General features: G+C 43.0%; 4 protein-coding genes across 5 annotated transcripts in view; all 4 read right to left on the bottom strand.

The window, feature by feature from the left end:
• Positions 1 to 26,990: 26,990 nt before the first annotated feature.
• Positions 26,991 to 46,642, bottom strand: hjv (hemojuvelin BMP co-receptor). Its single transcript, XM_041792751.1, has 4 exons — positions 46,117 to 46,642; positions 41,864 to 41,965; positions 40,505 to 41,028; positions 26,991 to 27,863 (listed from the first exon to the last, which is right to left on the bottom strand). Exons 2-4 carry the CDS (start codon positions 41,937 to 41,939, stop codon positions 27,243 to 27,245), a joined length of 1,221 nt encoding a protein of 406 aa, XP_041648685.1. The 5' UTR covers positions 41,940 to 41,965; positions 46,117 to 46,642; the 3' UTR covers positions 26,991 to 27,242.
• Positions 46,643 to 51,640: 4,998 nt separating this feature from the next.
• On the bottom strand, positions 51,641 to 92,535 carry thbs3a (thrombospondin 3a). Of its 2 annotated transcripts, XM_041793584.1 has the most exons (23): positions 92,099 to 92,535; positions 89,667 to 89,873; positions 87,244 to 87,497; positions 76,776 to 76,878; positions 75,177 to 75,203; positions 74,997 to 75,079; positions 74,561 to 74,612; positions 74,331 to 74,479; positions 73,958 to 74,095; positions 73,785 to 73,859; positions 73,542 to 73,694; positions 72,600 to 72,710; positions 71,952 to 72,059; positions 70,094 to 70,253; positions 69,886 to 70,004; positions 68,075 to 68,127; positions 67,320 to 67,501; positions 66,777 to 66,955; positions 65,348 to 65,396; positions 65,060 to 65,256; positions 60,274 to 60,446; positions 52,906 to 53,045; positions 51,641 to 52,655 (listed from the first exon to the last, which is right to left on the bottom strand). In XM_041793584.1, the coding sequence occupies exons 1-23, from the start codon at positions 92,184 to 92,186 to the stop codon at positions 52,594 to 52,596; spliced, it is 2,862 nt and encodes a 953-aa protein (XP_041649518.1). In that variant the 5' UTR covers positions 92,187 to 92,535; the 3' UTR covers positions 51,641 to 52,593. The 2 variants fall into 2 exon arrangements, with proteins under 2 accessions (XP_041649518.1, XP_041649519.1); XM_041793585.1 differs by lacking the exons at positions 51,641 to 52,655; positions 52,906 to 53,045; positions 60,274 to 60,446 and having other exon boundaries at positions 65,067 to 65,256; positions 65,352 to 65,396.
• A 3,537-nt stretch (positions 92,536 to 96,072) lies between these two features.
• On the bottom strand, positions 96,073 to 97,194 carry LOC121514213 (nuclear factor 7, ovary-like). The gene has a single exon (XM_041794314.1). It carries the CDS (start codon positions 97,192 to 97,194, stop codon positions 96,073 to 96,075), a length of 1,122 nt encoding a protein of 373 aa, XP_041650248.1.
• A 22,199-nt stretch (positions 97,195 to 119,393) lies between these two features.
• Positions 119,394 to 141,055, bottom strand: part of LOC121513412 (metaxin-1-like) — a 26,797-nt gene continuing 5,135 nt past the window's right edge. The window contains exons 2-8 of the mRNA XM_041793157.1: positions 133,956 to 134,025; positions 133,787 to 133,866; positions 127,580 to 127,672; positions 127,307 to 127,489; positions 121,989 to 122,065; positions 121,743 to 121,900; positions 119,394 to 120,010 (exon numbers count right to left, since the gene is read on the bottom strand). Coding sequence (XP_041649091.1) covers positions 119,784 to 120,010; positions 121,743 to 121,900; positions 121,989 to 122,065; positions 127,307 to 127,489; positions 127,580 to 127,672; positions 133,787 to 133,866; positions 133,956 to 134,025 — 888 coding nt within the window. The 3' untranslated portion in view covers positions 119,394 to 119,783. The remainder of the gene's footprint in view (positions 120,011 to 121,742; positions 121,901 to 121,988; positions 122,066 to 127,306; positions 127,490 to 127,579; positions 127,673 to 133,786; positions 133,867 to 133,955; positions 134,026 to 141,055) is intronic.

The following is a 141,055-nucleotide window of genomic DNA, read 5'->3' as shown; positions in this document are numbered from 1 at the left end:
ACCTTCCTCCACAGGTTCAGGTTCCAGAGTCTGGACTCTCTACCTGAACCTTCCTCCACAGGTTCAGGTTCCAGAATCTGGACTCTCTAACAGAACCTTCCTCCACAGGTTCAGGTTCCAGAATCTGGACTCTGAACAGAACCTTCCTCCAACATTCGGGTTCCAGAATCTGGACTCTGAACAGAACCTTCCTCCAACATTCAGGTTCCAGAATCTGGATTCTGTAACTGAACCTTCCTCCACAGGTTCAGGTTCCAGAATCTGGATTCTCTAACAGAACCTTCCTCCACAGGTTCAGGTTCCAGAATCTGGACTCTCTAACAGAACCTTCCTCCACAGGTTCAGGTTCCAGAATCTGGACTCTCTAACTGAACCTTCCTCCACACGTTCAGGTTCCAGAATCTGGACTCTCTAACTGAACCTTCCTCCACAGGTTCAGGTTCCAGAATCTGGACTCTCTAACAGAACCTTCCTCCACAGGTTCAGGTTCCAGAATCTGGACTCTCTAACAGAACCTTCCTCCACACGTTCAGGTTCCAGAATCTGGACTCTCTAACTGAACCTTTCTCCACACGTTCAGGTTCCAGAATCTGGACTCTCTAACAGAACCTTCCTCCACACGTTCAGGTTCCAGAATCTGGACTCTGAACAGAACCTTCCTCCAACATTCAGGTTCCAGAATCTGGATTCTGTAACAGAACCTTCCTCCACAGGTTCAGGTTCCAGAATCTGGAGTCTCTAACAGAACCTTCCTCCACAGGTTCAGGTTCCAGAATCTGGACTCTCTAACAGAACCTTCCTCCACAGGTTCAGGTTCCAGAATCTGGACTCTCTAACTGAACCTTCCTCCACAGGTTCAGGTTCCAGAATCTGGACTCTCTAACAGAACCTTCCTCCACACGTTCAGGTTCCAGAATCTGGACTCTCTAACTGAACCTTCCTCCACACGTTCAGGTTCCAGAATCTGGACTCTCTAACTGAACCTTTCTCCACACGTTCAGGTTCCAGAATCTGGACTCTCTAACAGAACCTTCCTCCAACATTCAGGTTCCAGAATCTGGATTCTGTAACTGAACCTTCCTCCACAGGTTCAGGTTCCAGAATCTGGACTCTCTAACAGAACCTTCCTCCACACGTTCGGGTTCCAGACTCTGGACTCTCTAACAGAACCTTCCTCCACAGGTTCAGGTTCCAGAATCTGGATTCTCTAACAGAACCTTCCTCCACAGGTTCAGGTTCCAGAATCTGGACTCTCTAACAGAACCTTCCTCCACAGGTTCAGGTTCCAGAATCTGGATTCTCTAACAGAACCTTCCTCCACAGGTTCAGGTTCCAGAATCTGGACTCTCTAACAGAACCTTCCTCCACACGTTCGGGTTCCAGACTCTGGACTCTCTAACAGAACCTTCCTCCACAGGTTCAGGTTCCAGAATCTGGATTCTCTAACAGAACCTTCCTCCACAGGTTCAGGTTCCAGAATCTGGACTCTCTAACAGAACCTTCCTCCACAGGTTCAGGTTCCAGAATCTGGACTCTCTAACAGAACCTTCCTCCACAGGTTCAGGTTCCAGAATCTGGATTCTCTAACAGAACCTTCCTCCACAGGTTCAGGTTCCAGAGTCTGGACTCTCTACCTGAACCTTCCTCCACAGGTTCAGGTTCCAGAATCTGGACTCTCTAACAGAACCTTCCTCCACAGGTTCAGGTTCCAGAATCTGGACTCTGAACAGAACCTTCCTCCAACATTCGTGTTCCAGAATCTGGACTCTGAACAGAACCTTCCTCCAACATTCAGGTTCCAGAATCTGGATTCTGTAACTGAACCTTCCTCCACAGGTTCAGGTTCCAGAATCTGGATTCTCTAACAGAACCTTCCTCCACAGGTTCAGGTTCCAGAATCTGGACTCTCTAACAGAACCTTCCTCCACAGGTTCAGGTTCCAGAATCTGGACTCTCTAACTGAACCTTCCTCCACAGGTTCAGGTTCCAGAATCTGGACTCTCTAACAGAACCTTCCTCCACAGGTTCAGGTTCCAGAATCTGGACTCTCTAACAGAACCTTCCTCCACAGGTTCAGGTTCCAGAATCTGGACTCTCTAACAGAACCTTCCTCCAACATTCGGGTTCCAGAATCTGGACTCTCTAACTGAACCTTCCTCCACACGTTCAGGTTCCAGAATCTGGACTCTCTAACAGAACCTTCCTCCAACATTCGGGTTCCAGAATCTGGACTCTGAACAGAACCTTCCTCCAACATTCAGGTTCCAGAATCTGGATTCTGTAACTGAACCTTCCTCCACAGGTTCAGGTTCCAGAATCTGTACTCTCTACCTGAACCTTCCTCCACAGGTTCAGGTTCCAGAATCTGGACTCTCTAACAGAACCTTCCTCCACAGGTTCAGGTTCCAGAATCTGGACTCTCTAACAGAACCTTCCTCCACAGGTTCAGGTTCCAGAATCTGGACTCTCTAACAGAACCTTCCTCCACAGGTTCAGGTTCCAGAATCTGGACTCTCTAACTGAACCTTCCTCCACAGGTTCAGGTTCCAGAATCTGGACTCTCTAACAGAACCTTCCTCCACACGTTCGGGTTCCAGACTCTGGACTCTCTAACAGAACCTTCCTCCACAGGTTCAGGTTCCAGAATCTGGATTCTCTAACAGAACCTTCCTCCACAGGTTCAGGTTCAAGAACCTGGACTCTCTCACAGAACCTTCCTCCACACGTTCGGGTTCCAGACTCTGGACTCTCTAACAGAACCTTCCTCCACAGGTTCAGGTTCCAGAATCTGGATTCTCTAACAGAACCTTCCTCCACAGGTTCAGGTTCCAGAATCTGGACTCTCTAACAGAACCTTCCTCCACAGGTTCAGGTTCCAGAATCTGGATTCTCTAACAGAACCTTCCTCCACAGGTTCAGGTTCCAGAATCTGGACTCTCTAACAGAACCTTCCTCCACACGTTCGGGTTCCAGAATCTGGATTCTCTAACAGAACCTTCCTCCACAGGTTCAGGTTCCAGAATCTGGACTCTCTAACAGAACCTTCCTCCACACGTTCGGGTTCCAGACTCTGGACTCTCTAACAGAACCTTCCTCCACAGGTTCAGGTTCCAGAATCTGGACTCTCTAACAGAACCTTCCTCCACAGGTTCAGGTTCCAGAATCTGGACTCTCTAACAGAACCTTCCTCCACAGGTTCAGGTTCCAGAATCTGGACTCTCTAACAGAACCTTCTCCACATGTTCAGGTTCCAGAATCTTGACTCTATAACAGAACCTTCCTCCACACGTTCAGGTTCCAGAATCTGGACTCTCTAACTGAACCTTCCTCCACAGGTTCAGGTTCCAGAATCTGGACTCTCTAACTGAACCTTCCTCCACAGGTTCAGGTTCCAGAATCTGGACTCTCTAACAGAACCTTCCTCCACACGTTCAGGTTCCAGAATCTGGACTCTCTAACTGAACCTTTCTCCACACGTTCAGGTTCCAGAATCTGGACTCTCTAACTGAACCTTTCTCCACACGTTCAGGTTCCAGAATCTGGACTCTCTAACAGAACCTTCCTCCACACGTTCAGGTTCCAGAATCTGGACTCTCTAACTGAACCTTTCTCCACACGTTCAGGTTCCAGAATCTGGACTCTCTAACAGAACCTTCCTCCACAGGTTCAGGTTCCAGAATCTGGATTCTCTAACAGAACCTTCCTCCACACGTTCGGGTTCCAGAATCTGGACTCTCTAACTGAACCTTCTCCACACGTTCAGGTTCCAGAATCTGGACTCTCTAACTGAACCTTTCTCCACACGTTCAGGTTCCAGAATCTGGACTCTCTAACTGAACCTTTCTCCACACGTTCAGGTTCCAGAATCTGGACTCTCTAACTGAACCTTTCTCCACACGTTCAGGTTCCAGAATCTGGACTCTCTAACTGAACCTTTCTCCACACGTTCAGGTTCCAGAATCTGGACTCTCTAACAGAACCTTCCTCCACACGTTCAGGTTCCAGAATCTGGACTCTCTAACTGAACCTTCCTCCACACGTTCAGGTTCCAGAATCTGGACTCTCTAACTGAACCTTTCTCCACACGTTCGGGTTCCAGAATCTGGACTCTCTAACAGAACCTTCTCCACACATTCAGGTTCCAGAATCTGGACTCTCTAACTGAACCTTCTCCACAGCTCAGGTTCCAGAATCTGGATTCTCTAACAGAACCTTCCTCCACCGGTTCAGGTTCCAGAATCTGGACTCTCTCACAGAACCTTCCTCCACACTTTCTGGTTCCAGAATCTGGACTCTCTAACAGAACCTTCCTCCACAGCTTCAGGTTCCAGAATCTGGATTCTCTAACAGAACCTTCCTCCACAGGTTCAGGTTCCAGAATCTGGATTCTCTAACAGAACCTTCCTCCACAGGTTCAGGTTCCAGAGTCTGGACTCTCTACCTGAACCTTCCTCCACAGGTTCAGGTTCCAGAATCTGGACTCTCTAACAGAACCTTCCTCCACAGGTTCAGGTTCCAGAATCTGGACTCTGAACAGAACCTTCCTCCAACAGGTTCCAGAATCTGGACTCTGAACAGAACCTTCCTCCAACATTCAGGTTCCAGAATCTGGATTCTGTAACTGAACCTTCCTCCACAGGTTCAGGTTCCAGAATCTGGATTCTCTAACAGAACCTTCCTCCACAGGTTCAGGTTCCAGAATCTGGACTCTCTAACAGAACCTTCCTCCACAGGTTCAGGTTCCAGAATCTGGACTCTCTAACTGAACCTTCCTCCACACGTTCAGGTTCCAGAATCTGGACTCTCTAACTGAACCTTCCTCCACAGGTTCAGGTTCCAGAATCTGGACTCTCTAACAGAACCTTCCTCCACAGGTTCAGGTTCCAGAATCTGGACTCTCTAACTGAACCTTTCTCCACACGTTCAGGTTCCAGAATCTGGACTCTCTAACAGAACCTTCCTCCAACATTCGGGTTCCAGAATCTGGACTCTGAACAGAACCTTCCTCCAACATTCAGGTTCCAGAATCTGGATTCTGTAACTGAACCTTCCTCCACAGGTTCAGGTTCCAGAATCTGTACTCTCTACCTGAACCTTCCTCCACAGGTTCAGGTTCCAGAATCTGGACTCTCTAACAGAACCTTCCTCCACAGGTTCAGGTTCCAGAATCTGGACTCTCTAACTGAACCTTCCTCCACAGGTTCAGGTTCCAGAATCTGGACTCTCTAACAGAACCTTCCTCCACAGGTTCAGGTTCCAGAATCTGGACTCTCTAACTGAACCTTCCTCCACACGTTCAGGTTCCAGAATCTGGACTCTCTAACTGAACCTTTCTCCACACGTTCAGGTTCCAGAATCTGGACTCTCTAACAGAACCTTCCTCCAACATTCAGGTTCCAGAATCTGGATTCTGTAACTGAACCTTCCTCCACAGGTTCAGGTTCCAGAATCTGGACTCTCTAACAGAACCTTCCTCCACACGTTCAGGTTCCAGAATCTGGACTCTCTAACAGAACCTTCCTCCACAGGTTCAGGTTCCAGAATCTGGATTCTCTAACAGAACCTTCCTCCACAGGTTCAGGTTCCAGAATCTGGACTCTCTAACAGAACCTTCCTCCACAGGTTCAGGTTCCAGAATCTGGATTCTCTAACAGAACCTTCCTCCACAGGTTCAGGTTCCAGAATCTGGACTCTCTAACAGAACCTTCCTCCACACGTTCGGGTTCCAGAATCTGGATTCTCTAACAGAACCTTCCTCCACAGGTTCAGGTTCCAGAATCTGGACTCTCTAACAGAACCTTCCTCCACACGTTCGGGTTCCAGACTCTGGACTCTCTAACAGAACCTTCCTCCACAGGTTCAGGTTCCAGAATCTGGATTCTCTAACAGAACCTTCCTCCACAGGTTCAGGTTCCAGAATCTGGACTCTCTAACAGAACCTTCCTCCACAGCTTCCGGTTCCAGAATCTGGATTCTCTAACAGAACCTTCCTCCACAGGTTCAGGTTCCAGAATCTGGATTCTCTAACAGAACCTTCCTCCACAGGTTCAGGTTCCAGAGTCTGGACTCTCTACCTGAACCTTCCTCCACAGGTTCAGGTTCCAGAATCTGGACTCTCTAACAGAACCTTCCTCCACAGGTTCAGGTTCCAGAATCTGGACTCTGAACAGAACCTTCCTCCAACATTCTTGTTCCAGAATCTGGACTCTGAACAGAACCTTCCTCCAACATTCAGGTTCCAGAATCTGGATTCTGTAACTGAACCTTTCTCCACAGGTTCAGGTTCCAGAATCTGGATTCTCTAACAGAACCTTCCTCCACAGGTTCAGGTTCCAGAATCTGGACTCTCTAACAGAACCTTCCTCCACAGGTTCAGGTTCCAGAATCTGGACTCTCTAACTGAACCTTCCTCCACACGTTCAGGTTCCAGAATCTGGACTCTCTAACTGAACCTTCCTCCACAGGTTCAGGTTCCAGAATCTGGACTCTCTAACAGAACCTTCCTCCACAGGTTCAGGTTCCAGAATCTGGACTCTCTAACTGAACCTTCCTCCACGTTCAGGTTCCAGAATCTGGACTCTCTAACTGAACCTTCTCCACACGCTCAGGTTCCAGAATCTGGACTCTCTAACAGAACCTTCCTCCAACATTCGGGTTCCAGAATCTGGACTCTGAACAGAACCTTCCTCCAACATTCAGGTTCCAGAATCTGGATTCTGTAACTGAACCTTCCTCCACAGGTTCAGGTTCCAGAATCTGTACTCTCTACCTGAACCTTCCTCCACAGGTTCAGGTTCCAGAATCTGGACTCTCTAACAGAACCTTCCTCCACAGGTTCAGGTTCCAGAATCTGGACTCTCTAACAGAACCTTCCTCCACAGGTTCAGGTTCCAGAATCTGGACTCTCTAACAGAACCTTCCTCCACAGGTTCAGGTTCCAGAATCTGGACTCTCTAACTGAACCTTCCTCCACACGTTCAGGTTCCAGAATCTGGACTCTCTAACTGAACCTTTCTCCACACGTTCAGGTTCCAGAATCTGGACTCTCTAACAGAACCTTCCTCCAACATTCAGGTTCCAGAATCTGGATTCTGTAACTGAACCTTCCTCCACAGGTTCAGGTTCCAGAATCTGGACTCTCTAACAGAACCTTCCTCCACACGTTCGGGTTCCAGACTCTGGACTCTCTAACAGAACCTTCCTCCACAGGTTCAGGTTCCAGAATCTGGATTCTCTAACAGAACCTTCCTCCACAGGTTCAGGTTCCAGAATCTGGACTCTCTAACAGAACCTTCCTCCACAGGTTCAGGTTCCAGAATCTGGATTCTCTAACAGAACCTTCCTCCACAGGTTCAGGTTCCAGAATCTGGACTCTCTAACAGAACCTTCCTCCACAGGTTCAGGTTCCAGAATCTGGATTCTCTAACAGAACCTTCCTCCACAGGTTCAGGTTCCAGAATCTGGACTCTCTAACAGAACCTTCCTCCACAGGTTCAGGTTCCAGAATCTGGACTCTCTAACAGAACCTTCCTCCACAGGTTCAGGTTCCAGAATCTGGATTCTCTAACAGAACCTTCCTCCACAGGTTCAGGTTCCAGAATCTGGACTCTCTAACAGAACCTTCCTCCACAGGTTCAGGTTCCAGAATCTGGACTCTCTAACAGAACCTTCCTCCACAGGTTCAGGTTCCAGAATCTGGACTCTCTAACTGAGCCTTCCTCCACACGTTCAGGTTCCAGAATCTGGACTCTCTAACTGAACCTTCCTCCACAGGTTCAGGTTCCAGAATCTGGACTCTCTAACTGAACCTTCCTCCACAGGTTCAGGTTCCAGAATCTGGACTCTCTAACAGAACCTTCCTCCACACGTTCAGGTTCCAGAATCTGGACTCTCTAACTGAACCTTTCTCCACACGTTCAGGTTCCAGAATCTGGACTCTCTAACTGAACCTTCCTCCACACGTTCAGGTTCCAGAATCTGGACTCTCTAACAGAACCTTCCTCCACACGTTCAGGTTCCAGAATCTGGACTCTCTAACTGAACCTTTCTCCACACGTTCAGGTTCCAGAATCTGGACTCTCTAACTGAACCTTTCTCCACACGTTCAGGTTCCAGAATCTGGACTCTCTAACAGAACCTTCCTCCACACGTTCAGGTTCCAGAATCTGGACTCTCTAACTGAACCTTTCTCCACACGTTCAGGTTCCAGAATCTGGACTCTCTAACTGAACCTTTCTCCACACGTTCAGGTTCCAGAATCTGGACTCTCTAACTGAACCTTTCTCCACACGTTCAGGTTCCAGAATCTGGACTCTCTAACTGAACCTTTCTCCACACGTTCAGGTTCCATCTGAAACAGACCCGACGGTGAAGGGTGTGCGTGGTAGACCTCCTGGCAGTCCTATGAGACCAGAGACTGGCTGTTCAGTTTGTTCTGGGTCGTCTGGGCAGAGACCTGCAGACCACTCTAACAGGTCCCTGCTCATCTGTAGGTACCTGGAGCTCAGGACAAGATTTCATAACAGCTGAATCAGCTGTTTGAGATCAGACTAACCCTCAGACTCAGGATGTGGTAACCATTGTTTCCAAATTAATTAGAGGGAATGCTGAGTCAGCATCTCCTCCTTCATACTTTGTCGTATCAACACGTTTAAACTTTAGAAAATTCAGTTTCTTGGGCATTTGACTGCTATGACTTTTCTCATTTCTAACTTACAATTTTTAAAATATAGCTATTTTCATTCTATTTTCAGCTATTTCTATGCTTTTTCAGCCACTTTAAGGCCAAAATTGGCTATTTTTATGCTATTTTCAGTTATTTTAGGGCTACTTTCAGCTATTTCTATCCTTTTTAGAGCTATTGAATGCCATTTTCAGCTACTTTTAGGCCAAAATCAGCTATTTTTATGCTATTTTCAGCTATGTTGGTGCTTTGAGCTATTTTCAGCAGTTCTTCCACAGTTCAGCTCTCATCATCCCAACGTAATTTCAGCTGACATTGCAGTTTTGATCTGGTTGTTAACTGAAGTCAGTGATAGTGGATGAATAGCATCAGTTGCTTTTCTGTCCACTTGGTGGTGCTGTTGCACCCTTTGCCCAGCGAGGTCGGCAGGGACCAACGACATGGACATGACACATGAGGACGCATGAAGATAAAATACTGCAATAGAAATCAAGGCACGGCTAATGCTAATGCTAATGCTAAATCAGCTAAACAGCTGAAAAAGATATGAATATTTCATATTATATGATCTCACAATACTCAGTGTTGTATTGTCAGCTGTGAGGCTATTCTGAATTTTCCTAGTCATGATGGTGCTGAGTGAGATCAATGACAATAAAATGTTTTTTTTTTTTTTTTTACTGTAGCATCAGGATGAAACAAAGGAGCGTTCATAGAAGTGAGTGGGTCTGAATACTTTCTGAATAACCTGTTTATAGATCTTATTTTTATGATGATGATGAGGATGGTAATATTAGAGCACAACCAGAGGAGAGATGGTGGAAGTGTGCTGCCACGGAGCCCGGGAGGGGACATGAACCTATTTATTATTTTAATACATGCGCATGATCAAGTATATCACGGCACGTTTAAGTATCTTGGGCGTGTTTTATTCGTATCCCATGTGTGCGTTTTATTTAAATCTCGTTTGCGCGATTTCTCAGTATCTCACAGGCGCGTCTTAGTATCTTGCATGCGTGTTTAACGTGTATACGTATATACTGTTTCGCGTGCACGAGATATGAATAAAACACACGCCCGAGATACAGAGAAATCGCGCGTGTGATATACAAATAATACGCACACGCAAGATACTTAAACGCATGTGCAAGATACTAAATTTTGCATGCAGGATACTAAATCGCGCACCCGTATTAAAAAAATTAACACGTTCATGTCACCTCCAGGCTCCGTATGCTGCAGTTTTTATGACGCTCAAACTTTCCAGAGATCAGGAAACACTTCCTCCTCCTCTGACGGTAGAATAAATAAAAATGACGCTGCTGTTCCTGACCAGAACCAGAGTTTAATCAGTCTGACGCTCTCACATGTTGTTTCAGCTCTCTGTGTACTTTTCTTCTTTAATCTCGATTAATCGCATGATGTTGAACCCACATCAGCATCTCCCTGCAGCCACAGTGAAGTCCACCTCGCTCCTGAACGTCTCAGACAGCTGATAGACGAGTCAAACCCTCTGCTGTCACACTTTAACTCTTCACCTATCTTCTTCAGTGTGACGGTGTTTCCAGCTCGTTTTTCTGTGCTGAAGTTCAGCTCAGACTCTTTCCTGTTCCTACTAAGGCCGGCCACACACTACAGGATTTTAAGCTAAGATTTTCCTCCCCCGATGATCGTGGGGGCGTATCCCGAGAGGAGCCTCGTCGCAAACGGCTGTTTGTCTGAGTAATCCTCATGTGTGTGATGTCAGTGCGATTGTTTCACTGCTCCAAATCGCGTCATAGCCTCCAAAATCCCCAATCGTAAATATCTGACAGAGTGCCCACAACAGCCAATGAGAGCGAGCAGACAGGGTAGCGCCACAGCCACATCATACGTACTTTCACCGCTCACAACCTTAAACACAACTTTAACTTATTTCCAGCCAGGATTTCATCCTGAGTCTTTCCCCTGTTTTATGATTGTTGCTGCTCCTGTAACTCTGCCAGGACAGCCTGTTGTGGAGAGACAGCAAGACGGTATCGACAGACATCCGTGTTTGTGTTTTTTCTAAAGTCACATGATCACTGATGTCGTAGGCAGGTCAGCAGGTGTGGTCTCCAGTGATCTGACAGTCTGGCTGAGTCTCTAGTGTGTGGTTCAGAGGATTAAAGATGAAAAATCTTTGGAAATTGTCCTGAAGTCTGTGGTCTCCCATGGTTTTAAAATCATTTCAGATTAAAAAATTGTCTCGTTGGGATGCAGGTGGCAGAATGGATAAGGCGCACGACCCATGTACGCAGGCGACCTGGGTTCGAATCCAGCCTGAGGCACTTTACCGCATGTCTCTTCCCGCTCTCTTCCCCGTTTCTGACTCTATCCATTATCCTCTCCTCTATCAAATAAAGGCACAAAAATGCCCAAAATAAACCTTAAAAAAAAAAAATTGTCTCGTGTGTGGCCGGTCTAAAGCAGGCAGGAAGTCCATCGCCCCTGGAGACCAAAACCACACAAGAACCATTCAAATGCTAAATAGTGCAGTTTTAAATGCAATAAAAAGGGTGCGATTAATCGCATAAACTGTGATTAAGGCCCCGTCTACACAGAGACAAATTCAGGAGTATATGCAAAGGTTTTTTGTCGTGTCTGCGTTTCATCCACACGGAAACGGCGTTTTGGGTGACTGGGTACTTTTTGAAAACAGGTCTCAGAGTGCACAAGTCCGTAAACAACTACCGCATCTTTTTGAAACGATTACGTCACACATAGCGTAGCTCTCTTAAGACGCCGGCGGGTCCGGCCAAAACAACAATGGCGGGTTACAGGGTTGTGTTCGTGCTGCAGAAGCTACTGAGCTTGTTATGGCTTTATCAGCTCAGTCCGATGCTCCTTTACCGCCACCGAGAAACGCACACACCAGATGTTCTTAAATCCAACGAGGAAAACCAGAAGGACAACTACAAGAAAGTTTGTGTCAGTTTTCTGTGATCATCTTCTCTTTTTTGGTGCATTTCTGTGGCAGCGTTACAGCGCCACCTACAGGCTTGGCATATGCACTAGAGCAGTGATTCTCAACGTGTGGCTCTTTTGTTATGATTCGTGGCTCTTTTGTGTTGATTTGTGGCTCTTTTGTGTTGATTTGTGGCTCTTTTGTTATGATTTGTGGCTCTTTTGTGTTGATTTGTGGCTCTTTTGTGTTGATTTGTGGCTCTTTTGTGTCGATTTGTGGCTCTTTTGTGTCGATTTGTGGCTCTTTTGTAATGATTTGTGGCTCTTTTGTAATGATTTGTGGCTCTTTTGTGTTGATTTGTGGCTCTTTTGTGTTGATTTGTGGCTCTTTTGTGTTGATTTGTGGCTCTTTTGTGTTGATTTGTGGCTCTTTTGTAATGATTTGCGGCTCTTTTGTGTTGATTTGTGGCTCTTTTGTGTTGATTTGTGGCTCTTTTGTGTTGATTTGTGGCTCTTTTGTGTCTAAATATTGTTCCCACAGAAAACCTTATAAAAGGGAAACTTTGACCCCAGAAATTATCTGTTGCCAGTCACATTGATCAGTTTGTTTCCCACACTTACACAGCCGGCTTTAATTGTCATTCTTATTTTCTGTCTGTATATTTCCACATTTTTTTGCCCTTTTATCAGTTTTTACTGCTTTAAGCCCACTTTTGCCACTTTTGTCCCGTTTTTTCACTGGTTTTTACCTCCTTGATCCTGCTTCAGCTATTTTCCCATTTTTTGCCAGTTTAAGTTATTATTATTATTGCCATTTAAGCTGCTTTTTGCCATTGAATGCCCCCCCCCCCCGTTTTTGCCACTCTTTGCTGTTTTTGGTTTTTTTTTTTTGGTCATTTTTTTTCCCACCTTTTTGCTGCACTTTGACTCTTTCAGTCACTTTTCACTCATTTTTTGACACGCATTTGACACTTTTTTGCTCCATTTTGGACGTTTTTGACACTCTTTTGCCATTTTATGTATACTTTTGACCGTTTTTGCCACCTTTAACATATTCTTAGTGCCACTTTAACCTGTTTTTGCCACTTTTCACCTCTTAGATTGTGGCTCTTAAAAGGTATTTTTCAACACTTCGGCTCTCTGGTTGAGCAGGTTTGAGGAACGTTGCTCTACAGCATTTCCAGTCGTTTTCAGTGGATCCATGTTTACGTGGATATTTCCTGAAACGATCCTGTCTTTACGGAAAACTTTTTCAAAAAATGGCAATGTATGGTTTTTGTCTCCGTGTGGACGGGGCCTAAAGATGTTAATAAAGTGCACATGTTGGTCTGATCTGAGAGCCTGGGTCCACATCTTTGTTCTGGTCCAGAAGACGAACATCCTCATCGGTGAAGACGGAGGACATCTACAGTCCCTGCAGGGTCATCAGCAAACACGGACGCCTCAGTAATCCGACTGACCTGAAATAAAGAGGATGCAGATATCTTTATGCTGACTCACTCAGGACCATGTGTCAAAGTCAACACATCTAAATGTCCTGTTCCACACGTTCTCTGGTATTACTGATATCATAAACAACATGAAATCAGCTCAGATGTGGAGCAGACATGACTGACACACTCTTCATCTCTGGAACAGATCCCAGAAAGAATCCTCCTCCTCATTGTTCAGATTTCTGTTTAACTCTGATTCACCCACTAATGAGAGCTGATGGAAAGCATGTCAGTGAATTTACAGTCAGACACATTACACCATTAACCCTTCACATGCCGGCATGGACGCCTCAGTCAGACAGGCACCATTAACCCTTCACATGCCCACATTACATTCAAACTCCTTCTGAATGCTCACTGGATCATTAGTGGGGATGCTGGGTAAGCAGCCACACTATGGTTATTCGCATCGGCCATTTTCTTTATTAGGGGCTCATAGCAAAGCTAAGAGGAGGAGAGTGGCTATTGTTCTTCTGTGCATTTTTTTTTCTTCATCTTGCGGACAGAATTTCGCCGCGCTACTCCTCCTAGGACTTTGAGAAAACCACTGCAAATTATACTTCAGATGTGTGGTTTGTTCCTGATCGGTATGCTATGTCTTTTCTAAGAGATTCGCCAATTTTTCACAAAGTTTTTCCCAAAAACTATGAAAAAAGTCCCATTTGAAATGAATGGGGAGAGGGACGAAGAAACCACAAAAATAGGGGTTTTCACTACCCCTACAGCTTCGGATCATTCGGATCAACTTTAAAACGCAGGTATTTTTGTCCTGTCTGCAGGAACGTCTTTGGTATAATGATGGGGTTTACAGTTTTTGATAGGCGAGTCTTCAAAACTCCTGTGCGTTGAGTGAAAATGATTAAAAATCACCCTGCTAGAGTGTGTGATGTCATCACCCTAGAGGCTGAGAGAGCCGACACATCAACCGAACATGTTGCGAACAACTTGCCCTCACGGCCAAACCATACATAGGAGGTGAATGATTTTTTCACAGAATGTGGTCACAGTTCCTGGGACTCATGTGAACCCATTTTTGAAGCCCTACCTCTTTTTAAACTGAAATGACAGCCAGCTGTTTAGGCGGTGGTCCCTGATTTCTCCCATAAGAGCCAATGGAAACTTATTTTTTTCTCCTGTTGAACTGTTTCTACGCTGCCATAACTCCGTCATTTCTCACAGTATCTTAAAAAACATTACATCTTCATGTTATTATCATCATTCCGGCTCTCCTCCTTCATACTTTGTCGTATCGACACCATTTAAACTTCAAAAAAAAAAATCACTTTGTTATTTCGACTGCTATGACTTTTCTCATTTCTTACTTTTATAATTTTTAAAATATTTAACTTTACCAATGTTTAACAGATGGCAAAATTTCACAAATCTGCACTTTTTTTCAACTCCTCATAACTTTGGCATTTCTTGGGCTATTTTCACTATTCTACTATCAAACTCTTCAGCTTCTTGTGCTCTTTTCAGCTATACTTAAATACTTTTTATACTATTTATACTTTTTTAACTATTTTGCTTTTTGCTGATCAAACTTTATCAAGATTTTGTCTCTCAGTCATTTTACAATGGAGTACATGGAGAGACTTAGAGTGATGACATCATCACTAGAGTGCAGAAGAAGACTTTTGAGAAGAGGCTGAACTTCCCCAACAAACTGCTCTCCTGAAAATAAATATTTGGTCCACAGTTATGATATAAACGAACGTAAGTCAAAACGTAGCCACACATCTCCTCTTGCTCACAAAAAAAGATTTGAGGTCAAAAGGATCAACGGTTCTGACACAGTGAGCTTTAAAGCATGACTGACTTCCCTTCACTTTCCCATTTGCGGCCATACAGTTGTCAAACGTAGATTCCTGAGTGTGAGCTCTCTGAACCACTTTTTTAACTCATTCTTGAAGCATGGTTTTTCGCTTCCCACACACAAAATAATATATCACAGCATTCAGCAACTTCTGCTGATACCTTTGGTTTTCTGCTAGCTTTCACAACTACAGCTTAAATGGACTTTGTTTGAGTGCATGTTCTGGCCACTCAACTCAGTTTTCTGAGCCGTTTTTACAGAAGCTTTCACAGGTGTGACTAATTAGCTTTGATCTCAGTGTGACTGATTAGCTATGATGTCATACAGGCTTTGATCACCATAGCAACCTGGGAGTCTTCCAGACACACATCAACACTCTCTTAAACTGTCACATACAAGTGGCTTTGATTTATGGTTTTAAAGCTCATCTGAACAATATTATAAAACAATGTGCTGAAGAGTAAATCTGGAGACAAAGTTCTAAATGGATCTCTTTTCAATTTTTTTTCTTTTCTTTGACCATTTATCACAAATCAGATATTGCACTCTTCAGCTTTTATGCAATTTTTAACCATTTTTATGCTTTTTGGCTATTTTATGCCTTTTAGCTATTTATATGCTATTTTCAGCTATCTTTTGCAATTTAGCTATTTTCAGTTTTTTTTTTTTTTTTTGCTGTTTTCAGCTATTTTTTTTATTTATTTATTTATTTATTTTTTTATTTTATTTTGCTTTTTTAGCTATTTTCAGCAGTTCTTCTACAGTTCAGCTCTCAGCAACCCCACGCAATTTTAGCTGAAATTACATTTTGATCTAGCTGAATTTGATTTTCTGGAGTCTGTGATTAGTCTGAACTTTCATGTGAACGATGGATGAGGTCTGAATTTGTAAATAATTACAATTATCCACTGATAAAAAGACACATTTGAGCCTCCTTAGGACTGACTCCAGTGAAGTCACATTTTCACATATTTATAGTGAAGGTCAGTGAAGCAAAAAGCTAAGTTGTCTTCCCTTTCTGTTAAATCAGTGCACGGACATGCACGTGCACAGATATGCATGTGCACAGACACATTACAGGGAACAAATGTGTCAGTAACATGTTTTCTTTGTCCTCATTCATGCACTTGCATTCTCAGGTGTTTTTCTGCACAGGTGACGAGCACGCATGTGCAGCCTCACGGAGCTGCAGGTGTCTGAGGCAGGTGTGGGGAATCTGTCAGAGGAGCAGACCGTGTGGCTGCGCCCGGCCCTGATGGAGGTTTGTTTCAGTCAGAGTGAAAAATTCTAAAATTACCACAAGGTAGAGTAAAGAATGTTTGGAGTAAAAACAGACATTACATCCACGATGAAATCCTGTGTCCCTCGGCTGCCAGGGTCCAGCTGGATGCATCTCTTTTGGCCTTTGACCTCTGGTAGTACATCCAGAAACATCTGTAGCATGACCAGTGGTCCTAAGGACTTACTCTTCACATCCCCCTAAAGGTGTGGGCTCTTGTATTTTTTCAACAGATTATTTCTCATTCCTATAACAAGGACATCCAGAGCAGGACCAGGGCCGTGTCAGTCCTCCTTCCTGTCTGATGGCGCCCTCTCACCACACTGCCAGCTCAGATCTGTCTAAAAGTTCTGCTCAGTTCTGACTATGCAGAGTTACATTTATACAGGTGTGGTTAGTTTTTCTGATTAATTCTAATTAATTGATTAAATCTCACTCTGATGGCATCAGTAACGTTGGAATGTAAAAACTCTCTGTGCTCTTAGCTTTGATCATGTTCAGTCTAAATCCAGACTCTGCAGGTAAACCCGGTCCTAGACTGACTCTGAGAGGACGGTCTGACCTCATCTCCACGTCTCCACGTCTCAAACCTCCTCTCTCTTTGTCTTCTTACTCTGGTTATCAAATCTACCACCAATGCAGTCTGACTCTGATTATTCACATATGCCACTAACTATAAGCCTGTAATTAATCAATTAATTAGGTTAACTTTGGCATTGATTCGTTAATAACAAAGCCTGTAATTAATCAATAAATTAGGTTAACTTTGGCATTGATTCATTAATAACAAAGCCTGTAATTAATCAATAAATTAGGTTAACTTTGGCATTGATTCATTAATAACAAAGCCTGTTAATAATCAATAAATTAGGTTAACTTTGGCATTGATTCGTTAATAACAAAGCCTGTTATTAATCAATTAATTAGGTTAACTTTGGCATTGATTCATTAATAACAAAGCCTGTTAATAATCAATAAATTAGGTTAACTTTGGCATTGATTCATTAATAACAAAGCCTGTAATTAATCAATTAATTAGGTTAATGTTGGCATTGATTCATTAATAACAAAGCCCATAATTAATCAATTAATTAGGTTAACTTTGGCATTGATTCATTAATAACAAAGCCCATGATTAATCAATTAATTAGGTTAACTTTGGCATTGATTCATTAATAACAAAGCCCATAATTAATCAATAAATTAGGTTAACTTTGGCATTGATTCATTAATAACAAAGCCCATGATTAATCAATTAATTAGGTTAACTTTGGCATTGATTCATTAATAACAAAGCCCATAATTAATCAATAAATTAGGTTAACTTTGGCATTGATTCATTAATAACAAAGCCCATGATTAATCAATTAATTAGGTTAACTTTGGCATTGATTCATTAATAACAAAGCCCATGATTAATCAATTAATTAGGTTAACTTTGGCATTGATTCATTAATAACAAAGCCCATGATTAATCAATTAATTAGGTTAACTTTGGCATTGATTCATTAATAACAAAGCCCATGATTAATCAATTAATTAGGTTAACTTTGGCATTGATTCATTAATAACAAAGCCCATGATTAATCAATTAATTAGGTTAACTTTGGCATTGATTCATTAATAACAAAGCCCATAATTAATCAATAAATTAGGTTAATGTTGGCATTGATTCATTAATAACAAAGCCCATAATTAATCAATTAATTAGGTTTACATTGGCATTGATTCGTTAATAACAAAGCCTGTTATTAATCAATAAATTAGGTTAATGTAGGCATTGATTCATTAATAACAAAGCCTGTAATTATTCAATTAATGAGGTTAACTTTGGCATTTATTAATGAATAACAAAGCCTGTAATTAATCAATTAATAATGTTAACTTTGGCATTGATTAATGAATAACAAAGCCTATAACTATTCAATTAATTAGATTAATTTTCGAATTAATAAATTGATTATAAAGCCTATAATAACTCAATTAATTAAATTAACTTGATTCATTTTCTAACAGACTGTTAGCACTGTTAATACTGAATTATCCAAGCTAATGATCATTGGGACCCCCCTGGGACCCCCGTCTGCAGGGATGGCCGTGGTAGCAGGGTGCTGCCAGTGTTCACTCTGATACTAAAGTCTCAATATATCAATACTTTATTGACCTGGGCACCTCCCTTTAGAGGTCTTCTGGGCACGTCCAGGAGGTGTTGGAGGGATTTTCTATCCTGTCTGGTCTGGGAACACCTCGGGATCCCCCTGAAGGAGCTGGATAGTGTGGCTGGGGTCAGCGTTAATTTTTGCAGCTATTTTTAATTTTAGTCTTAGTTTTAGTCTTACAATGAAATGCATTTTAGTTTTGATCACATTTAAGTCATTTCTATCCTTTTTAGTTTTAGTCTAGTGCTAGTTGACGAAAACTCAAAATATTTAAGTCTAGTTTTAGTCGTCACAGATCTATTTTTGTTAGACTAGTTTTAGTCGTCACAGATCTATTTTTGTTAGTCTAGTTTTAGTCATCACAGATCTATTTTTGTTAGTCTTAGTCTAGTTTTAGTCATCACAGATCTATTTTTGTTAGTCTTAGTCTAGTTTTAGTCATCACAGATCTATTTTTGTTAGTCTAGTTTTAGTCATCACAGATCTATTTTTATTAGTCTAGTTTTAGTCATCACAGATCTATTTTTGTTAGTCTTAGTCTAGTTTTAGTCATCACAGATCTATTTTATTAGTCTAGTTTTAGTCATCACAGATCTATTTTTATTAGTCTAGTTTTAGTCATCACAGATCTATTTTTATTAGTCTAGTTTTAGTCATCACAGATCTATTTTTGTTAGTCTAGTTTTAGTCATCACAGATCTATTTTTGTTAGTCTAGTTTTAGTCATCACAGATCTATTTTTATTAGTCTAGTTTTAGTCATCACAGATCTATTTTTGTTAGTCTAGTTTTAGTCATCACAGATCTATTTTTATTAGTCTAGTTTTAGTCATCACAGATCTATTTTTATTAGTCTAGTTTTAGTCATCACAGATCTATTTTTGTTAGTATCAGTCTAGTTTTAGTCATCACAGATCTATTTTTATTAGTCTAGTTTTAGTCATCACAGATCTATTTTTATTAGTCTAGTTTTAGTCATCACAGATCTATTTTTGTTAGTATCAGTCTAGTTTTAGTCATCACAGATCTATTTTTATTAGTCTAGTTTTAGTCATCACAGATCTATTTTTATTAGTCTAGTTTTAGTCATCACAGATCTATTTTTGTTAGTCTTAGTCTAGTTTTAGTCATCACAGATCTATTTTTGTTAGTCTAGTTTTAGTCATTACAGATCTATTTTTGTTAGTCTTAGTCTAGTTTTAGTCATCACAGATCTATTTTTGTTAGTCTTAGTCTAGTTTTAGTCATCACAGATCTATTTTTGTTAGTCTCAGTCTAGTTTTAGTCATCACAGATCTATTTTTGTTAGTCTCAGTCTAGTTTGAGTCATCACAGATCTATTTTTGTTAGTCTCAGTCTAGTTTTAGTCATCACAGATCTATTTTTGTTAGTCTAGTTTTAGTCATCACAGATCTATTTTTATTAGTCTAGTTTTAGTCATCACAGATCTATTTTTGTTAGTCTCAGTCTAGTTTTAGTCATCACAGATCTATTTTTGTTAGTCTTAGTCTAGTTTTAGTCATCACAGATCTATTTTTGTTAGTCTTAGTCTAGTTTTAGTCATCACAGATCTATTTTTGTTAGTCTAGTTTTAGTCATCACAGATCTATTTTTGTTAGTCTTAGTCTAGTTTTAGTCATCACAGATCTATTTTATTAGTCTAGTTTTAGTCATCACAGATCTATTTTATTAGTCTAGTTTTAGTCATCACAGATCTATTTTTATTAGTCTAGTTTTAGTCATCACAGATCTATTTTTATTAGTCTAGTTTTAGTCATCACAGATCTATTTTTGTTAGTCTAGTCTAGTTTTAGTCATCACAGATCTATTTTTGTTAGTCTAGTTTTAGTCATCACAGATCTATTTTTGTTAGTCTAGTTTTAGTCATCACAGATCTATTTTTGTTAGTCTAGTTTTAGTCATCACAGATCTATTTTTGTTAGTCTAGTTTTAGTCATCACAGATCTATTTTTGTTAGTCTAGTTTTAGTCATCACAGATCTATTTTTGTTAGTCTAGTTTTAGTCATCACAGATCTTTTTTTGTTAGTCTAGTTTTAGTCATCACAGATCTATTTTTGTTAGTCTAGTTTTAGTCATCACAGATCTATTTTTGTTAGTCTAGTTTTAGTCATCACAGATCTATTTTTGTTAGTCTAGTTTTAGTCATCACAGATCTATTTTTATTAGTCTAGTTTTAGTCATCACAGATCTATTTTTGTTAGTCTCAGTCTAGTTTTAGTCATCACAGATCTATTTTTGTTAGTCTTAGTCTAGTTTTAGTCATCACAGATCTATTTTTATTAGTCTAGTTTTAGTCATCACAGATCTATTTTTGTTAGTCTTAGTCTAGTTTTAGTCATCACAGATCTATTTTTATTAGTCTAGTTTTAGTCATCACAGATCTATTTTTGTTAGTCTAGTTTTAGTCATCACAGATCTATTTTTGTTAGTCTAGTTTTAGTCATCACAGATCTATTTTTGTTAGTCTAGTTTTAGTCATCACAGATCTATTTTTGTTAGTCTAGTTTTAGTCATCACAGATCTATTTTTGTTAGTCTTAGTCTAGTTTTAGTCATCACAGATCTATTTTTGTTAGTCTTAGTCTAGTTTTAGTCATCACAGATCTATTTTTGTTAGTCTTAGTCTAGTTTTAGTCATCACAGATCTATTTTTGTTAGACTCAGTCTAGTTTTAGTCATCACAGATCTATTTTTGTTAGTCTAGTCTAGTTTTAGTCATCACAGATCTATTTTTATTAGTCTAGTTTTAGTCATCACAGATCTATTTTTATTAGTCTAGTTTTAGTCATCACAGATCTATTTTTGTTAGTCTTAGTCTAGTTTTAGTCATCACAGATCTATTTTTATTAGTCTAGTTTTAGTCATCACAGATCTATTTTTGTTAGTCTTAGTCTAGTTTTAGTCATCACAGATCTATTTTTATTAGTCTAGTTTTAGTCATCACAGATCTATTTTTGTTAGTCTAGTTTTAGTCATCACAGATCTATTTTTGTTAGTCTAGTTTTAGTCATCACAGATCTATTTTTGTTAGTCTAGTTTTAGTCATCACAGATCTATTTTTGTTAGTCTAGTTTTAGTCATCACAGATCTATTTTTGTTAGTCTTAGTCTAGTTTTAGTCATCACAGATCTATTTTTGTTAGTCTTAGTCTAGTTTTAGTCATCACAGATCTATTTTTGTTAGTCTTAGTCTAGTTTTAGTCATCACAGATCTATTTTTGTTAGACTCAGTCTAGTTTTAGTCATCACAGATCTATTTTTGTTAGTCTAGTTTTAGTCATCACAGATCTATTTTTGTTAGTCTAGTTTTAGTCATCACAGATCTATTTTTATTAGTCTAGTTTTAGTCATCACAGATCTATTTTTGTTAGTCTTAGTCTAGTTTTAGTCATCACAGATCTATTTTTATTAGTCTAGTTTTAGTCATCACAGATCTATTTTTGTTAGTCTAGTTTTAGTCATCACAGATCTATTTTTGTTAGTCTTAGTCTAGTTTTAGTCATCACAGATCTATTTTTGTTAGTCTTAGTCTAGTTTTAGTCATCACAGATCTATTTTTGTTAGTCTTAGTCTAGTTTTAGTCATCACAGATCTATTTTTGTTAGTCTCAGTCTAGTTTTAGTCATCACAGATCTATTTTTGTTAGTCTCAGTCTAGTTTTAGTCATCACAGATCTATTTTTGTTAGTCTCAGTCTAGTTTTAGTCATCACAGATCTATTTTTGTTAGTCTAGTTTTAGTCATCACAGATCTATTTTTATTAGTCTAGTTTTAGTCATCACAGATCTATTTTTGTTAGTCTCAGTCTAGTTTTAGTCATCACAGATCTATTTTTGTTAGTCTTAGTCTAGTTTTAGTCATCACAGATCTATTTTTGTTAGTATCAGTCTAGTTTTAGTCATCACAGATCTATTTTTATTAGTCTAGTTTTAGTCATCACAGATCTATTTTTGTTAGTCTTAGTCTAGTTTTAGTCATCACAGATCTATTTTTGTTAGTCTAGTTTTAGTCATCACAGATCTATTTTTGTTAGTCTTAGTCTAGTTTTAGTCATCACAGATCTATTTTTGTTAGTCTTAGTCTAGTTTTAGTCATCACAGATCTATTTTTGTTAGTCTCAGTCTAGTTTTAGTCATCACAGATCTATTTTTGTTAGTCTCAGTCTAGTTTTAGTCATCACAGATCTATTTTTGTTAGTCTCAGTCTAGTTTTAGTCATCACAGATCTATTTTTGTTAGTCTTAGTCTAGTTTTAGTCATCACAGATCTATTTTTGTTAGTCTTAGTCTAGTTTTAGTCATCACAGATCTATTTTTGTTAGTCTCAGTCTAGTTTTAGTCATCACAGATCTATTTTTGTTAGTCTTAGTCTAGTTTTAGTCATCACAGATCTATTTTTGTTAGTCTCAGTCTAGTTTTAGTCATCACAGATCTATTTTTGTTAGTCTCAGTCTAGTTTTAGTCATCACAGATCTATTTTTGTTAGTCTAGTTTTAGTCATCACAGATCTATTTTTGTTAGTCTAGTTTTAGTCATCACAGATCTATTTTTGTTAGTCTAGTTTTAGTCATCACAGATCTATTTTTGTTAGTCTAGTTTTAGTCATCACAGATCTATTTTTGTTAGTCTTAGTCTAGTTTTAGTCATCACAGATCTATTTTTGTTAGTCTCAGTCTAGTTTTAGTCATCACAGATCTATTTTTGTTAGTCTCAGTCTAGTTTTAGTCATCACAGATCTATTTTTGTTAGTCTAGTTTTAGTCATCACAGATCTATTTTTGTTAGTCTCAGTCTAGTTTTAGTCATCACAGATCTATTTTTATTAGTCTAGTTTTAGTCATCACAGATCTATATTTGTTAGTCTCAGTCTAGTTTTAGTCATCACAGATCTATTTTTATTAGTCTAGTTTTAGTCGTCACAGATCTATTTTTGTTAGTCTCAGTCTAGTTTTAGTCATCACAGATCTATTTTTGTTAGTCTAGTTTTAGTCATCATAGATCTATTTTTGTTAGTCTAGTTTTAGTCATCACAGATCTATTTTTATTAGTCTAGTTTTAGTCATCACAGATCTATTTTTGTTAGTCTCAGTCTAGTTTTAGTCATCACAGATCTATATTTGTTAGTCTCAATCTAGTTTTAGTCATCACAGATCTATTTTTGTTAGTCTCAGTCTAGTTTTAGTCATCACAGATCTATTTTTATTAGTCTAGTTTTAGTCATCACAGATCTATTTTTGTTAGTCTTAGTCTAGTTTTAGTCATCACAGATCTATTTTTGTTAGTCTCAGTCTAGTTTTAGTCATCACAGATCTATATTTGTTAGTCTCAATCTAGTTTTAGTCATCACAGATCTATTTTTGTTAGTCTCAGTCTAGTTTTAGTCATCACAGATCTATTTTTGTTAGTCTAGTTTTAGTCATCACAGATCTATTTTTGTTAGTCTTAGTCTAGTTTTAGTCATCACAGATCTATTTTTGTTAGTCTAGTTTTAGTCATCACAGATCTATTTTTGTTAGTCTTAGTCTAGTTTTAGTCATCACAGATCTATTTTTGTTAGTCTAGTTTTAGTCATCACAGATCTATTTTTATTAGTCTAGTTTTAGTCATCACAGATCTATATTTGTTAGTCTCAGTCTAGTTTTAGTCATCACAGATCTATTTTTGTTAGTCTTAGTCTAGTTTTAGTCATCACAGATCTATGATTGTTAGTCTCAGTCTAGTTTTAGTCATCACAGATCTATATTTGTTAGTCTCAGTCTAGTTTTAGTCATCACAGATCTATTTTTGTTAGTCTCGGTCTAGTTTTAGTCATCACAGATCTATATTTGTTAGTCTCAGTCTAGTTTTAGTCATCACAGATCTATTTTTGTTAGTCTCAATCTAGTTTTAGTCATCACAGATCTATTTTTGTTAGTCTCAGTCTAGTTTTAGTCATCACAGATCTATTTTTGTTAGTCTCAGTCTAGTTTTAGTCATCACAGATCTATATTTGTTAGTCTCGGTCTAGTTTTAGTCATCACAGATCTATGATTGTTAGTCTCAGTCTAGTTTTAGTCATCACAGATCTATATTTGTTAGTCTCAATCTAGTTTTAGTCATCACAGATCTATTTTTGTTAGTCTAGTTTTAGTCATCACAGATCTATTTTTGTTAGTCTCAGTCTAGTTTTAGTCATCACAGATCTATTTTTGTTAGTCTAGTTTTAGTCATCACAGATCTATTTTTGTTAGTCTAGTTTTAGTCATCATAGATCTATTTTTGTTAGTCTAGTTTTAGTCATCACAGATCTATTTTTATTAGTCTAGTTTTAGTCATCACAGATCTATTTTTGTTAGTCTCAGTCTAGTTTTAGTCATCACAGATCTATTTTTATTAGTCTAGTTTTAGTCATCACAGATCTATTTTTGTTAGTCTTAGTCTAGTTTTAGTCATCACAGATCTATTTTTGTTAGTCTTAGTCTAGTTTTAGTCATCACAGATCTATTTTTATTAGTCTAGTTTTAGTCATCACAGATCTATATTTGTTAGTCTCAGTCTAGTTTTAGTCATCACAGATCTATATTTGTTAGTCTTAGTCTAGTTTTAATCATCACAGATCTATATTTGTTAGTCTCAGTCTAGTTTTAGTCATCACAGATCTATTTTTGTTAGTCTCAATCTAGTTTTAGTCATCACAGATCTATTTTTGTTAGTCTCAATCTAGTTTTAGTCATCACAGATCTATTTTTGTTAGTCTCAGTCTAGTTTTAGTCATCACAGATCTATATTTGTTAGTCTCAGTCTAGTTTTAGTCATCACAGATCTATTTTTGTTAGTCTCGGTCTAGTTTTAGTCATCACAGATCTGATTGTTAGTCTCAGTCTAGTTTTAGTCATCACAGATCTATTTTTGTTAGTCTAGTTTTAGTCATCACAGATCTATTTTTGTTAGTCTAGTTTTAGTCATCATAGATCTATTTTTATTAGTCTAGTTTTAGTCATCACAGATCTATTTTTGTTAGTCTCAGTCTAGTTTTAGTCATCACAGATCTATTTTTATTAGTCTAGTTTTAGTCATCACAGATCTATTTTTGTTAGTCTCAGTCTAGTTTTAGTCATCACAGATCTATATTTGTTAGTCTCAATCTAGTTTTAGTCATCACAGATCTATTTTTGTTAGTCTCAGTCTAGTTTTAGTCATCACAGATCTATATTTGTTAGTCTCAATCTAGTTTTAGTCATCACAGATCTATTTTTGTTAGTCTAGTTTTAGTCATCACAGATCTATTTTTGTTAGTCTAGTTTTAGTCATCATAGATCTATTTTTGTTAGTCTAGTTTTAGTCATCACAGATCTATTTTTATTAGTCTAGTTTTAGTCATCACAGATCTATTTTTGTTAGTCTCAGTCTAGTTTTAGTCATCACAGATCTATTTTTGTTAGTCTCAGTCTAGTTTTAGTCATCACAGATCTATTTTTGTTAGTCTAGTTTTAGTCATCACAGATCTATTTTTGTTAGTCTCAGTCTAGTTTTAGTCATCACAGATCTATTTTTGTTAGTCTTAGTCTAGTTTTAGTCGTCACAGATCTATTTTTGTTAGTCTAGTTTTAGTCATCACAGATCTATTTTTGTTAGTCTTAGTCTAGTTTTAGTCGTCACAGATCTATTTTTGTTAGTCTAGTTTTAGTCATGGAAATAGGCCTAATAGTTTTAGTCATAGTCATAGTTACTTGACAAAATTAACACTGTCTGGGGTGAAGGATGTCTGGACTTCCTGAGCCTGAGTCCACCAGAACCTGAACCTGGATCAGAAGAAGCAGATGGATGGATGTCGCTATGGTTATGTTTTTCTTCTAAATGAAGATGAATCTGAATCACAGAGGTAGATCAAAATCATTTTGCAGTTCCCAGGCTCTATCTGCAGTTCTCTTTTTACCTGATGATGAAAGAGTTTGTGGGCGGGGCTTAAAGGTGTCAATCACCTTCAACCTGCAGGTAAAAACTAAGACTGAAGAAATGCAATCTCACCACACACACTCGCCCACACACACTTTCCCACACACACAGCAGTGCTGCGGAAACAGGTGCACTCTCTCTGAACACGCCACCTTTGTGGCGTGTTCAGAGAGAACTCACCTGTAGCCAGAGGCTCCACCCACTTCCTGACACGCCACTGACTAATGATTGGTCATGACCTTTCTGTAATCCCGGATTTCAGTGAAGCTATTCTGGAGAGTCCAATATGTCAAACATGTCCCATCAGCTAGTTTTAAAAATACCCACAATGCCTCAGGGCGCAGGTTTTCAGTGCTATGATGCAACTTTTATTCCTCTGAAGAAATGTCTTACCTGTTCACCTGGATCACCTGACTGTCTTTGATAATTACACATTTAGGGAGTTATATCTGAGTTTTTATTATGGAGGCTTTTATTTTGATAGAAATGACTGGATGGTTGGGCACTAGAGAAGGTTTTCTGTTCTTGTCATGTTGTTTGGTTTACAGGAAAGGCAGGAACAGTTTGTATTTTATTTCCCTTCAGTCTAAAGACATGAAAGCTTCAGATTTCATCTTAAATAAAACGCCTTTATTGGTAAAGAGGATCTGAAATATCTGATAGAAAACTTCAAACACTCAATCTGTCAAATCTTTCATGTTGCTAAAGTTTATTGGAAACTGCTGAGTCGTCAGTTTGTTTCAGCCCTGCTGATTGGTCAGTCTGGTGTTTGTTCAGCTTCAGCAGCTCTGAGCCCACTCCGGCATGTGATTGGTTAGTTATCTCCTAAAACCGAGTCGTCTCTGGTCGTAAGAAGACTCCCGTTGGCCGTGAGCGAGTTCGGGTGTAGGTCTGCTCTGAGCTGCCACAGACCGAGTCTCTGATTGGAGGAAATGCGTCACCTGAGCGCCACACTGAGCAGCAGCAGCAGCAGCAGGAGGTCGAGGCGAGCCCTGCACTGGTGGGCGGATGCCATAGGCAGCAGGTGGAGCGTCTGCATGTCAGAGATCATGCTGGTGGCGTCCTGCAGCGCGTTGACGACGGCCATGCTGGCGTTTGGGTCTCCACTGGTGATCAGGTCGAACACGCAGGCGTGGAAGTAAACGTCCTGAGCAGGAAGCAGCGCAGTGCAATGAGCCTGGGCGCTAAATATGGATGGAGGCGGGGGGTCTGGGAAGAGTGGGCGGAGTGTGTTGAGTCTCTGAGAAGGGGGGCAGCCCCACACGCACAGCTGCAGGTCCTGCTCTGGACCGAACGCTTCGATGACGTCGCGTGGCGATCTGACCGACAGGCTGAGAGACCGCCCGCTCTGACGCACCACCAGAAGCGTCCCGATGTGAGCCGCTCTGATCTCGGCGTGTCTGCCGGGACTCTGAGTCCTCACCGTCAGGCTGTGGTGACCCCACCGCTCGCCGCTCCACACCGAGCCGTCAGCAAAGGCGGCGGGGACGTTATCAAGCTCGGCCTCGTACAGCTGCTGGTCGACGCACTGACGCATGTTCTTAAAGATGATGGTGATCTGGGGAGGAAGAGCAAGACATAATCATCATCACTCGAAGAAAGACACATCAATTTTAACATAACAGTGATACTCAACATGTGCCTCTTTATGTCTTAATTTCAAAGAAAACTCCCATAAAAAAACTGAAAAAAGAGAAACTTTGACCTCAGAAATGAGCCGTCCCAAGAAAATGTAATCAGTTTGCCCTTATTTGCAGTTTTTGTCACCTGTTTTCTATTCTTTTGTCCCTGTTTTCCATTCTATTGTCCATATTTTCTATTTTGTCCCCATTTTCTATTTTGTCCCTGTTTTCCATTCTTTTGTCCCCGTTTTCTATTCTTTTGTCCCTGTTTTCTATTTTGTCCTTGTTTTCTATTCTTTTATCCCTTTTTTCTATTTTGTCCCTGTTTTCCATTCTTGTGTCCCTGTTTTCCATTCTTTTGTCCCTGTTTTCTATTTTGTCCCTGTTTTCCATTCTTTTGTCCCTGTTTTCTATTTTGTCCCTGTTTTCTATTTTGTCCCTGATTTCTATTTTGTCCCTGTTTTTCTTTATTTTGTCCCTGTTTTCTATTTTGTCCCTGTTTTCCATTCTTGTGTCCCTGTTTTCCATTCTTTTGTCCCTGTTTTCTATTTTGTCCCTGTTTTCCATTCTTTTGTCCCTGTTTTCTATTTTGTCCCTGTTTTCTATTTTGTCCCTGTTTTCTATTTTGTCCCTGTTTTCCATTCTTGTGTCCCTGTTTTCCATTCTTTTGTCCCTGTTTTCTATTTTGTCCCTGTTTTCCATTCTTTTGTCCCTGTTTTCTATTTTGTCCCTGTTTTCTATTTTGTCCCTGATTTCTATTTTGTCCCTGTTTTTCATTATTTTGTCCCTGTTTTCCATTCTTTTGTCCCTGTTTTCCATTCTTTTGTCCGTGTTTTCCATTCTTTTGTCTCTGTTTTCCATTCTTTTGTCCGTGTTTTCCATTCTTTGTCCCTGTTTTCCATTCTTTTGTCCCTGTTTTCTATTTTGTCCCTGTTTTCCATTCTTTTGTCTGTGTTTTCCATTCTTTTTTCCATGTTTTCTAATTTGTCCCTGTTTTCTATTTTGTCCCTGTTTTCCTTTATTTTGCCACTTATCCATTTCTGCTGCTTTTAGACCAGTTTAGGCAAATTTTTTCCCCTTCTCGCAGTTGTTTTGCCATTAAATGCCAGTTTTTCCCCATTGTTGTCACTCCTTGCTACTTTTGCAACTTTTACCTCCTATATGCCCATGTTAGTCACTTTTTAGTCATTTTTTGCCACTTTTTAACAATTTGTAACTATTTTTTTCGTAATTTATCACCCATTTTTGCCACTTTTTCTACCCATTTTGGTCACCTTTCTCCAGTTATTGTCTCTTTTATTCTGCTTGTTGGAATTTCCTCCCTTTTTTGCCCATTTAAGCTGTCTTTTGCCATTAAATGCCACTTTTCTCCCATTTTTGTCACTTGTCACTTCTCCCCGTCTATGCCATTTTATGCCTATTTTGTCCCTTTTCCGCCCATTTTTGTGCCACATTTTTGCCACTTTGGCCCATTTTTCCACCACTTAGATTGTGGCTCGTGCAAAGGTACTTTTCAAGAATTTGGCTCTTTGGTTGAGCAGGGTTGAGTAACACTGGATTAAACTATCCTTTATTATGACAGTGTATTAAAGCCACTCTAGAAAAGAAATCAGAATAAAGATAATCTGTTATTTTTTCATTTACAAGAAAAAAAAAAAACTTTAAAAGTCTTAGATGTACATCAACCAAAACTTTGATTTTTGTTTATTAATAAGTTGAAATGTCAAAAATCCTACACGATTGTCAGCTTGGTCTCTTGAAAATCTTTAACTTTATGATTTTAAAAACCTGAAATTTTCGAGGTATTAATGTCAAAATGTAAGACTTTTAAACTCTTGAACTTTTTTTGCTTTAAATTTACGAGTTTTAAACTTTTAAAACTTTGAGGTTGTTTTCTTGAAAACATAGACTCAGTAATCTCCATTCATCCATCCGTCCAACTTCTTCCGCTTATCCAAGATCAGGTCGTGGGGGCAGCAGCCTAAGCAGGGAAGCCAAGACTTCCCTCTCTCCGGCCACTTCATTCAGCTCTTCCCAGGGGATCCCGAGGCGTTCCCAGGCCAGCCGAGCGATATAGTCTCTTCAGCGTGTCCTGGGTCTGCCCCGCGGCCTCCTCCCAGTGGGATTTGCCCGGAACACCTCACCAGGGAGGCGTCCAGGAGGCATCCGGACCAGATGCCCGAGCCACCTCATCTGGCTCCTCTCAACGCGGAGGAGCAGCGGCTCTACTCCGAGTCTCTCCTGAATGGCCGAGCTTCTCACCCTATCTCTAAGGGAGAGCCCAGACACCCTGCGGAAAAAACTCATTTCAGCCGCCTGTATCCGCAATCTCGTTCTTTCGGTCACTACCCACTGCTCATGACCATAGGTGAGGGTGGGGACATAGATTGACCAGTAAATCGAGAGCTTCGCCTTTCGACTCAGCTCTTTCTTCACCACGACGGACCGATGCAGAGACCGTATCACTGCTGACGCCGCACCGATCCGCCTGTCGATCTCTCGCTCCATTCTTCCCTCACTCGTGAACAAGACCCCGAGATACTTGAACTCCTCCACTTGGGGCAGGGTCTCGTTCCCAACCTGGAGAGGGCATTCCACCCTTTTCCGACTGAGGACCATGGTCTTAGATTTGGAGGTGCTGATTTTCATCCCAGCCGCTTCACACTCGGTTGCAAACCGTTCCAGAGAGAGCTGGAGGTCCCGGTCTGATGAAGCCAACAGGACCACATCATCCGCAAAAAGCAGAGACCCAATCCTGAGGCCACCAAACCGGATGCCCTCAACACCCTGGCTGCACCTAGAAATTCTGTCCATAAAAGTTATGAACAGAACCGTTGACAAAGGGCTGCCCTGGCGGAGTCCAACATGCACCGGGAACGAGTCCGACTTACTTCCGGCAATGCGGACCAAGCTCTGGCACCGGTTGTACAGGGACCAAACTGCCCTTATCAGGGGGTCCGGCACCCCATACTCCCAGGGCACCCTCCACAGGATTCCTCGTGGGACACGGTCGAATGCCGTCTCCAGATCCACAAAACACATGTAGACTGGTTGGGCAAACTCCCATGCAGCCTCTAGGACCCTAACCAGAATGTAGAGTTGGTCCACTGTTCCACGGCCAGGACGAAAACCATATTGCTCCTCCTGAATCTGAGGATCGACTATCCGACAGACCCTCCTCTCCAGGACCCCCGAATAGACCTTACCGGGGAGGCTGAGGAGTGTGATCCTTCTATAATCGGAACACATCCTCCAGTCCCCCTTCTTAAAGAGGGGAACCACCACCCCAGTCTGCCAGTCCAGGGGCACTGTCCCTGATGTCCATGCGATGTTGCAAAGGTGTGTCAGCCTCAACAGCCCTACAACATCCAGAGTCTTGAGGAACTCAGGGCGGATCTCATCCACCCCTGGGGCCCTGCCACCGAGGAGCTTTTTGACCACCTCGGCGACCTCAGCCCCAGAGATAGAAGAGCCCACATCCGCGTCCCCAGACTCTGCTTCCTCATCGGAAGGCATGTCGATGGGATTGAGTCGAGGTCAACAGTGCGACATCTCCACCGTTCAAGGTGTTGACAACGCACTGCTTCCCCTTCCTGAGATGCCGAATGGTGGTCCAGAATCTTCTTGAAGCCGTACGGAAGTCATTCCCAATGGCTTCTCCAAACTCCTCCCACGTCCGAGTTTTTGCCTTGGCAACCTCTGAAGCCGCAAACCGCTTGGCCTGCCGGTACCTGTCAGCTGCCTCTCGAGTCCCACAGGCCAAAAAGAAGAAGACTCCTTCTTCAGCTTGACGGCGTCCCTCACTGCTGGTGTCCACCAGCGGGTTCGGGGGTTGCCGCCACGACAGGCACCGACCACCTTAAGGCCGCAGCTCCTATCAGCCGCCTCGACAATAGAGGCACGGAACACGGCCCACTCGGACTCAATGTCCCCCGCCTCCCCCAGAACGTGGTTGAAGCTCTGTCGGAGGGGAGGGTTGAAGCGCCTTCTGACAGGGGACTCTGCCAGACGTTCCCAGCAGACCCTCACCATACCCCTCCCTGAGCTGCCACCTTAACGTGGTGGAGGGGATCCTGGGAGCTATGTTGTCGGGGGCTTCATGCCCCTGGTAGGGTCTCCTAAGGCAAACAGGTCCTGGGTGAGGGACCAGACAAAGCGCAGCTCAAAGACCATATATGGCAGAACGGTAGGAAGGACTCAGATCTCCCTTGCCCGGACGTGAGTCACCAGGGCCCCCTCCTGGAGCCAGGCCTGGGAGTGGGGCTCGATGGCGAACGCCTGGTGGCTGGGCCTGCACCCATGGGGTCCAGCCGGGCACAGCCTGAAGAGGCAACGTGGGTCCCCCCTCCCACGGACTCACCACCAATAGGCGGGGCCATAGAGGTCGGGTACGGTGTGAGCTGGGCGGCGGCCGAAGGCGGGGACCTTGGCGGTCCGATCCTTGGCTGCAGAGGCTGGCTCTGGGGACATGGAATGTCACCTCTCTGGTGGGGAAGGAGCCTGAACTTGTGCATGAGGTTGAGCGGTACCGGCTAGATATAATTGGTCCCACCTTGACGCACAGCTTGGGCTCTGGAACCAGTCCTCTTGAGAGGGGTTGGACTCTTTTCCACTCTGGAGTTGCACCTGGTGGTAATCTTTTAGGGTGGCCCTAATACACTTGCATTCTAATCAGGAATTTGGAAAAAATACAGTGCTTAACAAATGTATTAGAGCACCTGTCATATCTGTCTCAGAGACCATCCAGCATCATAAAGTGCTTTAATGCGGACTCTTTCATTTTCAGTCAGCTCTCTACATTTTACCATTTTGAGCAGGAATGAGGAATTTCAAACTGAATTCACACAAATCTGAGCCGGCTCACTGGGCTTCTCTGAGAAGTCAGAAATGAATCAAGCATGACATTCAACCACTAAAACTCATTTTTCTGTTCAGGAATGACAGTAAATAACTATAATTTGACATATTAATCAGAAATATTAATGTGCTTTACTATTTTTTCAGTTTTTTTGTAAATCAGTTAATTTGAAAATTCATGGATAACAACAATAATTCTATTTTAGCATTAAAAATATCATTTGGGTTAAAGAGCTTCTACATATTGGTGTATTAACCATTGCAGAAACATCAAAATGATTTTGGTAATTACCAATGCTGTTAATTTAGGGCAGCTGTGGCAAAAACCTTACTTTGGTTAGGGTGCTCTAATACATTTGTTAAGCACTGTATATCTTAAAATGATTTCAAATTGCATACTGGACCATTATTGAACAAATATATGTTTAAACCCAGTTGAATGTAAAATTAAGACGTGGTTATGGTGGGGCTGAGCAGGATCTGGCACCGTAATTTGGGGGGTCCTGGGCTGAAAAGTTTGAGAACCTCTGCTCTAAACTGCCTTCTGTGCTCTACATGTCTGATTAATCTGTAGTTATCTCCTTAAACATCCTCCATTCTAGATTTTCTCTGTGTGCACCAAAGACTTCATCTCTGCTCTCAAAACTTCATCGTTTTCTGCTCTTTGATTTTTCTCTGAACCAGGCAAAAGAGAGCAGGTAGAGGATGGACCAGCCAATAGGAAACAGGTAGAGGATGGACCAGCCAATAGGAAACAGGTAGAGGATGGACCAGCCAATAGGAAACAGGTAGAAGATGGACCAGACAATAAGAAGCAGGTAGAGTATGAACCAGCCAATAGGAAACAGGTAGAGGATGGTTTCGATGGATCGATTTTAAAACATAAATATAAAGTCACAAAGTTGGGTGTCCATACTCCATGTATGCAAATTTGAAAATTTTCCAATCTAGATCTAGTTTAGAGCCCAAAGAAAATCTAGATCTAGATGAGAGCCCAGAGAAAATCTAGATTTAGATTAGAGCCCAGAAAAAAATCTAGATCTAGATGAGAACCCAGAGAAAATCTAGATCTAGTTTAGAGCGCAGAGAAAATCTAGATCTAGTTTAGAGCCCAGAAAAAAAATCTAGATCTAGATTAGAGCCCAGAGAGATCTAGATCTAATTTAGAGCCCAAAAATAAATCTAGATCTAGATTAGAGCCCAGAGAAAAAATCTAGATCTAGATGAGAACCTTGAAAAAATCTAGATCTAGATTAGAGCCAAGAGAAAATCTAGATCTAAATTAGAGCCCAGAAAAAAAAATCTAGATCTAGATGAGAGCCCAGAGAAAATCTAGATCTAGATGAGAGACCAGAGAAAATCTAGATCTAGATGAGAGCCCAGAGAAAATCTAATCCAGATGAGAGCCCGGAAAAAAATCTAGATCTAGATGAGAGCCCAGAGAAAATCTAAATCTAGATTAGAGCCCAGAGGAAATCTAGATCCAATTCAGAGCCCAGAGGCAAACTAGACCTAGATTAGAGCCCAGAGAAAATCTTAATCTAGTTAAGAGCCCAGAGAAAATCTAGATCTATATTAGAGCCCAGAGAAAATCTAGAATTAGTTTAGAGCCCAGAAAAAATTTAGATCTAGTTTAGAGCCCAGAGAAAATCTAGATCTAGATGAGAACCCAGAGAAAATCTAGATCTAGATGAGAGCCCAGAGAAAATCTAGATCAAGATGAGAGCCCAGAGAAAATCGAGATCTAGTTTAGAGCCCAGAGAGATCTAGATCTAGTTTAGAGCCCAGAGAAAATCTAGAGCTAATTCAGAGCCCAGAAAAAAATCTAGACCTAGATGAGAGCCCAGAGAAAATCTAGATCTAGATGAGAGCCCAGAGGAAATCTAGATCCAATTCAGAGCCCAGGGGAAATCTAGACCTAGATTAGAGCCCAGAGAAAATCTTGATCTAGTTAAGAGCCCAGAGAAAATCTAGATCTATATTAGAGCCCAGACAAAATCTAGAATTAGTTTAGAGCCCAGAAAAAATTTAGATCTAGATTAGAGCCCAGAGAAAATCTAGATCTAGATGAGAACCCAGAGAAAATCTAGATCTAGTTTAGATTAGAGCCCAGAGAGATCGAGATCTAGTTTAGAGCCCAGAGAAAATCTAGATCTAGATGAGAGCCCAGAAAAAAATCTAGATCTAGATGAGAGCCCAGAGAAAATCTAGATCTAGATGAGAGCTCAGAGAAAATCGAGATCTAGTTTAGAGCCCAGAGAGATCTAGATCTAGTTTAGAGCCCAGAGAAAATCTAGATCTAGATGAGAGCCCAGAAAAAAAATCTAGATCTAGATGAGAGCCCAGAGAAAATCTAGATCAAGATAAGAGCCCAGAGAAAATCGAGATCTAGTTTAGAGCCCAGAGAGATCTAGATCTAGTTTAGAGCCCAGAGAAAATCTAGATCTAGATGAGAGCCCAGGAAAAAATCTAGATCTAGATGAGAGACCAGAGAAAATCTAGATCTAGATGAGAGCCCAGAGAAAATCTAGATCTAATTAAGAGCCCAAAGGAAATCTAGACCTGGTTTTGAGCCCAAAAAAAATCTAGACCTAGATTAGAGCCCAGAGAAAATCTAGATCTAGATGAGAGCCCAGAGAAAATCTTGATCTAGTTAAGAGCCCAGAGAAAATCTAGATCTATATTAGAGCCCAGAGAAAATCTAGATCAAGATGAGAACCCAGAGAAAATCTAGATCTAGTTTAGAGCCCAGAGAGATCTAGATCTAGTTTAGAGCCCAGAGAAAATCTAGATCTAGATGAGAGCCCAGAAAAAAATCTAGATCTAGATGAAAGCCCAGAGAAAATCTAGATCTCGATGAGAGCCCAGAGAAAATCTAGATCAAGATAAGAGCCCAGAGAAAATCTAGATCTAGTTTAGAGCTTAGAGAAAATCTAGATCTAGATGAGAGCCCAGGAAAAAATCTAGATCTAGATGAGAGCCCAGAGAAAATCTAGATGTAGATGAGAGCCTAGAGAAAATCTAGAGCTAATTCAGAGCCCAGAGGAAATCTAGATCTAGATGAGAGCCCAGAGAAAATCTAGATCTTGATTAGAGTCCAGAGAAAATCTAGATCTAGATGAGAGCCCAGAGAAAATCTAGATCTAATTCAGAGCCCAAAGGAAATCTAGACCTGGTTTTGAGCCCAGAAAAAAATCTAGACCTAGATTAGAGCCCAGAGGAAATCTAGATCTAGATTAGAGCCCAGAGGAAATCTAGATCCAATTCAGAGCCCAGAGGAAATCTAGATCTAGATTAGAGCCCAGAGAAAATCTTGATCTTGTTAAGAGCCCAGAGAATATATAGATCTATATTAGAGCCCAGAGAAAATCTAGAATTAGTTTAGAGCCCAGAAAAAATTTAGATCTAGATTAGAGCCCAGAGAAAATCTAGATCTAGATGAGAACCCAGAGAAAATCTAGATCAAGATGAGAGCCCAGAGAAAATCTAGATCAAGATGAGAGCCCAGAGAAAATCGAGATCTAGTTTAGAGCCCAGAGAGATCTAGATCTAGTTTAGAGCCCAGAGAAAATCTAGAGCTAATTCAGAGCCCAGAAAAAAATCTAGACCTAGATGAGAGCCCAGAGAAAATCTAGATCTAGATTAGAGCCCAGAGGAAATCTAGATCCAATTCAGAGCCCAAGGGAAATCTAGACCTAGATGAGAGCCCAGAGAAAATCTAGATCTAGATGAGAGCCCAGAGAAAATCTAGATCTATATTAGAGCCCAGAGAAAATCTAGAATTAGTTTAGAGCCCAGAAAAAATTTAGATCTAGATTAGAGCCCAGAGAAAATCTAGATCTAGATGAGAACCCAGAGAAAATCTAGATCAAGATGAGAGCCCAGGAAAAAATCTAGATCTAGTTTAGATTAGAGCCCAGAGAGATCGAGATCTAGTTTAGAGCCCAGAGAAAATCTAGATCTAGATGAGAGCCCAGGAAAAAATCTAGATCTAGATGAGAGCCCAGGAAAAAATCTAGATCTAGATGAGAGCCCAGAGAAAATCTAGATGTAGATGAGAGCCTAGAGAAAATCTAGAGCTAATTCAGAGCCCAGAGGAAATCTAGACCTAGATGAGAGCCCAGAGAAAATCTAGATCTAGATGAGAGCCCAGAGAAAATCTAGATCAAGATGAGAGCCCAGAGAAAATCTAGATCTAGTTTAGAGCCCAGAGAGATCTAGATCTAGTTTAGAGCCCAGAGAAAATCTAGATCTAGATGAGAGCCCAGAGAAAATCTAGATGTAGATGAGAGCCTAGAGAAAATCTAGAGCTAATTCAGAGCCCAGAGGAAATCTAGACCTGGTTTTGAGCCCAGAAAAAATCTAGACCTAGATTAGAGCCCAGAGAAAATCTAGATCTAGATTAGAGCCCAGAGGAAATCTAGACCTAGATTAGAGCCCATAGAAAATCTTGATCTAGTTAAGAGCCCAGAGAAAATCTAGACCTAGATTAGAGCCCAGAGAAAATCTTGATCTAGTTACGAGCCCAGAGAAAATCTAGATCTAGATGAGAGCCCAGAGAAAATCTAGATCTAGATGAGAGCCCAGAGAAAATCTTGATATAGTTACGAGCCCAGAGAAAATCTAGATCTAGATGACAGCCCAGAGAAAATCTAGATCTAGTTTAGAGCCCAGAGAGATCTAGATCTAGTTTAGAGCCCAGAGAAAATCTAGATCTAGTTAAGAGCCCAGAGAAAATCTTGATCTAGTTACGAGCCCAGAGGAAATCTAGATCTAGATGAGAGCCCAGAGAAAATCTAGATCAAGATGAGAACCCAGAGAAAATCTTGATCTAGTTTAGAGCCCAGAGAGATCTAGATCTAGTTTAGAGCCCAGAGAAAATCTAGATCTAGATGAGAGCCCAGAAAAAAATCTAGATCTAGATGAAAGCCCAGAGAAAATCTAGATCTAGATGAGAGCCCAGAGAAAATCTAGATCTTGAATAGAGCCCAGAGAAAATCTAGATCTAGATGAGAGTCCAGAGAAAATCTAGATCTAGATCAGAGCCCAGAGGAAATCTAGATCCAATTCAGAGCCCAGAGAAAATCTAGATCTAGATCAGAGCCCAGAAAATATCTAGATCTATATTAGAGCCCAGAGAAAATCTGGAATTAGTTTAGAGCCCAGAAAAAATTTAGATCTAGATTAGAGCCCAGAGAAAATCTAGATCTAGATGAGAACCCAGAGAATATCTAGATCTATAGTAGAGCCAAGAGAAAATCTAGAATTAGTTTAGAGCCCAGAAAAATTTTAGATCTGGATTAGAGCCCAGAGAAAATCTAGATCTAGATGAGAACCCAGAGAAAATCAAGATCAAGATGAGAGCCCAGAGAAAATCTAGATCTAGTTTAGAGCCCAGAGAGATCTAGATCTAGTTTAGAGCCCAGAAAAAAATCTAGATCTAGATGAGAGCCCAGAAATAAAAAGTCTAGATCTAGATGAGAGCCCAGAGTAAATCTAGATGAGAGCCCAGAGAAAATCTAGATCTAATTCAGAGCCCAGAGAAAATCTAGAACTAGTTTAGAGCCCAGAAAAAATTTAGATCTAGATGAGAGCCCAGAGAAAATCTAGATCTAGATGAGAACCCAGAGAAAATCTAGATCAAGATGAGAGCCCAGAGAAAATCTAGATCTAGTTAAGAGCCCAGAGAAAATCTTGATCTAGTTACGAGCCCAGAGAAAATCTAGATCTAGATGAGAGCCCAGAGAAAATCTAGATCAAGATGAGAACCCAGAGAAAATCTAGATCTAGTTTAGAGCCCAGAGAGATCTAGATCTAGTTTAGAGCCCAGAGAAAATCTAGATCTAGATGAGAGCCCAGAAAAAAATCTAGATCTAGATGAAAGCCCAGAGAAAATCTAGATCTAGATGAGAGTCCAGAGAAAATCTAGATCTAGATGAGAGACCAGAGAAAATCTAGATCTAGATGAGAGCCCAGAGAAAATCTAGATCTAATTCAGAGCCCAAAGGAAATCTAGACCTGGTTTTGAGCCCAGAAAAAATCTAGATCTAGATGAGAGCCCAGAGAAAATCTAGATCTAGATGAGAACCCAGAGAAAATCTAGATCAAGATGAGAGCCCAGAGAAAATCTAGATCTAGTTAAGAGCCCAGAGAAAATCTTGATCTAGTTACGAGCCCAGAGAAAATCTAGATCTAGATGACAGCCCAGAGAAAATCTAGATCAAGATGAGAACCCAGAGAAAATCTAAATCTAGTTTAGAGCCCAGAGAGATCTAGATCTAGTTTAGAGCCCAGAGAAAATCTAGATCTAGATGAGAGCCCAGAAAAAAATCTAGATCTAGATGAAAGCCCAGAGAAAATCTAGATCTAGATGAGAGTCCAGAGAAAATCTAGATCTAGATTAGAGACAAGAGAAAATCTAGATCTAGATGAGAGCCCGGAGAAAATCTTGATATAGTTACGAGCCCAGAGAAAATCTAGATCTAGATGACAGCCCAGAGAAAATCTAGATCTAGATGAGAACCCAGAGAAAATCTAGATCAAGATGAGAACCCAGAGAAAATCTAGATCTAGTTTAGAGCCCAGAGAAAATCTAGATCTAGATGAGAGCCCAGAAAAAAATCTAGATCTAGATGAAAGCCCAGAGAAAATCTAGATCTAGATGAGAGTCCAGAGAAAATCTAGATCTAGATGAGAGCCCAGAGAAAATCTAGATCTAATTCAGAGCCCAAAGGAAATCTAGACCTGGTTTTGAGCCCAGAAAAAATCTAGATCTAGATGAGAGCCCAGAGAAAATCTAGATCTAGATTAGAGCCCAGAGGAAATCTAGATCCAATTCAGAGCCCAGAGGAAATCTAGATCTAGATTAGAGCCCAGAGAAAATCTTGATCTAGTTAAGAGCCCAGAGAATATCTAGATCTATATTAGAGCCCAGAGAAAATCTAGAATTAGTTTAGAGCCCAGAAAAAATTTAGATCTAGATTAGAGCCCAGAGAAAATCTAGATCTAGATGAGAGCCCAGAGAAAATCTAGCTCTAGATGAGAACCCAGAGAAAATCTAGATCTAGTTTAGAGCCCAGAAAAAATCTAGACCTAGATGAGAGCCCAGAGAAAATCTAGATCTAGATGAGAACCCAGAGAAAATCTGGATGTAGATGAGAACCAAGATAAAATCTAGATGTAGTTTAGAGCTCCGAGAAAATCTAGATCTAGATGACAGCCCTGAGAAAATCTAGATCTAGATTAGAGCCCAGAAAAAAATCTAGATCTAGATTAGAGCCCAGAGAAAATCTAGATCTAAATTAGAGCCCAGAGAATATCTAGATCTAATTTAGAGCCCAGAGGAAATATAGACCTGGTTTTGAGCCCAGAAAAAATCTAGACCTAGATTAGAGCCCAGAGAAAATCTTGATCTAGTTAAGAGCCCAGAGAAAATCTAGATCTATATTAGAGCCCAGAGAAAATCTAGAATTAGTTTAGAGCCCAGAAGAAATTTAGATCTAGATTAGAGCCCAGAGAAAATCTAGATCTAGATGAGAACTCAGAGAAAAATCTAGATCTAGATGAGAGCCCAGAGAAAATCTAGATCTAGATCTTTTGGCTGTCAGAGTGAAGCTGTCAAAAAGTTAGAACACTCTGAAGTTTTGGGACAATAATGACTCCGTATCCTTTCCCTCCCTCCCAGACCAGGATCAGCTGCTGTGACATCATTCTTACTGACCTTGGTGAGCGCAGTGGCTTTAGTCCCAGCCCTCATGGGTGAGCTAGTGGCCTGTACGTACAGGTACTCGTTGTCTATGAGAGGCCACGCCCCCTTTACAGCACAGGTCTGAAAGTCATTGTTGAAGGTCCGGACGTGTGGGTCTCCAAAGACGCTGCAGTGCAGGTACTCAGGTGTGCGTCCCTCCGTAGAGAAGAAGCCCCTCTCATAGAGACAGGCGTCCCCCGACAGCGTTCCCTGTGGGAGGGGGCGGGGCTGTGCAGTTGGCCCCGCCCGAGGGCAGCGGTGCTGAATCAGCAGGTCTTCGATGCCCTGAACAGCAGAATGGTACGCCAGGTCGCCCCGACACGCCCGCGCCATCCGCCTCGTACACATGGAGTAGGAGCGCAGGGCGCTACAGTAGCCAGCATTCATCGCCTCCCTGCTGAGAGCTCCTCCTCCTCCTCCTCCACTGCTGCTGCCGAGGTCCAACGTGGCCGCCACAAAGTCAGAGTTACATCTCAGGATACGACAGGTCGCTTTGACTGCAGCGAGGAGAGACGGACCAATTAACAACCTGGAACACTGATGATGATGATGATGTTATAGTGATGTCACAACTATAGATATCAATACAGATACAGTAGTTGCCGCCTGGAGCACTAGCTTTCATGAGAAAGAGATTACATCACACGGGGGTCAAAGGCAGAAGATGATGATGACTGTGAGTTCATGATGGCGGGAGGTCTGTCCACGATTAAAAATCTCATCACTGGCGCGCCGGTAGTCAAGTGGTTAAGGCGCACGCCATATACGCAGGCGACCCGGGTTCGAATCCGGCCCGTGGCACTATTTCCTGCATGTCTCTCCCCGCTCTCCCTCCTGTTTCCGACTCTATCCACTGTCCTATCTAATAAAGGCAAAAAAGGCCAAAAATAAATATTTAAAAAAAAAAAATCTCATCACTGAATGAGTTATCAGCCATAACTCCGCCTTTTCATACAGAATTTATGTGACTTATCTACATACATATATCTATGATTATGGCTGTGTAGTCATTCCTATGTTGGCCCCTGATTGTCAGATGACCCACCAATCAGAGAGCCCCTCTTAAAGGTCACATATTAGGCAAAATACATTTTTCTAACAAAAATATGTGGTGCTGTCCACAATCCCCTAAGAATCAGAGAAATCCCCCCCACCACCACCTTTCAGAAAATGTTAAATTACATTAAATTCTATGTTAGATTCTACAGACAGCTACTGCAGAGATAATATGGGAGTAAAGCATTCTGTTTCCTCTAGTCCACACGCTTTAGCGACTCTTTAGCACAGACTGATAAAAAAAACATGTCTCACAGTATTCAGAGGTGTCCCTACCTTCAGGTGAACTCAGGTGGACCAGCAGTAAAGTCAGGTGGAAGCAGTGTTTCCATGACAACACTCGAAGCTCCATCTGCAGGTTTGACCTGGGTAATAACTCTGACAAAGAGAGAAAGAGGGACGATGAATAACTAAGGCATGAAATATCAATCAGTGTGGAGTCTTTGAGATCTGAGGGTTAGGGCTGCATCTCTGTTTCACTCTCCTTTGGCTTCAAACTCAGATCAATAAAGATTATTCTAGCAGTTTTTCAGTTGCACCCACTTATATGGGTTTATCAGGGTCCATTCTCTGGGTTTATCAGGGGCCATTCTCTGGGTTTATCAGGGGCCATTCTCTGGTTTATCAGGGGCCATTCTCTGGTTTATCAGGGGCCATTCTCTGGGTTTATCAGGGTCCATTCTCTGGTTTATCAGGGGTCATTCTCTGGTTTATCAGGGGTCATTCTCTGGTTTATCAGGGGTCATTCTCTGGTTTATCAGGGGCCATTCTCTGGGTTTATCAGGGTCCATTCTCTGGGTTTATCAGGGTCCATTCTCTGGTTTATCAGGGTCCATTCTCTGGTTTATCAGGGGTCATTCTCTGGTTTATCAGGGTCCATTCTCTGGTTTATCAGGGGCCATTCTCTGGGTTTATCAGGGGACTTTCTCTGGTTTATCAGGGGCCATTCTCTGGGTTTATCAGGGTCCATTCTCTGGTTTATCAGGGGTCATTCTCTGGTTTATCAGGGTCCATTCTCTGGTTTATCAGGGTCCATTCTCTGGTTTATCAGGGGTCATTCTCTGGTTTATCAGGGTCCATTCTCTGGTTTATCAGGGTCCATTCTCTGGTTTATCAGGGGCCATTCTCTGGGTTTATCAGGGTCCATTCTCTGGGTTTATCAGGGTCCCTTGTCTGGTTTATCAGGGTCCATTCTCTGGGTTTATCAGGGTCCATTCTCTGGGTTTATCAGGGTCCATTCTCTGGGTTATCAGCGTGCAATGTCGGGGTTTATCAGGGGCCATTCTCTGGGTTTATCAGGGTCCATTCTCTGGGTTTATCAGGGTCCATTCTCTGGGTTTATCAGGGTCCATTCTCTGGGTTTATCAGGGTCCATTCTCTGGTTTATCAGGGCCAATGAAGTGGTTTATCCGGGCCATTCTCTGGGTTTATCATGGTCCATTCTCTGGTTTATCAGGGGTCATTCTCTGGGTTTATCAGGGGCCATTCTCTGGGTTTATCAGGGGCCATTCTCTGGGTTTATCAGGGGCCATTCTCTGGGTTTATCAGGGGCCATTCTTTGGGTTTATCAGGGGCCATTCTCTGGGTTTATCAGGGGCCATTCTTTGGGTTTATCAGGGGCCATTCTCTGGGTTTATCAGGGGCCATTCTCTGGGTTTATCAGGGGCCATTCTTTGGGTTTATCAGGGGCCATTCTCTGGGTTTATCAGGGGCCATTCTTTGGATTTATCAGGGTCCTTTCTCTGGGTTTATCAGGGTCCAGTCTCTCGTTTATCAGGGTCCATTCTCTGGGTTTATCAGGGTCCAGTCTCTCGTTTATCAGGGTCCTTTCTCTGGGTTTATCAGGGGACTTTATCGGGGTTTAGGGGGTCCACTCATTTGTGTTGGCAGGTTTGAGTTGAGTCCAGATGTACTTTTTTTTAAACATAACTTTGATTTCAGCATAAATCTTAACAATCATTTTTTTTATTTTGCATTGAAGTTATTATAGTTTTTTTTTTTTTAAATAAAAATCAAAAAATTATACAACTTTAAATCATTTTTAAAACTATTTGTTTTTTTAAAGCATTCTTCTCTCAGTGTCTCGCGACCCCTAGAGGGGGCTGGACCCCCAGGTTGAGAACCACTGAGGTAAAGGAAAGAGTATTTGGCATCTATGGCTGTGAACGTCTTCTGCTGTAGGGCTCAGTTGGTCAGTCCTGGTCTACTTATGAAGGAGGGACATGTCCAGACTCTTCATTGTGGTGGTCTTTTTCACCTGTGATGATCTAGATCAGGTGAGTCCTACCTGGGTGGCAGTATCTTGTCAGGTGGTCGGAGAGGTGCCAGCTCACTTCCTGAGCTCCATTGATCCTCGGACTGTTGGGCCGCTCCAGGAACACGCTAATGTTTCTACATCAGAGTAAAATCAGACGGGTAAAGCTGCATTTCCCCTGGACATTCATGAAATCTCTGTCCCTCTGGACCTGGACTCTCTCTGAACCTGGACCCTCATCTGTTTGTTTCTTTACTGAACAAACAGGAGGCTGCAGGGGGCGGGGCTTACTGTAGCACTGCTTTGATGTTGCAGACTGATCAGCTGTTTGGACAGAGCCAGGCTAGCTGTTTCCATTCACTTCCATTCTTTATGCTAAGCTAAGTGCCCTTAAAATAACTCATGTTTGGCTGTCAGCTGCCCTTTACTCCTTGCTAACAGGTGGGAGGGGCTCTCTGTGTGTATTTACGGGGTATGAAGGTTAAATTTAACCCCCAGTTGCCCCCCACACTTCCAGTCTCACACAGTCACACACCAGGCTTGTTTGGGTTGTTCTCAGAGTAGAAATGAAACTTCAGAACACTCAGACTTTACAGATTCAACACGCCATAATCTGGTACTAACACCACAGATTAAATAAGATTATGAGTCTTCATAGTCATGGAACAATAATCTAATTCCTACATCTGTCCATCCAGCATGGACCTGCCCCTACTTTTTTGACGTGTGTTGCTGCCATCAAATCCTAAAAGAGCTAAAAATGACCTGAAATGTTAAAAAGTCTCAGTTTAACTCTGATCTGTTGTTTCTGTTCTGTAGTGAATCAAATATGAGTTTATGAGATTAGACAATCGTTGACTTCTGCGTTTATTTACATTTTACAGTGTCCCAACTTTTTTGGAACTTGTATTTTTAAATCATAAACATCATATGACACGTTCTGCCAAAAATATGTTCAGTAGAAGAGAAATGTGACCGAAGCCAGACAAAGTTCCTGCAAGTCGGCATTCCGCTGGTTGAGAAAAATGGATACAAAGTCGTTTTCTTCAAAATGATCATTTTTCGTTTTTTCTCATTTTATGCCAGTCCGACATTTAAACTACTCATTCAATGAAAAAAGTAACACAAATGTGATCTTTAAATGCGTTAATTTTGTGTTTTAAAATGCCCTATTGTTGCAGTTGCTGCAAGGATATTGAGGGGAGGGGAAAGCGAAACTGTGGGGCAATAATTGGCCACTCAGTCTGCCATTGTTCCCAGTTTGGCCCATTGAGATGGACAATAACAAACACCGCATGGCTCAAACGCCACCCCCTCGAAGAAAAGTAGAAGGGACGATGAAGAAGCAGCAAGAATTATCAACAGACTTGGGACAACTTCAAGATCACTCTACAGGGCAAGTTTGATGACGGTGGATTTCCTGTGGGAATATTTTGATGAGCGTCACCAGTCTGATTCAGAGGCTTGGTTTGGGTGGACTTTATGTAAATGTGGCTCTGTTGTTCACGCCCATTACCTGGCCTGCCTGAAGGTAGGAGAAGTCCTGAAACTTTGAGCCTGGTTTTCTCAGAACAAACAGGAACTAGAAGTTAACATTCATATGAGCATATCTTTGTAAAATATGCTGATTAAGGTGTGTGATAGACCGTTAGAAAGCTTGGACTCTACACTTTCATAATGTGTAAAAAACTCAAAAATGACCTCGGACCACTTGCAGGAGTTTTTACCAGCTTTGATCACAAATATTAGTTTGCACAGATAATCCAGTATTTAAGGTTGCAGAAGGTTTTGTGTATTTCAGTGATGTGTAGAAGCGTCAGTGACTGAAAACCTGATTTTATTTTACTATTTAAACTTCTAGATGAAATCAATCTCTAGAATAAGAGATTATCTCTGTTAAAACATGGCATTCCATAAAATCAAAGTTTTGATACTTCTAACATCACTGGAAAACTGAAAAAGTTTTTAACCTAAATGTTATCATAAAGTAGTTTTTTATTATCATTTTTACTTTCATTATTATATTATTATAATTATCATTACTTTTGTAATTATTGTGCTATTATTATTACTACTGTTCCTATCATTATTGTTATATTTTTATTACTATATTATTATCACTATTATTATTACTATTATATCAATATTACTATAATTATTATAATTACTATTATAATTATTACTATTGTTATTATCACTATTATTATTTCAATTATTATCATTATTATTACTATCATTATTATTATTATTATTATTACTTGTTGTTGTGTCTCACCTTTTACTGGTTCAGTATCTGGATGTGTCCATGTTATCACAGCGTCCTCAGAGACTCCTTGGAATAACAAATACAACTCTCCATGACTCTCCAGGATCCTCAAAGACTCTCCAGGACTCTCAAAGACTCTCCAGGATCCTCAAAGACTCTCCAGGACTCTCAAAGACTCTCCAGGACTCTCAAAGACTCTCCAGGACCCTCAAAGACTCTCCAGGACCCTCAAAAACTCTCCAGGACCCTCAAAGACTCTCCAGGACCCTCAAAGACTCTCCCAGACCCTCAAAGACTCTACAGGACTCTCAAAGACTCTCCAGGACCCTCAAAGACTCTCCCGGACCCTCAAAGACTCTACAGGACTCTCAAAAACTCTCCAGGACCCTCAAAGACTCTCCGGACCCTCAAAGACTCTACAGGCCTTCCACAATCTCTTAGAGACCCTCCAGAATCTTCCAGGACCCTCCAGGCGGGGTTCAGGCCGGTCTGAGGAGTCCTAGTCTTTGTTCTGGTCCCGGTCTTCTCATGCTGGTTCACAGCTGACTGGGAGATTTCTAAATAAATCAGCGACAGCCGACACCTGCTGCAGACAACTGTCCACTCAGACGGCAGAGGGTTATTTTTATTTCAGACCAACAGGAAGTCCACACTTTTACTGAGACTGTTTCATAAAACTCATTCTGGTCTGGGTTTAGAGATTTTAATAACTCTATAGTTTTAACAGGACAGATGTTATTAATGTAGGGAATTCATATCAATATAAAGATTAGCACTACACATGGTGTAATCCATTTTTCTAATAATCATAAAAAATAGAGTTAATTACCAAGAAGATTTAAAGTTACAGGACACCTCAGAGACCACAAATCAATCAGAAATAAAACGTTTTATAAAATACATTTAAAATATGGAATTAACAACTAAAAAAGAATTAAAATGAATTTTAAAAAAATCGCTGAACAAAGATGAATTCAAAGAGAAAAATAAAATCCAAACAAACTCATGAGATGAAATAGTGAAAGTAATAGGAAATTAATTTAAAATAGATATGAGATTTAAAAAAAAATAAACCTTAGATACTGAATTGAGAAAATGTAAAAAAAAATAGGTTAAATAAATTATTAGAAAAATAAAAATGTAAACAATTACATTTAAAATGAATTGAATAAAGTTTAAATAAAAAATTAAATTACAAAAACAAATTATATATATATCAAAATAATTTTCAAAATAAAAAATGAAGTTTAAATAAAAATAGACGACAAATTAACAAAAATGGAATCAAAACAAGTGAAATAAAACAGAAAAATATAATCAAATTGTGGAATGATTAATCCAAATAAAAAAAGTTAAATAAAAAATAAATACAATTTTAAAAAAAAATCAAAATTATTTAAATTATTCAAAAGTTTAAAAATTTCTTTTAACAGAAAAGTAAAAAAATAAAGTCAATTAAAATAAAATTATGAGTAAGAAAAACTCAACAGATGATGGGAAACAAAACAAAATAAAACCTTATTATCATCATCTTTCTTGAATCCATCAGGGGAACACTGTAGAGGAGCTGACACAGCAAGTGATCTCTTTTTACTTACTCATGTCATTTACGTGAAATCAGCTGTTAAATATATTTGATAAGTGTTTTCTGATTGATAATAAAATAATACATTTAATTCACATCAGTTTAGTTTGAGTTGCAGTGCCATCAGACAGACAGCGGGGGGCAGCATCGCCCTGACAGCTGCTGTGGATCCACCTGCTGCCCTGAAGAGGAGGAAGGTTCCTCTGGAGACTTCTCCTGTTCTCTGGGACTGATGAGTTTTAGGAACCCCCTGATCCTGATCCTCTGCTGCTAAGACCGATCAATGATGATGATCAATCAATATCGATCAGTCGGTGTTCTGAGGAGGCACTCAGATAAAGTTTCTCTGTCTATCAATCAGATCAATCAGACCCTGATCAGATCACTCAGATCCCGATCAGATCAATCAGATTGGTCAGATCAATCAGACCCTGATCAGATCACTCAGATCCCGATCAGATCAATCAGACCCTGATCAGATCACTCAGATCCCGATCAGATCAATCAGACCCTGATCAGATCACTCAGATCCCGATCAGATCAATCAGATTCCGATCAGATCAATCAGATTGGTCAGATCAATCAGACCCTGATCAGATCACTCAGATCCCGATCAGATCAATCAGATTGGTCAGATCACTCAGATTCCGATCAGATCAATCAGATTGGTCAGATCAATCAGATCCTGATCAGATCAATCAGATTGGTCAGATCAATCAGACCCTGATCAGATCACTCAGATCCCGATCAGATCAATCAGACCCTGATCAGATCACTCAGATCCCGATCAGATCAATCAGATTGGTCAGATCAATCAGATTGATCAGATCACTCAGATCCCGATCAGATCAATCAGATTGGTCAGATCAATCAGATTGATCAGATCACTCAGATCCCGATCAGATCAATCAGATTGGTCAGATCAATCAGATTGGTCAGATCAATCAGATCCTGATCAGATCAATCAGACCCTGGTCAGATCAATCAGATCCTGATCAGATCAATCAGATCCTGATCAGATCAATCAGATCCTAATCAGATCAATCAGATCCTAATCAGATCAATCAGATCAATCAGATTGGTCAGATCAATCAGACCCTGATCAGATCACTCAGATCCCGATCAGACCAATCAGACCCTGATCAGATCAATCGAGGCATCAGTAGTGAGTGAGTGGCCCTTTAAGCGAGCAGCGGGGCCCCTCCATGCCTCATTGAGCCCCTCTCACAGCCTTTGTTAGAGTTCACATGGGGGGGGGGGGGGTCTGGACCTAAAGCAGGAGCCTCATCAGACCGGAGTAGGACGGCGAGCGGCGAGCGAGCAGGACGGTGAGTTTGAAAAGTTTTTAGTACGAGTAAAAGAGAGAATCAGAACCAGACTGATGTTTGAGTTTAACCCTTTCATACGGCTCAGATTTACAGGATCTGACACTCTAAAACTCGCTGTCTTCGTATTTGCTGAGACTTTCACTGCTGCAGGTTTTTCTACGACAGATTTTTAAAAAGTTGGGATTATGAGTTAAATGTAAATAAAAACAAAAACATTGTTCATCCTTTCCAGCTGATATTCAACAAAAAGACAATTTTTCATTTTCAAACTGGACTGTTGTGTTTTTTCAGAAATATGAACATACTGTGAATTCGGTCCCTGCAACATGTTTCAAAAAAGTTGGGACAGGAGACTATAGGGGATGTTATTAATGCAGATGGAGGAGAAAGACTCAGAGTTAACGACAGAATAGTATTGAGAGTGCAGGGATGTTGTCCAGAAGGAAGGAAATAGAGGAGGAAGGACAGGAGACAGTTGGAGACAGAGGAGAGAGAGGGAATTAATATTCTGCAAGGAGAACTGGAGAATAGATTAGAAACACGTGGAAGGGCAGAACAATTGAGCGAGAAGAGGAAGAAGAGGGAGCAGGCTAGGACAGCATTTCAGTTTAATGAAGACCTGTTCAGTTAAACATCAGAGCTAGAGGAAGAGGAGCATTTAAGAGAGACTGTCTGATCCAGAGGAGAATAGGGAGTTAGGCCTGCCACCTTTCTTCATGGTTCTTCCCCACAGCATGTTGCACTGTGGGGATGGTGTTCTTCGGGCTCCTCTCCCTTCTTTCTTCACTCATCACCAATGTCTCTCAAAGAGCTCTAGTTTGGTCTCATCTGACCAAAGGACACACTTCCAGGATTCATAAATCTCCAGGTTGTCCGTCGGAGACTTGAGTCTGGCTTCAAGGTGTCTCTTCTGCAGAAGTTGAGTTTTTCTTGGTCTGTGACCTCTCAGTCCATTCCTGCAGGGCTCTAGTGATGGTCCTCTCTGAGACTACAGTTCCTGACTTGTTTAAGTCCTTCTCTAGAGTCTTACCAGTTGTTCTGGGCTCTTTAGACACATCTCTGACTACTTTTCTTTCCAGAGTCTTTAAAATCTTCCTCCCTTTGCCAGGCTTGTTCTGGACTGTGTGACTCTCATTGAGTTTCTTGCTGATCCTTCTCCCTCCAGTTCTTGAATCTTGAAAACGCTGTGATAATTTGTAGATCCTTCTCTTGCTTTGCGAGCATCAATAGTTCTTTTTCTCAGTCTAAACTGATTTCTGTTGGTTTTGGCATGGTTCCTTCTCCAGTGAAAGCTCAAACTGTTTCTGAGGCTTTTTATACTGGGTAAACTGGGAAATGACCCTCGGTTTAACTTGATTTTACAGCTTTGAGCATTGCAAAGTTAAAGCACGATGCACAAAAAGTTCTGCTTTGTGTGCAAATAACAGTAATTTATGTCTTCAAAACATAACTAGTATGTTCAGAAACGCTGTTAAAAAAACAGATATTTGAGAAAAACTCAACATTTCACAGAGAGGCTGATAACTTTGTCATCAACTGAGTATACATAGAAATATATATAAAATATTTAGATGTTTAAAAGCTTTTTAAGTTCATTATTTTGTTTTAGGAATGTAAATTTGGGGGATAAAAGAAAAGAAGAAACTGAAAATACATCACCAGATCTAAGTGGAAAAAAATGTAAACATGTGAACCTGAGTATCAGTATTTAGGGAATAAATACTTCTATTCTGGATATTTCCACCTCTGTTTTTGCAGCAGTTTGGTAGAATTACCCATACTGTGTTACACAATGGTGTCTTTACTGTGTTTGACAGTAAAATAAACCCTCTGTCCTTATGAGGACATCATTTTAACTTCTGTAATGTTTAGGTATTATCATGTTAATCTGATAGATCTGGGAGAAATCACACATAAAGCTGAGATCTCAGGAGGATATGATTATTATTAGAAAAATTTAGTATTTTTATTATTTCTGATGATTAGAGTCTAATGATCCAGTACCCTAGGACTCAGGTTTAGCTGCTGTGGTATCAAACAGGTTTTTACGTGAACCGTATGAGAGTTTACGTTTCTGTTTTTATAAAACTCAAACATTTATTCCGATGAAGCAGAGCTCTGACAGTGTGTGGGTGTCTCTGTGTTTCAGGGAGCATGTGCGTTTCCTCCCGGGGTCAGGCAGGTCCGGGAGGCGGTGCACTGTTGTTTCTCTATCTCTAATATTGCACTCGTCCCGGCCTCCCCGGCCCAGGGGTCACGACCCCGCCATGACCTCCTCCTCAGGCGAGACACCAGGTGGAGCTAAGAGAGACCAGGTAAAACAGGAAACCACGTTATTTTGGAAGGATTCACTTCCTCTCTACATCCCCTGTGTCATGGCTGGAGGCGTTCAGACGTTCACGTTTCCCCTCAGGATGAGTTTTAATATTGATAATATTCACCGTGATAACTCTGGTGACCCCCAGAGTCTGGCTGTATCTGGTGCATTTGTGAACACGAGTGGGCCTGTAATCCTGCTCCTGGAGTCGGCCTGCAGACTCAGACACGGTACATGGGTCCGCTATCCTTAGCTGCTAATTTGTTAACGTTAACATGCTAACAGGCTTAGAATGTGTGTATTAAAAGTCGTGGTGCTGGAGTGGTGTTGGATGGCGTTTATTCAAACATAGATATGTACAGACACACAAACATTTGTCCTGTCAGTCTTTGTTTCTGAACAGAAATGATCTCAGCCTGCATAACTTCTACTTTCAGCTGCTCTGTGATGTTGACAGATGAGTCTTTGTATATAGAGGAGTTTAACCCTAAAATTCCACATACTCCGTCTTACAGAGACAGAATCAGACAACCCCAGAGCCATGAAGGGATTTATGTCACTAAACCAAAACCCTGGGGGAACGTTGGTCAGATTAGCATGGTGTCATGGATCATACCGGGCTCTAGGGCCTTGGATCAGGTGTTAGTGTGAGGCTGATCTAAAGACGAGTGCTACAGTAATGGTTGCTATTACCAGATTTAACAAACACCAGCGTACAGAAACATATGAGGCATGTTGGTTCATCTGTCTGAGTAGAACGACTGTAGAACTGTCTGTTCTCAGTGAAAAGTTTTGTTTTTATTGTCATCTTTTCATACTTGACTACTTTTCCTTAACTCACGTCGACTACTGTGTTTCTGAGACTTCTCTGTTTGTCTCTGTAGCAGCAGCTTGTTCTCACACACTAAGATCCTCTGTATTTTCTAAGTGAAAATATGAAATTGGATTTCTGAAAACGTTCTACATGTTGGGTTTTCTCATAAGGAGGTGGCGGTGGGTCCTGGTTGAGAACTATCAGTCTAGGAAAAATGTTAAAACCAGTTGAAACTGTCCTCACGTCTGTGTTCCTGTCAATATAAAATCTGTTCAGATTTGAAAATGACCTGATGTGTGGATCTAAGCGTCAGCTTTATAGAGACACCTGTGAGCAGCTTACAGGTAAACATGATCCAATCAGCACCAGTTAAACATGAGTTCACTATTATGGTGTGTGTTTGTCTCTTTGACTGTGTGAGTGTCCAGGCAGCCTGCAGCTCTCAGACCTTAATGTGCATCAGAACCTGTTTACGATAAGTCTGGAAGTCTTCAGGGACCGTATCTGGAACACAAAACACACCATCACTCTTTAACAAGAGCTGAAATCAGAATCACTTCAGGAAGAAGTTTATCTCTTTTTAACACTATCCATGGACACTTTTATCACAGGCTGCTGACAGGGCTGTTATCAGATAATACCTTTAAATTTAACACGTCCTACAAACACAATAGCAGGTTCCTTCTGCAGATTTAACTACAAAAGTGACCAGTAGGTGGCGTTGCAACACGGCGGTAGAAATGTGAAGTCGTACCGTTACACCTGTAGCGCAGGTTAGACCAGATGATGTTCTCCTGTGAGAAACAGAAAACTCCGAGTCGACCTCCTCTCATCGTCGTGTCGACCACCACGCCAGAGTCAGCGACCATGTCAAAGCCCTCAAACAGCTTCACTCTGAGACACAAAGAAAGGCTGGGTAAGAAACCAACATCAGCAGGGTCAGAAACCAGCATCAGCAGGGTAAGAAACCAACATCAGCAGGGTCAGAAACCAGCATCAGCAGGGTAAGAAACCAACATCAGCAGGGTAAGAAACGAACATCAGCAGGGTCAGAAACCAGCATCAGCAGGGTCAGAAACCAACATCAGCAGGGTCAGAAACCAGCATCAGCAGGGTCAGAAACCAGCATCAGCAGGGTAAGAAACCAACATCAGCAGGGTCAGAAACCAGCATCAGCAGGGTAAGAAACCAACATCAGCAGGGTCAGAAACCAACATCAGCAGGGTCAGAAACCAGCATCAGCAGGGTCAGAAACCAACATCAGCAGGGTCAGAAACCAGCATCAGCAGGGTCAGAAACCAGCATCAGCAGGGTCAGAAACCAGCATCAGCAGGGTCAGAAACCAGCATCAGCAGGGTAAGAAACCAACATCAGCAGGGTAAGAAACCAGCATCAGCAGGGTCAGAAACCAGCATCAGCAGGGTCAGAAACCAGCATCAGCAGGGTCAGAAACCAACATCAGCAGGGTAAGAAACCAGCATCAGCAGGGTCAGAAACCAGCATCAGCAGGGTAAGAAACCAACATCAGCAGGGTCAGAAACCAGCATCAGCAGGGTAAGAAACCAACTTCAGCAGGGTAAGAAACCAGCATCAGCAGGGTCAGAAACCAACATCAGCAGGGTAAGAAACCAGCATCAGCAGGGTAAGAAACCAGCATCAGCAGGGTCAGAAACCAACATCAGCAGGGTGAGAAACCAGCATCAGCAGGGTCAGAAACCAGCATCAGCAGGGTCAGAAACCAACATCAGCAGGGTAAGAAACCAGCATCAGCAGGGTAAGAAACCAGTATCAGCAGGGTCAGAAACCAGCATCAGCAGGGTCAGAAACCAGCATCAGCAGGGTAAGAAACCAGCATCAGCAGGGTCAGAAACCAGCATCAGCAGGGTAAGAAACCAACATCAGCAGGGTAAGAAACCAGCATCAGCAGGGTCAGAAACCAGCATCAGCAGGGTAAGAAACCAACTTCAGCAGGGTAAGAAACCAGCATCAGCAGGGTCAGAAACCAACATCAGCAGGGTAAGAAACCAGCATCAGCAGGGTAAGAAACCAGCATCAGCAGGGTCAGAAACCAACATCAGCAGGGTGAGAAACCAGCATCAGCAGGGTCAGAAACCAGCATCAGCAGGGTCAGAAACCAACATCAGCAGGGTAAGAAACCAGCATCAGCAGGGTAAGAAACCAGTATCAGCAGGGTCAGAAACCAGCATCAGCAGGGTCAGAAAGCAGCATCAGCAGGGTCAGAAACCAGCATCAGCAGGGTCAGAAACCAGCATCAGCAGGGTAAGAAACCAACATCAGCAGGGTCAGAAACCAGCATCAGCAGGGTAAGAAACAAGCATCAGCAGGGTAAGAAAATTAACATCAGCAGGGTCAGAAACCAACATCAGCAGGGTCAGAAACCAACATCAGCAGGGTCAGAAACCAACATCAGCAGGGTCAGAAAATTAACATCAGCAGGGTCAGAAACCAACATCAGCAGAGTAAGAAACCAGCATCAGCAGGGTAAGAAACAAGCATCAGCAGGGTAAGAAAATTAACATCAGCAGGGTCAGAAACCAACATCAGCAGGGTCAGAAACCAACATCAGCAGAGTAAGAAACCAGCATCAGCAGGGTAAGAAACAAGCATCAGCAGGGTCAGAAAATTAACATCAGCAGGGTCAGAAACCAACATCAGCAGAGTAAGAAAAAACCAGCATCAGCAGGGTAAGAAACAAGCATCAGCAGGGTCAGAAAATTAACATCAGCAGGGTCAGAAACCAACATCAGCAGGGTCAGAAACCAACATCAGCAGGGTCAGAAACCAGCATCAGCAGGGTCAGAAACCAACATCAGCAGGGTCAGAAACCAACATCAGCAGGGTAAGAAACCAGCATCAGCAGGGTCAGAAAATTAACATCAGCAGGGTCAGAAACCAACATCACCAGAGTAAGAAACCAGCATCAGCAGGGTAAGAAACAAGCATCAGCAGGGTAAGAAACCAACATCAGCAGGGTAAGAAACCAGCATCAGCAGGGTAAGAAACCAACATCAGCAGGGTAAGAAACCAACATCAGCAGGGTAAGAAACCAACATCAGCAGGGTAAGAAACCAACATCAGCAGGGTAAGAAACCAACATCAGCAGGGTAAGAAACCAACATCAGCGGGGTAAGAAACCAGCATCAGCAGGGTAAGAAACCAGCATCAGCAGGGTAAGAAACCAACATCAGCAGGGTAAGAAACCAACATCAGCAGGGTAAGAAACCAACATCAGCGGGGTAAGAAACCACAGCAGCCAGGATAAAGATGAAGGTTAAAAAACAATTAAGACAACTATTCTGAGACTAAAGTCAGAATTCTGACTTTAATCTCAGAATTCTGAGATTAAAGTCAGAAATCTGAGATTAAAGTCAGAATTCTGAGATCAAAGTCAGAATTCTGAGATTAAAGTCAGAAATCTGAGATCAAAGTCAGAATTCTGAGATCAAAGTCAGAATTCTGAGATTAAAGTCAGAATTCTGAGATTAAAGTCAGAATTCTAAGATTAAAGTCAGAAATCTGAGATTAAAGTCAGAATTCTGAGATTAAAGTCTTAAATGTGAGAAAAACTACCTGAGACTGTAACCTAAGAATGTATGAAAAGCTGTTTTTAAACTTAATCTGTGTTTCCATCAGGGGGTCCGGTTTGATTCAGTTCAGTTTGGTATGGTTTGGCATGCTAAACCCCAAAATAGTTTCCGTTTCCACAGATACCTGTGCTCTCACTTGTGTGGGCGGGGCTGTAAAAGCATGCATGTCTCAGACAGCGCAAGTCAGCTGTTCCAGCTGCAGAGTTATAGAGAGGATGAGTGACAGAAATCTGTAGGGAATAAGCAGTAAACAGCTTTATTTCAGCTGAAAGTGCTTTTTAAAAAATAACTACATCTTAATCATGTAAACCGCTGTCCCAGTAAAGATCCTCAGCTGATGAATACGTGTACAGAGACAGTTTAAGTCCTAACGCTACGTTAATATGTGAATATATCTAGTCTAGAACAGTTTATATGACAAAGTATGAAAGTTTAGAGCTGTACTGTGAGAATTAACCGCATTGAAAATAAAGTCAAAGTTCAGCTGGTGTTAAAATCAAGCTAGATTAAGTCAGAAATCTGGGGTGCGCTGGTCTCGTTTAAAAATAGTCTGCAGCCTGAAGTTTTACGAGCCTGTTAAACAACCACAGAGCGATGTTTTCACAGGTTATCTAAAGTAAGACGTAGATTAATAACTAGTTACAGATGAGAATGAACTGTTCTAAGGCTTCGTATTCACAAAACATCTGCACCAATTTAGTTTCTCATCCATCGTGGACGGATCAGGCTGATGTGAGCCTTTGGGCTCAGCTTTGTGTTCTTAAAATCATCCAGATAAACATCAGGAAACTTGATTTGTGGCCAGATACCAACATCCATAGACTAGGAAACAGTCTGGATCTCCGTCAAGTCAAAATGTTTACCATTTAGGCAGATATTGGTCCATTTTTCTCCCGTTTTCGCCCGCTTCTCACAGCGCAGACTTCCGTCTTTGAAGCCCGGAGGCGAGCAGCCGAGTCGCGCACTGACGTGACGTCAGTGCAGCCCCTATTGTTGTGTGTGTAGCTCCACCTTTTTGGTACGGTTAGGTAAGATTGGCACCCCTACGGAAGGGTGCCGAAAAGTGGGACAGTACAGGTCGGTTCTTTGGGACCCTTTCTCTATGGAAACACCAAAAAAAGCGTGCCGTACCGTACCAAACTGAGCTGGACCGCTCGGTGGAAACGACCTATTAATCTCCTTCTTGATGTGAATCCTGAGAAAAGGACAGTAGCTGAGTCAAATAACCTGATTCAGCTTTAACTAGAGCTCGTCTTTACTGTATACATAAACATACTAGATGAAGGAGTTTTCCTTCAATGAAGAGAGGACGAGTGAGCTCTACCTCTGAACTCTTTCTCCTCCACTCTGAGAAGAGAAACCTTCTGTCTTTTCTCCTTCATCCTCACAGAGAGGTCAGAGGTTTCAGAAACTCTCAGATGGAAATGAAAGATCCTCTAATCCCTCTGTTGGTGTGTGAATACAGTAAAAGTCCATGTTCTTACAGGAGTTAAATAGGTAGATAATATTCCCTGTGTTTGTCCCTGATACTGTCTGCTCTTTAATAATACTAACCTGTGTTATATCTACCTCTCTAAAGTTTCATGTTGTTCAGCAGAATCGCTCTAACGTGACATGTTTGGTGTACATGAGAGAGGACATGTCTCCCTCCGTCCCTTCGTCTCATCTGCATATCAACGGCTGATCTGGCTCATTCCTGCCAGGGCTGTGGTCGCCATGGAGACAAGCACAATAGAGTACTGGGGGGCCCCGGGGCCACAAAGAAGATTCAGAGGGGAAAGAATGCAGTATGAGTACAGAGAGAGAGAGAGAGAGAGGAACACACACAGCTGCACATGAACACAGACGTAGAGAGAGCAGCGATGGATGGAGCAGTAGATCAGCTCTCTGAGACCAGAGGAGGATTTCTGTCATCTCTCCTGTTTAACCTGGAGATGAAGGTTCTCCAGGAGCAGTTAGAAGAAAACTGGACGAATAGTGTCTGATCCACTACTTAACTATCTGATGTACAGTGAGAAAGTCATTTCCCTCCTTTTTAAATCATGAATAATCTGTGATTAACCCCATTTTTTTTTAAAAGCTAAGTTCAGTTTAACCTCCACCAGACCTTCCAGAAAGTTCCTCTTCTTTCTGGTCAGTCCTCAGAATATTTCCCAGAAGTCTTGGGGATCATCAGGATGTTTTTAGTCAAATGTGAGACGAGTCTTTGTGTTCTTCTTGGTCAGCAGTGGTTTTGGTCTTGAAACTCTCCCATGATGCCGTTGTTGTCCAGTCTCTTTCTGATTGTTGAATCATGAACTCTGACCTTAACTGAGTCAGTGAGGCCTGCAGGTCTGTAGATGTTGTTCTAGGTTCTTCTGGGACCTCCTGGATGAGTTGTCCATGTTCTCTTCAACTCAACTCAACTCAAACTTTATTTATAAAGCACGTTTAAAACAACCGGGGTTGACCAAAGTGCTGTACAGATCAAAGCAGTGCAGATACAATACCAAGATACATAAACAGTGCAAATATATATCTATATTAAAAAGTTAAAAATTTAGTTAAGATTTTGCCAGATGTCCACTCAACCTTGATTAAAAGCCAGGGAGAATAGGTGAGTCTTTAGAGATCATTTAAAAACCTCAATTGATTCTGCAGAGCGGATATGCCAGGGCAAGTTGTTCCAGAGTGGAGGGGCAGCCGTCACAAAGGCTCGGTCACCTTTGGTTTTGTACCTTGTTTTGGGGGTGACCAACAACAACTGACAAGACAATCTCAGTGTTCTGACAGGAACATGGTAGTGGAGGAGCTCAGTCGGGTACTGGGGGGGCTAGGCCATTAAGAGCTTTAAAAACAAACAATAAAATTTTAAAATCTATCCTAAAAGCAACCGGGAGCCAGTGCAGTGAAGCTAAGACAGGGGATATGTGGTCACGCTTGCGTTTGCCAGTGAGGAGACGGGCAGCTGCATTTTGTACCAGCTGCAGGCGGTGCAAGAGTGACTGGTCTAGGCCAATATATAGTGAGTTACAGTAATCCAGTCGTGTGTTGATAAAAGCATGGATTACAGTCTCAAAATCTCTGTATGGCAGGTATCCCTTTACTTTTGATAAAATCCTCAAATGGTAAAAACAGTTTTTAACAACTGAGCTAACCTGGCGATCAAATTTCAGCCTGTCATCAAATATTACACCAAGATTCTTCACTGATGACCGGATGTTTGGAGTAAGGGGGCCCAGAAAACCAGCTGGAAAATTTGCTGGACCACATCCAAACATCATGATTTCTGTCTTGTTTTCATTTAAGTGCAAGAAGTTTGCGGCCATCCAGGACTTTACATCATTTAGGCAGTCGAGCAATGTTCTAACAGAATCATTGGATTTTGAAGTTAAAGGCAGGTAAATCTGAATATCATCGGCATAACATTGAAAAGAAATATCATATTTTTTGAAAGTTGACCCCAATGGCAGCATATAGAGCAAGAAGAGAATTGGCCCGAGGATGGAGCCTTGGGGAACCCCAAGTGTCAAAAGCAGCTGTTAAGTCAAGAAGCACCAGCATGGCAGGGTTTCCTGAGTCAGCAGTTACCAGCAGATCATTAAAAACATGTAATACTGCTGTTTTAGTGCTATGACGTGGTTTAAAGCCAGATTGGAGTCATGTTGGTAGGTTGGACACTCCTGAGAAGGTTCATCAATGTTCACAGTTTTCTCCGTTTGTGGATAATGGCTCTAAACATGGTTGGCTGGAGTCCCAAAGCCTTAGAAATGTCTCTGTAACCCTTTGAGACTGATAGATGTCAGTGACTTTGTTTCTCAGCTGTTCCTCTTTAGATGGTTCCATGATGTGTTGGAGATCTTTTAGCCTACTTCAGGTTCTAGTTAAGAGATTCTGGATCCAGCAGGTCTGACAGTCATCAGGTCTGGGTGTGGATAGTCAAACTGAACTCAGCACTATAAAAATGTGGTTAATCACAGTTCATTCACGAATTAATAAGGAGGGCAATGACTTTTTCACACATGTCCAGGTAGGTTTGGATGGCTTTATTCTGTGTTGTTAATGACTTGGTCATCCTGTGACCTTACAGCACTGACTTACAGGAAGTATTCAGAATCTGCTCTAGTTCTGGTCTGCAGTATGACTTAACAGTAAAACAGAGTCATAATCAGAATGAGAGCCAAAGCTGCATTTTCTTTATCTCTGATCAGGCTCTTGGTGTGGTGGCCAAAGTTACAGATCTGGAGCAATTTATCAGGAATGAGTCAAGTGATGATGATGATGATGTTCAGCATCAGAGCTGCATATGTGCACAAGTAAGAACATTGGTGAGTAAACAGGAGCAGTCTAGAGACACTCAGCATGACTCCATCATGTTAGAATGAGGATTTACTGTGTTAGTGTTTCCAAAACTCAACTTTGAAAACTCTTGTGATCGTGTAAGTCTGACTGAAACTGCTCACAGCTGGCTACATTCACAGTTTTAAAGGTACAGTGTGTAAACTGGCCCATCATGCTCGTGTTCCTCGTCTCACCTGATGTAGCCCACCTGGGGCCGGTGGCTGAGCTGCCAGCGGTACGACGTTTTGTCCTTCCAGCCCACGTTTCGGGGATCCTTCCAGAGCAGCGTCACCTCTCCAGGAGTGTCTCCGGTGTGCCACAGGGCGTTTCTCAGGAACTCTCCAGGTCCGGTCCGAGACTTCACCGCCTGCAGGACGCACACGGGACGAACAAGGGACCGTGAGTTAAATGATAACTGATGGATGAGTTCAGAATAACATCTGGACTATCTTTACCACCAACCATGTCTGCTAGTTTATGAAGAAATATTTAGATTACATCAGCATGCTGCAGCAGTGCTATAAATATTAGCTTGCAATAACAGGTTACAATAAATGGATGCTTCAGTAAAAAATATTCTTATTAATCTACACCCAGTACCTCTTCATGAAAAAGTGAAAACAGAATTTTAGACGTGTTTGAAAATTTATCAAAAATAAAACAAACATTAACATCAGTATTCAGGTGTAAATGTAGCTCAGGTTCCTCCATGACTCTGGTCCCTGCTGAGATGTTTCTACACCTTTATGAAGTCCACCTGTGCTAAATTAACCTGATTGGACATGATTCTAAAGCCACGCCCCTCTCTATAGAAGGCCTCACAGCTGACAATGATATCAGAGCGGAAGCCAAGGGTCAAAGGTCAGAGGAGCTGCAGAGACAGGATTGTTGACTGGCACAGATCTGAGGAAGACTACAGAAACATTTCTGCTGCTCTGAAGGTTCAGAGAGAACAGCGGCCTCCAGAATTCTCTCACAAAACACATGAGAAGCTGCTTGACCTTCATTTGGAGTTTGTTGCAGACTCAAAGCGAGCGTTCATGAGTTTTCACTGAGCAGAGTCTTCATCTACCCATTCTGCCATGAAGCCCAGATCAGTGCAGTTCCCTTATCTCTACTGAGTTTCAGGGCTGATACGGACTGTCAGCAGTATCCTGAGATAGATTAGACTTAGAACACGTGATAGGCTGTAAACGTCATAAAAACTAGGACACTTCAGTACTATGCTTCTGTTCAGTATAGTTCATTGATCTGTCTTTTCTCATGTCTTGATACTCAACCTGTGGCTCTTTTATGTCTTAATTTGAAACATTCTTCCCATTTTGGCCACTTCTTTTCGACACTTTTATCCAGCTGTTTGCAATTTTTTGCCCTTTATTTGCCTGTTTTGTCACTTTTTGCCCATTTAAGCTGTCTTTTGCAATTAAATGCTACTAATTTCCCATTTTGCCACTCTTTGATGCTTTTTGTCCATTTTCCCACCTTTACTCTAATTTTTTTCTCATTTCAGTCATTTTTCACTCAGTGATTGCCACCTTTTTGCCACTTTTGGACCATTTTTGCCACCTGTTACTCATTTTTTTTAACCACTTCTCACCCATTTTGCCACTTTCTGCCTATTTTTGCCACTTTTCTCCCAGTGTTTGCTGCTTTTTGCTGAATCTTTACCACTTCTTTTTGTCACTTTTCACCCATTTTTGACACTTTTACCCTGCTTTTTTTACAATTTTTGCCCACTTTTGCCTATTTTTGCTTCTTTTCACCCATTTATGCTGCAATTAAATTTCATTTTTACCCAAATTCCCACCTTTTTCAAAATTTTTCATGTTCTGACAATATTTTGCCATCTTTAACTTAATTTTTGGTCACTTCCCACCTACGCCACATTCTACCCTTTTCAGCCGTGTTTCTCCCAGTGGTTGCCGCTTTTTGACCACTTTTGCCATCTTTTACTTATTTTAATTGCCACTTTAACCACTTAGATTGTGGCTCTTGCAAATGTATTTTTCAACAGTTTGGCTCTTTGGTTGAGCAGGGTTGAGTAACACTGGGGTAGAGAGTGAAGGACATATCAGCCTGTATGTCTGAATGTACTCATGTATGTGTCTGTGCTTCTGAACATAAAAAAACAATAAAGTCTGAAAAAAGGAGAACATTATGGGACTGTTCAATGATTCCTCATGTTGATAAATCACTGTGATGTGGAGTAAAGTAGATGTTTTGATTTTGACCACCTGGTGGCAGCAGAGAGCTGATATCTCGGTAACACTACAACTACAGTAAGACCAGCTCAGCAGCCAACAACCAAAACAAACAATGAGAGTTCAGACTAAAACATCCTGCCGAGGTCAGTGGTCATGCGTACATTAAAAACAGCAGCTGATGGAGGGTCAGTGGAAAGTCTGATTAGGGGAAGGAAGGCAAGAAAGTAAAGTTAAAAAACATTAATCAGTATGGCCTAAAGTGGACTAAAGTGGATTAAAGTCATGTTTAGTGATTCAAAATAAAATCAAGTGATGTAAAATCAAGGAAAAGGAGATTTTTTAAAGATTTAAATGTAAGAGCATTAGAATAAAAGAGATGTTGAATAAAGTGAGGTAAAGTTGGAGAAGGAAGACAAAGAAAGTGTTCTACCTGATGAGTTCAATAAAAGAGATTTAAAGTAAAGGGATGAAGTATTTAGCTAAATCAGGTAGTGTCAGACCCAACAGTTAAAGACTGTTAGAATGAGTAGAGTTCATTTATATTATATAAGGCAGAGGTCATTGTGTTTGGTGGGCCTGATCAGTTAGCGAGTGCTCTGGGCCCTCCTCCTTGGAGTGTGCGTTCCTCAGTTAAGAGTCTTGGTGTTCATTCCCTCTGCCAAGGAGGTCATGTGATCGGGTGGGTTTGTTTGTTTGTTTGTTTGTTAGCAACATAACTCAAAAAGTTGTGGATGGATTTTCAGGAAATCTTCAGGAAATGTCAGAAATGGCATAAGAACTGATTCGATTTTGGGAGTGATCAGGATCACCGTCTGGATCCAGGAATTTTTTTTAAGGATTCTGTACTATTGGGAGATAGGGCTAATGGTGGAGGTCTGCGCTGTTACCACTTTACACCAGGAGATGGCGGACATGAGTAACTTCAATCCCAGCAGTAGTTTTTGGGTGTGTTTCTATTCAAAGTTTTGGAGTTTATAGAGTTTGAAAGACACACGCCTGGTCGAGGAGACGAGTCGGAGCGTAACAGAGAGAAAGACAGCGAATTGTAGCCAGAATACTCACAATGCTGGGAGGAATAGAGGAATATTACCCTCTGACATGACCTCAAGTCGTCTGGTGAGACAATGGGTGCTTCCACCATGACAGTCCACACGTAGCGAAGCCTGTGTCCCCCCCCCCCCCGTGCCACCGTTGGCACGCGTGCCTGAGGTTGCCGACCCCTGGACTATTATAATTCTTTATATGTGGGTTTGGACTGTTCCTCCCACACTCCAGCCAGAGCTCTGAGGTCTGAAAACCAGCTGCTCATGGCTGAGCCCAAAACAAGGCTAAAAACAAGGGGAGACGGAGCTTTTAAAGCAGATGCCCCAAAACTGTGGAAGAGCCTACCCTTTCCTGTAAGATCTGCTCAAACTCCAGAACATTTTAAATCACTGTTAAAAACTCATCTCTTCTCGTTGGCTTTCAATTCAGGATGAGATTACTTTATCCCCACAGATTTTACTGTCACCATTACTGTATAATGTTCTATTTTGATTGGTTTAGTATTTAACAGTGATGTATTCTTGTTTATGTTCTGCTTTTATACAGTGAAGCACTCTGGTCAGCTGTGTTTGTTTTAAATGTGCTGTATAAATAAAGCTGAATTGAATATTTCAGCTCTGAGTGTTTGAGGTAGAAGTCTGGCTTACTACCTGTGAGTACTGCTCACACACTAATAACACCTGTGAAGGTAAAACCATAGTTCCTGAAGTTTTCTGACCTAGTAAACAGTAAAGTTGTGTACTGTAGAGCAGTGGTTCTCAACCTGGGGGTCGGGACCCCATTGGGGGTCGCGAAGCACTGGGTGGGGGTCACCATTTGCCTTAAAAAAATGGAGAATACTTTTGAAATTATTTTTTCTCATCCAACTTTGTTACTATAATTTGCCACTTTTCATCAATTTTGCACAATTCGGACCCATTTTCATCCCTTTTTACCAACAATTTTTGCCACTCTAAACACATTTTATCAATTTTAAACCCTTGACATCATTTCCTACTGCCTCTTTTTCCCCTTCTAAACCAATTCTTGCCACTCTCTGTATATTGTTGCCCATTTTTGCCCATTTCACCCACATTTCACTGTTTGATATGCCCACCTTGACCAGTTCAACCCATTTCTGGTCATTTCTGCCCATTTATCTGCCCTAGTTAACCCATTTTGCCAGTTTAAAGCACATTTGCCCACTTTTAAATCCAATTTCACCAAATTTTGCCCCTCAAACCTAATTCTGCCACTTTTTGATCCCCTTTTACCACTTTTTGTGCCTGTTTTTACCACCTTTATCAAATTTACGCCACTTCTAACCAATTTCTGCTACTTCTAAAATCCCATTTAACTACCTTTCCCACCACCTTTTTTTTTCTACTAATTTAATTCTGTTTTTAAGAAAAAGGATTTAAATTTTTAAGGTGAATATATACTACGGTAAAAATGACTTAAAAAGATAACTGTTGCTATGTAAAGAGTGGTTATTATTCAGGTTAAATATAAAATATGGATATCTAGCTAACTTTACAATGGACCCTGATTTTCCTGACCTCCATAACCCCCAGTTTGGCTGGGTCCCAGATAGCCCTCCCATTTATCCCCCTTATGGGCAGCCCTGTCTGCAGATGACAGACACACAGTTGGGGTCCTGGTCTCTGGCACCTTTATTTTGGGGGTCACAGGCTGAAAAAGGTTGAGAACCCCTGCTGTAGAGAACAGTGAGGTGTAACAGAACAGTAGACACCTTGAGCTGCAGCGCCGGTGTAGCCATAGATTTAAAGGGAAGGTGCTGCCAGTACGTCTGCTCCGTCTGTTTCCACATCACCACGTAGAAGCTGGACGAGTCCTGGTAGCCGAAGATGAAGCCGGCGTAGTCGTCATCGGTTATCGTGTTGACGTGAAACGTCCCCTCGAAGTCGACGCCGTTAAATGACGTGTAGCCTGTAGAAACACAGAGAGGGGAGAAGGGTCTGCAGTCAGATGAGGAGCAGAGCTCAGCTGGAGTCAGAAAGTTAGAAATAAGAGGACGTACCCACAGCTAGACCAGGATCACTGTTCATGGTCTGAACTATCTCCATGCCCTGAAACAGACAGATCAATATGTCAGCAAACACCGAAGGAACACCAGAGAATTTCTGAATTATGGGAGAGTCCAGACACAAGAACAGTTTCAGACAAATATCAACACAATAATCCAACATCCTGTCCTCAGTAATACATAACAGAGGCACCGATGTAGCAAGGTGACAACAGTGCCTATTTAAATTATTACTGGGATATTTAACCTTTTATTGACTCTATAAATCAGTAATACTCAACGTGTGACTCTTCTGTGAGGATTTGTGGCTCTTTAATACCTTAATTTGAAATATTATTAATTTAAACTTTGACCTCAGAAATTATCCATTAATCAGTCACATTAATCAGACTGTTTCCCACACTTACACCATAGGTTTTAATGGTCAAACTTCATTGTCAACCTTTATTTTTTCTCTGTATATTTCCATTGCCCTTATTTGCCATTTTTTTGTCCCTTTTTTTCAATTTTTTGCAGAGTTTATTTAATCTCTGCTGCTTTTAGCCCATTTTTACCACTTCTTTAAGTCACTTTTTGACCACTTTTGCCCTGTTTTATCAGTTTTAGCCGCTTTTATCCAACTTCTTTGCAATTTTTTTTACTAATTTCAGCTGCCATTTGCCATTAAATGCCACTTTTACCCTGTTTTACCTCCTTTATACAGTATTTTGCCCATTTAAGTCACTTTCACTCATTTTTTGCAGCTTTTTGACCACCTGTATCTCAATTTTTTGTGACTTTGCATCCATATTTGCCACTTTTCACACAGTTTTCTCCATTGTATGCCTATTTTGCCCCTTTTCCCCTATTTTTGCTACTTTTAATCAATTTCTGCTGCTTTAAGCGTATTTTTACCACTTCTTTTAGCCACTTTTTGACCATTTTGGCCACTTTTATCCCACTTTTGACCTTTCTAATGACTTTAAGCCACTTTTTTTGCAGTTTTTAGCCATTTCAGCTGCCTCTTGCCATTAAATGCCACTTTTACCCCATTTTCCCACCTTTTTTCAGTGTTTTTGCCCACTTTGCACACTTTTCAACATTTAGATTGTGGCTCTTGCGATGGCATTTTTCAACAGTTTGGCTCTTTGGTTGAGCAGGGTTGAGTAACACTGCTATAAATCAATCATGGTCAATATAACTTGGATTTTTTTGACAAAAGAAATACAAAAAAACCCTCTTTAATGTCAAAGTGAAAACAGATTTCTACAAAGTAATGTTAATTAAGTAAAAATTTGTAATGTGAAATAAGTGACTGCATAGAGACACCTAAATCTGGAAGTCACTGGTTCATCAGTATTCCTGGCTACCCTTTGACTGATCGCAGTCAAGGGGTAGCCAGGAAGCCAGGGACCAAAGGATAAGCAGGATGATGGAGGGTCACCTGGTTCAGAACCACCCAGTTGGGGTCAATCTGGGCGTCGCCCTCTGGGTCCAGGATCACCGTCTGATAGGCTCTAAAGTCCGTCAGAGTGACCTCAGCGCTCTCCGGACAGACGTCAATCAGATCCATCACAGCGTCGTTGTCAAAGTCATTCTCACAGACGTCTCCCACGCCGTTCACTGACAGACAGAGATCAACAGTCAAAGACATTCTCACAGATGTCTCCCACGCCGTTCACTGACAGACAGAGATCAACAGTCAAAGACATTCTCACAGACGTCTCCCACGCCGTTCACTGACAGACAGAGATCAACAGTCAAAGACATTCTCACAGACGTTTCCAACGCCGTTCACTGACAGACAGAGATCAACAGTCAAAGACATTCTCACAGACGTTTCCAACGCCGTTCACTGACAGACAGAGATCAACAGTCAAAGACATTCTCACAGACGTCTCCAACGCCGTCAACTGACAGACAGAGGTCAACAGTCAAAGACGGTGCGGAGACAAGCATCCATGCTGACTAGGAAACATATTTTTACTGTCTGAGTCTTTCTGGTAGGGGTTGACGATGAGTCTGCAGTTGTCGTAGTCGTCCAGGACGCCATCGTTGTCGTCATCATGGTCACAGTCGTCTCCCAGGCCGTCGTTGTCAGAGTCCAGCTGGGAGCTGTTGGGGATGTCTGGACAGTTATCTCTGCTGTCCTGGTGACCGTCGCCGTCCCTGCAGGACAGGAAGTGATAGAGGAGGAAAGGTGAAGTCAGAGTCCTGGACCTCAGCTGGTTCACTGTAGAGTTCTCTTACTTCCACATAGCCGGTACCAGTCTGCACCAGGTACCAACAGGTTCTGGTACTTCAGCTAGATCTGAGCTCATCAGAGCCACAATTACCAGCTTCAGATACAACTAAACCCTGCCTTTAGCTACCGCCCCGTTCTCCTCTAAGATGCTGATTAGTCCGATCTGGCTAAACCGTTTCAGACTGAAGCTTTGAATCTGGACGATAAATCACATTTGGAGGGTTATAAAGACTGAGGATGACAGAACAGTCCAGTTGTGGTGGCTCTGTTGGTCCTGCTTAGAACCAGACTAAAGTAAGGCTTCACCTTAAACTGAAACATTATTGAACATTCATTCATTCTGCTGATGAGTACGGCTGCTCTATGGACTATTAATATCTACGAATGATCATATCTGCTACTTTGATGGATGACTTTTAACCTTCGCCCTGCCAAGCCAGTAGTTTGAAGCATCTCTACCGTAAAGACAGAGGGGTGTTTGTGATTGTGAGACGTACGTGTCCTGGTTGGTGTCACACACGTCTCCCACCAGGTCATTGTCGATGTCCGTCTGAAACACAAACATGTTAATGCTGTCAGACTCAGAGACCTCATTTCTCTCTATAAGTATCTAACTATACAAAACCTATGACAGTTTCCATCCCCTTACATGTTCCCCCCTTTTACTGACTCTATTAATCAATCATGGTCAATATAATTTGGCTTTTATGACAAAAAATGACAGAAATCCCTCTTTAATGTCAAAGTGGACACCGATTTCTACAAAATAATGTCACTTAAATAAAAATCTGTACAGTAAAATTAGTGACTGCATTAATATTCTTCCTTCTAGTCAGTCTTTAGAAGAGTCTCCTCTGTCTGCAGTCACAGCTCTGAGTCTGTGTGGATAGGTCTCAGTCTCTGAGTCTGTGTGGATAGGTCTCAGTCTCTCTGAGTCTGTGTGGATAGGTCTCAGTCTCTCTGAGTCTGTGTGGATAGGTCTCAGTCTCTCTGAGTCTGTGTGGATAGGTCTCAGTCTCTCTGAGTCTGTGTGGATAGGTCTCAGTCTCTCTGAGTCTGTGTGGATAGGTCTCAGTCTCTCTGAGTCTGTGTGGATAGGTCTCAGTCATGATCAAACATCTGGACTCTGGAATTTACTCCATTCTTCTTTGATAAACTGCTCAAGCTCTGTAAGGATGATCAGGGATCAGGACTGAACAGACCTTTTCAAGTTCAGACACTAATCCTCTACTGGATTGAGGTCTGGGCTTTGACTCAGCCACTCCAGAACATTCTCCTTGTTGTCTTTAAATCATTTCTGTGTAACCTTCTCTGGATGCTTCGGCTCATTGTCTGACTGGAAAATAATTCTTCTCTAAGCCGTAGTTCTCTGTCAGACTGAAGAAGATTGTCCCCCAGGATTCATTTTACCCTCTACCTTTAAAAGCCTTCCAGGGCTGGAAGCTGAGAAGCATCCCCACAGCATGATGCTGCCACCAGCGTGCTCCACAGTGGGGATGGTGTGTTTGTGGTGATGTCAGTGTTTGGCGTCTTGTCTAATGGTCTCAAAGCTCCATTCTGGTCTCATCAGACCAAAGACCTTTCTTCCTCTTGACCATGGAGTCTCCCACAGTCCTTCTGGTGAACTCTAGTCCAGATTGAATCTGAGTTTTCTTGCTTGGAGCTCCTTCAGAGTAGTCATAGGTGTCTTGGTGTCCTCTCTCACTAGTCTCCTTCTTGCACGCCCACTCAGTTTGTGAGGATGGTCTGATCTAGGCAGATTTACACATGTGATAAATTCCTCCATTTCTTCATGATGGATTTAACTGAACTCTGGGGGATGTTCAGAGACTTGGAGATGTTTCTGTCTCCATCCCCCGACTTAGACTTTTCAATAACCTTTTCTCTGGGTGTTCTTTTGTCTTCATGGGTAATGGTAGCCATGAATACTGATGAACCAGTGACTGGACCTTCACCGACCTCAGCTGATCCTCATTTCTCTAACTGTGAGTCTACCAGCACCAACTGTCTGGACCTCTGTTGGATTAGCTCAGTCACTCTAAAGGAGGAATATTTATGCAGGCATTTATTTTTTGATTACAGATTTTTATTTAACTAACATTTCTTAGTAGAAATCTGTTTTCACTTTGACATTAAAGAGGTTTTTTTGTTGAAAAGGCAGATTATATTGTCATGATTGATTTATAAAATCAATAAAAGGGTAAAAAATCCAAGGAGATGAACATTTTTTATAGGGTCTGTACCTATATTATATGTTATATATATGTTAAATAGTCTTTATTAATCAGACATGTTTATGTATGTGTACCTGCATGGGGTTACTGAGCTCAGGACAGCTGTCACAAGCGTCTCCCACACCGTCTCTGTCCCTGTCGGTCTGCATCGGGTTTGGTACCTTCGGACAGTTATCCAGGACGTTGGGGATCCCTGAACACACACACCCACAAAGATAAATACATGTTTCTGCCCCCTGGTGTGTGAACATGACACTGCAGACAGACGGCTGAGCATCTCACCGTCTCCATCGATGTCCTGGTCACAGGCGTCTCCCTGCCCGTTACTGTCGGTGTCTTTCTGGTCGCTGTTGGGGACGTTGGGGCAGTTATCACAGGCGTCCCCGAAAGAGTCGCTATCGGAGTTCTGCTGGTCTTTGTTTGACACTAGACGACAGTTATCCTGAGGGGGAGATGACAGAAGAGGTCACAAAATAGCAGTTCATAAACACAACCAGAAAGAGAGGAAGGAACACTCACAAATAGGCGGGATGTGACGCAAAAAGAACAACAAGGAAATGGTGGAAAAAACAAGTCTGAAAAACTCTGGGTCAAAATTCCTCAGTTTGTGTTCACACATGCAGCTCACGCCAAAGTTACAGGAAGTCCAGGCGGTGTGTGTTAAAGGGATATTTCAGGATTTTTGAAGTTGGGTCCTATGAGGTGCTTTGCTATAGTGATAGCATGAGCCTCCAGTGATTTCTGTGTAATTTGATCCTGTTGCTATTACGAGCTCGGAGAGAGCCGGCGCATAGCGGCTGTAGATGGGAACATGTTGTCTGCGTAAATTAACGAGTTTTACGAAAAAATGGGCCAAGGAAATATGTTGGCTCGCCTGTGCGCTGTGTCGAAAACGTACACAGCATTTCATTTCTCCCAAAAACCCCTCTGTGTCAGGCACTAACTTATGATGCAGCTTTCGCCATTTTGTATCCTTCCGCCTCCGCTCACTGTTTACTTCACACATCCGCCGGACAGCTGTGTGGGTCTGCGGACTTCTTCAGGAGTAATAACACCTCGTCAAGCTAAAACAAAGAGAACGAGCGATTTCGGCATGAGTGATGATGATGTGCCGTTTACTGTGGATACGAGAGGATATCTGTATGAACCGGAGTACACTGAAGAAGAACTTACACAGATGGATACAGACCAGACTTATACAGCGGGCTGAAAGAGAGACCAGAGAACCTTCATTTGAAATTTTAGAGCAGGAGAGATCCCGAGTTACCTGGAGGTGTAGGTGTGGAAAATGTGAATCCATGCCAACCCACTCAGAGAGCTGCCGTTGTCATGAGTGGGACTTAGTTGTGACTCTTCTTCAGGACATTACTGAATCAGAGGATAGCGGCTCACAGACGCCTGCAGTCTGCATCACGCTCCATCCAGAATTCCCTGCCTAATCGCCGGTGTTTTGCGGACCTTCTTCAACTTTTCGAAGATAAATTGGAAAAGCAGACCCCGACTTGAACTTAACCCGATTGGAAATTTGTCATCCAGGTAAGCTTATGACTGTCGCCTTTTCCTCTAATGGCTGATATGTACGGTGTCCAGGAGGTGTGCTTGTTTAAACAGTCTGCATAAATGCAAGTACGCGGCATCTTCTGAATCTAAAGAAAACAGATTAAAAAAACCCAAAATGTGTTGTAGTAACCGACGCTTGACCCCGCTACACTGCAATCCACACAGCTGAGCAGCGGATGTGTGAGGTAAACAGTGAGCGGAGGCGGAAGGATACAAAATCGCGAAAGCTGCATCATAAGTTAGTGCCTGACACAGAGGAGGTTTTTAGGAGAAATGAAGTGCTGTGTATGTTTTCGACACAGCGCACAGGCGAGCCAACATATTTCCTTGGCCCATTTTTTTTGTAAAACCCGTTAATTTACACGGACAACATGTTCCCATCTACAGCTGCTATGCGCCGGCTCTCTCCAAGCTCGTAATAACAACAGGATCAAATTACACAGAAATCGCTGGAGGCTAATGCCACCACTATAGCCAAGCACCCCATAGGACCCAACTTCAAAAATCCTGAAATATCCCTTTAAGGCTAGGTTATGCTCACGAATGCGTCAAGCATAAAACAGACGTTAGTTTATCTTACCTCCACATTCTTGATCCCGTCTCCGTCGGCGTCGTCGTCACACTGATCTCCAATGCCATCATTATCGGCGTCCTCCTGACCCGAGTTTGGCGTGAACACACAGTTGTCCTGATGGGCAGAGACAGGAAGTGGCCCAGCAAAGGCCATCACTCGTTACTCAAGTACGATTGTTATTACACAAGCATTTCAAACTTTGATTGATATACCCCAGTTCCAAAAAAGTTGGGTCACTGTGGGAAATGTAAATAAAAACAGAAGTCAGTGATTGTCAGCTCTCATAAACACAGATTTGATTTACAATAGAACAGAAACAACAGATCAGATGTTGTTTCTGTTCTATTGTGAATCAAATATGGGTTTCTGCGGTTTGACAGTCTCTAAATTGTTTTATTTATATTTTACACAGCGACCCAACTTTTTTGGACTTGGGGCTGTAAAACCGTACAGTTTTAGTGTCTGTTGTGATAATATGGCAACAGAAACTTAGTTCTGGACACACAGTTTTGGCTTATTAATGGTTTTAAATCAGCAGGTGAGGTGAACAGGTAAACTTCTGTCCAATGACTTTATTGAAGAAATCCACTGCCAGCGTGTGAGTGATTTAAGGACAAGCTCCTACCTGTACAGCAATGTGACCAGGTGTCTCACCTGTTTGCAGTGTTTGTTGTTGTCCATGCAGGGCAGCGAGCGGTCAGGATACCCGTCAATGTCTGTGTCCACTCCACACGTGTTCCCGTTGCCCGCCCAGCCAACATTACACTGCAACACACATGAAAACACAGCAGCGTGGGCGATAAGAGGTTTGATTCCACTGGGGCTGCAGGCAGCACCAAACGGGCCCTAGCACCGTCATGCATGCCAAGGTTTAGAGAACAACACCGCTGCTGAATGGGCTGCCTCGGAGACGTCCATCTCTGTTATACCCAGGTACAGTTTAAAGCAGGCTGGACTGTGTTTGTTTGAGGAATAGAAACTTCCTGTTAAATGGCGAGACAATAAAATCAGACAAACTGTACAAGAGCTGAAGAAGTGTCTTTAACAAGAACAACACCAACTCTACAGTAAAATTGTAGTGGATTAGATGTATTTAGTAGGAAAGAGGTGAAAACCTGGCTTGGGGATGATGTTTTATGGATATTGCAGGGGCACCTCTAAGCGAATGAGTTATTTTGCTAACCTCTCATAGCAGATGGATATGCCCGTTTCCGTGTTTCTCACTGATGAATCCATCTTCAAAGCTCCCATCTGAACCGTTTGGGCTCGCTTACAAAGTGACAGGACTAATCAGCGACAAGGGGCGGTACTTTCAGGTGCGGCGGAGTCGCCATGGTTACTGTTATGAAGTTCTCTATGGAGTTTACTTCTCGGTAGCGGCTACGTCACGTGTTTTGTTGCTCTGATTGGCCCGTAAAGATGTGACAGACCGAGCGTTCATCCAATCAACCTCTGACTTCTTTCTCAAAGGCTCTGCCCTTTCCCAAACACTGTCTATGAGAGGTTTACCAGATGGATGTGTGAAACAGATCAGGTCAGAGGTGATACACACGCTCACAGTAGAAATGTCTACATGTGTCTCAGCCTCAATCTCACCCTGCAGGCGACCTCTCCGTTCCTCTCCATGGTGCAGTGGGCGTTAGTGTCACAGGGGTTAAAGGTCAAAGCAGCACACGACTTTCTGGGGAAGCATCCTGACGTCTGGTTACCGAGGAAGCCAGGTTTACAGCCCCCACACCTGTAGGAGCCCTGAAAGAGCATGAAACAGAGTGTCCACTAGATGGCACTGCTTCCCAATGAGTCAGCTAACCATGTGTTTATAAAGACACATGAACTCACCATGGTATTGATGCACACAGAGTTTGAAACGCAGGCATCAGGAAGATCCAAACACTCATCGATATCTGCACATTCCTGACTCAGACACAGTTATAGTAGTAAATAATCACTGTATGAAGGTAGAATAAATATAAAAACAAAAGTTCCCACAGAGTGTTTGTGTTGTGTCTGACCTGTCTGTGTGACTTGGCGTAGTCCAGCCCCGTTCCAGCGAGTGGCGCCCCCCATAGCCCAGGAGGACACGGTTTACAAGTGAACCCTCCTATGGTGTTCACACAGGCGTCAGGAGAGAAACAGGGCTGCAGCTCACACTGAATCCCACACAGAATCAGAGGTGATGTTAATAAGCCGGCCTTTATTTAGGAGAGGCTTCAGTGTGAGACGTGCCTTTCATTTACTTTGATGATAGCACAGAGTTAAACACCAGAACATGCTACAAATGCACTGATGCATCAGTTTAACATGGTTTGGGACAGCACAGACCCTAGTCATCAGGAAGAACCTGGCATGAGCAGATTAGGGATGAAAGTTTAGCGTCATTGTTACCTCGTCGATGTCGTGGCAGTGCGTCCCGTTGCCGCTGGTTCCAGGTGGGCAGGGTCCACAGGTGTATCCAGGGTACTGCAGGCTCTCCATACAGGCCACGCCCTTAAAGCAGGGGTTAGGAGAACAGCGAGAGCGGGGCTCGTGGAAACCTGCAGACAAAGTGCCTGTCTTCAGTCAGGTCCTCTGGTATATAACCAGCTGTATATGAAGACATGAAGCTACTGACTCACCACAAACCTGACACTCCAGGATGGTGTTTCGGATCAGAGACATCTCCTTCACCTGTCAGGGAAAGGACATCATCAACACATGCCAACTCACCTGGCTACACACCAGGTGACTGAAGTCTTTTCAGATTTTAAGAACAGTGGAGAACACAGACACTCAGTGTGAAATAGGTACGTTTCTATGTAAAGCTGGCAACTCACTAGATCATTCAAAGTCCAAATATGGGCATGTTTCCACCAGGTATGATTGTTTCATATCTTTCCCGGGCTACATTGCTCCCCGTCTTCCTCCCCTCTCTCTGCTTTCACATCAGTAATATTTAGTTCAGACTGGAGGATTTTAGAATCTTACTGGACTTTAAAAATGCGGGAGACTAGAGACTAAAGGACGGTCTGAACTGATCCTGGAGGGAAATGTCTAGTGTGTAGTCAGCCTTACCTGTTCCCTGATGTCCTGCCTCAGCTCTCCCAGGATCTGGTTGAAAATGATGAGCTGACCAATCAGAGCCTTTGTGTGATCACCTGAAAGCAAGCATCACAAGGTCAGCACAGAACACTAGGATGGAAGATGTGATAATCAATCAGCGAAATTAAGGATGACTGATCAGTTTAAACTCACCGAGGATGGAGTTCACCTCCCCGCTCACTGAAATCACAGAAATATACTTTAGTCAGGACCTCTATGCCAAGAAGCACACGTGATCTGCAGTGAATATTTGTCTCTGCTCTCGTTGCTGTTATCTATATTTGGGGGTGTGGCTCTGCTTAAGGTAGGGGCATTATAGAGGAGCTGGGGTGGAGGAGGGCTGCAAAAAGCAGCTTGCAGAGGGAGCAGCAGGCTAGAGCAGCTAAAATAAGACAGCATGAGTATGAGTGAGACCAGCTGATCAGCTGACTCTGAGGCCTGCCACACATTAGAAATAATTATAATCAAAATGTACCGTCCCTTTAAAGGTACAATGTGTAGAATTTGGCTGCATTTCGCTGAACAGAAACGGTGTACATGGGATATAATGTTTATATATCTATGTGAAGTATGTTAAAATAAGTGCACAATCATCCCCTTTAAACTTTCGTTTTCTTTTTACAAAATTAGAAAAAAGTTTTATAAATTTACATTACCGCGGGTCGCCCTCACGGAGGCTGCCATATTGAACCGCCATGTTGTCTACGGCAACGTTTTGGGGACAGAAAGAGCGAAACGCGATTTTTAAATACGAACCTGCCCGCCGGTCCTGAAAGCTACCTGGAAGGCAGGTGGAGAAGAAGACTGACCTATAATCAATAAAAATTATGGTTACAAAAAGGAATGAATAAACCCTCACCTCGTCACTGCTGTAAATGACGTCCGGCTCACCATCCTTTTTGGTCTTCACAGGCTCTCGTCGCCTAGTGATGTGACGTTTTGGTAACAGATCGGCTCATTCTAAAATCTGAACGCTAGATGCCGCTAAAATGCCAAATTCTACACATTGTCCCTTTAAAGATTTGGGCAATCATAAAGCCTGAATGTTATCCTGTTTATGCTAATCATGAAGTACAGGGAAACAGCTAGCTTAGCTTAGTGAAACTGCTTTAAAAATGTAGCAGCTCTAAACCTCACTGATGAACATGATCAATCTGATTTGTTTTATTCAAGATCAGAAAGTCCAAAAGTCTTTGTTTTAAAATAGAGAATGCATTTTCTGAGGAAAGTGTTGCATGCTAAATAAGCTTGGACTAAACTGCTAATGCTAGGTGTTGAGTGTTGGTGAATGTCTGTTTATTTTTAATGAGTGCTTACTGCTGATGCTAGCTGCTGGTTTACAGCTATCTGATTTCACTGGGATAATAAGTGGAGAAGCTCTCTCAAACTCGTCTCACAGCAGCAGGGCCATGACTGCTGTCATCAAACAGATTTCACCGTGAGCAAAGTCAGGATTTACTGAAGCAGCCATGTTCATTTCATGTTGTTTCTGTTAAGAAATGTGGCCCTCTGGGTTCCTCCACAGATTCTCCATCAGAGTATACAGACTATCTAGAAACTGGCTATCTACCAGCCAACCAGTATATTCTATTGCTGTAGAAACCGGTTTACCACAAGCAGGACAAGATTACCCACGTTTTGGTGTCAGATTTGTGGTTTCAGTAGCAACCTGTTTGGGAAGGTGGGCAGCGTTCATAGGCAGGGTGGAGAGATGTGAGAGAGCTAGGTGTTAAAGGGTTAACCTGAGCTTACCTGAGTTATAAGAAGACGAGTCTCCCTGGAACGGACAGTCTGTCAGAGCTCCTGCTTTAGCAACGCTGCCCCCTAGAGCCAGTCTGAGGGACTCCACCGCACCCTGATGTAGAGAGAGGGGTTTGAATCCAACATAATGTGTGAACAACTGTGTGTAAACACTGGCCTCAGAAATTATCCATTGCAAGTCACATTAATCAGTTTGTTTCCCACTCTTACACAGCAGGCTTTGATTGTCAGACTTAATTGTCAACCTTTACTTTTTGTCTGTATGTTTCCACTGCCCTTCTTTGCAATTTTTTGCTACTTTCATTACATTTCTACTGCTTTTAGCCTATTTTTGCCACTTCTTTTACACATTTTTAGCCCATTCTTGACATTTTTATCCTGCTTTTTGCAACTCTTTGCCCCTTTTTGCCACTTCCCCCCAACTTAAGCTTCCTCTCAGTGTTTGCCACTTTTGGACCACTTGTTGCATTTTTTTTGCCTCCTTTTGCCCTTTTTACCACTTTTCGCCCATTAAAGCTGTCTTTTGCAATTGACTGCCACTTTTTGTCCTTTTTCCCACCTTTTTGCAGATTTTGCCAATTTAAGTCCATCTTCACCCATTTTTTGTCAAGTTTTTGCCACATTTTAACCATTTTTACCTCCACCAAGGAGGTTATGTGATCGGGAGGGTTTGTTAGTTAGTTAGTTAGTTTGTTTGTTCGTTTGTTTGTTAATTTGTTGGTTCGTTTGTTCTTATTTTTGTTTGTTTGTTCATTTGTTAGTTTGTTAGTTCGATCTTTTGTTTGTTAGTTTGTTTAATTTGTTCGTTTGTTCTTATTTTTGTTTGTTTGTTCATTTGTTAGTTTGTTAGTTAGTTCGATCTTTTGTTTGTTAGTTTGTTTAATTTGTTCGTTTGTTCTTATTTTTGTTTGTTTGTTCATTTGTTAGTTTGTTAGTTAGTTAGTTTGATCTTTTGTTTGTTCGTTTGTTAGTTTTTTGTTTGTTAGTTTTTTGTTAGTTTGTTTGTTTGTTTGTTGGTTTGATAGTTAGTTTGTTTGTTTTGTAGTTTGTTCATTTGTTTGTTTGTTCATTGGTTAGTTAGTTTGTTTGTTTGTTAGTTTGTTTGTCTGTTCGTTTGTTTGTTGATTGGCTGTTTGTTTGTTAGTTAGTTTGTTAATTTGTTCGTTCGTTTGTTCTTATTTTTGTTTGTTTGTTCGTTTGTTAGTTTGGTAGTTTTTTCATTTGTTCATTCTTTTGTTTATTAATTTGTTCGTTTGTTTGTTTGTTTGTTTGTAAGTTAGTTAATTGGTTTGTTTGTACATTTATTTGTTAGTTTGTTTGTTTGTTAGTTTGTAAGTTTTTTGTTTGTTAGTTTTTTAGTTCGTTGGTTTGTTTGTTTGTTAGTTTGTTTGTTTTTTGTTAGTTTGTTCATTTGTTTGTTCGTTTGTTTGTTTGTCAGTTTGTTAGTTGCTTGTTCACTCGTTTGTTCATTTGTTCGTTTGTTTGTTCGTTTGTTCTTATTTTTGTTTGTTTGTTCATTTGTTAGTTTGTTTGTTTGGTGGTTTTTTCATTTGTTTGTTCATTCTTTTGTTTATTAATTTGTTTGTTTGTTAGTTTGTTTGTTTATTTATTTGTTAGTTTGTTTGTTTGTTAGTTTGTTTGTTCATTTATTTGTTAGTTTGTTTGTTTGTTTGTTTGTTTGTTTGTTTGTACATTTATTTGTTAGTTTGTTTGTTAGTTTGTAAGTTTTTATGTTTGTTAGTTTGTTAGTTCGTTGGTTTGTTAGTTTGTTAGTTTGTTGGTTTGTTTGTTTGTTAGTTTGTTGGTTTGTTTGTTTGTTCGCTTGTTTGTTCATTTGTTTATTCGTTTGTTCGTATTTTTGTTTGTTTGTTCATTTGTTTGTTTGTTTGTTTGGTAGTTTTTTCATTTGTTTGTCCATTCTTTTGTTTATTAATTTGTTTGTTTGTTTGTTTGTTAGTTAGTTTGTTTGTTAGTTTGTACATTTATTTGTTAGTTTGTTTGTTTGTTAGTTTGTAAGTTCGTTGGTTTGTTTGTTTGTTATTTTGTTTGTTTTTTGTTAGTTTGTTCATTTGTTTGTTCGTTTGTTTGTTAGTTGTTTGTTCGCTCGTTTGCTATTTGTTTGTTTGTTTGTTCGTTTGTTTGCTTTTTTGTTTGTTAGTTAGTTTGTTTGTTTGTACATTTATTTGTTAGTTTGTTTGTTTGTTAGTTTGTAAGTATTTTGTTTGTTAGTTTGTTAGTTCGTTGGTTTGTTTGTTTGTTAGTTTGTTTGTTTTTTGTTAGTTTGTTCATTTGTTTGTTGATTTGTTTGTTCGTTTGTTAGTTGTTTGTTCGCTCGTTTGCTATTTGTTCGTTTGTTTGTTCGTTTGTTTGCTTTTTTGTTTGTTAGTTAGTTTGTTTGTTTGTACATTTATTTGTTAGTTTGTTTGTTTGTTAGTTTGTAAGTATTTTGTTTGTTAGTTTGTTAGTTTGTAAGTATTTTGTTTGTTAGTTTGTTAGTTCGTTGGTTTGTTAGTTTGTTTGTTTTTTGTTAGTTTGTTCATTTGTTTGTTGATTTGTTTGTTCGTTTGTTAGTTGTTTGTTCGCTCGTTTGCTATTTGTTCGTTTGTTTGTTCGTTTGTTTGCTTTTTTGTTAGTTAGTTAGTTTGTTTGTTTGTTTGTCTGTTCGTTTGTTAGTTTGTAAGTTAGTTTGTAAGTTTGTTCATTTGTTTGTTAGTTTGTTTGTTTGTCAGTTTGTTTGTTGTTTGTTCGCTCGTTTGTTCATTTGTTCGTTTGTTTGTTCGTTTGTTAGTTTGTAAGTTAGTTTGTAAGTTTGTTCATTTGTTTGTTAGTTAGTTTGTTTGTTAGTTAGTTTGTTTGTTTGCACATTTATTTGTTAGTTTGTTTGTTAGTTAGTTTGTTTGTTAGTTAGTTTGTTTGTTAGTTAGTTTGTTTGTTTGCACATTTATTTGTTAGTTTGTTTGTTAGTTAGTTTGTTCATTTGTTTGTTAGTTTGTACATTTGTTTGTTATTTTGTTTGTTTGTTTGTTAGCAACATAATTCAAAAATTTGTGGACAGATTTGATGAAATCTCCAGGAAATGTTAGAAATGGCATAAGGAAGAACTGGGGAGGGAGTAATCAGTGAATGCCGTGGTGGGGGGCACATGGGGACGGATCCAGATATTTTTTGAAGCTTCACTATTGGGAGATAGGGCTGATGGTGGAGGTCTGCACCCTCTGAGTGCTTTTCTAGTTGCCACCTGTAACTCTGTTTTTTGGGTCACTTTTCACCAACTTTTGCCACTCTCTGCCCTTTATTGCCACTTCTCTCCCAGTGTTTACTGCTTTTTGCCCATTTTTGTCACCTTTAACTTATTTTAATTGCCACTTTTCACCACTTAGATTGTGGCTCTTGCAAATGTATTTTTCAACATCTTGGCTCTTTGGTTGAGCAGGGTCGAGTAACACTGATCCATCAGAATAATTCCATGTTGTTTCATTGTTTAGGGTCTGCTTGATCTGAAGAAGAATTGTGAAAGGTCACCTGCAGTAGAAATGTCCAGTACTTTCGTCCCATCTGTTTACATAAATACTGTAAACTTTAACTGTTTTAAAGGGTCAGGGAGGAACTTTAAATCAAGGTGTAGAACTGGGACAGAGCCTTGATTTGTAAAGCCAGTGTACTATTTCAGTCAAATTCTGGACCCTGAGTTTGAAGTCCAGCTGTATTTTAGGCTGATTGTTCACTGTTAGTGGTGCAGCGTGCAGATGAGCATGACAGTATGGTTTAATCAGCTACTCATGGGAAATTCTGTCATATTAGAAATCATGGTCACACAGCTGCATAGACACTGCTGTATTTTCCCTCTTCCTGGTGTTATTGTTTTGCTACTTGGTCACACTTAAATGTTTTAGATCAGGGACGTCAAACTCAATCACAGCAGGGGCCGAATTCTGAACCTGGGTCTAACCTGAGGGCCGAACAAGGCCAACATTTAACCATAAACCATCAACCTCGTTTTCATCAGCAATGAATTATGGGGGGAAAAACCCTTAGCACTGATGATAAATGATTATGAGATTTAAAAAAGTAAAAATGTTAAGTTTAAAGGCTTGAAATCTGAGATAAAAATTCAAACTTATTCGCTCAAAAGGCATTTAAAGTCAAAATCATGTTTTTAAAAGGCAAATATACAAGAAAGAATGTTTGAATCATGGTTGAAATTATGAGTTATAAAGGTCAAAATATGAGATAAAGTTGAAAGTTATTGGTTACAAATGTCAAAGCCTGAAAAAATAACTAAATTTTGAGTTTTACAGGTCAAAATATTACTTAAAAAATGAAATTGAGGATTTGAGGACACAGAAGGCCAAACTATGAGATAAAAGTCAAAGTAGGGACCTAAAAAGGTCAAAACATGAGAAAAAATAAAATAAAATCGTGAGTTAAAAGGTCAAAATATTACTTGTAATTTCAAAATTGAGGATCAAAAAATGGTAAAAAAAAATTTGGAATGAAAAGTCAAAAATGTGAGATAAAAGTCAAAGTAAGGAGCTAAAAGGTCAAAACGTGAGAAAAAAAATAAAATCATGAGTTAAAAGGTCAAAATATGAAATTAAACTTTCCTGATAACTGTGAGATGCTACATCAAGAATATGAAATGAAAACAGAAATTTATTTCCCCACATTCCTGACTTTTTATCTAGTTATTTTAACTTTTTCTTACTTTTATGGCAGAACGAGGACATTATAAATCATCAGGGTTAGGTTTACGTGTTTAAACTGGAGGAAATCTGCAGCTCAGTGGGCCGGTTATAATAAAAATATGATCTGGCGGGCCAGGTACGATGAGTTTGACATCCCTGTTTTAGATCATCTCATTTTCACATCAGACAAAGATTACCTGAGTAAATACAGAAGTCAGTGTTTAAATGAAGATTTCATTAAGGGAAAAAATATCCAGACCTACCTGGCCCTGAGTGAAAAACATTACCCTCCTTATTAAATCGTGAGTTAACAGTGATGCTTACTTTTCACAAAGGGCCAGATAGGTTTGGATGTTTTATGAAATCATCCTTTAAATGCTGACTTTTGGATTTACCCGGGTTATCTTTTCTAATATAGAATTAGTTTGATGATCTCAAACATTTAAGTGTTACAAATACGCAAAAAATATAAGAAATTAGGATGGGGCAAATACTTTTTCACGCTACTGTATTCCGGAGGTTCTCAATCCCGGTTCCGGTTGAGTGGACGCTGGCGCGGCTTGCTGCCGCTACTCACCGGTAACGTTTTAATGTCTTCTTCTGTTATGGCCTCAAATGTGGGGGCTGTATCACCCAGTAACCCTCGGGCTATCAGTTTTGGGCGCCCCGCGACCCGTCCCGGCTTTCGGTGCACACGACATGTGGTCCAGTGAGTTTTGTATCCGGACTCTTCTGTCGCTCCTCCACCGACCCGTGGCTGGTATACTCCAGTTTACCGCCGCTGAGCTCCTCCGTCTCCGCTGTCACCTGGCTGACCCTCCACCGGCTGTCCTGCGTCTCCACCCGGACACTGCACTCCTGCCTTGCCGGAGATACATCCATCGAGGGTCCCGCCGGTCCTTCTATCGAGACAGCTCCACAAAAATACAGTCCCTCTGGTCCACAACTCGCCGCACTCCCAGAAACACCGGCGGGGCTGCTGACCATGGCGTGTTAGCCGGCCTAGCTAGGTGGGCTGACGCTGTCAGTCTCAACACTCCCGTCCGCTCCGGTCTTCTCAACACCCGCTCACTCACAGCTCCTCCAGGATCTCCTCACCGACCCCAAGTCTGATTTCCTCTGTTTGACTGAAACACGGTAGCAGCCCAATGACTTCCCCCACCTCAACGACCCACTCGTCCGGGGTGTGTTTACATCTGTCAACCCCGTGGCTTAGGTCGCGGGGAGGTCTCGCGATAATTTACCGCGAGAACTGGAAAGTCCTGCCAGTGTCTGTGCCTGCCTCCACCTCTGACCCCGAATTTCCATATACAGCGGGCGCTCCGCGGGTTTGCTCCGACCGAAAGGCGAGCGACCTCGCCCGCTGGAAGCGAGTCTGGAGCGCAGCCCTGATCCTCAGAGATCACGGGAGAACTGCGAATTCACGCAGGAAAAGCATGTCAACAGTGGACTGTTTGACCTTTTGGGGTTAATTTATCATCCTTTCTGGTATAAGTCCGTGATATTGTTGCTTCCTCAATAGAGTGAGTACATTAAGAAGTCAAAAGGTTCATGTTTGTTTAAAAGATCTTTGGTTTTATGCAAAATTCTTTGGCTAAATATCCCAAAAACGTAACTGTTCCTCGTCAAAGGTGCCACTGTAGCTCTGTGACCCACTGACCCCTCGATGACCCTTCGCTCTGGCTGCAGGATCAGACGTAATGTTGATATAGTAATGATTTGCGATCGGGAGTCCGTGCATTGTGTTTTATTTTGAAAGAACCGGATGTTCTACTCTTGTGACTTGCATGGTTGGTGCTTTCTGAACGATGGTGATGGTTTGGCAGCGCTGAAATAAACCTGCAGCGTGTCTGAAACGCGCCGCTGCCGGTCTGGAGCGCCGGCTAAGGGAATGCTCTGATAGGCTAGAGAGGGAGCGAAGCGCTCCGCAGTTCGATTCGCCGGCGCACACGCTGTATATGGAAATTCGGGGTGAGGAATGTATTGCCTGCAAACTCTCTGGACCCACTCCCACAATCACTGCTACGGTTAACGCCCCCCCCAGCCAAACAGTGAATTTCTCAATGACTCTGCTGCACTCCTCACATCTCTCCACTCTCTCACCAAATGTTATACTGTTAGGAGACTTCAACAAACACATGGACAATAAGAATCTCCCCCTCACCAGCCACTTCTCATCATGCACTGACAGCCTAGGATTCATCCAATATTCTGATTTTCCCACACACATTGAAGGACACACCCTGGACTTAGTCTGTTGTTCTGGTCTCATCCCCTCCAACTGCTCAGCTGATGAACTCCCCCTAACTGACCATTTCCTTCTCTCATTTAATGTCACACTCTCCACAACCTCCACAACCAAGCCACCACGCCTCATCTCATTCCAGAATATTAAGGACATTAACATGGACACCCTCTCCTCCTGTATCGACAGTACCCTGACTCTGGACTATCCATCCACCCCCGACGATCTGGCTGCTTTCTACAACAATGGTTTAAACAACATCCTCAACTCTCTTGCTCCAATAAAAACTCGGTCTGTTTCCGTCACCCACACTGCCCCCTGGTTTACCCCTGAACTCCGGTCCATGAAAGCAAAAGGTCGCCAACTTGAGTGTCTCCATAGAAAATCTGGTCTCACAACCCCCATATACTACAGTACAAGGACTCCATCTCTCAAGCAAAATCCAACTACTGCTCCGGCCTCATCAGTTCAAATGAAGGAAACACCAGGACTCTATTTTCACTACTCAACAAACTACTCCAACCCCCGGACTCCCTACCCGCCCACCTCTACTCCACCGACACCTGTAAATCCCTACTACTCTTCTTCAATGACAAAATTAACACAATCCACCAGCACTTCGACTCAAATCCATCACCTCCCTCCTCCTCTGAACTTCCCCCACACTTTTCACAGCCACTTTCTGGTTTCAAACTTCCTGCCCCTTCTGACATCTCAGCCCTCATCCAGAAATCCAAACCCTCCACATGTCTGCTTGATCCCCTCCCCACAGCTCTGGTGAAACCCTGCCTCCCCTCTCTGCTCCCCCTCATATCTGCCATCATCCACTCCTCACTCACCACTGGAATTGTTCCCTCCCTCTTTAAAACTGCTTCTGTCACCCCTATACTGAAAAAACCCCACTCAGATCCTAACAACTTCAATAACCTCCGCCCCATCTCCAAAATCCTTGAAAAAATAGGTGCCACTCAACTCCACTCCCATCTAACTCATAATTCCCTCTACGAACAATTCCAGTCCAGTTTCCGCCCCCGCCATAGTACAGAAACAGCCCTCCTAAAATCACCAATGACCTCCTCATAGCAGCTGACTCCGGTTTACTCTCCATCTTCATCCTCCTCAATCTGAGTGCGGCCTTCGACACAATATCTCACCCCATCGTCCTCAACAGATTATCTTCCATCGGCATCACTTCCACCCCCCTCAACTGGTTTCACTCATTCCTCTCAGGTCGACTCAGTTTATCCATCTAAAAACCTTCACATCCCAGCCCTCCCCCACCACTTCAGGTGTGCCCCAGGGCTCTGTCCTGGGGCCCCTCCTTTTCATCATCTACCTCCTTCCCCTTGGCAATATCTTCAGAAAATTCAACATTCACTTCCACTGCTTCACGAATGACACCCAGCTCTACCTCTCCAGCAAACCCAACTCCTCACTTCCACCCCCCTCCCTCACCAACTGCCTCTCTGAAATAAAATCCTGGTTCACCTCCAATTTCCTTAAATTAAACAGTGATAAAACAGAAATCCTCCTCATTGGCACAAAATCCACCTCATCAAAAGCTGACAGTCTCTCCCTCACCATTGACAGCTCCTCAGTCTCCCCCTCCCCTCAGGTTAAGAGTCTGGGTGTCATCCTCGACAGCTCCCTATCATTTCAAGCCCTCATCAATAATATCACCCGGTCTGGATATCTCCATCTACGCAACATCAACCGCCTCCGCCCCTCCCTCAGCCCTCTTACCACTTCTATTCTTGTCCACAGCCTCATTACCTTCCATATTGATTACTGCAGTTCCCTCCTCTTTGGTCTTCCTCACAAATCTCTCCATAAACTTCAACTGGTTCAGAACTCAGCTGCTCTCATCATCACCAAAACTCCCTCATTTCACCACATCACCCCCGTCCTACAGCAGCTCCATTGGCTCCCAGTTAAATCCAGAATAGAATTCAAAATCCTCCTGTATGCGTTCAAGGCCATCCACAATCTCGCCCCCCCTTATCTCTCTGATCTGCTCCATATCGCCACCTCCTCCCGCTCCCTCAGATCCTCCTCCTCCATCCACCTCACTGTGCCCTCTGCCCGCCTCAGCACCTTGGGGAGCAGAGCTTTCAGCCGCTCTACTCCCCAACTCTGGAACTCACTCCCACCAGACATCCAGAACATTGACTCTCTCCCTCTCTTCAAATCAAAACTCAAAACCCACCTGTTCAGGATTGCTTATTCTTCATAATTTCTTTGTCCTATTTTATATTTTATATTGTGTTTGCTTTTATCTGTTGTTTATTGTACTTGTTTTTATCTGTAAAGTGACCTTGAGTGTTCAGAAAGGCACTTATAAATGAAATGTATTATTATTATTATTATTATTATAAATGTTGACCCCATTGGAGGTTGCAAGACACTGAGAGGGGGTCTCCAGATGGCCATTTTGTCAAATTTTAACCCCTTTTCATTATTTTCCCCACCAATTTTAACAAATTTTGACTTTTAAAAACTATTTTTGTCAGTTTTAAACTCTTTCTTTCACCCTGTTTTGCCACTTCTAAACCATTCTTGCCACTTTAGCTTTATGTTGCCTCTGCTGGCCCATTATTGCCACTTTTAACCCCTTTTTATGCCCATTTTTTTCCCATTTTAACCCCATTTCAGCATTTCACATGCCCATTTTTGCTAGTTCAACCAATTTCTGCCAATATCTGTCTATTTTTTTCTTTCTAAGTGAACCCTTTTTGCTAGATTTTTAACTATTTTTCATCCCATTTTATTAAATTTCCACCCATTATTGCCAATTAAAGCCATTTCAGCCACTTTTAACTCCCTTTTGCCACTATTTATGCCCATTTTACCACTTTAACCAATTTTTGTCATCTTTTTTTGCAATTTTTTTCTAATTTTGGCCACTTCTAACCAATTTTGTCTACATTTAAAATCCAATTTCACCACCTTTTCCATCATTTTTGGCCATTATTAAAGCATTGTAGCCATTTTTAAACCAATTTTAATTCTTTTTTTTTTTTTAACAAAGGGGATTTAAATTTTTAAGAAGGCTATTCACTACACAAATGATTAAAAAAGATATTTTTTTGATAAGAATGGTTATTTTTCTCGGTTAAATATGGAATATGGATACCACAGCTTAACTTTACAATGGACCATGGTTTTGCTGACCTCCATGGGCCCCCAGTTTGGCTGGATCCGAGGAACCTTCTCCTTTATGGACAGCCTTGTCTCCACATGACTATTCTAGAAAGTTCATGGCTGTGTTCAACCACCTCCAGGTACAGTGGGGTCCCCGGTCTCTGGCACCTGTATTTTGGGGGTCGCGGGCTGAATAGATTGAGAACCACTGCTGTATTCAAACATTGTGAGCAGCAGAGTCAGGGCTTCTTTTCCTGATCATACCTGTTAAATTCTCTGCCTGACACTGCCCGTTAATCCATCAGCTTTATGAATTCCTCAAACATCTCTTTCTACAGTTCTTTTCTACGTGTTTTTTCCTGTCAGTTTGATTCTTCCCATCTCTCACCTGCAGGCGGGCGTAGGCCTTCTGCCCGTGTCTGATCTCCACCATCTCTGCCTCTCGGGGCAGAGGGACTAATGGCGGCAGGCCCTGGGTGGAATCAGCTAATCGACAGTTGAGGTAGAGCTCCATGTTCATGTGGTCACGCTGGAGACCGCCAAGTCTCAGAATGATGGAGTGAGTCCGACCATCTGCCAGCGCGGCGTTCTGCAGGTTCACTGTGTGCAGCTTCCCATCAGCACGCACGTACCGCACCAACACTGAGGGGTGGACAGGGTAGTAAACCATCAAGAACTGAATGTGAACATGACAGTATTTTAAGATATCCTTCATACAAAGACACGAACAGAACCCTCTGCAGACTGACTGACCTCCAGCGTCTGTTTCTACCAGCTGTAATGGGTTTTTCCTGCAGCGGAAACAGAGCCACCTTCTCCTGCCATGACATGTTCGTTTACCCTCCAATAAATAATTTATTTAACATTCAGGAGATGTCAAAGTTTCCAAACGTTCCAAACGTGTCAGGCTGCTTAGCGTGGGGGAAATATTTCCATTCATAAAAAAGGAGTCTGTGGTTTGAGTATCTGACTGAGTGGAAACAACAGAAAAAATCCTGCTGATGACAGCTGGGATGAATTATAGGACACATTTGTGTCAGGGTTGTGGACCAACATCCAAGTACTTCTGAACCAGAATTTTGGTTGCTTTGGTTCAGGGGGAACAAAAGCATGCTGATCTTGGGAACTGTGCATGGGCACACTGGAAAAGGTGGTCTTGGGCACAGGACTTATGGACTTGAGTACAGTAGCTGGCAAGGAGAGAGGGAAATGTACTTTTCCAGATGTTGTCAACAATGGCCAAATACGTAACAATGATAGAGGGAAAAGGCCCAAACATTACCGGCTTCACAAACATTCCCTCCTCTCCCTTTGGAAATGATGTCATCCTTTACACTTTACAAAACATTCTGTCCTTTGCCTTTGAAGATGATGTTTTGTAAAGTGTAAAGAATGACATCATCTTCAAAGGCAGAGGACAGAATGTTTTGTAAAGTTTGAAGAAAGACAACATCTTCAAAGTCAGAGGACATAATGTATTGCAAAGTGTAAAGAATGACATCATCTTCAAAGGCAAAGGAAACAATTTTGTGTAAAGTGTAAAGAATGACATCATCTTCAAAGGCAAAGGAAAGAATGTTTTGTAAAGTGTAAAGAATGACATCATCTTCAAAGGCAGAGGACAGAATGTTTTGTACAGTGTAAAGAATGACATCATCTTCAAAGGCAAAGGACAGAAAGTTTTGTAAAGTGTAGATATTGACGTCATCTTCAAAGGCAAAGGACAGAATGTTTTGTAAAGTGTAGATATTGACGTCATCTTCAAAGGCAAAGGACAGAATGTTTTGTAAAGTTTGAAGAAAGACATCATCTTCAAAGTCAGAGGACATAATGTATTGCAAAGTGTGAAGAATGACATCATCTTCAAAGGCAGAGGACAGAATCTTTTGTAAAGTGTAAAGAATGACATCATCTTCAAAGGCAAGAACAGAATGTTTTGTAAAGTGTAAAGAATGACATCATCTTCAAAGGCAGAGGACAGAATGTTTTGTACAGTGTAAAGAATGACATCATCTTCAAAGGCAAAGGACAGAAAGTTTTGTAAAGTGTAGATATTGACGTCATCTTCAAAGGCAAAGGACAGAAAGTTTTGTAAAGTGTAGATATTGACGTCATCTTCAAAGGCAAAGGACAGAATGTTTTGTAAAGTTTGAAGAAAGACATCATCTTCAAAGTCAGAGGACATAATGTATTGCAAAGTGTGAAGAATGACATCATCTTCAAAGGCAGAGGACAGAATCTTTTGTAAAGTTTAAAGAATGATATCATCTTCGAAGGCAAAGGAAACAATTTTGTGTAAAGTATAAAGAATGACATCATCTTCAAAGGCAAAGGAAAGAAAATTGTGTAAAGTGTAAAGAATGACATCATCTTCACAGGCAGAGGACAAAATTTTTTGCAAAGTTTAAAGAATGACATCATCTTCAAAGGCAAAGGAAACAATATTGTGTAAAGTGTAAAGAATGACATCATCTTCAAAGGCAAAGGAAGGAATATTTTGTAAAGTGTAAAGAATGACATCATCTTCAAAGGCAAAGGACAGAATGTTTTGTAAAGTGTTAATAATGACATCATCTTCAAAGGATGGCATTCTTTACACTTTACACAATATTCTGTCCTCTGCCTTTGAAGATGATGTCATCCTTTAATCTTTTTAAAGGATCCCCTACTGTACTGGACTGTTTACCTACACACGTAGCTCGGGTACAGAATGGTATTTCTAATGTGAAATCAGACCAGCAGGGGGGAGGAAGTTCTGAGATTTTGAACTATGTTGTTAAGCATCAGGGGTGCAGTGTTTACATATCTCACCTTTGTTTATTTTTCCCATGATGGCAATCTCCAGGTATTTCCTGTTATCCTGTTTGCTGTAAACACCCAGCAGGACTCCACCAAGCTTCGCTGGCAGCCGATATGTGGACACCACATAGATGTCACTGAGCGCGCTCAGACCACCCGACAGTTTCTCCACCGCTGCTACGCTCTGCTTAGAGTCCTGAAGACCCAACACATCAATCACTGAGGAAGAGGAAGAACAGACAGATCAAAACCTGATCATTAAATTTAGAAAAAGTGTAAGACGACTGTCTAAGCATCAGAATTAAGCAGAAACTCAACGGGTTGACCATTCTGTCTGAAGACAGAAACACCACAGGAAGAAAAACAGGACACTTCCTGTCCTCCTTCCTGCTGATGCCCTCACAACAAGGACTCTGTCAGGACACTTTAAAGAACACAATGGAGAGGCAAAATTGATGGATATGTTGTTCTTTTTAACAATAAGCTATCTCTGGAAGTAATTCAAAAAGAGATGTTGTGATTATAATTAGATTGGCTGATGGATTTTTAGGTCATGTTTATAATAAAACATCCACTGTCTATAAATATTTAATTCAAAAAACTCTTCAAAATTACAGCAGGTCTAATGACCTAGCCCCCAGCTTTCCTTTAAAAGCATGTTTATGACAAAATGAGGGAGAAAAGCTGTTAAAGCTGTCATGGCTCCAGTCATTTACCAGCTATACATTATAATTATTTATTAATGGAAAAATTCAAAATTAAACACAGTGTACCTTTAATAAATGCAATGATTAATTCTGGAGAAGAAATAATTATTTTATCATTATTATTTCTATCAACATATTATTATTATTACTATTACTTAGTAACCCCGTTGCGGTAAGTCGTGAATATCAATGTTTCTAAACACCATCAACATCTAATGCCACCCTCACTGACTTGTATGGAGGACTGAGAGTGCCAAAATGAAATATATAATTCATTAATTAATTAAATGTGCCATTAATTAATTAAATATGCAATTAATTAATTAAATGTGCCATAAATTAATTAAATGTGCCATGAATTAATTAAATCTGCCATGAATTAATTAAATGTGCCATGAATTAATTAAATATGCAATTAATTAATTAAATGTGCAATTAATTAATTAAATGTGCCATGAATTAATTAAATGTGCCATGAATTAATTAAATGTGCCATGAATTAATTAAACATGCAATTAATTAATTAAATGTGTAATTTATGAATTAATTAAATGTGCCATGAATTAATTAATTAAATGTGTCATGAATTAATTAAATGTGAATTACACATTTAATTAATTCATGACACATTTAATTAATTCATTGTTCCTGCTCCAGCAGTGCATCATGAATTTATTTTATCTGTCATCCTCTCCCATCAAACTCAGTGGGCGGGACTAACGCTGAACAATCACAAACCATTGGTTTGGTCTGCAGGGCTGCCAGACGAGGGCGTTTCCCACCAAATAAACTACAACACAAACATGGCCGCTATCACTGAGGCTCTGCATGAGCTCTCCCATGAGTTAATAACAGATATTTTAGTCCTGTCAGAACACGTCGACGCTGGAATTTCAGACCCTGAGCATGTGGCTAGCAAAGCAGAGCGATTTATTGAAGTTCTTGGGAGTTATTTCCGCTCTGTCTGACCAAGATATTGACCGAAGAGTGTTCGCCAAGTGTTGATTAACAGGTTTATTTGTCAGCGCAGTACTAGATGTTGTATTGTTTCGTACACAGACGTGTTTTGTTGAGTTTTCCAGGCACTTCAGGTGTCGTCTTTGCTTTGTACGTAAACTACGCCTCTGTCATCAGCTGGTCCACTAGCTCAGAGCGAGGATAAATCTCTGTCACTCAGGAGACCAGGGTTCAGATCCCCCCCAGTATCATAATTATGCAGAGCAAATGTGTAATTCACATTTAATTAATTCATGACACATTTAATTAATTCATAAATTACACATTTAATTAATCCATAGCATATTTAATTAATTCATGGCATATTTAATTAATTAATTGCATATTTATTTAATTAATGGCACATTTAATTAATTCATAAAGTACACGTTTAATTAATTCATGGCAGATTTAATTAATTAATTGCATATTTAATTAATTAATTAATTATATATTTCATTTTGGCACTCTCAGTCCTCCATAGACTTGTTTCTGTTTTTCTTGTTTTAAAGGCTGAGACTGAGAATTTCCTGTCTGGTCACAAACTGACAGGGTCACAGATCTCGTCGTAACACCTACCGCGCACAGGTAGGCAGGAAGCAGGCACAGCTTTGGACGGTAGCACATTCTGTCGGTACACCCAGAGATAAAATAACTTACTGCAGGCTTCACGTGAACTCTTGAGTATTAACCGTTAGCTTATCTAACGTTAATGTCACGTTATTGTTAGCTTGGTGTTACCTTGTGCGTCCGGTCCGTCCAGGATTCCGGCCATGAGTCCAACCCAGAAAACTGACAGCAGAACCGGGACCAGGGAACACCGAGCCATGTCTGAACCCAACCAGACCCAAAGAACCGGGCTTTAAGAACCAACAGAAGAGGTAGAACTCCGTCCAAAGTGACGGCAACCGGACCAACGGAAACTCTGAGACCCGGAGAAGCAGAGGAGCTGACAGCGGGACGCGGAGCTTAGAGACCGGGCTGTGGGGGGAGTTTGAGTCCGGTTAGAGGAGCGGGGAAACAGGCTGGATCCACGCCGATGAACCCTCGAGCAGAACGGGGAGCAGAGGAGGCAGGGAGCCGCGGAGAGAGCCGACGGAGCGGCGGGAGGACACACTAACGGTCGGGCTCACGAGCGCAGCTGGAAACTGCTGCTGGCGCGCGCTCTGCTCTCCTCCAACTCAGCTCGTGCGCGCAGGGGAGACGATTAGCATAAAGCGCGCGAGTTAAGACCGATAAAAAAGCTTTAAAATGAGGGTACAATTGTAGTAAAATAATAATAATAACCGGTAAAAAATCCTTAAAAATGAGTGTAAAAATGTATTAAAATAGTCATAACCGATAAAAAAAAGCTTAAAAATTAGTGTACAATTGTATTAAAATAATAATAACCGCAAAAAATGTTTACAAAACAGTGTAAAAATGTAGTAAAATAATAATAATTGGTAAAAAAAAAAGAGCTTAAAAATGAGTGTAAAAATGTATTTTCATAGAAATAACTAATAAAAATGCTTAAAAATGAGTGTAAAAATGTATTTAAATAGAAATAACTAATAAAAATGCTTAAAAATGAGTGTAAAAATGTATTTAAATAGAAATAACTGATTAAAAAGCTCAAAAATGAGTGTAGAAATGTATTAGTAGTAATAACCTATAAAAATGCTTAAAACGAGTGTACAATTGTATTAAAATAATAACAAAACTCATAAAGAGAAGAAAAAGAAGAGGAAGACGTAAAATAAATGTAAAAATTAATTAAAATAATTATAATAAAACCCATAGTGAGAGGAAAAAGAAGAGGAAGATGATACCACTAAAGAATATATAAATATTATCCTTGATTATGTAGGGGAGACCGGGGACAGGACTAACTTTCCCTCAGTGTCCCTCAGAGCTGTCCTCTGGTGAACTCCTCATCTTTAAATAACAAACTTGTCGACTGATTTCAAAGTTATCCAACAGAAGTTAAATGAAAGGTTTATTTTCTCCTTGATTAATGAACATTAACAGCAATGATAGTAATAAATCTTTTTTTGGAGCCACATATTGAAAACCTGTATTCCTCTGCTAGTGTGACATCATGTAGGGAGGCGGGGTCAAGCAGGGTTCACCTTTAGGGGTGTCCAAACTATGGAACGCTAACTGGACCATAACGTCTACTTCGGCGTTTGCATTAAAACATCAAATTTGTACGTCTTAACATGTAAAAATATTACGTCTTAACACATTAAAACCACATTAAGACGAAAGAAAATCCCGTGTTAACTAGTACATTTTTTACATATTAGGACGTTTAAATTTGGGTGCTACCACTTCATCAGTTTCTGAGGGGAAATCCTAGATACAGTCATTACAAGAGAGAAATCAATTCCCCACCTACCTTGTATAAAGTGGAGTTAAGAAATAACAGGCTATTACTTCAACTGGGGTTAAAAAATAATATAGATTTACGGTGACATTAAACACCTGTGTTATTTTGTACCGGTTACTAATTGCAGTACATGCAGCTTGTTTACAATGTCATACATGACATGTGCTCGCCTATGTGCCCACTAGGTGGCAGTATTAGAGTACCAATGGCAGCCTGTTGAATTTTGAAACAAACCGCTAGTCTCCAGTTGTAAAAAAAAGTTTCTGGAGGCCATTCTTTTCTCTCCTCAGCTACCGCTGAGTTTTAAATCACCCGCACAAACTCATACACACCCAGGCGGATGGGCTGTCCCGAATCAGTTACGTACAAGACACGTGATAGGTTCGTAGCCAAAACGTATCCAGTAGCAAGAGCCACATGACCACCACATGACCGCAACGCAGGCATACATACAGCCCAGCGCAGCCCCTACGTCTGAAAGGGTGGGTATGTTGACTCCAACCAATAGTATGGAAGCCTTAATGCTCTAAACGCCTTAATACGTGAAAAATGTACTTGGTAACACAGCATTTTCTTTCGTCTTAACGCGGTTTTAACATGTTTAGACAGAATGTTTTTACATGTTAAGACGTACAAATTTGACGTTTTAATGCAAACGCCGAAGCAGACATTATGGTCCAGGTGGCGTTCCATACTAAACTTTCTCCACTCCTCTAATGTTCCCTTTACACTCAGATCCTCTGGGAGTTTTACATGTTTCTTTGAATATTTGAGCCTCAGACAGAGCTAGGCTAGCTGATGCTAAGCTAACTCCAGCTACATGAATACTCCATAGTTTCTGTCTTTTATGTTGTGTTCACATTAAGCTCCAACCATCGCTTTATTCACATTTAATAAGTCAGACGAAAAGATTTAAGCTACAAACCAACTGTATGAATAAAGACAAGTATTTCTCTGATCCTTTTCTAAAGAAGTCACTTTATTAAAAGCTGTCCATTCAGACTGATTCATATTTAAAGGTTCAAGTTAAACAGAGAGTAAGGCAGCAAATAAAAAGCAGAAGAAAATGACATGAAAGCAATAAATGTGATTTGTTGAACAGTCAAAGCTTCTTCTCTGTTTTATTTTCAGCTTTAAACAGAGAAAAATGACAGGAAGTTCTTTTAGATTAGATCTGATGATTTTTGGTTCTGTTGATTTCAGCTCTGTGTTAACGACAGGCAGCCACATCAGAACAACACAGTGACCTTCCTCACAGGCTGAGATTAAAACCAGAACATCTGAAAATAACCTGACTGATGTTCGTCATCATCAGGTTCTAGTTTGGTTCCACAGTCTCAGAGATCTTCATCATCAGGTTCTAGTTTGGTTCCACAGTCTCAGAGATCTTCATCATCAGGTTCTAGTTTGGTTCCACAGTCTCAGAGATCTTCATCATCAGGTTTTAGTTTGGTTCCACAGTCTCAGAGATCTTCATCATCAGGTTCTAGTTTGGTTCCACAGTCTCAGAGATCTTCATCATCAGGTTCTAGTTTGGTTCCACAGTCTCAGAGATCTTCATCATCAGGTTCTAGTTTGGTTCCACAGTCTCAGAGATCTTCATCATCAGGTTCTAGTTTGGTTCCACAGTCTCAGAGATCTTCATCATCAGGTTCTAGTTTGGTTCCACAGTCTCAGAGATCTTCATCATCAGGTTTTAGTTTGGTTCCACAGTCTCAGAGATCTTCATCATCAGGTTCTAGTTTGGTTCCACAGTCTCAGAGATCTTCATCATCAGGTTTTAGTTTGGTTCCACAGTCTCAGAGATCTTCATCATCAGGTTCTAGTTTGGTTCCACAGTCTCAGAGATCTTCATCATCAGGTTCTAGTTTGGTTCCACAGTCACAGAGATCTTCATCATCAGGTTTTAGTTTGGTTCCACAGTCACAGAGATCTTCATCATCAGGTTCTAGTTTGGTTCCACAGTCTCAGAGATCTTCATCATCAGGTTTTAGTTTGGTTCCACAGTCTCAGAGATCTTCATCATCAGGTTTTAGTTTGGTTCCACAGTCACAGAGATCTTCATCATCAGGTTCTAGTTTGGTTCCACAGTCTCAGAGATCTTCTCTGGTAAAATCTTCACATTATCCACAGTCTCAATGAACGGAACCATGGTCTCAGTGAAAGTTTGTTTAAAGGTCCAGATGCGTGTGTTAGTATCAGGATCAGAGAACCTCAGCTCTCCTCTGTTGAAGTCCAGATTCACTCTGATCCTCTTTGGAGGATTCTTCACTGGGAGAACAATGGTTTTCTGTGATGATGAGTATGCTTTGTATTTACCATCAGATAACCATATTCCCCAGAATCAAGTCTCTTCCTCTCCCTTCCTCTGTCCAGACTCTGCCAACACTCCCAGTACCCAGTCTGTACTGTCTTCAACCAGGACGTCCCAGCTGTGAGTCCTTGAGTTAAAGCCCTCAGAGCCCAGGACAGAGCAGGAATAATCAAACCTCTCTGGATTATCAGGAAGCTGCTGTCTCTCTCCTCCTCTCACAGCGGTCAGATCATCAGACAGGATGAGGTCTGGATGAGCAGTGTTTGGGTCCAGAATGACAGGCGTGTAGGAGACCAGGTCCTTCATCTTGGTCCAGATGTTGAAACCCAGGTTGCCCAGGTGTTTGGCCTGGTCTATCAGAGCTCCTGAGGGCAGCTGTGGATCCTCCAGCAGGGGGCGCTGCTGGACTCTTTCCACTGCAGTCTTGTAGTTTTTCAGGAAGGAGACGTCTTGGGCCGTCAGCTGGTCCTCTGTGTCTCTGACTGTGTGTGAAAGATCTGCTATCTGTGCTCTCAGAGCCTCCATCTGCTCCTTCATCCTCTGTCTCTTCTGCTCCTCTTCCTCCCTCAGTGCACGCAGCCTGGCCTCCTCTTCCTCTGCTAGAAACTGGTGAAGCTTCTTAAACTGCTCCTTAATCTGCCTCTCTGTGTGTCGGGCCTGGACCTCCATGTGGTCCAGAGTTAGACCAAACTCCACTTTAACATCTTCTAGATCCTCTAACCTCTCCTTTAAGGGCTGCAGAGTTTCCTCAAGTTTCTTCTTGTGTTCTTCTGTAGCTTCATCCATGGGTCTGGGCTGGGATGGGTTGGAGTGTTTTTCTGAATCTCTGCAGACGAGACACACCGGCTCCTGATGGTCCAGACAGAAGAGTTCATCACCATTATGCAGACTGCAGAGATCTTTTGCTGGCTCTGGAGATCTCTGATCTCTCTCCCGTAGAAAAATCTCACACAGATTCTTTAGAGCAAAGTTCAACATGAGTCTCTTTGAGTGTCTCCTCTTACAAACAGGACACTCCTTCTCCTCCTTCTCCTTCCAGCTCTTCTCCACACTCACTCTACAGAAGTTGTGGCAGCAGGACAGCATGTTGGGATCTTTAAAGGTGTCCAGGCAGAGCGGACAGCTCAGATCATCGACTAACTTGGATGCCATTTTGTCTCAAAGTCAAACTAGAGATGTAGCAGACAAACACGAAGTCAGTCCCTGTCCCTGAAACTTCCTGTCACTTATATTCTTTATATTTCAAACTCACTTTTAGTTCCTGAGTCCAGTAGCAGGTTATAGTCCAGGTATTCTCAGTATTCCCTCCTTCAGCTATGTGGTTTTAGTCTGACGGCGGTCCAAACGCCCGTCTGGGTGCGTGCGTCTCATCTCAGTGAGGCAGAATAACCACCTTTGTCCAGGGCGTGGAGAATTATCACCACAGCTTATCAGGTTCAAAGTCCAATAGAATAACAATCATTGGTTACAGATCTGTTGGTCCACATGAGTCCAGAATAGAGATCTGAGGACTGGAGTCATGATCCTGACTTTATGGTTAGTGGGGCAACCAATCAGGATCTCCTGATCTGGTTCAGAATGAATGTTAACCTCCTGTTTGTTAGAGGAGCTCATGTCAGCATCTACTGCAGTCTGCTGTGCACTAAGGCAGGGGTTCTCAACGTTGGAGTTAGGACCCCCATTGGGGTCACAAGACACTGAGAGGGGGTCTCCAGTTGCCCCCCAAAAAACTTTTAAATGACACTGCTGCTACTTTACACCAATTTTGTCACAATTTTCATCCCTTTTCATCCTTTATTCCCACCAATTTTAACACATATTTGCCCCGTTACACCTATTTTTATCTGTTTTAAACTCTTTCCTTCACTTTTCTCTGCCTGGTTTTCACTTCTAAACTAATTCTTGCCACTTAAGCTTAATGTTGCCTCTGCTGACCCATTATTGCCACTTTTAACCCCTTTTTACACCCAGTTTCTCCCATTTTAACCTCATTTCAGCATTTAATATGCCCTATTTTAGTAGTTTAACCAATTTCTGCCAATATCTGCCTATTTTTTAGGCAGTTAACCCTTTCATGCCAGTTTATATCAATGCTTCATCCCATTTCACCAAATTTCCACTAATTTTTGCCAATTTAATCCCATTTCTGCCACATTTTATCTCCCTTATACCACTATTTATGCCCATTGTTGCCACTTCTAACCCATTTCTGCTACTTTTAAATCCAACTTCACCTTCTCCACCATTTTTTTTTCCATTTTTAACCCATTGTAGCAATTCTAAACTATTTCAGTTCTTTTATTTTAATAAAAGGGTTTTATATATTTCAGAAGGCTTTGTGCTACACTAACGATTAAAAAGAGATTTTTGGCTCTTTGGTGAGAGTGGTTATTTTTCAGGTTAAATATGAAATATGGATATCACAGCTTAACTTTACATTAGATCATGGTTTTGCTGACCTCCATGAGCCCCAAGTTTGGCTGGGCTCCAGAAAGCTCTCTCATTTATTCCCCCTTTTGGGCGGCCTTGTCCCCAGTGACTATTCTAGAATGTTCCTGGCTGTTCAACCACCTTCAGGTACAGCGGAGGTCCCTGGTCTCTGGCACCGTTATTTGGGTCCCAGGTCTCTGGCACCTTTATTTGGGGGGTCCCCGGTCTCTGGCATCTTTATTTGGGGGTCCCTGGTCTCTGGCACCTTTATTTGGGGGTCCCTGGTCTCTGGCATCTTTATTTGGGGGGGTCCCTGGTCTCTGGCATCTTTATTTGGGGGTCCCTGGTCTCTGGCACCTTTATTTGGGGGGTCCCCGGTCTCTGGCATCTTTATTTGGGGGGTCCCTGGTCTCTGGCACCTTTATTTGGGGGGTCCCCGGTCTCTGGCATCTTTATTTGGGGGGTCCCTGGTCTCTGGCACCTTTATCTGGGGGTCCCTGGTCTCTGGCACCTTTATTTGGGGGGGTCCCTGGTCTCTGGCATCTTTATTTGGGGGGTCCCCGGTCTCTGGCATCTTTATTTGGGGGGTCCCTGGTCCCTGGCATCTTTATTTGGGGGTCCCTGGTCTCTGGCACCTTTATTTGGGGGGTCCCCGGTCTCTGGCATCTTTATTTGGGGGTCCCTGGTCTCTGGCACCTTTATTTGGGGGTCCCTGGTCTCTGGCATCTTTATTTGGGGGGTCCCTGGTCCCTGGCATCTTTATTTGGGGGTCCCTGGTCTCTGGCACCTTTATTTGGGGGGTCCCCGGTCTCTGGCATCTTTATTTGGGGGGTCCCTGGTCTCTGGCACCTTTATTTGGGGGTCCCTGGTCTCTGGCATCTTTATTTGGGGTCCCGGTCTCTGGCATCTTTATTGGGGGGTCCCTGGTCTCTGGCATCTTTATTTGGGGGTCCCCGGTCTCTGGCACCTTTATTTGGGGGTCCCTGGTCTCTGGCAACTTTATTTGGGGGTCCCTGGTCTCTGGCATGTTTCTTTGGGGTCCCCGGTCTCTGGCACCTTTATTTTGGGGGTCCCCGGTCTCTGGCACCTTTATTTGGGGGGTCCCCGGTCTCTGGCACCTTTATTTGGGGGGTCCCCGGTCTCTGGCACCTTTATTTTGGGGGTCCCTGGTCTCTGGCACCTTTATTTGGGGGTCCCCGGTCTCTGGCACCTTTATTTGGGGGTCCCTGGTCTCTGGCATCTTTATTTGGGGGGTCCCCGGTCTCTGGCATCTTTATTTGGGGGTTCCTGGTCTCTGGCATCTTTATTTGGGGGGTCCCCGGTCTCTGGCATCTTTATTTGGGGGTCCCTGGTCTCTGGCACCTTTATTTGGGGGGTCCCCGTTCCCTGGCATCTTTATTTGGGGGTCCCTGGTCTCTGGCATCTTTATTTGGGGGGTCCCCGGTCACTGGCATCTTTATTTGGCGGTCCCTGGTCTCTGGCACCTTTATTTGGGGGTCCCCAGTCCTGGCATCTTTATTTGAGGGTCCCTGGTCTCTGGCACCTTTATTTGGGGGTCCCTGTCCCTGGCATCTTTATTTGGGGTCCCTGGTCTCTGGCACCTTTATTTTGGGGGTCCCTGGTCTCTGGCACCTTTATTTTGGGGGGTCCCCGGTCTCTGGCACCTTTATTTGGGGGGTCCCCAGTCTCTGGCACCTTTATTTGGGGGGTCCCCAGTCTCTGGCACCTTTATTTGGGGGGTCTCTGGTCTCTGGCACCTTTATTTGGGGGGTCTCTGGTCTCTGGCACCTTTATTTGGGAGTCCCTGGTCTCTGGCACCTTTATTTGGGGTCCCTGGTCTCTGGCACCTTTATTTGGGGTCCGTGGTCTCTGGCACCTTTATTTGGGGAGTCCGTGGTCTCTGGCACCTTTTTTTGGGGTCCCTGGTCTCTGGCACCTTTATTTGGGGTCCCTGGTCTCTGGCACCTTTATTTGGGGTCCCTGGTCTCTGGCATCTTTCTTTGGGGGTCCCTGGTCTCTGGCACCTTTATTTGGGGGTCCCTGGTCTCTGGCATCTTTATTTGGGGTCCCTGGTCTCTGGCACCTTTATTTGGGGTCCCTGGTCTCTGGCACCTTTATTTGGGGGTCCCTGGTCTCTGGCATCTTTATTTGGGGGTCCCTGGTCTCTGGCACCTTTATTTGGGGTCCCTGGTCTCTGGCACCTTTATTTGGGGTCCCTGGTCTCTGGCACCTTTATTTGGGGTCCCTGGTCTCTGGCATCTTTATTTGGGGGTACCTGGTCTCTGGCACCTTTATTTGGGGTCCCTGGTCTTTGGCACCTTTATTTGGGGTCCCTGGTCTCTGGCATCTTTATTTGGGGGTCCCCGGTCTCTGGCAACTTTATTTGGGGGGTCCCTGGTCCCTGGCATCTTTATTTGGGGGTCCCTGGTCTCTGGCAACTTTATTTGGGGGGTCCCCGGTCTCTGGCACCTTTATTTGGGGGTCCCTGGTCTCTGGCACCTTTATTTGGGGTCCCTGGTCTCTGGCATCTTTATTTGGGGTCCCTGGTCTCTGGCACCTTTATTTGGGGTCCCTGGTCTCTGGCACCTTTATTTGGGGGTCCCTGGTCTCTGGCACCTTTATTTGGGGTCCCTGGTCCCTGGCATCTTTATTTGGGGGTCCCTGGTCTCTGGCACCTTTATTTGGGGGGTCCCTGGTCTCTGGCACCTTTATTTGGGGGTCCCTGGTCTCTGGCATCTTTATTTGGGGGTCCCTGGTCTCTGGCACCTTTATTTGGGGTCCCTGGTCTCTGGCACCTTTATTTGGGGTCCCTGGTCTCTGGCATCTTTATTTGGGGGTCCCTGGTCTCTGGCACCTTTATTTGGGGTCCTGGTCTCTGGCACCTTTATTTGGGGGTCCCTGGTCTCTGGCACCTTTATTTGGGGGTCCCTGGTCTCTGGCAGCTTTATTTGGGGTCCCTGGTCTCTGGCACCTTTATTTGGGGGTCCCTGGTCTCTGGCACCTTTATTTGGGGTCCCTGGTCTCTGGCACCTTTATTTGGGGTCCCTGGTCTCTGGCACCTTTATTTGGGGGTCCCTGGTCTCTGGCACCTTTATTTGGGGTCCCTGGTCTCTGGCATCTTTATTTGGGGGTCCCTGGTCTCTGGCACCTTTATTTGGGGTCCCTGGTCTCTGGCACCTTTATTTGGGGGTCCCTGGTCTCTGGCATCTTTATTTGGGGTCCCTGGTCTTTGGCACCTTTATTTGGGGTCCCTGGTCTCTGGCACCTTTATTTGGGGGTCCCTGGTCTCTGGCATCTTTATTTGGGGGTCCCTGGTCTCTGGCACCTTTATTTGGGGGTCCCTGGTCTTTGGCACCTTTATTTGGGGTCCCTGGTCTCTGGCATCTTTATTTGGGGTCCCTGGTCTCTGGCACCTTTATTTGGGGGTGACTGGTCTCTGGCATCTTTATTTGGGGTCCCTGGTCTCTGGCACCTTTATTTGGGGGTCCCTGGTCTCTGGCACCTTTATTTGGGGTCCCTGGTCTCTGGCACCTTTATTTGGGGTCCCTGGTCTCTGGCATCTTTATTTGGGGTCCCTGGTCTCTGCACCTTTATTTGGGGGTCCCTGGTCTCTGGCACCTTTATTTGGGGGTCCCTGGTCTCTGGCATCTTTATTTGGGGTCCCTGGTCTCTGGCACCTTTATTTGGGGGTCCCTGGTCTCTGGCACCTTTATTTGGGGGTCCCTGGTCTCTGGCATCTTTATTTGGGGTCCCTGGTCTCTGGCACCTTTATTTGGGGGTCCCTGGTCTCTGGCACCTTTATTTGGGGTCCCTGGTCTCTGGCATCTTTATTTGGGGTCCCTGGTCTCTGGCACCTTTATTTGGGGGTCCCTGCTCTCTGGCAACTTTATTTGGGGGTCCCTGGTCTCTGGCACCTTTATTTGGGGTCCCTGGTCTCTGGCATCTTTATTTGGGGTCCCTGGTCTCTGGCACCTTTATTTGGGGTCCCCGGTCTCTGGCACCTTTATTTGGGGGTCCCTGGTCTCTGGCACCTTTATTTGGGGGTCCCTGGTCTCTGGCACCTTTAATGTGGGGGTCCTTGGTCTCTGGCACCTTTATTTGGGGTCCCTGGTCTCTGGCATCTTTATTTGGGGTCCCTGGTCTCTGGCACCTTTATTTGGGGGTCCCTGGTCTCTGGCATCTTTATTTGGGGGTCCCTGGTCTCTGGCATCTTTATTTGGGGTCCCTGGTCTCTGGCACCTTTATTTGGGGTCCCTGGTCTCTGGCATCTTATTTGGGGGTCCCTGGTCTCTGGCATCTTTAAAGTCCCTGGTCTCTGGCACCTTTCCCTGGTCTCTGGCACCTTTATTTGGGGTCCCTGGTCTCTGGCATCTTTATTTGGGGTCCCTGGTCTCTGGCATCTTTATTTGGGGGTCCCTGGTCTCTGGCACCTTTATTTGGGGGTCCCTGGTCTCTGGCACCTTTATTTGGGGGTCCCTGGTCTCTGGCATCTTTATTTGGGGGTCCCTGGTCTCTGGCACCTTTATTTGGGGGTCCCTGGTCTCTGGCACCTTTATTTGGGGGGTCCCTGGTCTCTGGCACCTTTATTTGGGGGTCCCTGGTCTCTGGCACCTTTATTTTGGTGGTCCCCGGTCTCTGGCACCTTTATTTTGGGGGTCCCCGGTCTCTGGCACCTTTATTATGGGGGCCCCTCATCTCTGGCACCTTTATTTTGGGGGTCCCTGGTCTCTGGCACCTTTATTTGGGGGTCCCTGGTCTCTGGCACCTTTTTTTTAGGGGTCCCCGGTCTCTGGCACCTTTATTTCGGGGGTCCCTGGTCTCTGGCACCTTTTTTTTAGGGGTCCCCGGTCTCTGGGACCTTTATTTGGGGGTCCCTGGTCTCTGGCACCTTTATTTGGGGGGTCCCTGGTCTCTGGCACCTTTTTTTTGGGGGTCCCTGGTCTCGGGCACCTTTATTTTGGGGGGTCCCCGGTCTCTGGCACCTTTATTGGGGGGGTCCCCAGTCTCTGGCACCTTTATTTGGGGGTCCCTGGTCTCTGGCACCTTTATTTGGGGGGTCCCTGGTCTCTGGCATCTTTATTTTGGGGTCCCTGGTCTCTGGCATCTTTATTTGGGGGTCCCTGGTCTCTGGCACCTTTATTTGGGGGGTCCCTGGTCTCTGGCATCTTTATTTGGGGGTCCCTGGTCTCTGGCACCTTTATTTGGGGGTCCCTGGTCTCTGGCACCTTTATTTGGGGGTCCCTGGTCTCTGGCACCTTTATTTGGGGGTCCCTGGTCTCTGGCACCTTTATTTGGGGGTCCCTGGTCTCTGGCACCTTTATTTGGGGTCCCTGGTCTCTGGCACCTTTATTTGGGGTCCCCGGTCTCTGGCATCTTTATTTGGGGTCCCCAGTCCCTGGCATCTTTATTTGGGGGTCCCTGGTCTCTGGCATCTTTATTTGGGGGGTCCCCGGTCTCTGGCATCTTTATTTGGGGGTCCCTGGTCTCTGGCATCTTTATTTGGGGGGTCCCCGGTCACTGGCATCATTATTTGGCGGTCCCTGGTCTCTGGCACCTTTATTTTGGGTCCTTCTCTGGCATCTTTATTTGGGGTCCCTGGTCTCTGGCATCTTTATTTGGGGTCCCCTGGTCCCTGGCATCTTTATTTGAGGGTCCCTGGTCTCTGGCATCTTTATTTGGGGTCCCAGTCCCTGGCATCTTTATTTGAGGGTCCCTGGTCTCTGGCACCTTTATTTGGGGGGTCCCCAGTCCCTGGCATCTTTATTTGGGGGTCCCTGGTCTCTGGCATCTTTATTTGGGGGGTCCCCGGTCTCTGGCATCTTTATTTGGAGGTCCCTGGTCTCTGGCACCTTTATTTGGGGGGTCCCCGGTCTCTGGCACCTTTATTTGGGGGCCCCTGGTCTCTGGCACCTTTATTTGGGGGTCCCTGGTTTGGGAGTCCCCGGTCTCTGGCACCTTTATTTGGGGGTCCCTGGTCTCTGGCAACTTTATTTGGGGGGACCTGGGTATCTGGCACCTTTATTTGCGGGGACCGTGGTCTCTGGCACCTGTTTTTGGGGGTCCCTGGTCTCTGGCACCTTTATTTGGGGTCCCTGGTCTCTGGCACCTTTATTTGGGGTCCTGGTCTCTGGCATCTTTATTTGGGGGTCCCTGGTCTCTGGCACCTTTATTTGGGGGCTCCCTGGTCACTGTCAGCTTTATTTGGGGTGCCCTGGTCTCTGGCAACTTTTTTTGGGGGTCCCTGGTCTCTGGCACCTTTATTTGGGGGTCCCTGGTCTCTGGCACCTTTATTTGGGGGTCCCTGGTCTCTGGCATCTTTATTTGGGGTCCCTGGTCTCTGGCACCTTTATTTGGGGTCCCTGGTCTCTGGCACCTTTATTTGGGGGTCCCTGGTCTCTGGCACCTTTATTTGGGGTCCCTGGTCTCTGGCACCTTTATTTGGGGTCCCTGGTCTCTGGCACCTGTATTTGGGGGTCCCTGGTCTTTGGCACCTTTATTTGGGGTCCCTGGTCTCTGGCACCTTTATTTGGGGTCCCTGGTCTCTGGCACCTTTATTTGGGGTCCCTGGTCTCTGGCATCTTTATTTGGGGTCCCTGGTCTCTGGCACCTTTATTTGGGGTCCCTGGTCTCTGGCACCTTTATTTGGGGGGTCCTTGGTCTCTGGCACCTTTATTTGGGGGTCCCTGGTCTCTGGCATCTTTATTTGGGGGTCCCTGGTCTCTGGCACCTTTATTTGGGGGTCCCTGGTCTCTGGCACCTTTAATTGGGGGTTCACTGGTAACTGCAACCTTTATTTGTGGGTCCCTGGTCTATGGCAACTTTATTTGGGGGTCCCGGGTCGCTGGCACCTTTATTATGGGGGTCCCTGGTCTCTGGCACCTTTATTTCGGGGGTCCCTGGTCTCTGGTACCTTTATTTGGGGGTCCCCGGTCTCTGGCACCTTTATTTTGGGGGGTCCCTGGTCTCTGGCACCTTGAATTTGGGGGTCCCTGGTCTCTGGCACCTTTATTTGGGGGTCCCTGGTCTCTGGCACCTTTTTTTTAGGGGTCCCCGGTCTCTGGCAGCTTTATTTGGGGGTCCCTGGTCTCTGGCAGCTTTATTTGGGGGTCCCTGGTCTCTGGCACCTTTATTTGGGGGTCCCTGGTCTCTGGCACATTTTTTTGGGGGGTCCCTGGTCTCTGGCACCTTTATTTGGGGTCCCTGGTCTCTGGCACCTTTATTTGGGGGTCCTTCCTGGCATCTTTATTTGGGGGTCCCTGGTCTCTGGCATCTTTATGTGGGGGGTCCCCAGTCCCTGGCATCTTTATTTGAGGGTCCCTGGTCTCTGGCATCTTTATTTGGGGGGTCCCCAGTCCCTGGCATCTTTATTTGAGGGTCCCTGGTCTCTGGCATCTTTATTTGGGGGGTCCCTGGTCTCTGGCACCTTTATTTGGGGGTCCCTGGTCTCTGGCATCTTTATTTGGGGGTCCCCGGTCTCTGGCATCTTTATTTGGGGGGTCCCTGGTCCCTGGCATCTTTATTTGGGGGTCCCTGGTCTCTGGCACCTTTATTTGGGGGGTCCCCGGTCTCTGGCACCTTTATTTGGGGGTCCCTGGTCTCTGGCATCTTTATTTGGGGGTCCCCGGTCTCTGGCATCTTTATTTGGGGGGTCCCTGGTCCCTGGCATCTTTATTTGGGGGTCCCTGGTCTCTGGCACCTTTATTTGGGGGGTCCCCGGTCTCCGGCATCTTTATTTGGGGGGTCCCCGGTCTCTGGCATCTTTATTTGGGGGTCCCTGGTCTCTGGCACCTTTATTTGGGGGTCCCTGGTCTCTGGCACCTTTATTTGGGGGGTCCCCGGTCTCTGGCACCTTTATTTGGGGGTCCCTGGTCTCTGGCATCTTTATTTGGAGGTCCCTGGTCTCTGGCACCTTTATTTTGGGGTCCCCGGTCTCTGGCACCTTTATTTGGGGGTCCCTGGTCTCTGGCATCTTTATTTGGGGGGTCCCCGGTCTCTGGCATCTTTATTTGGGGGTTCCTGGTCTCTGGCATCTTTATTTGGGGGGTCCCCGGTCTCTGGCATCTTTATTTGGGGGTCCCTGGTCTCTGGCACCTTTATTTGGGGGGTCCCCGTTCCCTGGCATCTTTATTTGGGGGTCCCTGGTCTCTGGCATCTTTATTTGGGGGGTCCCCGGTCCCTGGCATCTTTATTTGAGGGTCCCTGGTCTCTGGCATCTTTATTTGGGGGGTCCCCAGTCCCTGGCATCTTTATTTGAGGGTCCCTGGTCTCTGGCACCTTTATTTGGGGGGTCCCCAGTCCCTGGCATCTTTATTTGGGGGTCCCTGGTCTCTGGCATCTTTATTTGGGGGGTCCCCGGTCTCTGGCATCTTTATTTGGAGGTCCCTGGTCTCTGGCACCTTTATTTGGGGGGTCCCCAGTCTCTGGCACCTTTATTTGGGGGCCCCTGGTCTCTGGCACCTTTATTTGGGGGTCCCTGGTCTCTGGCACCTTTATTTGGGGGTCCCTGGTCTCTGGCATCTTTATTTGGGAGTCCCCGGTCTCTGGCACCTTTATTTGGGGGTCCCTGGTCTCTGGCACCTTTATTTGGGGGGTCCGTGGTCTCTGGCACCTTTATTTGGGGGGTCCGTGGTCTCTGGCACCTTTTTTTGGGGGTCCCTGGTCTCTGGCACCTTTATTTGGGGGTCCCTGGTCTCTGGCACCTTTATTTGGGGGTCCCTGGTCTCTGGCATCTTTATTTGGGGGTCCCTGGTCTCTGGCACCTTTATTTGGGGGTCCCTGGTCTCTGGCACCTTTATTTGGGGGTCCCTGGTCTCTGGCATCTTTATTTGGGGTCCCTGGTCTCTGGCACCTTTATTTGGGGGTCCCTGGTCTCTGGCACCTTTATTTGGGGTCCCTGGTCTCTGGCATCTTTATTTTCCCTGGTCTCTGGCACCTTTATTTGGGGTCCCGGGACTCTGGCACCTTTATTTGGGGGTCCCTGGTCTCTGGCACCTTTATTTGGGGGTCCCTGGTCTCTGGCACCTTTATTTGGGGGTCCCTGGTCTTTGGCATCTTTATTTTCCCTGGTCTCTGGCACCTTTATTTGGGGTCCCTGGTCTTTGGCACCTTTATTTGGGGGGTCCCTGGTCTCTGGCACCTTTATTTGGGGGTCCCTGGTCTCTGGCCCCTTTATTTGGGGGATCCCTGGTCTCTGGCATCGGTATTTGGGGTTCCCTGGTCTCTGGCACCTGTATTTGGGGTCCCTGGTCTCTGGCACCTTTATTTGGGGGTACCTTGTCTCTTGCATCTTTATTTGGGGGTACCTGGTCTCTGGCACCTTTATTTTGGGGGGCCCTGGTCTCTGGTACCTTTATTTGGGGGTCCCCGGTCTCTGGTACCTTTATTTTGGGGGTCCCCGGTCTCTGGCACCTTTATTATGCAGGCCCCTGGTCTCTGGCACCTTTAATTTGGGGGTCCCTCGTTCCTGGCACCTTTGTTTTGGGGGTCCCCGGTCTCTGGCATCTTTATTTGGGGGTCCCTGGTCTCTGGCAACTTTATTTGGGGGTCCCTGGTCTCTGGCACCTTTATTTGGGGGTCCCTGGTCTCTGGCATCTTTATTTGGGGGTCCCTGGTCTCTGGCACCTTTATTTGGGGTCCCTGGTCTCTGCCACCTTTATTTGGGGGTCCCTGGTCTCTGGCACCTTTATTTGGGGGTCCCTGGTCTCTGGCATCTTTATTTGGGGTCCCTGGTCTCTGGCACCTTTATTTGGGGTCCCTGGTCTCTGGCACCTTTATTTGGGGGTCCCTGGTCTCTGGCATCTTTATTTGGGGGTCCCTGGTCTCTGGCATCTTTATTTGGGGGTCCCTGGTCTCTGGCATCTTTATTTGGGGTCCCTGGTCTCTGGCACCTTTATTTGGGGGTCCCTGGTCTCTGGCAGCTTTATTTGGGGGTCCCTGGTCTCTGGCAGCTTTATTTGGGGTCCCTGGTCTCTGGCACCTTTATTTGGGGTCCCTGGTCTCTGGCACCTTTATTTGGGGTCCCCGGTCTCTGGCATCTTTATTTGGGGGGTCCCTGGTCACTGGCATCTTTATTTGGGGGTCCCTGGTCTCTGGCAACTTTATTTGGGGGGGTCCCCGGTCACTGGCATCTTTATTTGGGGGTCCCTGGTCTCTGGCACCTTTATTTGGGGGTCCCTGGTCTCTGGCATCTTTATTTGGGGGTCCCTGGTCTCTGGCACCTTTATTTGGGGGTCCCTGGTCTCTGGCATCTTTATTTGGGGGTCCCTGGTCTCTGGCACCTTTATTTGGGGGTCCCTGGTCTCTGGCACCTTTATTTGGGGGGTCCCTGGTCTCTGGCACCTTTATTTGGGGGTCCCTGGTCTCTGGCATCTTTATTTGGGGGTCCCTGGTCTCTGGCACCTTTATTTGGGGGGTCCCTGGTCTCTGGCACCTTTATTTGGGGGTCCCTGGTCTCTGGCACCTTTATTTGGGGGTCCCTGGTCTCTGGCAACTTTATTTGGGGGTCCCAGGTCTCTGGCAACTTTATTTGGGGTCCCTGGTCTCTGGCATCTTTATTTGGGGGTCCCTGGTCTCTGGCACCTTTATTTGGGGGTCCCTGGTCTCTGGCATCTTTATTTGGGGGTCCCTGGTCTCTGGCACCTTTATTTGGGGGGTCCCTGGTCTCTGGCACCTTTATTTGGGGGTCCCTGGTCTCTGGCATCTTTATTTGGGGGTCCCTGGTCTCTGGCACCTTTATTTGGGGGTCCCTGGTCTCTGGCATCTTTATTTGGGGGTCCCTGGTCTCTGGCACCTTTATTTGGGGGGTCCCTGGTCTCTGGCACCTTTATTTGGGGGGTCCCTGGTCTCTGGCACCTTTATTTGGGGGTCCCTGGTCTCTGGCACCTTTATTTGGGGGTCCCTGGTCTCTGGCACCTTTATTTGGGGGTCCCTGGTCTCTGGCACCTTTATGTGGGGCTCCCTGGGCTCAGGCACCTTTTTTGGGGGGTCCCTGGTCTCTGGCACCTTTATTTGGGGGTCCCTGGTCTCTGGCATCTTTATTTGGGGGTCCCTGGTCTCTGGCACCTTTATTTGGGGGGTCCCTGGTCTCTGGCACCTTTATTTGGGGGTCCCTGGTCTCTGGCACCTTTATTTGGGGGTCCCTGGTCTCTGGCACCTTTATTTGGGGGTCCCTGGTCTCTGGCACCTTTATTTGGGGGTCCCTGGTCTCTGGCATCTTTATTTGGGGGTCCCTGGTCTCTGGCACCTTTATTTGGGGGTCCCTGGTCTCTGGCACCTTTATTTGGGGGTCCCTGGTCTCTGGCACCTTTATTTGGGGGTCCCTGGTCTCTGGCATCTTTATTTGGGGGTCCCTGGTCTCTGGCACCTTTATTTGGGGGTCCCTGGTCTCTGGCACCTTTATTTGGGGTCCCTGGTCTCTGGCATCTTTATTTGGGGGTCCCTGGTCTCTGGCACCTTTATTTGGGGTCCCTGGTCTCTGGCACCTTTATTTGGGGTCCCTGGTCTCTGGCACCTTTATTTGGGGTCCCTGGTCTCTGGCATCTTTATTTGGGGGTCCCTGGTCTCTGGCACCTTTATTTGGGGTCCCTGGTCTCTGGCATCTTTATTTGGGGTCCCTGGTCTCTGCCACCTTTATTTGGGGGGCCCCTGTCTATGGCACCTTTATTTGGGGGGTCCCTGGTCTCTGGCACCTTTATTTGGGGGTCCCTGGTCTCTGGCACCTTTATTTGGGGGTCCCTGGTCTCTGGCACCTTTATTTTAGGGGTCACAGGTCTCTGGTACCTTTATTTGGGGTCCCTGGTCTCTGGCACCTTTATTTGGGGGTCCCTGGTCTCTGGCCCCTTTATTTGGGGTCCCTGGTCTCTGGCATCTTTATTTGGGGTCCCTGGTCTCTGGCACCTTTATTTGGGGGTCCCTGGTCTCTGGCATCTTTATTTGGGGGTCCCTGGTCTCTGGCACCTTTATTTGGGGTCCCTGGTCTCTGGCACCTTTATTTGGGGGTCCCTGGTCTCTGGCATCGTCCCTGGTCTCTGGCACCTTTATTTGGGGTCCCTGGTCTCTGGCACCTTTATTTGGGGTCCCTGGTCTCTGGCACCTTTATTTGGGGGTCCCTGGTCTCTGGCACCTTTATTTGGGGTCCCTGGTCTCTGGCATCTTTATTTGGGGGTCCCTGGTCTCTGGCACCTTTATTTGGGGTCCCTGGTCTCTGGCACCTTTATTTGGGGTCCCTGGTCTCTGGCATCTTTATTTGGGGGTCCCTGGTCTCTGGCACCTTTATTTGGGGTCCCTGGTCTCTGGCATCTTTATTTGGGGTCCCTGGTCTCTGGCACCTTTATTTGGGGTCCCTGGTCTCTGGCACCTTTATTTGGGGTCCCTGGTCTCTGGCACCTTTATTTGGGGGTCCCTGGTCTCTGGCACTTTATTTGGGGTCCCTGGTCTCTGGCACCTTTATTTGGGGTCCCTGGTCTCTGGCACCTTTATTTGGGGGTCCCTGGTCTCTGGCATCTTTATTTGGGGGTCCCTGGTCTCTGGCACCTTTATTTGGGGGTCCCTGGTCTCTGGCACCTTTATTTGGGGGTCCCTGGTCTCTGGCATCTTTATTTGGGGGTCCCAGGGCTCTGGCACCTTTAGTTGGGGGGTCCCTGGACGCTGGCCCCTTTATTTGGGGTCCCTGGTCTCTGGCATCTTTATTTGGGGTCCCTGGTCTCTGGCACCTTTATTTGGGGTCCCTGGTCTCTGGCACCTTTATTTGGGGTCCCTGGTCTCTGGCACCTTTATTTGGGGTCCCTGGTCTCTGGCATCTTTATTTGGGGTCCCTGGTCTCTGGCACCTTTATTTGGGGTCCCTGGTCTCTGGCACCTTTATTTGGGGGTCCCTGGTCTCTGGCATCTTTATTTGGGGGTCCCTGGTCTCTGGCACCTTTATTTGGGGGTCCCTGGTCTCTGGCACCTTTATTTGGGGGGTCCCTGGTCTCTGGCATCTTTATTTGGGGGTCCCTGGTCTCTGGCACCTTTATTTGGGGGTCCCTGGTCTCTGGCACCTTTATTTGGGGGTCCCTGGTCTCTGGCATCTTTATTTGGGGGTCCCTGGTCTCTGGCACCTTTATTTGGGGGTCCCTGGTCTCTGGCATCTTTATTTGGGGGTCCCTGGTCTCTGGCACCTTTATTTGGGGGTCCCTGGTCTCTGGCACCTTTATTTGGGGGTCCCTGGTCTCTGGCATCTTTATTTGGGGGTCCCTGGTCTCTGGCACCTTTATTTGGGGGTCCCTGGTCTCTGGCATCTTTATTTGGGGGTCCCTGGTCTCTGGCACCTTTATTTGGGGGGTCCCTGGTCTCTGGCACCTTTATTTGGGGGTCCCTGGTCTCTGGCATCTTTATTTGGGGTCCCTGGTCTCTGGCATCTTTATTTGGGGTCCCTGGTCTCTGGCACCTTTATTTGGGGTCCCTGGTCTCTGGCACCTTTATTTGGGGTCCCTGGTCTCTGGCATCTTTATTTGGGGGTCCCTGGTCTCTGGCACCTTTATTTGGGGTCCCCGGTCTCTGGCACCTTTATTTGGGGGTCCCTGGTCTCTGGCAACTTTATTTGGGGGTCCCAGGTCACTTGCACCTTTATTTTGGGGGTCCCTGGTCTCTGGAACCTTAATTTGGGGGTCGCTGGTCTCTGGCATCTTTATTTGGGGTCCGTGGTCTCTGGCACCTTTATTTGGGGGTCCCTGGTCTCTGGCACCTTTATTTGGGGGTCCCTGGTCTCTGGCACCTTTATTTGGGGGTCCCTGGTCTCTGGCAGCTTTATTTGGGGTCCCTGGTCTCTGGCACCTTTATTTGGGGGTCCCTGGTCTCTGGCACCTTTATTTGGGGGTCCCTGGTCTCTGGCACCTTTATTTGGGGGGTCCCTGGTCTCTGGCACCTTTATTTGGGGGTCCCTGGTCTCTGGCACCTTTATTTGGGGGTCCCTGGTCTCTGGCATCTTTATTTGGGGTCCCTGGTCTCTGGCACCTTTATTTGGGGGTCCCTGGTCTCTGGCACCTTTATTTGGGGGTCCCTGGTCTCTGGCATCTTTATTTGGGGGTCCCTGGTCTCTGGCACCTTTATTTGGGGGTCCCTGGTCTCTGGCATCTTTATTTGGGGGTCCCCGGTCTCTGGCACCTTTATTATGGGGGCCCCTCATCTCTGGCACCTTTATTTTGGGGGTCCCTGGTCTCTGGCACCTTTATTTGGGGGTCCCTGGTCTCTGGCACCTTTTTTTTAGGGGTCCCCGGTCTCTGGTACCTTTTTTTTGGGAGGTCCCTGGTCTCTGGCATCTTTATTTGGGGGTCCCTGGTCTCTGGCACCTTTATTTGGGGGTCCCTGGTCTCTGGCACCTTTATTTGGGGGTCCCTGGTCTATGTCATATTTATTTGGGGTCCCTGGTCTCTGGCACCTTTATTTGGGGTCCCTGGTCTCTGGCACCTTTATTTGGGGTCCCTGGTCTCTGGCACCTTTATTTGGGGTCCCTGGTCTCTGGCATCTTTATTTGGGGGTCCCTGGTCTCTGGCACCTTTATTTGGGGTCCCTGGTCTCTGGCATCTTTATTTGGGGGTCCCTGGTCTCTGGCACCTTTATTTGGGGGTCCCTGGTCTCTGGCACCTTTATTTGGGGGTCCCTGGTCTCTGGCACCTTTATTTGGGGGTCCCTGGTCTCTGGCACCTTTATTTGGGGGTCCCTGGTCTCTGGCACCTTTATTTGGGGTTCCCTGGTCTCTGGCACCTTTATTTGGGGGTCCCTGGTCTCTGGCATCTTTATTTGGGGGTCCCTGGTCTCTGGCACCTTTATTTGGGGGTCCCTGGTCTCTGGCATCTTTATTTGGGGGTCCCTGGTCTCTGGCACCTTTATTTGGGGGTCCCTGGTCTCTGGCATCTTTATTTGGGGGTCCCTGGTCTCTGGCACCTTTATTTGGGGGTCCCTGGTCTCTGGCATCTTTATTTGGGGGTCCCTGGTCTCTGGCACCTTTATTTGGGGGTCCCTGGTCTCTGGCACCTTTATTTGGGGGTCCCTGGTCTCTGGCACCTTTATTTGGGGGTCCCTGGTCTCTGGCACCTTTATTTGGGGGTCCCTGGTCTCTGGCACCTTTATTTGGGGGGTCCCTGGTCTATGGCACCTTTATTGGGGGGTCCCTGGTCTCTGGCACCTTTATTTGGGGGTCCCTGGTCTCTGGCATCTTTATTTGGGGGTCCCTGGTCTCTGGCACCTTTATTTGGGGGTCCCTGGTCTCTGGTCTCCTTGTTTTTCTCTGCAGTTAGTAACAGCAGCGCACCTTTTTATTTTGTATCTGTTTGTACTGAACCAGGAGAAAACCTCACTGAGATTAAAAATCTCTTTTTTAAGAGCGTCCTGGCCGAGGCAGCAGCAGTGAACTGAGTTTCAGACATACATGAAAGCAGCCATACAACATAATACAAGATATGGAGTCCATATGCAACAAAATCACAAGACTTTAAGCAGCAGGTATTTACCAGAATCAGCCAGAATTAAAGCTTTTGCATCCAGAAGTGTCTGCTTCCAAGTCTTTCAACCTTCTCCTAAAAGTGTCCAATGAGATCAGTTCATTGAGTTTCAGCTCTTTTTGTAAATCATTCCAGGCTGTGGGAGCAGCAAATTTAAACACCTTTTTTCCCAGATCAGTTCTGACCTTTGGGACGGACAGCAAGTAAAGATCCTGGGAGCGAAGATTATAAGATCCTGAACTCTTCTGACTGATGTAGGTCTGACGGTAGGAGGGTAGAAGGCCAAGAATAACCTTGTAGGCAAGAATGTGCCAGTGTTTTAGTCTACCCATGATCCCACACGATCATACAACAAACAGGCGAGTGAGGGATTTAAGGTTAGTGACGAACCTCCATGATGAACGGTGTCTAGAGCATCTAAGCCCTGAGACGAAGCATGCATGTACAAAACATCACCATAGTCCAACACTGACATAAAAGTGGCATTAACAAGTTTCTTTTTTGATTCAAAAGGCAGGATTTGATCCTAAAATAAAAACCCAGCTCCAGTTTGAGCCTTTTTACCAAATCCTGAATGCGAAGAGTAAAAGACAGGGACTCATCAATCAGAATACCAAGATATCTGTAGCTCCAAACAAACTCAGTCTGAGAACCCTGAGAAGTAATGATTGAGGGGAGGTTTAGGGACTCAGATTTAGAGTCTGAGAACAGCAGGACCTAGTCTTCTCAGCATTCAACACAAGTTTTAAGTCATAAAAATTCTGCTGAACAGAGTCAAAAGCAAGCTGTAACTGCGTCAGAGCTTGGTCTGGGGTGGGTGCTGAGCAATACAAGACAGCGTCGTCAGCATCGAAATGAAAATCTGCATTAGTAACATTCTGATCAATACCACTGATATAAAGAATGAACAGGCGTGGCCCTAAAACCGAGCCCTGAGGCACTCCTCTGGTTACAGGAAGAGAGGCAGAGGTGCAGCCATCTGCTCGGACACACTGAGTTCTGTCTGGAAGGTAAACCAGTTCATTGTTTGATCAGACCGTCCTGACTTAAATGATCTGAATCTAAGAATCGAGTGGTCCACTGTATCAAATGCCTTAGAAAGGTCGATAAAAAGGGCGGCACAATGCTGCTTATTGTTAATAAAACCAATAAAATCATTAAAACTCTCAGAGCCGCTGTTGTCGTGCTGTTTCTTCCTAAAACCAGATTCATTCCTGTTTTAGCTCAGGATCACCAATGTTCCAACGCACCGTTTTATTCCTTTCTTAGTCAGAAGTTCATACGCTCAGGTTACTCTGCCTTACACAGTGTGGGAAAGCCCAAGTGATGATGTCATAGCTTTGGAAGCTTCTGATTGGTTAACTGACAGCATTAGAGTTGATTGGATGTATTTAAAGGCACCTCAAACATGCTGCTTCCTCATGTGGCATCATGGGAAAATCTAAAGAAGCCAAGACATCAGGGAGACAATCCTGGACCTCTACAAGTCTGGTTCATGCTTGGGTTCTGGTTCCAGACGGCTGATGGTTCCTCAAACTATTCTACACCAGGATAAACGCCATGGGAATGTCCGACCATCACCGCGCTCAGAGAGGAGACAGTTCTGATTCCCAGAGATGAACGTGGACCCTAGAGCTCCTAGTCAAGGACTCAGTGAAGGAGTCTCTCCTTCAGCAGGTGGAGGCTGGAGGTTATGAGCTGTTAGTTATTTAGAGCTTCTCTAACAGGTGAGTGCTGGTTTTAACAAGCCTGTCCTGCTGGGTTACTGCTCACACTTTCAGGACTGGAGGTCACGTCCCAGGACGTCCGCCTGCTTTCTCTGATCTGATAGATCTCCTTTAAACTCGGTACAAGTGTCCGCTCTGACTCAAAGGGGTACTGATGGACCCAGGTCCCTGTCTTTGAATCAGTGTTTCAGGAGGATTTTTGTCAAATTTGGCACAAACACACACTTCTGAGTATTCAGGATCATAACCAACCACAGCGTGGACCCTTCTGCAGGTCCAGACGTCCCAGCATTTTTAGAGACTCAGACTGAGGTTTAAAGCTTCTGGTGCCGTAACACCACTGCTGCTGGTTCTGCTGTGGCTCCTCGGCCCCCTCAGGGCCCCTGTTTAGCCCCCCTTCGCCCCCCTCAGGGCCCCCGAATACCTCGTATCTCTGCTGTTCTGGTGTAAAAGGAGAAGAATGTTCTCCAGGGTTTGGTTGCTGTGTGGGAGGAGGAGTTGTGTTACAGGAATCTGGATGATCTCAAGATTTACAAACCATGAACAGTGGCCCACATGCTTCAGGGGCCCCTGGGGGCCATTCCTGATCTGAGATTTGAAGCTTATTGACAGTAAAAGTGTAAACTTTTAGACAGGGAGTGTGTTAGAGAAAAATGAGGCTCTGAGGAGAGTTTCTGCTCCCTGCAGGCCTCCTCTCACTCTGTAAGAATGTTTGTTTCTGGCTCTGGAGCGTTGCCATGGAAACCTGAATTTAACAGCAGGTGAGGGAGGGAGGAAGCAGCGGCCTGTGCCCGCCCTCCTCCTCTTCCTCTGCTGGAATCTGCAGCTCACGTTAGGGCTGTTAAAAATGTGTCCGAGTGAGCCTCACGTTTTTATTTCCTATCTTTGTGTTAGTCCACAAACTGCTTCCAGAACAGCTCATTAAACTCTGCGTGTTTGGTGGGCGGGGGGGTGGTAGAGGGCCAACAGGAGCTGGAGCAGATTCCTGCGTGATGGCGTCATGTGCAGCTGTTTGTCCCCGGGGTCCGGACCCGGTCAGAGAGGGGGGGGGGCGGGTCTGCCTGAGTTCCAGTCTGACGCCACATGTGGATGCTGTTGTTTTGTTGATGTTCCTCTCACTGATGCAGGAGCAGGGCTGTAACAAAACCAGAGTTTTAATCTTTAAACTCACTCCTGTGAAAACCAGAACATGTAGTTAACATGTGCTCCTTCAGGATGAGATTCTGGTTCTGATCTCCACAGAGGAAACTCAGAGTCTCAGTCCGAGTCCGCCACCTACCTCTAAAGGCTCATTTAAGCTCAACATCTGACGCACATTCAGAAACAGAGCTTTCTGTCGGTTCTCACTAATATGATCAAACATTTCAGTTCCTCTGCTGATCATCAGGGACAACCAGAGCAGCAAAAACACCCAAGACCTACGAGAGCGTCAACTAGCAGAGGAAATACACCTAAGAAAAGTCCTGACCCCTTTGGAGGTTTTACACAGTTATTGATTCTTATAATCAATCATGATCAACAGAATTTGGCTATTTAGACTCAAAGTTAATGAATAAATATTCCTCCTTCAAGTCAGTCTTCAGTAGAGTCTCCTCTGTCTGCAGTCTCAGTCTCTGGGTCTGTGTGGATAGGTCTCAGTCTCTCTGAGTCTGTGTGGATAGGTCTCAGTCTCTCTGAGTCTGTGTGGATAGGTCTCAGTCTCTGAGTCTGTGTGGATAGGTCTCAGTCTCTGGGTCTGTGTGGATAGGTCTCAGTCTCTCTGAGTCTGTGTGGATAGGTCTCAGTCTCTGGGTCTGTGTGGATAGGTCTCAGTCTCTCTGAGTCTGTGTGGATAGGTCTCAGTCTCTGAGTCTGTGTGGATAGGTCTCAGTCTCTCTGAGTCTGTGTGGATAGGTCTCAGTCTCTGAGTCTGTGTGGATAGGTCTCAGTCTCTCTGAGTCTGTGTGGATAGGTCTCAGTCTCTGAGTCTGTGTGGATAGGTCTCAGTCTCTCTGAGTCTGTGTGGATAGGTCTCAGTCTCTGAGTCTGTGTGGATAGGTCTCAGTCTCTCTGAGTCTGTGTGGATAGGTCTCAGTCTCTGAGTCTGTGTGGATAGGTCTCAGTCTCTCTGAGTCTGTGTGGATAGGTCTCAGTCTCTGAGTCTGTGTGGATAGGTCTCAGTCTCTCTGAGTCTGTGTGGATAGGTCTCAGTCTCTGAGTCTGTGTGGGTAGGTCTCAGTCTCTCTGAGTCTGTGTGGATAGGTCTCAGTCTCTGAGTCTGTGTGGATAGGTCTCAGTCTCTCTGAGTCTGTGTGGATAGGTCTCAGTCTCTGAGTCTGTGTGGATAGGTCTCAGTCTCTCTGAGTCTGTGTGGATAGGTCTCAGTCTCTCTGAGTCTGTGTGGATAGGTCTCAGTCTCTCTGAGTCTGTGTGGATAGGTCTCAGTCTCTCTGAGTCTGTGTGGATAGGTCTCAGTCTCTGAGTCTGTGTGGATAGGTCTCAGTCTCTGAGTCTGTGTGGATAGGTCTCAGTCTCTCTGAGTCTGTGTGGATAGGTCTCAGTCTCTGAGTCTGTGTGGATAGGTCTCAGTCTCTCTGAGTCTGTGTGGATAGGTCTCAGTCTCTGAGTCTGTGTGGATAGGTCTCAGTCTCTCTGAGTCTGTGTGGATAGGTCTCAGTCTCTGAGTCTGTGTGGATAGGTCTCAGTCTCTCTGAGTCTGTGTGGATAGGTCTCAGTCAGGATCAAACATCTGGACTCTGGTATTTTACTCCATTCTTCTTTGATAAACTGCTCAAGCTCTGTCAGGATGATCAGGGATCAGGACTGAACAGACCTTAAGAAGTCCAGACTGCTGCTGAGAACCATCCCCACAGCATGATACTGCCACCACCGTGCTTCATAGTATGTATGCCAGTGTTACTCAAACCTGCTAAAGCCAAGAGCCAAATTAATGAAAAAAAAACCTTTGCAAGAGCCACAGTCTTAGTGGTGAAAAATGGCAAAAAATGGGTTAAAGTGGCAATAAAATAAGTTAAAGGTTGCAAAAATGTGACAAAAAGTGGCATAAAATGGCAAAAACTGGGTGAAAAGTGACAAAAATGGGGCGAAAAAGGGCAGAAAAGGGAAGACAGCAGCAAAAAGGGTGAGAAGTGACAAACAATGAGTTACAGAGGGCAAAAATGGACTACAGAACTGCAAAAGTGTGGCAAAAAAATGAGTAAAAATGACAAAGTGGGCAAAAAGCAGAGATAAAAAATTGGCAAACATGGGGGGAAAAGTTCCATTTAATGGCAAAAGGCAGCTTAACTGGGCAAAACAAGTTTAAAAAAGGGGAAAAAACAGCAAAAAGCTGGATAAAAGAGGCAAAAATGGGCAAAAAGATCCAAAGAGAAGTGGCAGAAGTGGCTTAAGGCAGTAAAAATGGAAAAAAGAGGCAAAAATTGCAAACAAGGGCAATGAAAATAGACAAAAAATAAATGTTGACAATTCATGCAAACTGTATAAACTGGGGAAACAAGGTCAAAGTTTCCCGTTTTAAGGTTTTCTGGGGAGATAATATTTCAAATTAGTTATAAAGGAGCCACACTTTGAGTATCACTGATGTATGGAATCATATCGTATCGTGCAGGATTGAATCTTATCTGATCATTCGCTCTGGGATCGTTTAGAGAGGCCTGACTGTCTCGTGTGACAGGTAAACCCAGAACAGGTGATTTTACTAAAGCAAACACTCAGAGTTCTTTTATCTTTGTGTTTATTTGGTGATGTTAAATTCGTGATTGTGTGTCGTTAGCAGAAACAGAGATCAACATAAACCAAGTCACTGTGCAGATATTTAGGGATCAGAAAATGTCTTTAACTAAATAAACAGTGGTGAGAAGTCCAGTTCAGTTATTTTAGAGGGAAAAGCCGATGTGTCTGTTCTTCAGTGAGCAGTTAAAAAAGTCCAAATCAGAAATATCCAGAATGATCCTTTAAGCAGGTCCAACTCTCACCACGTCCTCTCTCAGCCTCTTGATGGATCTCCTCTCTCTTTGGTGACGTAAAAACTCCTCAGAGTGAGACATCACTGATTATTCTAACTGAACATCTCCTCCTCTGTCCATAAAGTCCCATGATGCACCTCCTCAGTCTCCCTCCTCCTCCTCAGGCGAGCCCATGCCCTGCAGGTCGGGCGGTTCCTCCAGCGCCTCCTGCTGGACGTGTTGGATGGACACAATGCCGGTCAGCAGGGCGTAGCTCAGCATGGCGCCCAGAGCCACCAGCGCTGACAGAAGCTGCTTCCTGCGTTTGTTGGGGACATGGTCGAAGTCTCCGCTCTCAGGCTGGGACGCCGTCTTCTGACTGGAGCTCTCTGAGAAAAGAGACGAACATGGAGGACGAGAGAGGTAGAATAAACGTGGAGCAAAGAAAATTGGAGGAAAATATCATCTTAATGATTTTCTTTTTTTGCTTGTTTTGATTTTTAGAGTAATTTTATGTTTAAATGTTTTGGAGTTAAAAAGTCCTTTTCCCTGTGTCATGAAGCTCTTTTAAAACATGCTTGTTTTTCTCCTTTCTCTGCATCATTTTACATAAATATTTTAGATTAAAATTTTACATTAACATTACATTATTTTAAATTAAAAATTTACATTAACATTTTCCATAAAAAATTTAAATTAATATTCTAAATTAAAATTTTACATAGTTTTACATTAATGTTTACATTAATATTTTACATAAAAATTTTAATATAAAAATATAACATTAAAATTTTTCATTAAAATTGTAACATTAAAATGTAACATTAAAATTTTACATAAATATTTTAGATTAAAAATTTGAAATTAGAATTTTAAAATTAAAATTTTACATTAATATTTAACATTTAAAATTAACATTAATATTTTATATTAAAATTTTAACATTAAAATTTAACATTAATATTTACAAAAATATTTCACATTAATATGCACATTCGTATTTTATATCAATATTTACATACATATAAAAATGTTTGACATAATATTTACTTTAATATTTTACATTATTAATTGACATTATTATTTGGCATTAAAATTTTACATCAGTATTTTAAATTCATGTTTTACATTTATATTTTAATTAATATTCGACATTAATATTTTACATTAATATTTTACATTTATATATAACAATAATATTTACATTATTATTATACATTAATATTTTACATTTTTGTTTTACATTAATATTTTACATTTATATTTTACATTACTATTTTTAATTATTATTTCACATTAATATTTTACATTAATATTTTACATTTATATATTACAATAATATTTACATTATTATTATACATTAATATTTTACATTTTTGTTTTACATTAATATTTTACATTTATATTTTACATGACTATTTTTTAATTATTATTTCACATTAATATTTTACATTAATATTTTACATTTATATATAACAATCATAATTACATTATTATTATACATTAATATTTTACTTTTTTGTTTTACATTAATATTTTACATTTATATTTTACATTACTATTTCTAATTATTATTTCACATTAATATTTTACATTAATATTTTACATCATTATTTTACAATATTATTTTACATTAATATTTTACATCATTATTTTATATTATTAATTCACTATACTATTTACATTATTATACTAAATTAATGTTTTACATTTATATTTTACGTTATTAGTTCACATCAGCCCTCTGAAACCAACGTTGTCATGACTAGAAGGAACACTGATTGTTATTCAGAGTAACTTTTGAACCAGAAATCACAGCCTCTGACCTGTTTATATATATTTTAAGGTTTTCCCTCCATGTTTTCTCTCATCACAACATAGCATATTAGCATATTAGCATGTTAGCATATTAGCATGAACCCCAGTAACATGCACGCTAATCTCTGCTCCAGCCACCATTGTTGTCAGGCTCTCAGTCTCTCCAACTAAACCACACCCAGAGCTCCCGCCTCTTTCTCCTCATATGATGCTGATTGGTCCGGTCGTTCTTGTACCAGTGTGAAGCTTCGACAGCTGGATGATGGTGATGGAATCTGAACAATGCATTGTGGGATTCCTCACCTCGGCTGTCTCTGGGGAAGTAGAGCAGCAGGATGTTGGTGCAGAAGTTGGTCAGGTTGTCCAGAGATTTCAGGTGTTGCTGCAGTTTCCCACTGGGCAGCTTGGACTTGAGGATGGGCGCCAAGTGGCCGAACACGTAGGCGTCCAGAGACGAAGGCCTGCGAGTCACACGTTAGAGTCACGTTTATTTGACTGACTTCTTTGATTCAAGTAAAGGCGATCAGAATGTTCAATGTTTGAACTCACGAGTCCCCGAAGAAGAACTTGTGTGAGCCGAGGCGCTGGGACAGCAGGTTCATACACTCTGCAGCATCACGGTACAACTGAAACCCAAACACAGAGACAGAGATGGTTAGAGGCGTGGCCAAAGTCCTATTCTGTCATGGTGGCTGCCGAATGAAAACTAAAGCATTACAGGGAGGGGAAAAAGAATTTCTCTGGCTTTGAAAACAGTTGGAGATGTCTGAGGTAATGTAAGAACTCATTATCATATGAAAAGTGTTGTAATGTCCCTTTACATTCAGCCGTGTTTCTGCCTGTAGTGGTTCTTTAAACCTCTGAGGAAGTCTCGCTGGTCTGATCAGAGTTTAAGGCGTCTAAATCACAGCCAGCAGAGTCTGAAACCTCTAAGATTTCCCTCTCTGTTGGAGAGGTTTTCCTGCTGACAGGAACAAATGGATGTTTAACGGTGCTCCCTGAACGCCGCCCGACCTCTGACCTCCCTCTGCAGTCAACGGTTATAAAGCTGCAGACTTTCCAGCAGAGAAGCTCTGAGGAGAGTTTTCCTCTCTGAAAACGTTCCGACCGCTTCAAGGACCAGAGCGATGGAAAGAAGAGTGAGCTCAAGGTGGAAAAATGTGGAGCTGCTGATGTCACTGCGGAGGATTAGAGACGGCGTGTTTCCAAAAACGCCGCCAGAGAAGAACACAGAACATGGAGGGTAATACTCAGAACATAGTGGCAGTGTAGTTCCATGATTCATGGAGGTCATGTGACGTTCCCTGCTGCAGTAAAGTCGTTGTTCCTCTCCACAGTAGGGGCCGGGGGTTTCTGGGCTGGCCCTCCATTCATGTGAACAAAATTCTTTAAGAAAGCTTCCACTTTGGTTCAAGGATGAACTTGTTCTAGGAGGAGGTAGTAGAAACACTCCAGTGTGGCAAATATAATCATAGTTATTAGGGCCTGAGCCCCAACCTTAGAACTAGAGCAGAGGTTCCCTTCCTTTTTTCCTCAGGCCCCCCTACTCACATCAAAGAAAGCTAAGCCCGCCTCTGACCCACCCGGAAAAAGTACACATCATTTAAAACTGTTTTCACTGACAAAACCCCAACATAACAGAGCTGTTTAGTAGGGATGGGCGTTTGGAAGAAACCTGCCAACTCGAGCATCTGTAATGCTAACGATTAATTAACTGATTAATCGTTGTGTATGTATAAAAACATATATATATATGTATAACATTTCCCTATATAACAAAAACAGGTAACTAATGAGTGTGTTTCTCAATGGTTAAAACCCACTCACAATGTCACGATGGTAGATATTGTTGTTCAGAGTAAGACGTGTTTAGTCTCTTTATTAAATGCCAACATCAGATCGACTAAATTCCCCGTGATCGACCAAATTCTTAACGACCAATTAATCGATCATCGATTAATTGTTCCCATCCCTACTATATAGACTTGTTCTTGACTAAAGATCCATCTTCAAACTATCCGTTATTGTGACGGTGCATTAGGACCACTCTTGGGAAAAAAGAGACTAATTTCAAGAAAAAAAAATCAGGTTTAAAAGATAAAAAATATTTTTAAAAATTACATTTTTATGACTTTAAAAGCAGTTATTGTCCCTGAACCCCAGATAAAAAAAAAAAAAGCCAAAGTGACTGATTAAAAAATGCAATATTTCTTATTAGACTCGATTAATCACCAGAAGAATCGATAGAGTACTCGACTGCAAAAAGAATCTATTACTGCAGCCCTAGTGCCAAATAACTTGAACCTGTCTTATGTCTTGTGTCCGTTATTCTGTGTTCTAGTACGACAACAGCGTCATACTGAACCCGCCACATGCTAGCATCTCGCCACAGCGCCCCTGACTGGCAACAGGAAGTCAGAGAAATGGGTCTCTACCTGTGCTGACCCTGCAGAGCTCTGGTTCTGGTAAAAGGCCTCAATAATTGTCCAGAACACTGAGCTGGTTCATTTAGGGACGATACCCAGCATTTCTATATCTCGCCATTTCACAGGAAGTGGGTGTAACTCTCACATAAAACATCTGATTGGCTTAAAATTTCACAAGGTCAAGGTCTGATCAAGGTCTACCCCTCTGCACATTTCAATGTTCGCCCTACGGTTCATCTGTAGCGCCACCTATGCTTGACTGCACGATAGCCTTTAAGCTCTGCAGCGGATGTTTTGTCGTCTTGAGGTGATGTTGAACCCGCGGCTCGTCTGCTGGACTTATGTTAGTCAGTGATAGCCCCCTTTCCTCTGGTACTGACGTCCACATCACACCCACAAAGAATGCAACTGACCTATGGCTATGTCCCGCCCTCAAACGCGATGAGCCAATCACAGTGCGTATAGCCATTCCATACACTCAGACAACTGCTGCCTGGACGTCCATTGAAATGCATTGCAGAAAGTCCGTTTTCATCCAGTTTTATGAGGTTTTTTTTTTTTTTTTTTTTATTTTGAGTATAAAAATGGTCAAACGGTGTTCGTGGGGTACATGCGACTCCAACACAAGGTATCCTGAGAGGCTGGGCTACGGTTTGTATTTTAACCCTTTCCTAAGCCACATCTAAACCCAGAAAAGTGTCTTCTTTGGATAAAGTAGACCACAACATCAACTCAACATGGATAAAATTAACAACATCTGCTCTAAGGTAAGCCAACATCGTATTTGAGGCAGCATATTGTCACTTTGCTGTAAAGAAATATAAAGTTATCTTTAACATCTCTAACATTAGCTAAAGTTAGCCTAACGTTAGCTCCTAGCTGCGTTGTTCGTTGTGTCCTGTTGTTTGTTGGGAGTTCGTTGGCATTGTTTGTTCTAGTTTTTGTTCTTTGGTGATCGTTCATCATTGTTAGCTGTTGTCCAAAGGGCTCTAGTTAAACTAACGTTAACTTGTGGAGCTTAGCTTCATTAACTTATCTGTAATAGCCGACGTAACGAAGGTTGGCAGACGTTATGCTGAATGATTCAGTGTAAATACTGGAGCACCAAGCAAACGGAGAGACACACTGGGTAAAGATGGTAAAAAGGCCGTTAGATTTTTCTCATATTCTGAGCCTAAAACCTGAACTTCAGTGGCTCTTTGATTCTGATCCTCTATCTTGTGGTCTGAGATTGTGATGGCAACGAGTTTGTCACGTTTGCACTGGGACCTGTAAATTTTGGCTTGTAACTGAAGCTTTTTATCGACCTTCTCGACAATAAAATGATTAATATATCCCTCCAGTGTGAAGTTTAGACCCTTTTGGTGATTTCTAGAGGATTTGTGATCTCCAAAAATCATCAATGGCCTCCTGTGAAATGTCTCCTTCTGTGACAGCTGCCACAGCGCCTGTGACTGAAAGTTCATTGTTTGTCCGAGTGAGTGGAGGGGGCGTGGCTTAGCTATAGGTCAATACACATACATCATCGTTGCTGCTTTCAGCCATAAAAGAGCGTTCTTTGGATCATTCTGGATTGAATGAGGTCTGTCTATTCAGCATGCTAATGTTCTGTTAACGTGGTGGCTAGCACATGGGCGTTTGTTTACATTTTCAACCAATAGTATATCAGCTTATCATGCCAACGTGTTACCACATTGGATGATGTGCTGCGTTACGTTCGGGTGCAAGTCCAAAAAAGGAGGACAAATAAGCGTCCGGATTGAGGCTGTGCCGGACGCCAGACAAGGTATTCAAAAACCGGACTGTCCGCCCTTTAACCGGACGTATGGCCACCCTACGACCTACTGTAAGAAGCCTGTAACACCATGACCAACTCAACAAACAGGGGGGCAATGACCCAGGTTTGCTTCATAACATCAGGATTACTCATGTGTGGGAATTTCAGTTGGTTAAATCAGTGCTTGCCAGAGTGTGGGCTGTGAGAGACGTCATTTTCAGTAAAAAAAAAACAAAAGTCTCATTTAAAAATCATTAAAGACAGCTTTGAATGAAATAACATAATTTAAAGTTTCAGAATCAAACGAATACAGTCGGGTTAGGGTTAGGGTTAGGTGTCATGGGTTAACTGGTGTTGGACTGAATGGTGACACCAGGGTAAATGTTCTACAGCGCTACATCAGGATAATAAAAATGATCAGTGCCTATGGAGACATAAAGGTTTCTATTGGCTCACAGAGAACGTTTAAATCAGCGTTCCTCAACCAGAGAGACAAATAGTTGAAAAATACCTCTGAAAGAGCAGAAATCTAAGAGGTGAAAAGTGGCAAAAACAGCTTGAAGTAGCAATTAAAATAGGTTAAAGATGGCAAAAATGGTTCAAAAGTGGCAACAAAATGAGAGAAAAGTCACTAAAATGGGCAAAAAGCAGTCTAGTGGCAAAATAGGGCAGAGAAATAGGAAATAATAGGTATTTAATGGCCAAAAAAATTTAGCTTAAAAAGGCAAAAAGTGGTGAAAAATTGGGAAAAGGGGAAAAGGGGCAAAAATTGGGCCAAAAAATGGTAAAAAAAAAAAAAGGGGGGGGGGGGGTAACTTATGGCAAAAGGTAGCTTAATGGGCAAAAGATGGTTAAAAAAAGGGGCAAAAATGGGGAAAAAGTAGGGGAAAGGTGTTTTTAATGGCAAAAGGCTGCTTAAATGGGTGAAAAGTGGTGAAAAGGGGCAAAAATGGGGGGAAAGTGGCAAAAATGGGCAAAAAAGTAGTGGAAAAAGTGGTTTCTAATGTTAAAGGTAGCTTAATTGGGTGAAAAGTGGCACAAAATGGTGAAAAAGGGTAAAAATGGGATAAAGGTGGCTAAAAGAAGATGCAAAAATGAGGAAACAAGTGGTATTTAATGGCAAAAAGTAGCCTAAATGGGCAAAAAGTGGTGAAAAATTGTGAAAAGGGGCAAAAATGGGACAAAAATCGGGGAAAAAAAATGGGTACCTAAGAACAAAAGGTGGCTTAAATGGGTAAAAAGTGGAAAAAAAGGGCAAAAATTGGGAAAAAGTGGCAAAAATAGGCAAAAAAGAAGTGAAAAAAGTGGTTTCTAATGTCAAAGATAGCTAAATTGGGTGAAAAGTGGCCCAAAGTAGTGAAAAATTACAAAAATGGGATAAATATGGCAAAAATGGGTCAAATATGTTTGACAATTAAAGCCTTCTGTGTAAGTCTGGGAAACAAACTGATTATTGTGATTAAACTCTGAGGTCAAAGTTTCCGTTTTCTATGGTTTTCTGGGGGAATAGTATTCAAAATAAGACATTAAAGAGCCACATGTTGATATGACTGGTTTAAAGAGATGAATACTGGGAAAGAAAATGTCTTTGACAGCAGATGCCAGCTACAAACACAAACACGAGGGTTAGGCAGGACTTCTATTTCAGGATTTCTCGCCCTCACCTCCTTCTCCAGCTCCTCTCCGGCCTCCAGGCTCTCGTCTCCTCGCAGCAGGCGGAGTTTCTCCAGCTGAGCGCCCTGCATCCGCCCGGGCAGGAAGAAGTTCAGAGGGAACGGCATGTGATCGGCGTACCAGCGGCGAGTCACGTCCACGTAGTTCTTAGGCTCCACCCAGAAGGCGTAGATCTGTGGCAGACAAGGCAGCGTCAGCACATGAAAGCTTTCAGATCCTGTTCTAAGGCTGGGATGATGATGAGGGGGAGTGTGGTCCTTCACCAGGGCAGGTTTGAGCTTCTCCTCCATCAGAGAGATGAAGGCCAGGCTGTCTGCTCCCTCTTTGGCCGACAGGTCGTAGTCGGCGTTATACTTCTGAAAAACACAGAGGGAGAAATCCTACTGAGTGAGCAGACACTTAAATGCACCACAGAGACTGGGTAGAGGGAGCTGGAATAACCCTGAAGTGTCCTAAACGCTCTTAAAAGGAGCACGCCTGCCTGTGCTTGGTCAGACCTGTTTCCTGTATAATGGGGTTTAATCACATAGTGGTAGCTCCATACACTGAAGGAAAGGTGTGGGGGGGTATGCACCCCAAAGAAGAATAACACAGTGGTAGTACAACACAGACTAGTTGTTTTTACTCTTCATTATTTCTGCTGATAAAAAAAACACAAATACATGTGTACCAGACCAGACCAGACCATCTACCCTGAATGTCTAAAAACCTAAAAACCTACAGTCACTCATTCAAACCTAGCCATGCTGATTGTGTTTGCCATGAAACAGGAAGGTTTTCCAGAGTCTAAAAGACTGGTAGAGCCATAAATCTGAGAAAAGCAGAACCCCGTCAGACTCAAATAGAAGTCATTTTAGTTCATAGGAAGTAGGGGTGGGAGAAAAAAAATGGTACAGCATAGTATTACGATATTTTGTCTGGTGATACAGAGCTTAACAAATGTATCAGCCCACCCTAACCCTAACCACAGTCAGGTTTCTGCCACAGCTGCCCTAAATTAACAGCATTGGTAATTACCAAAATCATTTTTGATGTTTCTGCAATGGTTAATACACCAATATGTAGAAGCTCTTTAACCCAAATGATGTTTTTAATGCTAAAATAGAATTATTATTGCTATCCATGAATTTTCAAGTTTACTGATTCACAAAAAAACTGAAAAAATAGTAAAGCACATTAATATTTCTGATTAATATGTCAGATTATAGTTATTTACTGTCATTCCTCAACAGAAAAATGAGTTTTAGTGGTTGAATGTTATGCTTGATTCATTTCTGACTTCTCAGAGAAGCCCAGTGAGCCGGCTCAGATTTGTGTGAATTCAGTTTGAAATTCCTCATTCCTGTTCAAAATGGTAAAACATGGAGAGCTGACTGAAAATGAAAGAGTCCGCATTAAAGCACTTCATGATGCTGGATGGACTCTGAGACAGAGATGACAGGTGGGCTGATACATTTGTTAATCACTGTATGTCGTATCGCCTAGTCCACCCAGTATTGATGTTTTTTCAAATTAATAGCATGTAAAGAATCCATGATAATGGAAAAAAAATCAATTGTTTGTCCAGTGAGGGCAGCAGCAGTGTTAATTTCATCAACTAAAACTATTTGGCTACAGCCTTTTTTCCATGACCAGAATTAGACTAAGAAATCCTACATGGACATAAAAACCCTACAGCTGTTTCCTTAGAATGCCAGAGGATGAAGGAGAAGAAGAGGAGGGTGAGAGAAGGGAGAGAAGAAGAAGAGGAGGAGCAGAGATGCGGCAGAGGAGTCGTCTCGTCTCAGCTTCTTCAGCAGCTCTCCCGTCGTCGTGGTTTCTGACTAACCTACCGCAGCGTGGAGGAGCCGAGCATGCTGGGTAATGTGTTCCAGCTGTTCCAGTGTGTCAGAGGGATGAACTCTTCCACACAAATTTCACATCCAACTGGGAAACAGCCCATAGACGACATTTGGGACAGACAGAACCTTTCAAAATAAAACTCAGAAGGTGATTGGATGAACGTTCTGTCAGTCATGTTCATGACGGGCCAATCAGAGCACAATATAAATGACAGAGTGTGGTCTTGTTGCTTTGCTCTTCTGTAAACGTTGTTTAAAGGTGCTTTACAAATAAAGTTATTATTATTATTATAACTCTACCTGTCCAGGTGTCACTACCCTCCAGGGATCAGCTCTGTCTCCATATTTCTATTTTCATGTTCTCTGCCTTTAACTCTTCATCTCTGACTCTGACTAGGGTGGGCTGAACCAGCTGACAACCATGACCAGCTGTTCTGTAAACACTCCAGGAAGTTTTCAGGTGAGACGCCGCCAGTCAGCACAGGTGTTGTGAGCGTGCTCTCTGGAACAGGTGGCTTCATACTGAACACACTTTATAAAATATTTTGCAGCTGAAGGGCTCAGAGCGATACTTCAGAGTCACTTTGACCCCGTCTACACCAAGGATTCACACCTGTGCTGCTGCTTCAGGTCCATGAGAATCTACCAGGAGGACTCCCTGAACCCCCAGACCTCAGCTCACGGTGCTGACTGTTATGAGGAAGGTGAAGTCTAAAGGCCTTTGCACACTGAGTCTGTTCATATTTCATCCAAATTTTTCAAGGTTAAAATAAAATCGAGCTCAGACAACGAAATATTTTTTTCCAAACAGGTTTGACTTTTATGTGAAATTTTGCATCAGTCCATGCCATTTAAATGGTGACTGTGATTCAAAACTGTCTGCTGCTTCCTCCTCCCTTGCTCACCCCCACTTGACCTCTCCTCTCTCTCTCTCTCTCACACACTAAAACCCGACTTCAAACAACGCAGTTTGCCAGTGTATTATGTAGATATGAGCCATGGAAATATGACAGATGAATGCTAACAGGTCAGAACAGAGAATTATAAAGTTGCTCTCCATCTTTCCATCTTGGCTCAGCGCTATGACGTACGAGCGTGTGCTGTATGAAGCTCTCAGCCAGGATGGATCAGAGGGACTGTAGAGGTCTGACAGAGCCGCAGTACCAAACTATGAGCCGCATTCTACAACTTTTTGCAGTGAAGGCAAATAAAAACGCATCAGACTCAGTGTGCAAGGTCTGAGTGTGTGACATTAACAAACTCAGAGTGTAAAGACCTCTGCAAAAGAGTCGTTTAGGAAAACAGACTGGTTCATGAACGGCTCATCATTAAGGAGTCGTTTAGTAAAACAGACTGGTTCATGAACGGCTCATCATTAAAGAGTCTTTTAGTAAAACAGACTGGTTCATGAACGGCTCATCATTAAAGAGTCTTTTAGTAAAACAGACTGGTTCATGAACGGCTCATCATTAAAGAGTCGTTTAGTAAAACAGACTGGTTCATGAACGGCTCATCATTAAAGAGTCGTTTAGTAAAACAGACTGGTTCATGAACGGCTCATCATTAAAGAGTCTTTTAGTAAAACAGACTGGTTCATGAACGGCTCATCATTAAAGAGTCGTTTAGTAAAACAGACTGGTTCATGAACGGCTCATCATTAAAGAGTCTTTTAGTAAAACAGACTGGTTCATGAACGGCTCATCATTAAGGAGTCTTTTAGTAAAACAGACTGGTTCATGAACGGCTCATCATTAAAGAGTCGTTTAGTAAAACAGACTGGTTCATGAACGGCTCATCATTAAGGAGTCTTTTAGTAAAACAGACTGGTTCATGAACGGCTCATCATTAAAGAGTCGTTTAGTAAAACAGACTGGTTCATGAACGGCTCATAATTAAAGAGTCATTTAGTAAAACATACTGTTTCAAAAAAGGCTCATCATTAAGAGTCGTTTAGTAAAACAGACTGGTTCATGAACGGCTCATCATTAAAGAGTCTTTTAGTAAAACAGACTGGTTCATGAACGGCTCATCATTAAGGAGTCGTTCAGTAAAACAGACTGGTTCATGAACGGCTCATCATTAAAGAGTCTTTTAGTAAAACAGACTGGTTCATGAACGGCTCATCATTAAAGAGTCGTTTAGTAAAACAGACTGGTTCATGAACGGCTCATCATTAAAGAGTCGTTCAGTAAAACAGACTGGTTCATGAACGGCTCATCATTAAAGAGTCTTTTAGTAAAACAGACTGGTTCATGAACGGCTCATCATTAAAGAGTCGTTTAGTAAAACAGACTGGTTCATGAACGGCTCATCATTAAAGAGTCGTTTAGTAAAAAAGACTGGTTCATGAAAGGCTCATCATTAAAGAGTCTTTTATTAAAACAGACTGGTTCATGAACGGCTCATCATTAAGAGTCGTTTAGTAAAACAGACTGGTTCATGAACGGCTCATCATTAAAGAGTCTTTTAGTAAAACAGACTGGTTCATGAACGGCTCATCATTAAAGAGTCTTTTAGTAAAACAGACTGGTTCATGAACGGCTCATCATTAAAGAGTCGTTTAGAAAAACAGACTGGTTCATGAACAGCTCATCATTAAAGAGTCGTGTAGTTGAACAGACTGGTTCATGAACAGCTCATCATTAAAGAGTCGTTCAGTAAAACAGACTGGTTCATGAACGGCTCATCATTAAAGAGTCTTTTTCGTAAAACAGACTGGTTCATGAACGGCTCATCATTAAAGAGTCGTTTAGTAAAACAGACTGGTTCATGAACGGCTCATCATTAAAGAGTCGTTCAGTAAAACAGACTGGTTCATGAACGGCTCATCATTAAGGAGTCGTTCAGTAAAACAGACTGGTTCATGAACGGCTCATCATTAAGGAGTCGTTTAGTAAAACAGACTGGTTCATGAACGGCTCATCATTAAAGAGTCGTTTAGTAAAACAGACTGGTTCATGAACGGCTCATCATTAAAGAGTCTTTTAGTAAAACAGACTGGTTCATGAACGGCTCATCATTAAAGAGTCTTTTAGTAAAACAGACTGGTTCATGAACGGCTCATCATTAAAGAGTCTTTTAGTAAAACAGACTGGTTCATGAACGGCTCATCATTAAAGAGTCTTTTAGTAAAACAGACTGGTTCATGAACGGCTCATCATTAAAGAGTCGTTTAGAAAAACAGACTGGTTCATGAACAGCTCATCATTAAAGAGTCGTGTAGTTGAACAGACTTGTTCATGAACAGCTCATCATTAAAGAGTCGTTTAGTAAAACAGACTGGTTCATGAACGGCTCATCATTAAAGAGTCGTTTAGTAAAACAGACTGGTTCATGAACGGCTCATCATTAAAGAGTCGTTTAGTAAAACAGACTGGTTCATGAACGGCTCATCATTTAAGAGTCGTTTAGTAAAATAGACTGGTTCATGAATGGCTCATCATTAAAGAGTCGTTTAGTAGAACAGACTCGTTCATGAACGGCTCATCATTCCTCACTCTCTCAGCCCACAAGGTTTATTCTGTTGGTAGAACATCAGCGTTTTACATTAAAGCAGTGATACTCAACGTGTGGCTCTGTTACGTATTAATCTGAAATATCATAACTCCAGAAAACCTTAAAAAAGTCAGCTTTAACCTCAAAAATTATCCATAGCAAGTGACATTAATCAGTTTGAATTCCACACTTACACAGCAGGCTTACATTGTCTAATTTAATTCTATTCTGTTGTTGTCGGCACATTTCCATTGCCCTTATTTGCAAATTTTTGCTACTTTAATTCCATTTTTACTGCTTTTAGCCCATTTTTGCCACTTTCACTCATTATTTGGCCACTTCCCACCCATTTTTGCCATGTTTCTCCCAGTGTTTGCTGCTTTTTGACCATTTTGGCCACCTTCAACCCTTTTTTAATTGCCACTTTCCACCACTTAGATTGTGGCTCTTGCAAATGTATTTTTCAACAGTTTGGCTCTTTGGTTGAGTAACACTGGACTAAAATATGAATGCATCTATTCAGCTCATGGCATGTGTTAAAAACCACCGTCAGCTGAACAGCAGACGGTTACAGGAGACTTCACTAATGCATAGTATGCATAGATGAAGATCCACACGGCCATAATGAATATTTACGGCTAGCATAAACGCGGCGTGTGTCCAGGTGTGAGTGCGGTCTCTAGCCGTGGTGCTGTACACTGTGTTCAGTCCAGTCAGATGAAACGTTGTGCTAACATGTCCTCATCCTGCTGAGCTTTCTGAGAATTATCACCTCTGCAGGAATGTGTCTGAGGCTGCAGCTTCCTGCTCTTAACGAGGGTTTCCAGACAGTCTCAGTCTAAGCCTCCATGTACAGTCTGCTCAGGACAGAGACTCTGGCTGTTCAAGCTGTCATTAAACACATAGAGATCCTTTTACTTAGTTTAGATCTGTCATGACATAGATCAGATCATATTTTAATATTTTTCTAATCTCTACGATGAGATCAGATCAGAAATACTCCACTGTTTCTACCTTTGCTGTTTTGTATTCAGACAGGCTCAGTGCCGTTTCTAACTTTCATCCCTACCCTCCATCTCCAGTGTCCCCTTAAAGCAGGTCTAGAAGTGTAGTCTAGGACCACCCTGGAAGTACCTGTTTTCTGAGGTGGATGATGATGTCAGAGGGCCTGGACAGAGTCTCCTTTTGATTGGTCCTCAGAGCAGGAAGTGTTCCTTAATTAACGCAGAAACAAACAACGTGAACATCATCAACTCAACGCCGATACTCCAAAGAACCTGAAGAAGAACGGGGGACCACTCACCACTCGGACTCCTCCAGGGGTTCGAGATCTTCCGCAGTTTGAGAGGAGCTCCTGCGAACTGAGCGTACGCCTGCAGACAGAGAGAAGGGCAAAAAAAAACACACATCAAACACTGATTACACCAGGAACAGGACAGGTGTGGTCCACCTCACCTCCTTAAATATCTCTGATCCAGCCTCTGAGAACAGCCTGAACTTTCACCTTTGACCTTCTGTGGCTCACCCTCCTTAAATATCTCTGATCCAGCCTCTGAGAACAGCCTGACCTTTCACCTTTGACCTTCTGTGGCTCACCCTCCTTAAATATCTCTGATCCAGCCTCTGAGAACAGCCTGACCTTTCACCTTTGACCTTCTGTGGCTCACCCTCCTTAAATATCTCTGATCCAGCCTCTGAGAACAGCCTGACCTTTTACCTTTGACCTTCTGTGGCTCACCCTCCTTAAATATCTCTGATCCAGCCTGACCTTTTACCTTTGACCTTCTGTGGCTTACCCTCCTTAAATATCTCTGATACAGCCTCTGAGAACAGTCAGACCTTTTACCTTTGACCTTCTGTGGCTTACCCTCCTTAAATATCTCTGATCCAGCCTCTGAGAACAGCCTGACCTTCAGCAGTGACCTTCTGTGGCTTACCCTCCTTAAATATCTCTGATCCAGCCTCTGAGAACAGTCTGACCTTTTACCTTTGACCTTCTGTGGCTTACCCTCCTTAAATATCTCTGATCCAGCCTCTGAGAACAGCCTGACCTTTTACCTTTGACCTTCTGTGGCTTACCCTCCTTAAATATCTCTGATCCAGCCTCTGAGAACAGTCAGACCTTTTACCTTTGACCTTCTGTGGCTCACCCTCCTTAAATATCTCTGATCCAGCCTGACCTTTTACCTTTGACCTTCTGTGGCTTACCCTCCTTAAATATCTCTGATCCAGCCTCTGAGAACAGTCTGACCTTTTACCTTTGACCTTCTGTGGCTTACCCTCCTTAAATATCTCTGATCCAGCCTCTGAGAACAGTCAGACCTTTTACCTTTGACCTTCTGTGGCTCACCCTCCTTAAATATCTCTGATCCAGCCTGACCTTTTACCTTTGACCTTCTGTGGCTTACCCTCCTTAAATATCTCTGATCCAGCCTCTGAGAACAGTCTGACCTTTTACCTTTGACCTTCTGTGGCTTACCCTCCTTAAATATCTCTGATCCAGCCTCTGAGAACAGCCTGACCTTTTACCTTTGACCTTCTGTGGCTTACCCTCCTTAAATATCTCTGATCCAGCCTCTGAGAACAGTCTGACCTTCAGCAGTGACCTATTGTGGCTCACCCTTCATTAATGTTATTTGATAGAGCACTGTGTCCTTTCACTAATATCTGTGTGTTGATCAGTATTACTGAGTTGTATGTTTAGATCGCTGTTACTCAACCAAAGAGCCAAACTGTTGAAAAATACCTCTGCAAGAGCCACATTCTTAGTGGTGAAAAATGGCGAAAAATGGCTTGAAGTAGCAATAAAAATAAGATAGGTGGCAGAAACAGTCAAAAAGCAGCAAAAATGTGTGAAAAGGGGCTAAAATGGGGAGAAAAACGAGTGAAAAGTGACCGAAATGGGCAAAAATCAGAATAAAGGTGGGAAAAATGGGCAAAAAGCATCAAAGAGTGTCAAAATGGGAAATTAATGGCATTAAATTGCAAGAGGCAGCTTTAATGGGCAAAAAGGTGAGAAAAGATGCAAAAAATTGTAAACAGCTGAATAAAACTGTAAAAAAAATGGAGAAAATTAGATAGAAGTGGCAAAAATTGGAACAAAAGTTGCAAAAAGAAGTGTCAATAGTGGGCAAAAAATAAGGATCAGGTATATAATGGCAAAAGGTAGCTCTAATGGGCAAAAAGAGGCAAAAAATTGTGAAAAAGGGCAAAACATTTTCCCTTTAAGTTTTCTGTGGGACTAATATTTAAAATTAAGATGACAAAGAGCCCCAGGTTGAGCACCACTGCTTCAGAGTGACTGAAATACAGTGAACATATAAAGAAAGTGTAAACGCTGCAGTATCTCTCCGTCCTCATGTTCTCAGACTCTCGGGTCTGGTAACTCGGTTTCTGGGCCCCTGCTAAACCAAAAATAACTTTTCTAACACTGAGTCGGGTTTTTCCTCTAAAAATAGGGCCTCTGGTTTTACTCGCCGTGTGAGGTGACTCAGTTCTCCTGAAATAAAAACTAAAAGCTTCATTCAGCTTTTACAGCAGAGAGAGTTTCCTGTTAACCTGCAGCCGTGAAGTCAGGATGAAGACGTTTGTTCCACATAAACACAGGCAGACATCTGTGTTGTGGGTAAACAGCGAGCTGTGGACATGCAGGGACAGCTGCTGGATCTCTGAACAAAGGTGCGTCCCTGCAGGTGAACCAGGATTATGGCTGTCCCAGGTACAGAGCTGTGAAAGACTAATCCCTCACTCCTCACCAGCTCCACCATCCACTGGGCTGTAAAAATGGAGTAAATGATCGTTACTGTCTCTAGATGCTGATGTAGACCTGGACCCACTCAAACCCAAGACCTGGCCCGGGTCTCCACCCTGTGGGCTGATCTGCCGTGTTGCTGTGAGAGGTTTCATCTCTGCGGCAGGTTCAGGGTCGCCTAGTGTTTGGGAAAACCTACTCATCATCATTACCCAGAGTGCACTGCTGCTCAGATCTCAGTCCAACACAAACACATTCAATCAGGGCTAATCCCCCAAACCGGCTCTGGGGCCCTGAGTGCAGTCTGCAGGCTGGAGGAGAGCATCCTGTCAGTCCTCTCTCAGGGCCACATGGAAACACCAGAGCAGGGGTGTCAGACTCAGTCCCAGCAGGGTCCAGATTCTGAACCTGGGTCTAACCTGAGGGTCTAACAGGGTCCAAGTTAAAAACTCAAAATCTGAGATAAAAGGTCAAACTTACACATTTAAAAGGTAAAAACATGACATTTAAAGTCAAAATAATGTTTTTAAAAGGTCAAATATGAGATAGAAAACTGAAACCATGATTTTTTACAGTCTAAATTCGAGGTTAACATCAAAATCAGGTTTCAAATGTCAAAATATGAAACATTATTCAGCGTTATTCGTTATTCAGCCATTGGGGTTTATGATTGAGCGTAATGTATTAATATTTCCTGTTTTAATTGTTTTTTAAATATATTTAATGATAACGGCTGTTTTATAGTGCTGTCCATCTCATTCCAAATGTCTGGGCCTAACCCTAACCCTGAACCAGCTGAGGGCAATGCCTCTGACACCATAATGCTCAAGTTTTCCCAGCAGGAATTTAAAGTCAATGATAAATCAAGGAAGATGCCGACTCCACACTCGCCTTTATCAAGAGCGTCACTGATTTTCTCGATGAGATCAAGAATTGCCATACAGGTTGTGCTCTTCCTCCTGAAGCCATGTTGAGATGGGACGAGGATATGTAGTTTGTCTACGTAGCCACTTAGTCGATCATACACAACTCTCTCAAAAATCTTGGAGAAAGTGGGCAGTATGGATATGGGTCCATGCTGTTTTTGTCCCCAGATTTGAATACTGGGATAATCTTTGCAATCTTAATTTTTTAGGTAGTGCTCCATGAAATAAGGAGAGATTTATACAGTTAACAAGTGGGTCCACTATTTCACGAGCAATGAATTTTACTATTTCACCACATATACCATCCACACCTTCTGTACAAGAGCTTTTCATACCCATGAGCATTTTAAGCAGCTTTATCAGTAAGGAAGAGAGAATCTGAGTAGTTAGCTTTCAGATGTTGTTGGTAAGTAGCTCCCCCTGGTGGGCTCTGAAAGAGTTTCTCCTATGGAATTGAAATAATGTTAAAGCTGTTGGCGAGATCTTCATGGTTATGTTTGCATTTGGTGTCAGGAAGGACGGCGGTTTTCTAACCCCGGCCAAGAACAGGATTCAGTACTTTCCAGCATCGCCTTTGGTCGCCACGAGAAGCCTTTACATCCTCTGAATAACAGTTTCGTCTGCTTATTCATATCAAATGTGTTAATTTATTTTTGTATTTGATGTTTCTGTCTTTGTTTTCATTAGTTTGAATATAAAGCTTATAAAGTCTGTTTTTCTTTTTAGTGGCTTTCAGGATACCCTTGGTAGCCATTTCTCCCTTGTATTTACTCTCTCAGGTATTGTGGTGTTTATGCTTTCAGTGATTTCTTGAATTAATGCATTAGAAGCTTTATCTGGAGTGTTGCAATGGTACACAGTCTCCCACGTTTTTGCTTTAAGGTTTTCACATTAAAGAAAGTTTTTCAGTCAATGCTTTTGTTTTGATCTTTAGAGGTGATTCACTAAGATCAGAAAAAGTCAGCTATAGGTCTGTAATATCTGACAGAGTAACCCCCCAATCAAAATGAGCATTCTGAGTATTTGTTGATCTTCTCCATGATGGATTTACAGGATTCTGGTTCTCTAGTACAGTGGTTCTAAAATGGGGGTACGTGAAGGCACTCCAGGGGGTACTTGAGATTTTAAAATATATTCTGGCTATTTCAGAAAAATAGCGCCTTTTTATGCACGTCAGGAGCGACACGATGTCGCGAGTATATTACTACGATCTAAAATCACATTGTGCTGAGAGCGTCTGCGGTTTCTCTGTCCTCTGATAAACACTGATATTTATCTGAGCGGAAGATAAAAGGTTTCTCCCTCCCGTCCTTCACTGCGTGCGCAACGCGGCACTTTTACGCACAGCCAGGACGTCAGTGCCGTTTAGTTTCACGGTTTCATTCACTGCCAGCCACGGTTGTAAGAGGAGGGACTGATATGTCAAATATGATCAATAAGAGTGATATGGGAGGGCACAGCTGAGGGTCGCTGTGAGAGGAGTTAACTCTCTCCACAGCGCACAGACTGGCTCACCTGTTTGTGTTCCAGTCTGGTCAGGGGGGTCATTTCAGTGAGCTGGTTGATCCAGAGCATTTATGTCTGAGGTCAGAGGAGACTGTTGGTAAATACTTCATTGGAATAAAGTCCCGGTAGTTCAGAAACAGCTCCAGCTGTGTGAGTAGCATATCTGCGCTCATGTGGACGTGTCGGGCTGCCTGCTGCCTGTCTCCCTCTCTACCAGGCTACGTGAGGCGAAAACACAAGCGCTGATACAGACAGACGTGAGGAGAGGACAACTATCAGGTGGAGTTGGGGAGGAGGATGTCTTTGTTCCTCTGTCTGCCTTAAAAATCGGCACCACCACCGTGTGTGCGCATTGGAGCAAAACTTTGAAAAGATATCTGCAGCAATGTCGCGCTGCGAAATGATGCTGCAGGTGTGGAAGCCTTCACTGACTCACTACAGGTAAAGTAAATATTTAGTGTGAATAATTTCAACGAAAACTTTGCGCCCCCAGTGTAAGGACCCTAAGTTTATGAAGTGAAGTTTATATTTTGTCAAGTAATTAAATTTAACGACCCTAAAACCTCCTGAGTCTCCCCCATGGCAGAATGGTTTGACCCACACTGGAGCATCGCATCATAAAAAGGTTCATGATCGATTTTTTTAGTGAATAAATGCTGATCTGTAACTAAGTTCCTGATTTCAGTTTGAGAAGAGATCTTTACTAAGATCTCAAAAAGGGGCACTCAGCTGTTTTTTAGAATTAGTTCATTTTTACAGGTTTTTAATTCTTTCTAGCTCTCTGTTTTTATTCCCAAACAGTTCCAGAGAGACGGCTGCAGCTGAGCAGAGTTTTGCACACCTCTGGGTTTAAATGGTTTAAAGCCTTTCCACTCACTGTTTTCACTGCATTAGTTTGAATTCCCACATTTACAGATGAGAGGCTGTGCCATGAATTTAGTCAAGCATTTTAAACATTTAAAATGTTTGAAAAAACATCTGTCATTTAAAATTGTTTATCATTTACAAAGTCTGATAAACCAGAGGCTGCCACAGCGCCCTCTCATGGCTTTCTTTTTGGCCAAACAGCTCTGTGCTGTTTAGGGGCTGCTTGGCTGGAAAAATACTTCACAGGGGAACACGACTGAAAAAAGGCTGAGAACCTCCGCTCTAGTAAAGGAGTTTATAGTGGGGAAAGAGACGACGTAGGAAATCGTTTTTTATTCTGTTTTCTTTGGCTAGATTAATGTTGAAATCTCAGAGAATTAAACCATTTTTCTTCATTTTATTTAGACAGATAAAAAGTTCACCCAACTTATTTAAGAAGCTGTTAGGATCTGAATCTGGAGGTCGATCAATCACTCCTACAATTATAGTTGGACCATTTTCTACGTCGATCTGGATAAACGAGGAGTCTGTCAAACCATCATCATACCGCTTTCCCACTAAAATTAGCGCGTAAAAGCGGGTTTATTAAACACGGGTAAACCTGCTAACAATCGGCAAGTGAGTCCTTTCCCAACGCCAGCAGACCAGGGTCCCAACGCCAGCAGACCAGGGTCCCAACGCCAGCAGACCCGGGTCCCATCGCCAGCAGACCAGGGTCCCAACGCCAGCAGACCCGGGTCCCAACGCCAGCAGACCCGGGTCCCATCGCCAGCAGACCAGGGTCCAATCGCCAGCAGACCCGGGTCCCAACGCCAGCAGACCCGGGTCCCATCGCCAGCAGACCAGGGTCCCAACGCCAGCAGACCAGGGTCCCAACGCCAGCAGACCAGGGTCCCAACGCCAGCAGACCAGGGTCCCATCGCCAGCAGACCAGGGTCCAATCGCCAGCAGACGAGCTGCGTGGCTGTTGTTTTGCCTCTGGTGCGTCAAGCTGAAGTCATCACGTTGCTTTTGTAGCTCAGTCTTTCTATAACAAAGATGTCCTCTGAGAATAATCAATGTTCTGACATATTCTGCTCCTCCAGCCGGGAATTTCTCATGGATTATCCTGTAAAGGGCAGCACTTCCTACTTATGAGCGCAGCCAAATAAAGAGAAGGAGAACCTTTTCTAAACAATGTTTCTATTTCAATGTTTCACATCTCTCTGCTTCTTGGAAATATTAGACAAACATCAATCTTTTTAATGATTTAACACGAAAACTTCCGCCTAAAAAAGTCCAGTCTCCTCCATCAGCTGCCATCCGGCTGAACAGCTGATGGAGGAGACGGCAGAGTTTAGACTGAGATTTAAG

The sequence above is a fragment of the Cheilinus undulatus genome, linkage group 8, assembly GCF_018320785.1.
Source record: "Cheilinus undulatus linkage group 8, ASM1832078v1, whole genome shotgun sequence".
Classification (NCBI taxonomy): Eukaryota; Metazoa; Chordata; class Actinopteri; order Labriformes; family Labridae; genus Cheilinus; species Cheilinus undulatus.
The sequence above is the reverse complement of the archived record's forward strand: the minus strand, read 5'-3'. Positions and strand labels throughout refer to the sequence as shown.

Coding starts and splice junctions, on each gene's coding strand:
- hjv (XM_041792751.1), bottom strand. CDS start 41,939: ATGGAGCTTCGAGTGTTGTCATGGAAACACTGCTTCCACCTGACTTTA. Junction 41,029..41,863: donor CCACCTGAGTTCACCTGAAG/GTAGGGACACCT, acceptor TCCTCGCTGCAG/TCAAAGCGACCTGTCGTATC. Junction 27,864..40,504: donor AAGCCACTGCGCTCACCAAG/GTCAGTAAGAAT, acceptor CTTCCTCCCCAG/ATCACCATCATCTTTAAGAA.
- thbs3a (XM_041793584.1), bottom strand. CDS start 92,186: ATGGCTCGGTGTTCCCTGGTCCCGGTTCTGCTGTCAGTTTTCTGGGTT. Junction 67,502..68,074: donor TGTGACACCAACCAGGACAC/GTACGTCTCACA, acceptor CCTGTCCTGCAG/GGACGGCGACGGTCACCAGG. Junction 60,447..65,059: donor CACCGGCGCTGCAGCTCAAG/GTGTCTACTGTT, acceptor TGCGTCCTGCAG/GCGGTGAAGTCTCGGACCGG.
- LOC121514213 (XM_041794314.1), bottom strand. CDS start 97,194: ATGGCATCCAAGTTAGTCGATGATCTGAGCTGTCCGCTCTGCCTGGAC.